The following is a 144,179-nucleotide window of genomic DNA, read 5'->3' as shown; positions in this document are numbered from 1 at the left end:
TAGAAATACAATCCTGGAACACAGAAATAGGAGTTCTGCTTGCAGATACATTGAAAAAAAGAAAAACGTTGCATTTGATATAATAAGAACTGCTGTGATGTCTGTTCTTTAGCTGTTTTATACCTCATGTTTGATAAAAGGTTCAATAATAATTACGAACCGTGAAAACATATATATAAATATGAAACATTTCTCAACATAAAGTACAGTTGTGCTTCAAAGTTTACATACCCTTCAATTAAAGACAAAAAAAATCAGCTGTCAGTAAAATAAGTAGAAATTGACAAAAGTAATAATAAATAAAATAATAAAAAACAGAAATCATGACATCAATTTTGAATATACATAAATATTGACAAATACAACAAGTAAACCAGCTTGATGCAACTCCTGAACTGAAATGCTGTTGAGAAACACTTATAATAACTGAATGCGGCGTTTTCTGTGAAGTTCAGGAAATGTTCAGCACCTGTTGATAGGGATGTTGGTTGGCTGTTAATGAGCAAGATACTTTAATTAGTCTTTTAGATTCATTTTCTTAAATTAAAATAAACAAATCTAGATTTTATTTTCCTCTATTATCATTTAGTTCATTTTTATTTATTATTACTTTGTAATTTGAATTGCTAGTCTGAATGTATCATTATCGTTGAAAGGAGGGCATGTAAACTGTCAAGCACAACTGTAAATTCCAATTACCATATATATTGTAATTGTTTTGATTAATTCAGATGTGTTTTTCATAAATCATAATGTTTGCCATTCGTCTTCGTGTTTATTTATGCCAGCATCTCCTCTCAGTCCTCTCTCAGGAATATTGAGAGCCAAGAAAGTTGGTGGGAGGTGTGGGAGTGTTGGAGGCAGTATGGCTAACCGTAATAGATGTGATTTGGCCAGATTAACTTAAGGCTGAGGTTTATTTATTTTTTTTCATCATTTTAATTTATTCATTTCATGACTTAATGAGACAAAGGGACACCAAAAAGAGACCACAATACTAAGATGCTGGTGAAGAAGTTCTGTTTTGTGAGTTCAGTTAGTTTTCGTCTCTATCTGACTCTCTTTCATGATATTAAAATCAAGTTAAAAAATGTTGATCTCAGTAACATGATTAGTCACATGAGTTTTTATTTTAAACCTGTGTTGCTACTGCTACTGCTTTTATATTATTATTTTTTTAAATATCACAAATTACCATCCGTTGCTGTAGTTAAGGATTTCTTTTTATGCATACCGTATATTGCATCGATTTTGCAATAGAAGGGGAAACTTTATGAGCATTTGCTAGTAACAGGGATCTCAGGTATGAATTTTGTGCTGTTCTTGGACAAAAAACAATCAAAATTCCCCTACAGCTAATTTAGCTGCTGTTCTTAAATCAAAAGTATACATTTATTGTTTTGTGGCTGGGTGAGATATTTGTAACACAGTACCTTACATTAGAGATAGACCAATTCATCGACCGGCCGATGTTTTTAGCAGATGTTAGTGTTTTTTTCCTGCACCTTTATTGGCAGATACAAGCATTCAGCAGCGAGGCCTTTAGATCACGTGAAGAGAATGCATTGTGTGTCCTTTTATTTGCTATCCATGCTTTGTTTGATTTGTTAATAGGTTCCTTATTTATTTAGATTGAGATATGTTGAACAATTGTCATTATGCTGTCATTTCTATAATGCAGGAAGAAAAAGAAATATTGGCTCTAAGAATATCAGCGGAACATATCAGGGATCGTTTAGTCTAATTGGTATCGGCCTTAAATAGCCTGTATCGGTCCTGTCTTTACATGACAGCCAGGATGACAACATCCTTTTGTAACAAAGACTTTCAGTGCTGTGGTTGTTTATGCCAGCCAAGTTTAAATAGATTAACTAATGATACTAACTCACCTCCCAAAAAAAGACCCAACATGATCTAATTCTTGTTATTTTTTCAAAAATTTTAATAAGTCTAAAAAATTCTAACTGAGGGCTCTCCATATGTTGGAGACATTTTAAAAGACATTTTGAACTTGTTCTTTCTCTTTAATACATTCTTGGTCTGGCAAAAAAAAAAAAAATCAGTTTAGTTAACTTATTTAACTTGAATTTTTTTGTTTATAATATAGTTTGTAAAACTCCATGATCTACAGGTTTTTGTAGTTTGATTGTCAGTAGGTTTTGTATTTGATGTATTTTTAGTTTTTTGATTTTTGTCATCAGTGGTGTTCCATACACTGTTTATGTATTTTTGATGAGATTCTTTCTTCTTCTTCATTCTGTTCTTTATGTGTTGATTTGGAAGATTTGATTTAGAGTTAAGTGTTTTGGTTGATTAAGATCCTTTTTGGACCTGTTTATTTCCCCCATGTTCATTTCTGTGTCAAATACTCACATTTAATTAGCTCCGTAGTTTAGCCTCTCATTTAGCTACATGCATTTTTGTCTTTAGACATTCTATCCCCTTGGCAGCATTTAAAATGAGCTTTGTTTCATTACCTCTTTACCAGACCCATCTGTTGGTGTCATCTGCCAGTTGTTTTGTTGCCTTTAGCTCCTATTGAAGACACTGCAGACTTTAATACAAATCCTGCTGTATAAAAATCAGTATGATAACATTAATTTGCAATTGCGAAATGCTGCTCTTGAGTTTTCCTTGGTCTGTGGTTCAGATCACTGGAATTGTTTGTCAGAAACTCTATTTGATTCCCTACACTTGGAACACTTTAATCCCTGTTTTCTCTGACTGTTAGGTGTATGACATCGGTCATTGTGACGCTGACTTTGCAGCAATCTCTTAAACAAAAAATAAAACAGATCAAAGCTGCATTTAAATGCTTTCCCTGTATATTGGAGCAAATGTTGGAAACAATAAACAATGTACAGCTAATAATGTTCATCTATAGAGACAAGCAGTAAAGCTTACCTGCATACATTTCTCTGTGGGATGGGGAATCTTTTGGTTGCTCAGAATCTTCAGAATTTAGCTCTTTTCGCTCCACATGCGATTAAACAAAACTACTTTGCGGCCAGTCTGCAACAGAAAACTACCATAAGTACAGTTGTGTTTGAAAGTTTACATTTCCTCCCTTTAAAGAAAATTATACTTTCTCAGTAGTAATTCTAATAACACAAAACTGAAAAATTAATAAAGAATAAAAATGTACTAAATGATAATTGAGTAAAATAAATAATTGATTTTCTATTTTTATGTTAAAAAATGATTCTAAAAAAGAATAAAGACAGACAAATTAAAGTAGCTTGCTCTTGAACAGTGAACCAACATACCGTCCCACAGATGCAAAAGTCTGGTTCAACATTTCTTGAACATCTCAGAAAACACCAGATTTAACTTATTGCCTTAAAGTGTTTAGTTCAGGAGCTGCATAAGATTTATTTACTTCTTTAATGTATGAATATAAACATATGTATATATTTAAAGTCAGTGTCATGATTTCCATTTTTTATTTCTTATTATTTTTGTCAATTTCAATTTATTTTACAGCCATCTGATTTTTTTCTGTCTTTAATTGAAGGTTATGTAAACTTTCATGCAGAACTGTATATTTACAGCCAAGGCTCATTTCAGGACCCTCATATGCTTAAACATACAAATTATGAAGAAGTTTAAATGTTTGGCTGTGCAATATTGCCCATCTTGGAGGTTTTTGGTTATTTGTCTTTGTTTCATAGGACAGTCATAACATTAGATGCAATAGAGATGCTTATTTAATTTTGTAGTTGATTATGAAGGTAAAGAAAAAACTGTTTAATGTAAAAAGCTATCAAGATGTTAGAACTGATTTTGTTTTTTTCTGAAATATTAGGAATTATGATGTTAATCTTTGGAGACAAGGTGGTTAGAAACCTTTTGGATCTCACTTTTTTCCCCTGTTCTTTCAGAATACCCACAAATGAGCCAATCTCCCTCTTGATGCTGCTAGGAACATTTTTAAAATTGCATTCATTTAGTTTCCCAACAGTTTTCAGCTGCTAATAAATAAAAAGATATTTATTATCACCTTTCAATCCCCCGAAAAATCCCTAAACTCTGTAAAACTGTTGACAGATATTTCATTTTTACAGGGATTGTATTGTTGTAGTTGTAACTTCTGCATGTTCTTTGTCTCAGAAACAAAGGTCACATTATGTTGGGACTGATAATTGTTTCACCCTCTCATAAAAACACAAAAAGGTATCTTTGTACAAAAAGTGATGAAGGGATACATTTCCCCTCTGTAACCAGAGGCAGAGAAATACAGCAGCTGAGCAGAACTGCTGACCCAAAACTGTGGTATATGAAATCATTAAAAACTGTATTAATGGTTGCTTCTAGGTTTTAAAACAAGTTGTTCTGAATCGAAAAGGACATAAGTAGCAGCAGGAGAACAACACAAGGTAGCAAATACAAAAATGGTAAGGTTTTAAATGTTGGTAGATTTCATTATTCCATGTACTGACAGTAGAGAACTGGAGCATTTCAATAAAATACTATATGTTTTTCTATTAGTCTTTATCTTCTTATTTTCATGAGCACTTGACTTTTATTCTTTTTTTGCACATGATCTTTAAATTATTTGAAATTTGAATTAAAATCCTTCTTTTAAAATGCATCTGACGTGTTTCTTTTGACAACCTGACCATTTTTATACACAGCCAAAGCTGTGAGAATAAAACTGTATGTATTTTGCCAAGAACAGCCCCTGTTGAAATGGCTTTTTCCCTGTGCTGGATAATTACATTCCATGCAGATGATAACGGGGGAATGTGAGCCCCTGCTGCAGCTTTGCTTCATGCTTGCCTACATTGTTAAATAGTTTGTAAAATGGAAGCAACTGACGGATCCTCAGAAGTGGCCTTTGTCTTTCTTTGGTGTTTGAGCTTACAATGAGCTGTTGAATGAAAACAAGTATTGCTGAAGTGAGGAAGCTTCAGTCAGAGTTAGCCTTACTTACTTATTTACTTTCTCTTACTTGGAATTTCCAAATAGTCAAATATTACTCTGATATTTTGAGCTTGAAAATGAATTCCAAATATTGCATTTAATGCTCTAATTTCAGCAGGTTTATGCTGTGTGCATAACTAAATGTAATAAACTTTATCAGAGCACTTTATTAATTGAAAGCTAAATAGCAGATAACAAAAATGTGAGTGTTCTTTTTTTTAGGCCTGTCATATTTTGTGAAAAATATTAAACAAAATCAAAACACTAAAACTTCCTAACAAATAAAACATTAAGTTCTGTTGTGTAAGCCTCATAGTCCTAACATCAGTTCAGTATTTTAACAATTTAAGACAAAAAACTCTCTGTGCTGTAGTAGTTCTGCCTTTGATTTTACAGTAGCCTACTGCTGGTAGCTTAAAAAAGAAATGGATGTGAAGGGTGTCAGCAGTTAGTGAGGATGTTCAGAGATCAGTTCTTGCAGCAAACATGAAATCTTGTGCAGAAGGAAGAGGCCTCTGGAACTGTAATCCTTTCAGCTCCCCTTTCTGTCGCCTGCATGTCCAGCTTTTAGTCATATTGGAGCTTGAATATAATGTTTAGTTCCAGCATATTATAAAAAATTGTGCCAAAGCGTTGCACTATTTTATGAGGATGCTTCTAAGTAGGGATGCTTCTTAAAGTTATAGTCATAGAAGTTGTGGTTTCTTGTGAAGTAGTAAAAATGCATTAAGGGTTTAAAGGGACATACTAAAATAAAAAGCATGTGATAGTACTGGAAAGCTGCTGCTTGCTATTTTTCCTTTATTTCTGCTGTATACATTTTTTTCAATAAAACGGAAATCCTTTGCTGATAGATCAGTTCTTTTGAATCATGTATCCATCCATTCAGTTTTGTGAGGTAGGATATTTTATTTGTATTTAAAGCCAGTTTAACACGTATCAGAAATGGAGAGTCAGAAACATTAGCATTTCATATGGAGAACAAAATAAAGCCGTTCTAAATCCTGCTTCTTGTATGTTTGAGGTTTTATTTTCCAAGTATCTCTGCGGCTGCCTCCAACTCCTTTTGGAGAGGAAGCAGAGGAGGTCACCAAGACCTCTTGCTTCCTTAACCCCTTCCTTTTATCACTGCACATGCAGACTCAAACCACTTCACCAGCCTAGATGAGTGCAGCAAAGAAGATTGGACAGTCTTCACTGCCCCTGATATATAGTTTCATTCATATGAACAGTAATTCTGTCATCTTGTGTCAGATGAATGTGTGTCTGGGCCTATTAGCAGCTGTGCCTGCAGAATTACTGTCTGCCGTGTCCTTCGCTTTTCTGTCAATACTGCCATGGGGTGGGGTTAATCTACAAACACAAACTCATCCCCCAAACAGAGCTGCACAGATGTGACTGTTCAAGGTAGGAACATTAAGGTTAGCAGGTTGTAGAGGTCAAATCTCATAAATACCCAACATCAGACAACACACACACACACACACATACCACCTTTAATTTACTGCTGTATCATCACCAGCTCCTGTGCTCATTTTACAGTAATTTCTAACCACATAAGGTGTTTAAGTATCTTGGATGACAGAAAGTAAAAATATAAGTTCGGATTCTTAGCAGAAAGGCGAGTTGAGTTGTTTTAAATAAGGTCAGAGTTTCTGACATTTGCTTTGCTCTGTTTTTCTGAAGGTGGGAGATCAAATGAAGCTGCTGCACAACTGCTGGTCTGAACTTCTGATCCTGGATCACATTTTCAGACAAGTTCAACATGGAAAGGAAGACAGTATCCTGCTGGTGACTGGCCAAGAGGTAACACTCCCCCACACAGCTTCCCACCAGTACAATAAGAGTCTGTCTCACTCACTGATGTTTACGGCATTAAAGTTACACCTGGACTGCAGTGGTGCAGTTTTAAAAGTAAATTGTGTGGGCGCCAGATTTGCTCTCCATGGTTTGATGTTTTGTAGCTGATGTTTTCGTCCAAAAAGCATTGCTTCAGTAGACACCAAAAGCCAAACATGACAAACTTTATGTTTTTTCATGTCAGATTTAAAACTTAATGAAATCCAGAGCAATTGAAAATATAATCCTGTAAAAGTCTCTGAAGGTAAAATGACCCACCTCAGCTTTTTGTTCAGTCTTGTCATTTTTGTTTCGCTTAATTGCACAAAGATTGGTTGGATTCCAGCTGCATTATTTGGTCCGACATTAAATGGTCCTACTGTGTGTTTTCCCCAATATGTTGTGTGCAGAAAATTATTAACTGCATTAGTTTTTTCTTGGCTTTATTGAGGATCTTCTTGCTCCTGTAGGCATAAGAATGCTGTGCAATTAAGTGATGATAAACTGGAATCATAGTCCCACAGCTGAAAATGTCTTTGCTGGATAAAATATATTCTGTACAAGTATATACATGCAAAATCTGCATCTACAACCTATTGCCGGTTTGATAAATTGCATTTTTATGTTTTAAGGGAATACGTTAGCATATCCTCCTGGTATTTTGCAGGTTCTGAGGATCAGTATTAAGTATTAAGTCTGTTTAGTGGATCAGCTTTGCACAAGTTTTTGAGTTTGTAAGTGTTTTTATATATAGCTTAAATAGATCAAAAATGTAATATTTTTCAGAGGGGGACTTTGTAAAGTTATAGGACAACGGACTCACATTTAAAACTTTCTGAAAGTCAACGTTTTGTCTGTTGACCTAATCTGAGCCAAAGAATGTTGTAGAATTATTAACTACAGTAAAGGGGTACATTCCACTAAGCAGGTTTTACAAACTCTGATTCGAATCTGCAACTCTAATTTAATGTAGCCGAAAGTCTGGAACTCTGAGTTTTCAGTTTCACAACAGTTGCTATGAATTAGTTCAATCAACTCCAAGTAGGTCCGCTCAGAGTTGAGCATGCATGACAAGTTTAATTATACTAGTATGGCTTAAAGCTACAGTGTGTAATAATTACAGGGATATACAGTCAGAAATGTAATATATTATACATAACTATGTTATTTATCATCATCTACGAGCTCGGCCTCTTAACCTTAATATTTGCGTTGCCTTAGAATTCGTTATTTATAATTACATAGGAGCGGGTCTCGCAGCCATGGAGGCAGACATCTTTGCGCTACGGCAGCGCAGAGCCAACAAACTAGCGATTGCGAGATCGCCCATTACGCTCGAAAGTAACTACGGCAAGTTGAGAGAGATGCACTGAGACGGTACTGAACAGTAGATGGCAGTATTAAAATTATCTATGTAAACAAACCTCATCACTTGAGAAGGTAGGTGATGCGGACGTCGTGGAAGACATTTTGTCCCTTAATGCTCGCCGTACTGTTGGGGGGGAGAAGCGGTGGGGGGGAGATGTTCATGTTGCTGCGGTCTGCAGTCTGGACGTTAGATGTCGCTGAAAATTACACACTGTAGCTTTAAGTTTTATATATCTAGAAATGTTTACACATTTTAAGTGGCCATTCTGACATTTATCAGCTTGATTTTATATGTATTTATGATAACTGAAATATATTTCTTCACAGTCAAAATAATAATAATAATGCTCACCAGTAATCATAGGAACATGGAGATTACATTAATTTCTAGATTTCCAGGATGTTTATTCTGGATGTGATGAATGTCATTTTGTTTGAAATATTTATTTTGACAAGAAATAAAGTTTTTTCAGATATCAGGAATACATATTCAGTAAAACGAATACATAACAAAACAGCCTGTGATAGGCTGTTGTGATCACAAGTTTATTTCTTGAATAGTAGTGGATCAATGCACCTAGTTAGGTGAAATAATCAGGCAGCAGGTGAAGATGAAGAATAAAAACGATGTTCTAATAGATGGAACCTGTTCATCATGTCATGGGTTCTCAGTGTGATTCTGTCTTCCATTACACAGAGTGCTTTGGATGTTATCATCCCAATAAATGGTCGTTATTTGTGGTTCTCAGTCACATAGAATGGCTTCAGATTGTGACAGTAGGCTTAGTAGGTTGTTATCACATTTCTAGTGCTAAAGTTATCCCCCTGCAGAATTAATTAATCTATTTATGTGTAATCTGAAGCTCATTTCAGTAGTTCTTCGTTCTCTTAAAAATAAATGAATTAAAATAAAATGATCCACATTTCACTCAAAATAACTAAACTAAAAACAAATACATCTCATATCCTGACAACCCAGTTGTAGAATCCTCTCCCTATAAATATTTAATTCTCTGTGAAAAAAATGCAGATCATTTTTTAATAAGATCCTCGTCAAACAGACATGCAATGTTTGCTTTTTTTAAAAAGAACCTTGTGAATTTATTTATTTTTTGTTCACAAAACTATGACAAACATCTGACTAAGTCAGTAAATAAAACAGCGTGATTGACTCTAAGGAGAGCGGAGTCAGAGGACACCCTGAGTTTACTGAATAAAACCTGCTGCTGACCAGGTTAGCTCTGGGGAGAAACTTAGTACGGTGACTGAAACAAAGGCTGAGGAAACTCTCTTCATGAAACAGGAAAATCTTGCCGTATTTTAGGTTTAGAGAACAGAGTTTTCAGTAAACCTGCTTGTGAAACGGACCCCAGGTGTAAGCCTGAAGACATCCAAATTAATAATAAACTGATACATCCATCAGCCAATACTTTTTGTGGATATTAGTGTTTTTTTTAAATATATTGGTATGGGCCAATAAGTGTATGCATTTCACAATTTTTTGTGTGCAGCGGTACCCTAGGGTGGGGGGTCCACCCCCCTAGTGGTGGCACTGTAAAACTACACGGAGCTTTGTAGTAAGAAATTAATTAAATTAATGATCCATTTGAGGCAGGTTGAGGTGTGATGCAACGAGAAGCGCGACAGTTCAGTCTAAAGAACATGGCGGCTTCAGCCGATGAAACTAGCGTTAGCGTGGCTATCGAGCAAGTTTTATCGGATTACAGAGTATTTCTTCACTGAAAGAAGAGCAAAACACTGCTCTGGAAGCTTTTCTCAGAGGAAAAGATGTTATTGCTCTTCTCCCGACTGGTTTCGGCAAGAGTAGCCTGGCTTGTGGTTGTGTTTTCGTCGTCGCTCTGTTAGTACGTCATACGCTTCGTTGATCTGATTGGTTTATTTGGCCCGTCTATCACCAACATAGGCCAATCAGCTAACCAGTATTTTCGCCCCTTCCCAAAATTACTTCAACGGAAGGTTTCCAGATGGATATATGGAGCAAATCCATCTGGCAGAGTCCGGTTATTTAAATTCAGTTACAGAAGAGAATAAACTGTAAAGATTAAAATAATTGCACATTAAAGGTGCTAGTTTGTAGTTTACTTTATTGTGACATTTAATTTACTCCTGTTGACTGTTTAGTTGTTGAAAAGGTTGGAGCAAGGTTAGAGATATAGACTTTCTGGTAAACAAAAAGGAGACTCGGCAGGAAGTCTAGGTGCATCCAATATACGAAAACAAGCAAAATATTGGCTTCAAGAATCTGCCCAAAAATATTGGCAGCACATGTCAGGGATCGGTTAGACCAGTGGTTCCCAATCCTGCTCCTCAGGATCCACTGTCCAGCATGTTTTAGACGTTTTCAGGCTTTACTTGGCTTAAATAACTGGATGATTAAGAGGCTACTTCAGTCCTTCATGGCTGCTGAGGAGGTACTGCAATCATTTGATGCAGGTGTTTTGGAGCAGAAACACATTTAAAGCATACAGAACAAGGGATCCTGAGAGGCAGGGTTGGGAGCCCGTGGGTTACTGTAGAATGGTGACAAATAATTGGTATCTGCCATAAAAAAAATCATTATCCGTTGATCTGTAATACAAATCCAAAATAAGCAAAACAGAATAAGGTCTGTATTTGCTGAAATTAGATTGCCATCTGTAGGTCCTGATTTAAAAATTAAATCACTTTGTCAACTCAGTAGCATTTTTTTTTTTTTTTTTTTGCATGAAAAGGTTTTGGGGAATTACAACACAATCAATCTTCAGCTGGGAATTACAGCAATCCTAACATAGAAACACACTGGATTTTTCCTGATGAATTTTTAAATACTGTCATCAAGCATTTGTCCTGCTGTATTACATCGTCAATCAATCATTGTTAGTGGTGTTTTTCAGTCTCTCAGTGAAATACAAGAAACAACTCAAGTATATTTCATGGTTACATGAAATAACATGCTTTACATTACATGTTCTGAAATCTGTTACTCCTGTTAAAGGGGAGAGAGAGAAAAAGTCTTGGTATCTTAATATCTTTTTTGTACAAGGTATTCACAATAAAAACGAATAATTTGAACCTAGAAACTTACCTTTGCATTTTAGGGACAACTATTTATTCACTATAAAGGCTCATTATCTCCTAAGGTCTAATACAGCAGGGATTTAGAGATAATCTTTAGATGACTGCTCTGTTTTACAAAATAACAAAGAAATTCCTCCTTCTAAATTCTTGCAGATTGAACTTTCATCTATTTTGTCGCAAGGAGAGACAACTCTGTCCAGTCTGGTCCAGAGAGGTCAGGAGCTTGCAGCAAGGTTGCAGGTGCTGCAGGTCGATCGCAGGGAGATGGCTTGTCTCAAGTTTCTCCTTCTGTTTAATCCCAGTAAGTCATTCTCATGATTACCTTTCATCAGTAAACTGAACATAGATGTATACTCATTTCTAACAAAAGATAAACCATAACAGTTTTTTTGTTCTATGTATGTCATAAATAAGAAACGGTGGCTTTGATGTCTGCTGTGGATTTTTTTCTTTGTCACATTGGAATGGAAGGTCTGCATACAGAGTGATGCATTAAGGGAAAAATAATCAATGCAAAAATGATGAAGGATTTGAGTAACCATTTCCATGTGGATTCACCATTTAAATAGCTACACAGACATCTTAATGAAAGAATGTCCCAAAAACAGATAATCTGTGGTTTCTTAATATAAGTGTTTTTCAGCATGGCCTTTCTCCCTACAATGAATTCACTTAATTAAGTGTCTTAGCTTGACAAAACCAAATATTAACAAAAGCAACCTTTTCCATTGTCCACTAATGGCATTCAAAAAAGAGTAATGGATGGGTTTATCATTTGATAGCAAGACTGACATTCATGTAGTGGCTTGTGCAGATGGAGAGAGCATAGATGTGGCTTGCCCAGATTCCCAGAAGTGTTCCCTGTTCTATGCTGGCAAAGCAGGGAACAAAGAGCTTTTGAACAGTGAGAGCACTCGTTATACACAGAAAATATTTGCCGTCTTTGGCAGCAGCTTCTTCGCTCACGCTCTTGCTCTGCCTCATCCTAAGTGTCATATTTGTTGGGGGTAATTTAATTGCCCTTAAGCAGTTTGAAAAGATGATTCAGAGCATTGATTCAAAACATTTAATTACTGTGTGAATGGATTCTCTGAGATGGGCTCAGCTGATGGTGAATGCTATTCAGCTGCAGGGCAAGGCTATTGTTTCACATACACACAGAAAGAAAGACACACACACCCACACACTCCATTGACACGGGAAAAAAAAAACATAGAGGGACCTTTGCATATATTCATTTAGGTTATAAAATGCATAATTGAGTACATCAGCATACCTCAGTGAGCTGCATGCTGGTGCAAACTATACCAATGAATGAATTCAAACGGTTTCATATTCAAACAGAATATTGTTTAATTGGATTTATTGAAAATGGATTTACTTTACAATAACATCAGAAAATGTTCTGATGTTCTTAATGTTAAATATTGTGTTAACTTCTGTATAACATGATTTACATACTTGATTTATGCACTAGGGCTGAAACAATTAATCGATTAATGAAATAATCATCAACTAATTTAGTAATTGATAAGTCGTTAACTGGAGTATAGAGACTGTAAAACATCCCTTTAGTTGACAGAGCAACCCACGTAGAGCATTAATTAGGTGAAAATAAAAAAAAGAAAACACATAAACATTTTGCATTTAAGATACAAAAAACAAAATCATTTTCGTCTGTCAATAAGCTCTATCCAGAACACCTCAAGTTTTTATGAAATTCACTGGGTTTAATTTTATAAAAAGTCTTCTTTAAGAAAACTTCGGCCATTCCGATTATTAATTGATTTGCAAAATAATTGTTAGTTTCAGCCCTATTATACACCTTCACATACTTCCTGAGACTAAATAAATAGATTCTTACTTTTAATAAATACTTTTCCACTAAAAGAATTTTCCTTTTCTCTATTCTTTGCCTATAATTTGGGTGAATGTTTTAATACACTCAATCAATGCCACAGCTATTAAAGGAAGAACAAATCAATTAGTAATTTTTGTTTCCTCTGTAAAATATATTTGATCAGCTAAGTTTCTAAATTACTAGCAGAGGCAAAAGTAAAGAAATTGACCGTCATGGTCATGTTGCCAAAAATGTGTGTAGCATCTGCTGCTGTCCACGTTAACAGTTGCAATTTTTATTTTTCTGCAAACTTTTAGTTTTTCTGTTTCATTCTGCTTTGACAAGATGGATTGGATCATTTTCTGTGAATGTGTCGTTTAAAATTATTATTATTTATATCTTTAATTTATCATCTTATATATCTCGCAGTTAGCTTCATTTATCCTCTGTGTGTTTCCAGATGTAAAACTACTGGAGAACCAGGCATTTGTAGAGGGCGTGCAGGAGCAGGTGAACTCAGCTCTCCTTGAATACACCCTGTCCACCTACCCTCAGTTTCAGGATAAGTTCAGCCAGCTGGTTGTGCAGCTGCCCGAGCTGCGCTCCCTCAGCACGCAGGCTGAGGACTACCTTTGCTACATGCATCTGAACGGAGAGGTAACCTGCAACAACCTGCTCATCGAGATGTTGCACGCCAAGAGAGCGTGTGTGTGAAGAACAAGCATGCAGAAATGTTCTACCACCAAGTGTTAAATTGTGCGAGACTGTGCGTGCGCAAGTAAGACAGAATGTGTGTGGACATAAAAAAAAAAGTTTTCACACTGGGTCATCTTTGTTAAGGCTTTTCCTAAGGTCGGAGGGCAAAAAAGATGTTTCAGAGTTTGAATGTTTCCATTTTCATATCCTGCACAGCTACTTTAACATGACCTTAAAACTGGATTTCCTCTCTGAAAACATCTGAAATTGGGTTTATAGGGGAATTTAGATTCTTTTTCATTAAACATAAATAAGACCAGTTTAAGAGTACAGTCAAGTTATTGTATATACCATGGAGCTGCAGAGGTGATGTCTACAGGGACCTAAAACTAAATTCCCATTGACACACTGAACCTGACTTCTAGCTGTGAAATGTTCCACTGAGGGGCGATGGGAGGACTGCCTGTTTGTCAGGCTTTTTTTTTACATCCCAGTTTGATGCCTTCTTATAGAAATCACATTTGTGCTGCCTGCAACAAGATCTTCTGTAAAGAAGTTTGTTTTAGGTGCAAGACTGGAAGTAGAACATTCTATTTAAATAGAAAAGACTTTATAATTATTGTTGTATAAATTATAATGCATCAAGGATTTCAGTGAGGTGCTGATCAACATGACAATCAAAAATCTAACTGTCATACTCCTCACTTCCATGAGCGCTTTTTGAACTTTATAGAAACGTCCCCCTCTTAGGGTTAATAAAACCTATAAATGTCTGAAGGCTGTGAAATAAGGATATTTACCAAAGTTAAAACAACAACCACTGAAGCTTAATATAACATGTTCTTATCAGAGTAGATATGAACACACATACTGCCTTTACCCCTACAGGCAGCCTCTTTCTGTTTTGTAGAATAGTGTTTTTATCTATTTATTTTGAAAATGTGATTAATCAAAAAGTTTTTCTTATCAAAAAACATTCCAATTGAACTGAAAATCCATCACAAAGAAAACAACAAAAAGAATTAAAAGACAGAAAGAGTAATAAAGTGAACGCTGATTAAAAAATAGCAAAAGGGTACTTTTCAGAGATATGAAAAAACAAAAACGAGCAAGCCAGGACAGAGGAAATATATTGAAGGTGGAAATCCATGAGAAAATGTTAGGATACAGCAATTAAAAAGACAACAGTTTGGGAAATGGGAAAATGTTGTGGAAAAGCCTGTCCTTCAGTTTTCCCTAACAGCACAGAGCCGACTGACGGTTATTTGGCAGAATATTGACTTCTCTGTATAATCTGAACTTATTATTTAGGTTTTCAAAATGCTGGAAACAATTAAACCTCAGAAATGATGATGGTTCATTCTCATTTATCTGTCAACCAAAGATGGACTCATCTGTGCAAAAATAGACTAACACTGGTTTATTATTTGCCTCATGATAAACCAACCCATTACAAAAAACAACAAAAAGCCATGTATGGGGATACCTTCTCTCCTTGTCCCACTTCTATACCTCCCCTTAGCTTAATCCCATTCTTATTCAGATACAAATAGAATGCCTTCTTGCATTAATGCCCTTCACCTCCGTTAACATCCTTGTTCTTTTCAGTTTCACCACAAAGTATTCATTGTTTATTAGGATTTTTAAAGATGTAGGCTCTGGCATATCTGATTATTCTTCTTTGCAAAATAGCTTACGCTCATTAGAAAACACATGTGAACAGCACATTACTACTTTCAAAGATCAACCAAGTTTCTGATTTAGACATTCTACAATATAAATGGGCTTCGATCTAAACCAGGCCTTTGCAGCCGAAAATGAGCTGATGGGTTTCCATTTCAAACCTTGTCAATTTTGTGGACATATATATTTTACACCAATTTTCTTATTTACAAAGAGTATTTTGACAAAAAAAAAAAAGTGATCAGATTTAATCCAGTCTTGATCTGAGACTTTTATTTACCCTTAGGGGAAGTTTGCAGTCAGGCTCTGCTCTTGTAAACAATGTAGCCACCTAGCTGGTAGGTGATGAGGGAGATTAGTTAGTCTTAATACAGTACATTTGCACATCAGTCCTTTTAAAACGAGGATGTAATTGAGACATAAGTGCAGATATTGATAGTGATACAGTGATGTGACAGCAGTCACTGTGAGACAGTACTGACCCTTATTAATTTAAATGAACAGGTGGCCCAGTTTTGGTGAAGGAAGGCGTAACAACCATCTCTCATACTGACAGTTGCAAACTTTTAAACAACTAGAAAACAGTGAGTCCAAACACAACCATAAACTCGTCTAGCTAAAAACCTTGCTCTGTTTTTCCGTAAAAATTCAAAAAATATCCACTGGACTTGGTTTTCAAGATTTGAAGACGTTTCGCCACCTCTCCAGGAAGCTTTCTCAATTCAAATGTCTGGATCCGCAGTGAGTTTGAGTCTTATATAGACAACGCCTTGTATCGCTTGGAAACATGCAATGGTAACCGATGAATGGGTCGTTAGTTCCATCGTTAGCCTGTAATATCTGAACCTGTCTATGATTCTAGGGGTCGGTCGTTAAAGGGGGGATTGCCATTAAGGGGGGGGATTGTCTCCTGTAATACCTGAAACCTGTCTATGATTGTTAAGGGTTGGTCGTTAAGGAGGTATTGTTCACCGGCTGGAGCGGGTAGGTCCCTCGTTCCTCTTGCTCTGTTTGTGAAACTTATTTTGTTAAAACAGTAACACTCGTGTTTGTCCCACACTGGTCTCCTAGTTGTGTTTAAAAATAATAATAAAAAAAAAAACATTGAAAAATACTCCAATCAAACTGACAGTGACAATACTTTCTGCTCCCGTCTGTCACCGGAGTCAGTGAAAACAAAGAAACAAAGTGGTGTTTGTATTATTGTGCAGCTCAACTTTCCTACTGTTGCCATGTCAGATTAGTCCTTGTTTGCCATTTCAAGGTATCATAGACAATCATTCCGTCTGCCTTAATTCAGTGACTGCCTGAACACACACGCACCTTGGTTTTCCAGCTGAGACAGCAGCCGTCACTCTGTACAGTAAATTTATGTTGTGAAGTGAATATCTACTACACTATGAGGACACATTCAACACAAAACTCTTACCTGCTTTATGTTGAGGTCTAAGCGCTACTGTTGTGAAACTGATTCTCTTGATATTGTTTTTGGTTCTTGCTTTGTTCTCTTTTTCTTCTTGTGAGTCAATTGTAAACTGAAATGTCTTTCTCCTAAAATAGAAATCTGCATTTTTCTTTAGATATATTTTATTGTTATAACAACAAAACAATAAATTCAACAAATTTAAGCATGTGTTGTGGTGTCTTTTTTTTTTACTCGGTAGTCATCATTTGATTACAATGATTTGAAGCTGTACATGTACATGAATCAATAAAAGCCCATCCCCCATCAGATTACACCACCTCATTCCACACATATAAACACAGCTAAATGGTAAAACAGTACATTCTTTTGGATATATTGTTTTTATTAAAACAGATTCAGTCCTCAATCTGCTGTAAAATTATATAAATTTACCAACAAGTGTACAAAACATACAAGAGAATCCTAATATATGATACATTCAATATCAAGCAAAAATAACATCCATCCATTTTCTTACACGCTTCTGCCGAGTGGGGTCGTGAGGGGTGCTGGTGCCTATCTCCAGCAGTCAATGGGCGAGAGGCGGGGTCCACCCTGGATAGGTCGCCAATCCATCGCAGGGCAACAGGACAAACAACCATTCACGCACACACTCACACCTAAGGACAATTTAGAGAAGCCAATCAACCTAACAGTCATGTTTTTGGACTGTGGGAGGAAGCCGGAGTACCCGGAGTGAGCCCACGCATGCTCAGGGAGAACATGCAAACTCCATGCAGAAAGACCCCAGGCTGGGAATCAAACCCAGAACCTTCTTGCTGCAAGGCAGCAGTGCCACCCACTGCGCTACTGAGCAGCCCCGCAAAAATAACATTTTAGAGATATTGAAGATCGGCCTGTTTTACTATGTAGTCCTGTTTCTATGACTGGGACTGGCTGGATGTGCTCTCATCATCCTCTGACATGGGAGCTGGCTCGGAGCTCGTCTGCCTGGCTGTGTGTTTCCTGGACGGGGGGCGCGTTTTATAGTTGCCTTTTTTATATCTGCTTCTGTCTCCCTGAACCCCAGTCGGTCTCGGCAGATGGCCGCTCACACTGAGCCTGGTTCTGCTGGAGGTTTCTTCCTGTTAAAAGGGAGTTTTCCTCTCCACTGTTGCTACGAGCATGCGCAGTGTGAGGGATTGCCTTCGAGTTGAAGCGATCAACTGGTTTTCATTAGATAGAAAACTTTCAATCAATTTGACTGTATGATCTGGTTGAACTGTAAAGTGCCTTGATATGACATGTGTTGTGAATTGGCGCTATAGAAATAAACTGAATTGAATTGAATAAAGTTAATTTGAATAGTATTTTTATTAATAGTTATTTATATGTTTTTTTGCTTTCAGAGGGTTTTAGAAGAAAGTAAAACAACCTTGATTTCCTGAACAGTTGTGGTAGTTTGTTGGTTTTAAGCAGTATAGCAATATTAACGTGACAAAGTCAATGATATAAGCGTTGACCTGGTTGGAGGAGCTGTTGCTTTGCATCAATATATAAGTAATGTTATATGATTTATGTAACAATTATTTTTTTTATTTTGACTACGTCTTCTGCAGTTAAAAGACAAGACACTCTACATTGTGGAAAATATGGGGTTGTGATTAGAAGCCTTACATGAAACCTGTGCTGGCCAGGTGGATAGAAGTGTGAAGCAGAATGCAGGGATCAGTCCTCCAAGGCCATCCAGAGGAGTCTGGGTTCAGACACTGCACACTACTGAGTTTAACAGATGCACACCGAGGAGGACTCTACTTCCCAAGATAAGGCAAACAAAAGCCAGCTAGCCTTTGCAAAGTTTCACCCTGATAAAGATGAAGACTTATTCACTTCTGTTTTCTGTTCCTGGTGGTGGTGGAAGTATAAAGCATATGTTGTGTTTTTCAACCAATGGACCAGGGAACCTGATGATAGCAAACGCTATCATGGAAAAGTGGAAAACTTCAACTTTCTCATCAATAACATCAGGCAGCCTGCTGAGAAACTTGGCTTGGGACATTTCAAAAAAACAACGGCCTGAAAACACACAGCAAAACTGATGAAGAAATTAATGGTTGGTAGTAAAACATTTATGCTTTAGCCTTAAGAAAGATCAGGGTGATGGAAAGAAGTCCCCCACCCCCCAAACTAAAAGAGTTGGTGCAACAGATTTATAGGCCAGAATACTAATGGAGAATAGAAAAATCTGACTATTACTAGAAACCATCAAGGGCATTCTTACAGTATTAAGGAGGGTAAGATTACTTTTAAACATCACAGTTTTTGTTCAAATCTAAGTAAATGAAACGTCTCTTTTTGCCTGTTGTCCCATGACACTGTCTTGACAACTGTATATTATTCATAATTAAGAAAAAAAATTATAAAAGTTCAAATCTCCCAGGGGTATAAAAAAATCATCTTTGTGCTTTTATTTTGCTGTTGGACCATGAAGGATATCGTGACTGTCTTCTCTTCTCTTCTCTTCTCTTCTATTCTATTCTATTCTATTCTATTCTATTCTATTCTATTCTATTCTATTCTTTCATTCTATTCTACTCTTTCAGCTCTTTTCCATATCATGATTCTGTCCACCCTGATAACTGAACTAACTGCTTACTTCATTCACCTGCCTAACCCTCCCTGGTTACTAATTATCACTCATCTAATCCACCTGCTCCTGCTGCTTTATATATGACTCAGCCCAGCTATCAGGGCCATATCTTTAAAGATGTTTGTTCATTTGAGTTTTAGTTGGAAATCATGGCTCATTTCCAGAGTTCATGTTCTCATTCTCAGAGGCCAGTGGTTAGAAAGCTAGTTTTAAAGTTCCATGGTTTTCCTCATGTTATGTCTGTTCTGCCTCTCAACTACTGAGCCTACCTGTCTGTATCTCAACATTTCTGCCTGAACTCTCTGTTGGAGTCTTGAAACCCTGAACCTGCCTGAACTCTCAGTGGACGAATCAAACAACAGATCTGCCTGTTCCGATTCTGATCGGAGCCCCTGACTGGGCTATAGACTCCTGGATCTCAGAACCGTCCTGTTCTGAACTGTTTCCCTGACCTGGGTCGGACTGCCCGTTCATTGGGGCTACTCCATCAAGTACTCCATCAAGTAAGTTTGGCAGTACACCAGCTGGATCCTGCCTTGCCTTGAGAGGATGGACTGAACTGTTAAACCAGGTAAGTGACTAACATGGATAATCATCTTCCGTCAGATTATCGTGGTCACTTATACCTGCTTTTCTGCCTAACCAGAGTGCCAGTGATGGGTGGTGCCACGCCTCCCCCCGTAGCCGCTGCAGATCCACAGCAACATGTTTTTTGTTCTGTTTTTTTATTAACCGTTTCAAATCTTCCCACTGTCTTTCTCGCCCTGAATATTGGGTCCTACGTTCTGAGACCATTACAGATGCATCTAAAAAAAAGAATATTGTGAAAAAAAAAATTGTAACCCATATCAGAAAGGAGAACTTACATACATTGCAACCAAAAAGTATTTAGAGTGCTGAACCTTTTCTAATTTAGCTATAGTAACACAACCTATGTGTCTGATATCATAGTAACATTCTCCTAATAACTATTGCAGTAATCAGCAGGTTCTCCTAAAAAAAACTGTCTCTGCCCTCCTTTAAGTGATTCATGCTGTTTTATTTCCTGATTCAGTCAGGAGAGATCTGTCATAGTTCTGTGAGAACACTTTAGTTAGTCAGTAGGTCTGTTAGACATATTACTGTTGTTGTTATAAACACAAATGTGGCACGTCCTTTAGATGAGGATCCAATCTATGGAAAGGTATTAGCTCACAGATAATTAAATATTTATCAGGAGAGGATTCTCAGACCATTTGTAGATATCCTTTCACAAAGTTATGAGCACTACTGTTTCACCCATCACACACAATATTACAATCTTGTCCATCCTCGCATTTGCAGCGTTACACAGAGATCTTTAACAGGTACCTTGGGATACAGACAGAGAACACTAAAACATACAGTTACATATGAATGGCAAAGAATCACCCTCTCGTCTTTACTGAGCATCTTTCTCATTGTGCGAACTTGTGCTGTGAATGTTGAAGGACCCTCCAGCTGCTGCCCAGCCACACTACACTGATACATCAGTGGAGGACTCTCAGCCGCCGTTAGCGGTGGAGGTGGTGGACCAACACCTGTTGCCTTCTTTCAATTGGCTGAATAAAATCAGTGTTAGTTTAAATTAGTTCCATAATGTAAAATAACTCGATATTAGTGAGAGCACATTGATGTGATAACAGCGTTATAGAAAACAGCTACACAATCAAACAGCCGCTTAGTATCTATTGTGCAATGTAAGTCAGAATCAAACTGAGGAGGTACGCCATAAGATGATGCAAGAGTCCAACCTGTTTGAGCATTGGGTCATATGCAAGAAGTGTTCATATGAACAAATCTGTTGTTAAATTATTTGTACAAGTAATTTATGAGAAAACCCCATTCACCATTCTTCTCCTATTTCTAAACTTCTCTCAGTTATGAACAAATTTTACAAGCTCTCCGGACTTCATGTAGGAGTCTTACATAATCGGTCAACTGTTATCCAAACCAAGTTTTTCGCTCAATGACTACATTTTGTGTTACTTTAAACCAATTTTAAATTTTTAAACTCCAATATAAAATAATTTTTTATTGCTGATGACAAAAACTATCAGTCCCTACAATGTAGCTGAAGTTATCAGGGGACACAGCTTTATTATGTTGTAATTTTGCCGAAGGTAAGAGCAGTCATTGAATATATGTGAGGTCAAGCCACCTTTGATATAACATCTGGAATGGAAAACGTGATGAAAGGAGTGAAGACTTGGTCTACATACGTACAGTACACATGTGCGTGTGTATAAACAGTGGCTGCCTAGCTCAAGTGGTAAGTTACCTAATCCTGAAAACAGGAGGCCTGGCTTTATATCATAGCTGGAGGAATGAGCTGCCAGTCTGGGTCCTTAGCCAAGACCCTTCACGCTAACGCCTGCTTTGGGGAGTTCCGGCCTAGTGGTTACAGTGTTGTACTTGGAATCTGAGTTTGAGACCCACTCAACGGACTGCCACTCCAACTCACCGAGCAAAGACCCTTAACCCCACATTGCTCCCCAGGTACTGCACAATGCAGCTCCCCAAGGTTAAATGCAGAGAGTTCATTTTGTTGCTCTGTACTTGTGACAGTGTAATGCCAATAAAACGCTGGAAATTAAATGAGATTTTGCAGAATGATGTCTCATTTTGGTAAATGGCAAGTATAGTTTATTTGTATAGCACAATTCAGTAAAACTACAATTCAATTGATTTAGATAAAATTGTGAATAAATGGGCAAAGGATGGATAGACTGTCTTGCTTTTGGTAGAAGTTATTTTAATAAAATTTTGTATCAAATTATTTAAATTTTTATTATTATTTATATTTCTTTGTTTTGTTTTTACTTCTAAAACAGTGTAACCACAGTATTTATAGATTTTGGGGATTTTATTACACACTGCTTGGCTTTTACGGGCCCTTTAATTCTGCTGCTCTGTCTTTCTTGTCTTTAAAACTATTTCTGTGAATGACCACCATATAGTCTTAATTTGAAATATTGTGGTGGTAATTGTGTAGATTTGCAGTTCTCACGAATGCGTGCTTACTTAGTCAGAGGTGGAATGCAAGACGTTTAAAAGGATCATTTACGATAATGCGTAAGGACAAATTTATTTATTCCTCATAATCACCTGCTTCTATGTTGCCCCTAAATAGTATACATCAACACACATTACCATACATAAAATACACACTACCATTGAAGCAGTCAACTAGTCAACTTTTCCCATGTATTGTTATTGTGGATACAAAACAATGAATATAGACTTATGCATGAACTCAACCTTCTTCCACGCCATCCCCTCTCATTTGCAGCTGTAGATATCTATTGTTCTCTCTTTTAAAATGCTCCAACTCACTGTATGCCTCCATTTACATCTTTTCTTTCACTAGTGTGACATAGGTGGACTTCCTCTTCTGGGCTCCAATAATATAAGAAAGGAATTTAATTGAAAAATGAAATTGTTAGTGGTCCATACCCCTTTTGCACCTATTTAAAAGGCACTATAAAATTAAAATATTTCAAAATATATTGACATTTTCTGCGATGGACTGGCGACCTGTCCAGGGTGTACCCCGCCTCTTGCCCATTGACTGCTGGAGATAGGCACCAGCACCCCTCGTGACCCCACTCGGGACAAGCGTGTAAGAAAATGGATGGATGGATGGATATTGACATTTTTCTTCTAGATTTGCAAGATAAATATTCAGTCTTTAATGTTTTCATTTTTCTACGCATTCTGCTGTATTTAAGCCCTAGGGCACAAAAATCTTTGCCCATTGACTCTCGTTAAAAGTTTTACATGTGCAGTAGCTCAATATAGGAGAGCTCAGGGTGCAAAAGAGATGCGCCCAAGGTAGCAGGAACTGTCGTCACATTTTTAGTGCAGGTGATTGACAGGTTGTGACAGGAGTAAAATCTCTTAAAGCAAATTTACCAAGCAAAGCTGAACATCAAAATTAATCAGCAGTCCAAAAGACAGATGGAGACGGTGCACTCTGTCTTCTTTCAGGATCTTGTTTAGCCACAAGGCTCGGCTAACTGAATGCATTGAGGCTAATGCTTTATTCTGCTTTCCCTGCCTCTTTTTTCAAATGTCAGGATCTGACCCAGCATGGATAAAGACTTGTAGGGCTGATTTAAAGCACTTTTAGAAAAGGCAAAGAAGAATGAACAATCTGGGATTGACATGGAAAATAATATAGTTTACTTTTTTTTCTGTGTTTTTTTATTTGCATAGCTGCACTTAAATAAGCACATTCTCAGAAAATAAATAGCTTTTATACATAAAAAAAATGGCTTTGGTATACATCTTTTTTTGCACAAGAATTTTGGACAAAATTACCCATTTTCTCACTCTACTACAGTATCTTAACATTCATTATTTTCTGTCATTTGAACCTTTATCTTTGTGGTCCCTCTTTTTTCTCTTCATAGTTGCTACATCTAGCCTAGAGTTCTGTTCAGTTGTGACACCACCCTGAATGCAGGCATTGGCTTGGCTGATACTTCTGGCAATTGCATGCTGATCCTCTATAGACGATAGGTGGTCTTTAAGTGGTTAACTCAGTCTTTCCTAGACATAGCTATTGGCTGAGCTTCTGCTGTGACCAACTGTCTGTGCTCATCTTCAAGACTTGAATACTGTCTCAGAGCTCATCTGCTTTGCTGTGTTTCTCTCTTAGATGAGAGAAGCTACAGGAGCTACCACTGCAAGCAATCTCCTACACTTCCTTAATATTATTGGTACACCTGGATCTGTGCTTCTATTCCTTTTCTCTGTCTGATCCTCCTGTTTAAACCCCCAGCGAGCTGTGGGAGAAGGCTATTCACAATGAACCACTTGACTACATGCAAGCTCAGTAAGAGTGACTTTTGTAGATTCAACCATAATTCAAGCTGCTTTATATTGTTGCTACATGTTCATCCAGGAGGGCTGAATGTTGCAAGTCAGTGACTTGATGCACTCAGCTGGGTTTCCTAAAATAGAAATCTTTTAAGGAATCTTTATGATTTGACACTTTAATTGTAACATGTATTGTGAAATGCCAATATATACTGTTGATAAATTGATGTGGTGTAAATAGTAAAGAAAAGAACAAATTTAGAAATAAATTTTCCCACATTGAGGGTATGTGGTTGTTAGTGGCAATGCAATAGCTCTTTCCTGTGACAGTCTGTGTCATTTTAATAATCCTGTGCAATACTTTGCTAGTGAGAAATATTACTAAAAGTGACTATTTGATTTTAAGTCAGCTAATACTGATTTCCACATAACAGCAGGAATGCTTTCTAAATACTGAAACATTTAAGTTTATGTATAGACTTTCGATTTGCAGATTAATGTGCTTATGGTAAATAAATACTTATTCACTGTGTAATTTCAATGTTCAAATAATTCCTCAGATTTTTGAGATATAGAAATATATTTACTTGGAAATTTTTACATTAAAATTTGATCAACAAGAATGCTATTCACTGTTTTTTTTTCATTTGTTTCTCAGCCACTTCAATAACTTAATATTTCAAAACACTAGGTTATTACTTGTAGTGTGTTTTCAATAACAACACACACAAAAAAACACACCTGAGAGCCAGACATTGCCATGCAGATACATGAATATAGAAAAAAGCAATCAAGAGATGATGTTAATGGATGAACAAGTATTTTCTACAGAAATAAAAGATATATAGACTAATCTTATATCATATTTAAAACAGCATTTCAAATTTAAAATAGCAAATGAAGATTATCACTTAATAAATTATTTGTCCACCTCTTGGATGGACAAATGCTCCTGCAGTTTTTTACAACCTAGTGGATGAGCTTTTAAGGGACAGTTTTTCCTCTGTTTCATTGTTTCTCCCAATCAGATATCTATGGATTCGTCCAAAGTCCTGGCTGTTTTAGATTGGCCAACATCCTCTGACAGAAAACAGTTATGAAGATTTTCTAGGGTTTACCATTTTTTTACAGTAGGTTCATTGGGAACCATGGTCAAGTCCAGTGACGTGCGGTGAGGTTCATAGCTGGTGAGGCACTGACGTCATCAGAATCAGATTTGCAAATAGATGCATAGATTGACAGCAGTTTACAGGTTATGTTTCACTTCTGCATCCTTACACATACAAACTGTAGCTCACAAAACACACATTTCCTTAAAAAACAAAACAAAATAAACGTTATTACTGTCTTACCTTTACTTATAAATGAATAGAAGTCCTCCTTATCTTCCTTCAGTTTTAAAAGTCTCTCTGTCTCAATGGAGATCACTGCCAGGGAAGAAAGCCTTCCTTGATCCGTCCTGTTCCTGCCTTATGTTTTCAGTCTCTTGAGCACCCCCTGCCATGAGGCAAGAGAACTGCCTGCCTCACCTCGAACTTGTTCTCTGCCGTTTATAATCGCTCATTACACGAAACACGTTACACAAACACAGTTGGTGACAAAAAGCTCTGTACATTATATACATAAGCCAAATTATTAGAAATAAGTTCACATATTACATTTGTTTAAACCATTTTATTGACGCCGTACAGCAACATGCTCTCTCCGCTTTGCAGCCAGCGCAGAGCCAGGGGTTGCGCAATCCAAGGTGAGGCAGAGCTCGCTGCTGCCTCACCGGCATCGCTTCCAAGCATTTGAATGGGAAAATAAGAAAATTCAGCGATTTTGAACAAATAAAAATCGAAATTGGTGAAGCTACGTGAAAAATGAATATTTTTTAGTACAAACCACCGGATGAATATAACAATTTAAATTACTTTATGATTATATATTTTCTTTCTTTCCATGATGGCTGGTGAGGCACTGCCTCACCTGCCTCCCCTGACCGCACGTCACTGGTCAAGTCGCTGCTCCCCTCAATGCTCTTTCATCCTCCCAAACCAGGTTCACCTAGAACGTACAATCTGACAAGGCCTTTCACAGACTGAAGCTTCTGTTTATTTCTGCTCCCGTTCGCCAGTCACCTAATCCTGACAAACGATTCTTAGTGGAAGTGGATGCTTCGAGCACTGGTGTGGATGCAATTTTCAGCCAGAGATCAGATGCCTTTTTTTCCTCGAGCTTGTCTAGTGACAAACAAATGATGATGTGGGTGACTTGAGCTCCTGGCGGTTAAACTGGCTCTTGAAGAGGCTCCATTGTTTGGAGGGGCCTAAGGAACCATTTGTTGTATGGAGTGACCACAAGATTTTAGAGTGGCTCAAAACCAGTCAAGACTTCAATATACACCCTAACTCTGGCCCCAGATTTGGCTCTGGATTTCTGATCACCTGTCTCTGATCCTGGATCTGTTGTCAGACGCTGGTTATTTTTCCTGATCATGCTGTCTGTTTCTGCCATCCTGGTTCTGACCCAGTGCCTGTCTATTGACTATCGATTACCTGCCAGTCCTGAGAGTAAAATCCTCCTAACTGCTCTGATCGGATTCTGGATAAAATTATGTTTGCCAGTGACATCACCTGCCAACAGGAGCATTCACTCTCCCTCCAAGCCTGCTCCAGTACTGTGAGAAGGTTAGTGACCAAAGTTTTAGTGACTATAACACCTCTGAAAGTCTCTTACTGGTCAACTGGTTAACTTGTTGTATCCACTTCCATTGGTTCCCATCCTTGCGGTGGTTGACCATTGACCTGCAGCAGTTTACATATAATAGAGAGCGTTCAGAGCAGCTGTGTCACTGTGTGGTGTGGAGGCTGCAACGCTGCAGCCTAGAAGAAGGTAAGGAGAGTAATGACAGATGCAGAGAAGATGAAAAGAAATTTCATCCCAGAGCTGCGTGTCCCGAGCCGGTAACATCATCAATGACCCTCACACCCCCCCCATGGACTGTCTCCCTGCAGCCCTCTGGGAAAAGGCTTTGAAGCATCCGATGCAGGTCCAGCAGATTCCAAAACAGCTCCTTCCCCACTGCCGTTAGACCGCTGAAACTTATACAAAATTGGGAAAGAAAGTGTTGAATGTTGGAAAATGATAAATCATACACCAGTCATATGTTAACATTTGATCATCACCGTGTTTAAAAAATTATCACTTTAGAAATGGAAATGTCATGAGAGCTGTGCTGAAAAAAATGTTGTTTTGTATTCACTCTGTGAGCACAAAATGGTAATAAAGTCTGTCTAAGTCTAAGCAGTTTACATATCAATAAACTGCTTTACGTTATCTGATCTTGTGAGGCTGAATTCTGAGTCCTGTTTCTGTTTGTTATAAAATATGAAAATAATAGTTACAGAGACTAACCTGACAATAAATAATGAAACTAGATAATAGCCTGGTACAGTATATAAACATGTAAATGCAGTTTTATGCCAACCACATTGTCTTTGTCATTGCAATACCTCTGTGAATTCATCCCTTCTTCATGTCTCCGATTGTGACAGTTTATAACAGCATTAAAGCAAAGAAAACAAATATCTGTGATAGTGTCTGGTTATTTTTTCTGTTTTGTGTGTGTTTAAAAGGGGCTGACAGGAAGATACAGTAGTTGATGTACTAGTGCAATACCCAGTACCATGCTGATTAAAAACACATCAGGTATCGATAAAAACATAGATTTTATTTGAAAATCTACAACTGCTTAACCATAACAACAGTAAATTTACATAAAGCTTCATTGGCATTACAGTTACTGCTAGCATGAGTCTAGTTTCATCAGAAAAAGATGGTACCATCATTATTTGCTTTCCACGATAACAAAACCCAATATGTACAAACATGATTCAAACAACAAACCGATGGAAACTAATTCCTTTTAATTGAAATCAGATTTTTAGCTTGAAAATCCTGCTTTTAAATCAACTTGTTTAACATTTTGTTTGTAATTTATGAGCTGAAACATAAAAATGGTAGATTCACAGAGATATAAAAGACAACTTGGAGAAAAATTGCAAGAAATTCCTACAATATACTGTGAATATAAATGCGACTCCAAAATAACAGGTGGTCATTTTCAAGTCTTTGACAGATGAAATTCAAATCATCTGTCTTCATAATCTTTATCCGTTGCTGGTTTAATTAAAGTTCTTGTGGAAGCAAAACTATCTTCTAATGGACTGGAGTTATTATCTGTTCACAGTATTGAAATACACTAATTCGGTCAATGAGAATATATTTAATTCTAAGGTCACCCTAAATTAGTGGTTCTACAACTTTCTTGTAAACCAAATGTGAGTCCAGCAAGAAGAAAACAGAAACCACTGCCTTAAATAATAATAAAAACATCCAATTTAACTATTTTCTTCTTATTATTATCTTCAGGATAATAATTTAATTTAATGTATTTATACAGGGCCAATTTACAACACATGTCATCTGAAGGCATTTTACAGAGACAATTCATTCAAATTATACAGATAGATTAAATAAAGTATTGACTAATACTAACATTTGAATTCAGTTGAGTTCTTTGTACAGTAGAAGCTAATTCTCCAAAAAAATTGCTTTTGGTAATAAAAAAAAAAGATTATTTTTCTTTCCGTCCATCTGAAGTGAAATAAAAAAAAAATATTGTGGTACATTGACATCTTGCATATGCCAATTATTAATTTTTTCACCCTTTAATTTTGTTTGGTCAAAGAAGGATTCTCAGCTCCAGCTAATTGTCAGTAAAACAGGAACTGATTGTTGGCAGTTTTAATGTGTCAAGTAAAAGATAGCTGTTGAATCAGAAATGTCTATTTTCCTCTACTTATACTTACAAGTATGCATTATTACTGAATAACATGAAGATTGAAATGCACTGTATGTATTTGGATAAGAGTCTGACTGTGGTTGCATTTGTCTAAAATAAGTTAAACTGATTAGACCTATGTTTGAATTATAATGCTAAACACATATTCAAAAAGGTTCATGTACTGATTCATAATTATATTTTTCTGACTGTCTGAATTCAAATCAGACTTAGTTTTCCTGTTGAAGAGGATCATTGAAATGTGATTATTTTGGTAATTTCCCAAATAATGAAATAAAAAGAGAATTTTGGTTTGATATTCTTTAAAGTTTAAATTTTCCTTAGTATTTGGAAGAATTGCCTTTCAATCTAATTGAATTGGATGACAAATTTGGGGTTTATTTTTATTTTATTTATTTATTTTTCTCCCAAGAGGGAATGCCTATTAAACAGATGCGAGAGCATGCAGAAGCCAATTTCTCCTCGTGCCCTCTCTGTTTTAAAGTTGCTGCTGGCATCAATCGTACAAGCTTACTTAAAAAACAATATTTGCCCTATGTCAGATTCTCCACCTATAAGTGAGAATGATGGGGGCTTAGGACGGCCTTATGTAAACATACCACCAGAATGATTGACAATTACGAGGACCACTTAATTTGATGATCCATCTGGAAAAAAAATATCCTCCTCTATACCTTTGACTAGTAAGCTAACTACATGTAGGGCTGCAACTAAAGATTAATTTGCAAATCGATTTAACTGATTTGCAAATTAATCTTATTTTTTTCGATTAATCGATTTGATTAATTAGAGATTTTTTACTAAATTAAACCAGGTGAAACTAAAACTTTTCTACTTCAGGAATTCTGGATAGAGCATGTAGACAGACAATTATTATTATTTTTTTTAATCTTAAATGCAAAATGTTATTATTATATATATTTTTTACAATCTTGGTATAACTTCTGCTCATGGTGTGTATCTGTGTGAGCTAAAGGCATGTTTTAGAGTCTCTATGCTCAGTTAATGATTAATCAATTACTAAATTAGTTGATAATTATTTCAGTAATCGATTAATCACGATAAATTGTTTCAGGCCTAAAGCTAATATCTCCATACTTTGCTTTACATGTTTTATCACACCTTAATGTAGTCGGTTTAAGCTCTCAGACTTGGTGTGTTCTCTTTCTGCTTATATATCATTAATTTTAAGTAGTCAGAGACTCTCTATTGATCAGTGATCTCTTTATTTTGTCCAAAATAATAAAATCAAGACAAACTGATGCAACACAGAGATAAATAAATGACAAATGTAAAACACCTGATGCTTAAGACAACCTAATGATATATTGACAAAGCTAAACAAGCTAAACTCAACACAGAGAATATATATAATTATTCTGGATTTGATTCATGAATTTATGCAGTTTTTTACAGCTGGAAAAAATTATTTAAATTGATATGTTATTTAAATTAACGTTATTTAGTTTCTGGGGCCAGGATAATTATTTCAAGAAGTTAACTTTAAAAGGGAAGTAACCAGATTGGTCGACTCGTACACAATAACTCAATAAATGGACGATCAGACTGGAGTACCTCTGGATGAGAGGCGGGACATCTACACCTAGCTTAGAAAAACAAAGGGCGATCCAAAGCTCTAGCTAGCTGCACCAAGGCCAGAAAACCTCCATGGCTTGTGTCATTGGAGGCAGAAACTGCACTTACTGTACATAGCAGGAAGAGAAACATTACTTAAACAAACCATAATCCGTACCAACAAGAGACAATCTTTTATTTACCTTCACTGGTAAGAAGTGTGAGAGTTTTAATGATTCTGTACACTCCCCTCATTTATTGTTTTAAGAAGAACTCTGCTTTCTACGGAAGCTCAGAGCGGTCATGTCTCTCAGATACTTTTTTCACTGTGGTTTTCTTGAGAAAACAAGTAATTTTTCTAAATCATCTAAAGATAACGAAAGCTGTTTTCTCGTCATAACGAGATGACTGGTGTGTAGGGGTGTGGGAAATAATCGTTTTGGCGATATATCGTGATATTCGGCTGCCCAATACAATATCGATCTTTCACTTCTTAGTATTGATTTTCAAAAAAAAAAATGGTTACATAAAACATTGATGGGAAAAAGGGGTACCTCTGCACCACCACTCTGGCAGAAAGCGCTGTGGAGCCCTTTAACTGAGCGTGCAGCACCATATCTGTATTTGAGGTAGTCACAGTGCAAGAAAACCCCAAACAACATGGATAAAAATACCTAATCAATATTTTCTGATGAAAATATACAGCACTTGCTGTTTTATCTCATCATTTGATTTTGATAGCTGGGGAAAATATGGCAATATATATAGTGATACTGCAATATCGTGATAATATCATATCGTGACCCAAGTATCGCAACATGTATCGAATCACAAAACTCATGCCAATACTCACCTCTACTGGTGTGTGTTTATACTGATTACATCCGTCAATACCACAACAACAGGAGAGGATTTATAAGTCTAAGCCTGTACATCAGAAATGCCAAATAACAAAGATGCCCCTCTTCAGTGGCCCTCATTGTTATTCCAAATCTCTCCTGGAAATGTTAAATATTCAAATAAGTCCAAGATTTTGAGGTGTTGACATAATGAAAGAGATATGTTTAAACATATTTTTTTTCTTAGTGCAGTGCTGCTGACATACGGAGGGCTCAGTTTTATTTCCAAGGATACTGGTGTATTAAGCTAGAGGAATAATAAATAATTTTAAATCGTTCAAATTCAACTCTTAAAGAAAAGCACAGTGGAATGATCTGAAGTTGGAAATGAACACCTGTTTGGAAAGGATGAAGCTCTGAAAAGTGTTTAATTTTTCTGTAATAAGTTATGCCAATGGTTTGGTTGGGTTTAATGTATAATTTAACCCAAATGCTTAATTTTAAACCTGTAGGGATAAAAAGAAAACATGGTACTGTGATTCCATTTTTTAAATTCTCTTTTTGTAAGCTCTGTTTCATAATCACTCTTTTGGGAAGACAATGCTTTAAATGTGTCTTAAAAGCTCCTAAGAACATGTGTAATTGATACGGATGATAAGAAGAGACGACAACTGCTGGGAACATATTTACAGACGTACACCATAAAAAAAAAAACCTTTCTCTAAATTTAATAAAACTGTAAAACAAGGACAACAGTAAAATTAGTCTAAAATTAGTACATCATTCCAGCTCCATTGTTGGGAATGAATTTGCTGATCCAAATCCAGTAGTTAAAGTTTGTGTTTTAAGCTAAAGAATGCAAAAGAAGGTCTGATTAAGCATCTTGGGAAGATGAACAGAAATCACTAAGCATTTAAGCCACTTCACTAACACTATACACAAGAAATGCAAAATATGAAAGTGGGAAATTGATGAGCTGTAAAGATCAAGTGGATGAAGGACAGGGGAGGGAGGTGGAGTTTCCTCTTTTATTCCATTTCTTCTTGCTCTCCATCCAAAGTGTCTGTGTTTGTGTGTGTGAGACATACAGAGGCGATCCTCTCCATCTGCACCTCAACAACCTGTGTGAAGTAAAGTGAGAGGCATTAGCAGCGACTCCTGGCTGTGTCATGTGTTTGCGTTATCAGTTTGTTCATGTACAAAGGAGGACAGAAGAAGGGAGGGGCGTGAAAGGCACAGTGAAAGAGAGCAGGTGTTGGAGTGCTTAATGGCTGATAGTGTGAATGGCCACTGCTGGCCCATCCTGATTAAGGGAATGAACCCCTGCTTTGTCTCCAAACTGAACTGGCAGCAGCACTCAAACACTGTCCATCAGGTTCTTCTTGTGGACGCCTCAACATTTAACGGAGCTATGAAAGATTTCCTTCTTCCCACTGCTATCCGCTTAGAACATTTGAAAGCGATTTAACCCACTGGAAATATGGAGACCATCTGTTGTGTCTGTCTCCATAATTACTTCAACAAAGAACATAGGGAGCAGGTTTCACACAAAACTAATGCTGCATAAAATAAAAGCCTATCTTTCTGTTTCTCCTCATATCAGCAATTTGGATCAGACGGGACTCTTTCCTGTCTGGGGGTAGGCTTTGACAAGCATGATTAACGTTGATCCCAAAATACTTTTCTAAAAACACCTATTATATTGCACAACTGACTTATTACTTATTAGTAATATTTTTGTAGAGCAACAGAAAATAAGACAAACTAGGTAATGTTTAATGCATTGTATTACCATCATACATGCAGTATCCTGCAGTTTAAAGGAGAAGTCAAGGAGAAGTCAAGGAGCAGCTTGTCCCAATTCCTGCTGCTCCTGTTTTTTGTTCTTTTGAATATTCCGCCTCACTGCTGCCTGGACCCTCTCCCACAGTTATCACCACCGTCTACCGTCCTCCTAAATATAATAAGGATTTTTTGACTGACTTTTCTCAGCTCCTCACACATCTCTCAACCCTCTCCCATAATCTGATTATTTTGGGAGATTTCAACATTCACATGGATAATATCAGTGCTTCTCTCTCCAGAGACTTCTCATCCTGCCTGGAAAGCTTCGGTCTACATCAATACATCAACTTCCCAACTCACTGTAAAAATTATATTCTAGATTTAGTCTGTTGTTCTGGCATCACCCCCTCTGACTGTAAATCCCATACCGTTGCTTTTTCCGATCACATGCTCATTACTTTTAACGTTAAGCTCCCCCTGTCTAAAATCACCCTCCCTCGCATCATCTCCTTCCGGAATGTAAAGGACATCAACATTGACGCCTTCACCTCTGACATCAGTAATATCCCCAGTGTATCCGCCTGCTGCCCACCTGATGAACTGGTTTCCCACTACAATCAAAATCTCCATACTCTTCTGGACATCCATGCTCCTCTGAAATCTAAATCAGTCTCCTTCACTCACTCAGCTCCCTGGTTCACTCCTGCTCTCCGTCACCTCAAATCTCGCGGTCGTCAGCTCGAACGCCTTGCCAATAAAACTGGACTCACCATTCACAAAAATATGTACAAGGATCACATTGCACTGTACAAGACTTCCCTCTCTTCTGCCAAATCTGCATATTACTCTAACTTAATCCACTCCAACCGCCACAACTCCAAAACTCTCTTTTCCCTTCTCACTTCCATCACCAAACCTCCCGACTCCCTTCCCTATCATATGCAATCCGATGACTTCTGCAATAAACTTATGTCCTTTTTCGTCTCCAAAATCACAAATATCCATAAACACCTGACCTCATCTGGAGCTGCAGCTTCTGGAGGCGACCCGGCTACCCCCTACCCATCTTTTGCAACCACCCTCTCCAGTTTTGACCTTCCATCTGCTCAAGCCATTTCTGACTTCATTCATAAATCCAAACCTTCCACATGTCAGCTCGATCCTCTCCCGTCCACTCTGGTTAAATCCTGCTGCTCTTCATTTGCTCCTCTCATCACCAAAATCATCCACTCTTCCTTAAGCTCTGGTTCAGTCCCCTCTGCACTCAAAACCGCTACAGTCACCCCAATTCTGAAAAAACCTGGCCTGGACCCCACCGACTTCAATAACTTACGTCCCATATCCAATCTACCCTTCATATCCAAAATTCTGGAAAAATCTGTTGCCTCCCAACTCCACAACCACCTGATGTCCAATAATATTTACGAACACTTTCAATCTGGCTTCCGTCCTCTGCACAGTACTGAAACAGCACTCATCAAGATCTCTGACGACCTCCTTATGGCTTCTGACTCTGGACTACTTTCCATCCTCATTCTCCTGGACCTTACAGCAGCCTTCGACACCATCTCCCATGCCACTCTCCTCAGTCGACTATCATCCATCGGTATCAGCTGCACCCCTCTAACCCGGGTTCACTTCATACCTCTCAGATAGGACACAGTTCATACAACTCAAATCTCATAAATCCATCTACTTCCCTGTTTCTGCTGGTGTGCCCCAAGGTTCTGTCCTGGGGCCCCTCCTGTTTATTATCTACATCCTCCCTCTTGGCTACATCCTCCGTAAGCATCATATCAAATTCAATTCAATTCAATTCAGTTTATTTATATAGCGCCAAATTCACAACACATGTCATCTCAAGGCACTTTACAGTTCAACCAGATCATACAGTCAAATTGATACAAAGTTTTCTATCTAAGGAAAACCAGTTGATTGCATTGACTCATTGACTCAAATACAATCCCCCACACTAAGCATGCTTGTAGCGACAGTGGAGAGGAAAAACTCCCTTTTAACAGGAAGAAACCTCCAGCAGAACCAGGCTCAGTGTGAGCGGCCATCTGCCGAGGCCGACTGGGGTTCAAGGAGACAGAAGCAGAGATACAAAAAGCAGCTGTAAAAGGCGGCCCTGTCCAGGAAACACACAGCCAGGCAGACGAGCTCCAAGGCAGCTCCCATGCCAGAGGACGAAGAGAGCACATCCACTCAGTCATGGTCAGAGAAACAGGACCACACTGGAAAACAGGCCGATCTCCAACATCTATTAACAAGGGTGTTGATAGAAGCAGCACAGCATATGTTTTTTTCCAGGATGACGTCACAGCCAAACAGGAACAGACGAGGCAAAGCTACTCTGAGGAAAAGCAGAGAGAGCAGAAGGTTAGAGATTGAACTAACAGATTCTGCAGAATAGGAGAACAGAGAGAGAATGAAGCAGAATGATGAAATGGGGGTCCCTATGTCCTCCAAAAGTCTAAGCCTATAGCAGCATAACTATAGAGATAGCTCAGGATAACCTGAGCCACCCTAACTATAAGCTTTATCAAAAATGAAAGTTTTAAGCCTAGCCTTAAAAGTAGACAGGGTGTCTGCCTCACGGACTAAAACTGGTAGTTGGTTCCACAGGAGAGGAGCCTGATAACTAAAAGATCTGCCTCCCATTCTACTTTTAGAAATTCTAGGAACCACTAGTAAACCTGCAGATTGAGAGCGAAGTGCTCTGTTAGGAACATAAGGAACAATCAGATCTCTGATATAAGATGGAGCTTGGCCATTTAAGGCTTTATATGTGAGAAGGAGGATTTTAAATTCTATTCTTGATTTAACAGGAAGCCAATGAAGAGAAGCCAGGATAGGAGAGATATGATCTCTCTTTTTCATTTTCATTAGAACTCTGGCTGCAGCATTTTGGATCAGCTGAAGGCTTTTAACTACAGTTTGTGGACTTCCTGATAGTAAAGATTTACAATAGTCCAGCCTTGAAGTAACAAATGCATGGACTAGTTTCTCAGCATCACCCCTGGTCAGGATATTTCTAATTTTTGCAATGTTCCTCAGATGAAAGAAGGAAATTCTAGAAACCTCTTTGATATGGGATTTAAATGACAGGTCCTGATCAAAAATAACACCAAGATTTTTTACTTTATTATCTGAAATCAGTTTAATCCCATCCAAATGAAGTGACTGGCTAATCAGTTTCTTTTTCAGAGACTCTGGTCCAAAGACTATAACTTCTGTTTTGTCTGCATTCAGAAGCAGAAAGTTAAGAGTCATCCAGGTTTTTATGTCTTCAAGACATGCCTGTAATCTATGTAATGGGTTAGCTTCATCTGGATTTATAGACAGATATAGCTGGGTATCATCAGCATAACAGTGGAAATTAATCCCATGCTGTCTAATAATTCTACCAATTGGGAGCATGTATAAAGTAAAGAGAATTGGTCCTAGCACTGATCCCTGTGGTACTCCACAGGTAACCTTTGAGCGTGTTGAAGATCTATCATTAACATGAACAAACTGAATTCGATCAGATAGATAAGATTTAAACCAGTCTAGTGCTGTTCCTTTAATTCCAACAAAATATTCAAGTCTTTCTAAAAGAATATTATGGTCAACTGTATCAAATGCAGCACTAAGATCCAACAGGACGAGCACAGATACAAGTCCATTATCTGAGGCCATGAGAATATCATTAGTGACTTTCACCAGAGCTGTTTCAGTGCTATGATGAGCTCTAAAGCCAGACTGAAACTCTTCAAAAAGTTCATTATGGTGGAAGTGATCGCAGACTTGTTTGGCATCTACTTTCTCAAGAATTTTGGATAAGAAAGGAAGATTGGATATAGGTCTATAATTGACCAAGTCATCTGGGTCAAGAGACGGTTTCTTAAGCAGAGGTTTAATTACAGCAATCTTAAAAGCTTTAGGTACATATCCCTGTAACAGAGATAGATTAATCACATCTAAAATGGAGGAGGAGATCAAAGGGAATACCTCCTTAAATAAGCCGGTGGGGTTGGAACTGGTGAGTCTGACCGGCGAGCGCGAGGGAGTAGAAGGGCAGAAGGGCAGACGACGAATAAGTGGTTGTAGTGTGGCGTAATTGCTGGCGTCGTGATGCGAAGGCTGAGGGGATCAAAGGCGGAGGAGCGTATAAGCGGGGCCGTGTTGTATATGCGCAGGACATAGAGCCATGGACATAGCTCTCATTGTACGAATGCCGTGCTGTGCAGATGGGGCGAGAGGGTACCAGCGGATGCATGTCTCGAGAGTACAGGTCAGTGCATGTCTGGAGTCCTGTACACAACTACTTGAGAGAATCACTTATCAGATATATCTGATAGACACACGAGGACCACACTTCACGAGAGAGACACGCTTCACTCAGGACTTCACTCTTCTCTCGATGAGTTGTGTGCTGCTAAGAGGCAGGTGAATTAGACCTCCTTCAGCGGCTTCAACAGAGGCTATGGCTTCTGGAGCTGCCTGATGAGTACGTGCGATGACGCAACTCGTTATTAAAAACAGACAAATCTAGGACTTGAATTCAGTATGGAGCTCCATACACTCTAGTCTTTATAGGTGCACGAAGTACTGTTGAGCAGAGCTCGGAGTCTTATATACTAAAGTAGGAGCGTCTCTTGGTCTAAACAGCAGTAAAACCATCTATTATCCAGTGACTCCGACGGGACTCCTCCGCGCAGCCCTTCGGAGGAATTTCTCGCCTCACGGAATCTTCCTGACGAAATTTTTATGCAATCCAAAGATGTCAAACGCACGCTCTCCACTTTATATCGCTCCCCAAGCAATGCAAATGTGCTTGTTCGCGTAACACTCGTTTTAGTAACTAAGGCTTTTATCAGAGTGACAGTACAGATACACAGTAAGAGACTCTGACACATCTGCTATATCACTGACCGTAGAACTCTGCATTACCGCCCACATTCACATTGACATAATCTCAGATATAACTGTCATGAGGGCGACTTAACTTGCTAGTGAAGACTGAGAGGATATCTCGAGCAGGCACAACGGAGCGCAGCTACTGCTGTGGCACATGAGAAACGCAAAAGGATGTAGTCATAGTATTACTTTTAAATTTTTACCATGCACTATTTCTGAGTATTACTCATGTCAGCTACGTACGTACATTACTTGGGTAGAGGACATCTAAAGTCACTGTACATTTATGTTTCCTGAAGTACATTAGAAAGTGGTGAGGACCTGAAAGGGATGGGCTAGGGGCGGTGAGGTAATATGGTTGGATACGGAGCAGGCGACAGTCTATGCCGTATGTATGATCTGTGGCATTGTAGGATGTGGTGTTGGAGGGAGGTCTTTTATAATGTTGTGGGTTATTTAATTGTGGGGGAGTTGTGTTGAAGGTTTGATATGAGCAACTGAGTTAGAAGAGAGCAATGTTAAGAATTGGGGATATTTAGTTCGAGAGCAGGGGGCGCCGACGGAGGGGAGTGTTCTAAATGGGCATGGCTGGGTTGGAGCGAAGAGTCAAAAGTTTGGGTTACATAGGTTTTTAGATGTAGTAATTATGGATGTGGCATGAGGAAGCGGGTGAGTGTCACATATAGGTTATTTTTACGTCTTTCTGGGGTTTGGGAAGGTTCAAGGGGTTACTGGGGAGGGTAGTCACATTTATGGGATCTTTTCGGTTTATAGGGATCTCTATTTGGAGGAGATGCTTTGTGGGGGGTGGTGGTTGGGGGAGGGGGGGTGTGTTGATGTAGGAAATGTAGGGGTTGTGGGGGCAGTTCAATCACACGCATATCACACAGTTGCAACAGATCATAGTGGCGCGATGTACATGTGGTAGCGCGAGTGTGGTCTGGTGTATAGTTGAGTTCTGGAGGGTTTCATCTAGGTAGGTGTCTTGGGGTGATCAGGGGTTTAGAGCACATGAGGAAGTATGTGACTATCTATCTCTAGTAGAGTACAATAAGGAGTGGAGGGATAGAATTGGGAGGGGGGTTAGGGCACATAACTGTCAGAGATCTCTCAACACTACATACACATATGTCACACACACACACAGGCCGAGAGTGATCATAGACACTATATAGTGCACGCGAAGATAGTGTCTCTATCTATCTCATACACATAGTGATTGGACAGAGAGGAGACACAGGCTGAGGGAGATGGAGTTTATTGAGCGCGTGAGGAGGGAGATGGGATCTCAGAGTGGGACGAGTAGGTCTATACCACAGGGAACTAATTTTATATGAGCTGTAGTAGAGGAGGTTGTGGTGTACTGTTAGGAGTACTGGGTGTCATGAGGTTTATGGGTCAAGGGGGGAGGTTGAGGGAGATACAGGGTCTGGTATGGGGAGGGGGTACGGCAATTTCACACACACACACACACACACTACATGGAGGGGGAGGTTATGACATTTTAGGGATTCTGTGAGGGAGTGGTTTTGAGTGAGGAGATAGTGAGATGGGAGTGGGGGAACTATGGGAGATAAAGGAACAAGATTGGTGGGGGATGCTGTATATAGTTTGGGGGAATTCGAGGAAGTTTTTTTCTAGGATAATCAGAATTTGATAGGTGGTGAGTGGAAGGAGACTAATTGAAGTGAATGGAGGAAAAATTTTTGTATGGGAATCTATGGTGGTTGGTTGGTCTCTCGTAGGGTGGGAGAGTGATGTGGAATTAACATAAGTAATATTATATTTACGGAGGCCAGTTGGCGATAGTAGTACACGTCAGCTCTTCAAAACAGCATGACACTTCAAGCGAGGCATCTGAGTCACATGAGTGTAGGTGTTAAACGTCTGTTTTGTAGGTATGTATAAAGATGATTGGCGACGGGGGATAGAGAGAACTGTATTAACACACAGAGTCTAACACCTATACGAAGACGAAGCGAGAGCATCCATGCTTAAGTTTTCTATTATATGTATGTATCAGAGCGATGTCGAAGTGGGTGGCGCAGGACTAAATGGGATCACGAGATGAGACAGCTCGTTGTAGCGGAGAGAGCACAGGCTCGACAGAGTAGCATTTAATTAGCGTGTAGTTGGTGGTTACCTCTACACAGGACTGATCATGTCGACGGACTACTAGGATACTATGATTATGAGAGTTATGTAGACAACGAGGACACATGGGACAAGGTACCATCAGAGTATCGCTTACACATGGGGACTACACATGCAAACACGGAGGTGGGAGACGGTCACAGGACGCGCGTAAGTATGCGGCTCGCTACAGTATGTAGGAGTAAAACACGAAAGAGGAAGTGATGGGTGGGATAGAGCTCCGCATGGGGTGCGGAGGGATTCATATCGAGAGCTAGGGGTGCTCTTTTATAGCGGGCATGCTCTTTTACTGTTAGGGCGGAGGAGGATAATACAGAGATCTGTCAGTGAGAGTTTAATACTACTATTATTTACAAGAGTCGGAAGAGATCGACGTATCGAGTAAATCTCAAGAGCGAGTGAGATCGAACAGGAGTGTAATAATGGTCATAGAAGGGTGGAGGCGTTCTTTGATGGATCGGGTATGGGAAATTCTGATGATAGAGATAACGTTATTGACAACAGGCTGGGAAGCGTATCTATTCTGAAAGTTCTTGCCGCGACGTGCGGTGAAGTAATTTGATGTTATTTCTATTGATAGTATTTACGTCAGGTCTATCTACATGAACATGTGATAATTATTTGTTTGCATCTATTAGTTTCATATATGACTATGACGGTAGTATGTTGTGCATGAGTGGTGAGTAGTGTGAGAGTTGTAGTTGTTGGGGTGTATCTCATCTAGGATTGGGTCGGTGTGTGTTGTTGAATTTATTGGAGTTGTCTGTGAGAGTGAAGTGGAGTGAGTAGGAGGGAGTGACATATTTTGTTTTAAGGGTGCATATAGAGACTTACTCTCATCTCTGCACTCTAGAGGATGTCACACTTAACGAGCGAGTCTATTTTGTAGCTGCGTTGTGAGTGTAGAGTGTGGAGGGAGAGGAGGTGAGTGCGGGAGGGGGACAGTGAGGGAAGGTTACGTGTTGAGAGGTTATCAGCGAGGTAACTATCATAGACCAACACACACACACACACACACTGAGAGACGTCTCTCTCTACCTACATCGTGGATAGTGTTGAATAGTAGTACGGTAGGGACATAATCTATCTATACGATCTCTCTTATTAGTGACACATGGGAATTGAACTGTGAAGAGAGTAGAGGTTCTGACACTGAGTTGATTAAGTATTTATTCTCTATCTCTCTATTATCAGATAAGGTGAGTAACTATAGATGAGGAATGTATAAGAACAATAAGCGATCAGAAGACAAAGACTCAAAAGAGGACAGACACACACAGTACTGACAGAGTGACTATGAGGGGGTCGTATCGAATTGTCATCATTTACACAATTATGTACGATTCGAGGTGTGAGTAACGACACTTAGTTCTTATACAATTTTGGTGACTACCTCAAGACTGGTTCATTGCGACACCAGATGATTGGAGATGTGACGAGAAAAATGATCTTATCTAGTTATGCACTAGGAGACATGGATACACATGAATTGTCTAGGATTACAAGGACTTATGAGGTGGGCGTGGTTATACTAAGAAAACAGGGTATCATTTGGATTATGTAGGACAGGGGGGTGGGGAATGGACAGACGTATGATAGGACTGAGACGTGAGACAATGAGTACAGAAATATGACGTTATTATTGTGACAATGAATAGTGAAGTGGTAGAGAGAAAGCACATAGGAAAAAGGAGTTGACACATGAGAGACAGAGAAGGGGGCAATGAAACAGATGATGTGAAATACGCGGTAGAGGGGAGGGTTGAGGAGCGGGTGGGAGAGGATGGGGTGGAAGTGGGATATGGGACAGATCGATAGGTGATCTCAAGGACGGGGGGGGGGGGGGGGCGGAGGGGGGGTGAGGAGGTGGGGGTTGGGGGGGGGGGCATGGTGATGGATATAATGGGGTTATAGAACATAATGATGAGGGAGAGTGAGACATACATTGTAGATTGTGGGACACTCTGGGTACGTGAGATTACTGAGGAGTGAGTAGGGGAGCACAAGAAGGTAAGAGGTATGACTATAGGTGCAAGAGATGTGATAGGAAGTGGTGTACGTTAAATTTCTGTGAGAACAACTGATGTGATAAGAAAATGAAGGATTATTAGAAATAGAGGGGAGAAAATGATCTTATTTGTTGATGTAGAGATTTAAGAACTGAGAGTTCTAGTATGGCATATGGAAAAAGCAAGTGATATGGACAAATGAGCGTCTATGGAAGATAGTGATGAAGGATAGGGTTTTAAAAATGAAGAGAAATTTGAAGAAAATAGAGAAGAATGAAGAAGGGGAAAGAGGAAAGGAGGGGAAATATTGGGGGTTAAGGATGGGTGGAGAGAGGAGAAAATAAGGAGGGTTAGAAACGAAAGAAGGTGAGAAGGGTAGAGGGTAGAAGGAAAGAGGGATTTGAATGTGATTTTAGGGAAGGGATGTAATTGGAGGTGAAATGAGTGAGAGGTATGATGATAGGGATAGTGGGGGAGAGGGAAGGGGAGGAAGGGGGGGGGGTGGGGTAGGAAGGATGGGGGGGGGAGGGGGATGAGGGTGGAGGGGTAGGGGGTGATGAAGGGGGGTTGGGGGGTGGGTGAGGGAAGGGTATGGGGAAGGGGGGTGGGGGGTGTTGGAGATGGATTTGTTTTGGTGGTTGGTGGTTGTGTGTGAATTTGGATTTTAGGATGTTTGGTAGGATTATGATTTGGTTGGTATAGGGTGGTTAACACAAGATACATACTCGTTTGTGACGTCACGGTGCGGTATCGGCTGCTGATCAAGTCCCAGTGCTGTATCTGGTGTTTGTCACAACGCGCTGTTATACAAGTCATCTTGAAACCATTCTTCTTCCAATTGTTGCCTATATATCACATGTTATTTTTTTCTCTCGCCAGAAGTTCGATGGCAAATCCTCCCTTTTCAAGTTGGCAATCCAACGACAAACCCGACCGTGGAGGATCAGGAATCGGAAAGGTGAAATAACTAATATTTTTTCATTTTTACCCGATGTATTCCAACAACCAGCTGCCTTGCACGTGGGCATTGTCAGTTTAAATATAGCTCTGGTGAATTTCAATGGTGAAGCCCTCTGGAAATCTTCAATAATTGTTGTTGATTGCAGATGTGTCTAGTAGTTCCCATTGATTTTGCTTGTAAAGCGGGGAGAATGGTGCTAGGCTTACCGCACCGTGAGGTCACTGCTGGAAGATGGCAGGAGGGAGGGGTTACTATATTTGGGCAAAAATAGCCGCTCCCAGACTCAGTGATCACAATGAAAATTATTATCTTACTGATTAACACTAAATTCATTAAATCACAGTGAACGTATTAGTTTTAGGTATAGATAATGATCTATTGATCATTCCTTGCTGACCAGACTTTTCCTTCAAACCCTCAGACTCAATATTCTTATAAATGCAACAATAGATTTTCATCAACAAGGTAAGGTCTTCTTTCTTTTAAAGCTTTCTTTTTTTTTTTTTAGGATTTATTTAGTCATTTAGTCACCGATGAATGTTCATCATCATGATAAATATTATCATAAATCCTGGCTGCATTGCTTTCTTAAATAGAAAATGCTATCATAACTAACTTGGACTTGTGTCAACAAGAAATCACCCTTTTCAAAATGTATTTTAATTTACTAACTGATCTACCAATCACCAAAATGTGTGGTCTCATGTGTGGAATGAGGTACATTGAATACATAGATAGCAATAAATAATCTAAATAAATGAAAACAGGTGAAGGGCAAAGTCAGTGTCTTCAATGATTAAGATCCATTGACTTTGAAGCACCAGTGAACCACAGCGAGGTGAATATTTACAAATGAAGAAAAAACCTAAGAAAATATGGTTTTAACTAATGAAGAGTTGATTTTGAACTATTCCTCTTAGTGTTTTTTTTATTTCTGAAAAATCTAAGCTGAAAAAATATATAAAAGTGTACCTGATGGTTTAAAGCCAGTCAGCTGCACCTCCTGTAAATAAACAAAACAAACATACACATATTAAATATTAATATTTACCCTCTAAAACTTACAGAACATGTAGACATTATTTGGTTGACTCTTTCGTTGCTGTGAGAGGAATTCTTGATAAAAAAATCCATACCATTTCCCTTTAAATGGTGACATATTTGTAAAAGGATTCTATTTTATTGGATGGGTGTGTGGAAGAAAATAAAAACATAATTTCTGCCAATTCCAAGCATACATTTCGGCCTATTTTTCTTGTTTTAAGCTTCTGATACCTCAGAAACACAATAATTAGTTCCCTGATCAGCAGCTCCTATAGCATAAAGTCTGCTACAGAGTTGATGTGGTTTTTGCTTCAAAAAAGTAAAAAAGCAATCCACTGGACCAAGTTTGAAGACGTTTCTTTTCCCATTCAGGAAGTTTTTTTCAATTCAAAATGTCAGAAATAGCGTTGAGTTCAAGGCTTTATACCAGAGGTCACGGATTAGCAGACCAGGGTCTGGATCCGGACCCACCTGCTGGCTAATCCTGACCTAACCTGATTTAAAATTTTTATAAATTACTGCATGTTGTCCGATGACAGTTTCTAACTTCACTTGCGCCGCTTCTCCTGTTAACATGGTAAAGCCCTCCAGAGCGTCCAGGACCAGGCTACACATGATACAAATTAGCCAATGAGCTGTCAGTCTGGGTTGCTGCTGCTGCTACTTTTAGACACAGCAGGCAAACCTGTGGCAAGCCGGGCGATGGGAAAGAAGGAGAAGACGATGAGAAAAAGAGAGCAGAGAAAGTTTGGACTGTTGGAAGAACTGCGGTGAACTGGTGAAAGAAAACTGTAATGGCGTGCTTAAAGATGACCCTGCAAATTGAGAGGATGTTTGGCTCAACCTGCTGCTGTGAAGCAGGATTCTCCACCATGAACATAATCAAAAAATAAATATGGATCCAGGCTCAAAATGAGCACCTTGATATGTGCTTGAGAATGGCTTTGTCGCCGTTCCATCCCAGTTTTAAAAGCCTCGCAGCGCAGCGTAGAGCCCACTGCTCTCATTTAGCCTTAAAGAAGAAAGCAAGAAAAAAGACAAATGTGAATCAAGAAATTGTCTAAATACCAAACTGAACGATTGGTGTTCTCAACTTGAAAAAACATTTTAGATTTTAAAATGGAAAAAAGTATAACATGGATGCATATTCACCTAATTTTATTTCAGTGTTCTGTTCAAAGTAAAAGATTATAATTAAATAGACTTGGCCTTTAATACATAGGGCTTGTCTATAGGCAGTAGGGTTGTCACGATACTAACCTTTTAACTTGATACCGATACTAAGGAAAATATTCGATACTCGATGTCATTTTCGATACCACAAGGATAAAAACAAACTCCAAAATTAATACACAAAATACAATAAATAGATAATTAAATACAATAAACATTATTTTGAGGTTGTATGCTGTGCACAATATTAAGCAAGCCTGATAAAAAAACTTACAAAATTCAAATGAAGTATTCCTTCCTTGGCTATGCTTTGCACACATAACAATGACACTAGCCAAACCAGTTAAAAAACAAAAATAATTCTCAGCAGCTGCACCTGTTACAGAAAAAAGTCTGAAACCGAAAAGTGCACAGAATTATTTAATCACACAGTGTTCAGAAAGTGCATTTTCCCCTATTCTGCTCTTAAGATGAATGACTGTTTAGGTGCCACTGGTGGTAGCACTGTATCGATACTTTTGAAAATGAGTATTGTATACAACTTGTATACAATGGATACAACTTTTCAGTATTGATACTTTTTTGAGTATCGATACTTTTGACAACCCTAATAGGCAGCACTTTCTGCTTCAACAATGCAACATTTGATTGATCTATATAGAGCTGTTCCTTTGCAGGGCTGTAGCATTTTATGGCAGGAGCCATAATACCAACTTCAAATTGAAAGTCAATCCTCATAACTAGAGATGTAAAAGCAACATTTTTTCTAAAGCAGACAAAACCAAAAGACCCTGTCAACACTTAGGAGTTTTAGATTTCTACAGTCTTTGTCTGCAGACTATAAGGGTGACAACTTTGGAACACACTTTAGAAAATAACCCTACTATGACTGCCTTTGCCATTAGATGCATTTGCACAAGTAAACTAAAACCTGGGCTTATGGAGGAGTAGCAATAAATTGATGTTCTCCCTGTAGCCAAACGGCTTGTAGGGCAGAAGTGTGGAAAATAAAAAAAACGAAATGCAGAGCTAACTGTCGCACCAGTGAGGATATTATCTTTTTTTAGGAAGCAGTATGATGGTGTGGAACAGCTTGTCATCATGAGAGGCATCTCAATGCAGCAATCTGTCAGGGTTCTTGGCTCCGTTGTCTGTTTTTTCCCCTTTGCTCCCAAGTGTGCAGGTTCAACATCTGCTCAAATGTCTTTCTGCCTCTCTACAGTGGTGTACCAATCCAGAAACACAGAGGTTTCATTTGCTTTCCTGTATGAGGCTCAGAGGCTTTACTGTGGCAGTTTCAAGATGAAAGGTCATTGGAGCGGATGGAATGGTTCTCCTGTAGAACTGAAGTTAAACCTACTCGAAACTTACGCGATCAGTCCAATGCAATCATTGCAACGCTAACCCCTTTACAAAAGAATAGAAGATCTTGTCTATTCAGACAGGCCAACAATTCCTTTTATGACACCCCTTTTAGAGACATAGACAGGTATGGGGCATTGCAGGCTAACAAAAGAAGCCAAACGACCCCCATTCCAAAGGGGTGGACCCGTTCGTCCATTTCAGTTTGCATGTTTTCTAAACAAAAACAAGGCTTTGTTGGGCAACTGTATAAAGCCTCGAACTCAACGCTATTCTTGAAATTTGTAATTGAAAAAGCTTCTTGGATGGGAAGCCGAACGTCTTCAAACTTGGAAAGTCCAGTGGATGGTTTTTGGGACTTTTTTGGGATGACTATGACCTGAATGACTGAGAATCTTCACCAATGTTTTGATGATGATGTTAGTGGTTAGGTAACAAAAAGAGAAAACATACATATCAAACCAGGACATGTAGCATGGGCAGAATGTGAAAAACAAAAGGAAACCCAGTAAAATGTTATATGTTAAGGAAAGAGCTGAGAATGATATTTAATTCAGGTGAGATAATCAGGGGATTAGGGACAGCTGTGAAAGAAAGCAGGCAGGAAGACTGAGCAAAGGTAAATACAGGTGCTGGTCATAAAATTAGAATATCATGAAAAAGTAGATTGATTTCAGTAATTCCATTTAAAAAGTGAAACTTGTATATTATATTCATAAATTACATACAAACTCATATATTTCAGATGTTTATTTTGTTTAATTTTGATGATTACAAATGACAACAAATGAAAATCTCAAATTCATCATATCAGAAAATTAGAATATTACTGAAGACCAATAAAAACAAAGGATTTATAGAAATGTTGGCCAACTGAAAAGTATGAACATGAAAAGTATGAGCATGTACAGCACTCAGTATTTAGTTGGGCCTCCTTTGGCCTGTATTACTGCAGCAATGCGGCGTGGCATGGAGTCGATCAGTCTGTGGCACTGCTCAGGTGTTATGATAGCCCAGGTTGCTCTAATAGTGGCTTTTAGCTCTTCTGAATTGTTGGGTCTGGTGTATTGCATTTTCTTCTTCACAATACCCCATAGATTTTCTATGGGGTTAAGGTCAGGAGAGTTTGCTGGCCAATTAAGAACAGGGATACCATGGTCCTTCAACCAGGTACTGGTAGCTTTGGCACTGTGTGCAGGTGCCAAGTCCTGTTGGAAAATGAAATCTGCATCTCCAAAAAGTTGGTCAGCTGCAGGAAGCATGAAGTGCTCTAAAACTTCCTGGTATGTGGCTGCGTTGACCCTGGACCTCAGAAAACACAATGGACCAACACCAGCAGATGACATGGCACCCCAAACCATCACTGACTGTGGAAACTTTACACTGGACTTCAAGCAACGTGGATGAAGTGCCTCTCTTCTTTTCCTCCAGACTCTGGGACCTTGATTTCCAAAGGAAATGCAAAATTTACTTTCATCAGAGAACATGACTTTGGACCACTCACCAGCAGTCCAGTCCTGTTTCTCTTTAGCCCAGGCAAGACGCTTCTGACGCTGTCTGTGGTTCAAGAGTGGCTTGACACAAGGAATGCGACAGCAGAAACCCATGTCTTTCATACGTCTGTGTGTGGTGGTTCTTGAAGCACTCACTCCAGCTGCAGTCCACTCTTTGTGAATCTCCCCCACATTTTTGAATGGGTTTTGTTTCACAATCCTCTCCAGGGTGCGGTTATCTCTCTTGCTTGTACACTTTTTTCGACCACATCTTTTCCTTCCCTTCGCCTCTCTATTAATGTGCTTGGACACTGAGCTCTGTGAACAGCCAGCCTCTTTAGCGATGACCTTTTGTGTCTTGCCCTCCTTGTGCAAGGTGTCGATGGTCGTCTTTTGGACAACTGTCAAGTCAGCAGTCTTCCCCATGATTGTGTAGCCTATAGAACTAGACTGAAAGACCATTTAAAGGCTTTTGCAGGTGGTTTGAGTTAATTAGCTGATTAGAGTGTGGCACCAGGGGCCATCAATTTTGAACCTTTTCACAATATTCTAATTTTCTGATATGATGAATTTGAGATTTTCATTTGTTGTCATTTGTAATCATCAAAATTAAACAAAATAAACATCTGAAATATATGAGTTTGTATGTAATGTATGAATATAATATACAAGTTTCACTTTTTAAATGGAATTACTGAAATCAATCTACTTTTTCATGATATTCTAATTTTATGACCAGCACCTGTAATTAACACAGAGGGGTCAAACTAAGACCAGAATATACAACTAATCAATTGAAAAACACCAACATGACTCTAGAAAATATATGTTTGAATGTGCAAACAACAGAGCATATGAAAAAACGAAGAAACTAAAAACAAAAGAATGTTCTTTCAAATTAGTAAAACTTTGCAAGTGATCAAAACACAATGAAAGCTAAAGCATCCAAGGATCATAGCAACAAATGTATTTTCACTCAAACACAACTTTCCTTACTTACTGTATTGTGCTTAGGATTTAAGAAATAATTCATTAGTGTGCCCCAAATGTTACTCACTTGGTTTCCTGATGCTTGTCTCAAAGAAAAACTGACAAAGCTTTCTTTTTTGAAGCTCTCTGAAAGAAGCAGAAGATAATACCCTTTTCAGCTAAATGTTTGGTTTTGTCTCAGGATCGACACGATGGTTTATGCAAGGTCAAAACAAGTAAGTCAGCCTGAACATAATACAAGCAGAGCTTTTTAGAACAGACAAAGAGAAGCTAAATGCAAACAGTCAAAAAGAAAATAGAAAGAAATCTGTTCATTCCATTATTGATATATTTGCTTTGATTTGTTGTTGTGTTTATTGTCTTTATGCCACATTGCATGTTAGATACACCAGACTGAAATGACCACTCCATTCTTAGCATCCTGAATATCAACCATGGTTAAGTTGAAGATATCAGCTGGGAGTATCTTGCACATTTTATCAACTGTCTTTAAAATGGAGAGAAAATGAAAAGGTGGCTCCCCCATATTTCTTTCTCTACCACTGACAAGTGCTGTAAAAAATATTTTTAGGAAAAGAATAGGATAACATTGCATCTGTTCGCATTTGTTGGTTTTGACCGACTGATTAAAACAATATATCTTAAGATGTCCCTAATCCAATTTATCTATAAAAACTCCAATATTTTAGGCCTGCATCACATGAATTATAGGATTTTAACATATAAATATGATGTAAAAAAATGATTAGGGTACTTCATTTATTATTTTTTAGCTTAAGGTTAAATACAGTTATATCAAAACATGGATAAAAAGAAAATTCACAATTCTAAAATGTGTCAATCCACATTATAATGCAAAACTAAACTGTTTTCGTAAACTTAGTTAGTAGGCAGCATTTCATTGACAGATATTGGTATTATTGGCAATTTATTGTGTTTCCTTAAATAATATTAAATGTAGCATCGCATTTTGACCCTCTAATCAAATGTTACATATAAGGATAATTTCAACCTTTATATTTTAAAACAATATGAACTATATAACTATATAACTATATAACTCAATCAATAATATTTAGACCTAGGTTTGTCCAAGGCATTATTAGTGTAGAATTGCGGCTCCCTGGAGCTTTTAAAAAATTTATGAACATTTTCTTTGGTTTATTCTAATGCTGTAAACATTTGTATAATAAATACATTTAAACAATAAATGTAAACATTTCTTTCACCAAAAATTTGCATCATTGCCATAGGGATCAGTGGTCATAGCCTGCAACAGATGTTTCAGTGCCAGGGATACAAAGCAGTGGGTGTGTCTCGAACCATGGATTCCAAAGAGGAAAAAAAGAAAGATAGCTGATGAGAAGAGAGAATTCAAAGAAGAATTGACCGAATGATTTGCATTACTAATGCGGAAGGAATGCCTGCATTTTTTGCTTTGTAATTAGAGTTTGTCAAAAAAAAAATAAAAACAGTAATTTGGAAAGTGATTCCCCAGGAAGGCAAGCTAAATATGCAGCCGACCACCAAGTTGGGAATGACAGAAAAAGTGTGATTGGGGAACTTCTGGATAAATTACAGGAGCGCAAAGATAGATTTAACTGCTACTGCTGCAAGTTTGTTTGCAAGCATGGAAAACCGTCCACAGATCTGACAGGTAGCGCTCTGATGCAGGGATTCAATTCAATTCAGTTTATTTATATAGCGCCAATTCACAACACAAGTCATCTCAAGGCACTTTACAGTTCAACCAGATCATACAGTCAAATTGATTCTAAGTGTTCTATCTAAGGAAAACCAGTTGATTGCATTTACTCATTGACTCAAATACAATCCTTCACACTAAGCATGCTTGTAGCAACAGTGGAGAGGAAAAACTCCCTTTTAACAGGAAGAAACCTCCAGCAGAACCAGGCTCAGTGTGAGCGGCAGTCTGCTGAGGCCGACTGGGGTTCAAGAAAACAGAAGCAGAGACACAAAAAGCAGCAATAAAAGGCCGCCCCGTCCAGGACACACACAGCCAGGCAGACGAGCTCCGAGCCAGCTTCCATGTCAGAGGATGAAGAGAGCACATCCAGCCAGTCACAGTCAGGGATGGGAACTTTCTTCCATTTCCCCCCCAAAATAATCAAAATGAAAATAACACCAAGGATTGCTGGTGACGGAGGATCTGAGATGTTGGTGTTAGAGAGCACTGCTCTGATGGATGTCAGTTCCTACTTGGTTTCTTATGACTCCGTCAACTCCTCCCAACAGAAACACGGCCGCCGTAGAAAGATTCCTTTATCATGTTTCTATCATTTCCTCAATGCAGGTGAAGCGGCGTACGGTGAATACCACTCGGTGAGTGTGTTCATTGTTCCTCCCTTACCTCATGCTACTATGTGACATTTGCTCTAGGATAAACATTTAATCATTAATGCTTATTATGTTATTTAAGCCCACTAATTCCTTTTTTTTATAGTGGGCTGATAAACTAAGAGCCCTCATTGCCACAAGGCTTATATAAGACTCTTACATTTTTGCGGCTCCAGACAGATTTGTTTTATGTTTTTTTTTGGTCCAATATGGGTCTTTGAGCAGTTTATGTTGCCGACCCCTGGCGTAAATATATTGCTGTTACCCCTGTTGCAAATACTCAGGTTTGTGACAGCTTCCCTTACAAATGTTTCATAAGCAGCTCCTCTGTCTTAAAGGAACATCAGAAGAGTTTTTTTGACAAAACAGTATAAAACCGCATTCTCTACACATGGCCAAGGCAAGAAAGTAAAAGGTACTGGTACTAGATTGTCCAGCCTTTAACTGCTGACATGTCCAAAGAGGAGAATATGTGTGGAATTTTCATTTAAAAATGAAAGTGAAAACATGCTCTTGTTTTGTTTGCAGGAAGAATTGAAAAATAATAAGTTCTAAATGCTTCATTTACTGGTGTCCCTGAGGCCACAACACCTTTTAGGTGTTGAATTGATGCTGACATGACAAAGAAGAGAGAGCCTTACTACTTACTTTCTGGTTTGTTTGCCACTCTCAAAATAAATGCTTAACAACAAATGAAATAAGCCTATAAGAGAGCTGAGTAAAGTAATTACTGTTGTATATTATGTTCAAAAGAAAACCAGAGTATCTTGATGTTACAATATGTACAATTAATGGGTCGTAATTTAGTTTGATGGTATGCAAGGCTATTTTGTTATCTTGTAAAACATGCCAACTTTGATATTATTCATATTTGTTCATAGAAATTACACTTTTTAAATATCCCAACACTGCTGTTTGAGATCCCTTTCCTTGTTATTTCTTGGATTTCTGAATAGGAGATGATTATAGTGCTTTCGTTATATTGTGATTGAATACAGAGAGAAAACCATAGTGAGCTGGAGGCTTTATTAAATAGTTGTACCAAAGAACTGAAAACTTTGAATACATCTTTGAAGTTCTTTTAACTTCCACATAAAGGTTTCTCAATTTGGATTATGTTTTGAAGCACAGAAAAGCAGAGCTGACAGTCACTGAATGAAAATCAAACACAGATATATAGAATCTTGTTCTGCAGCAAAACCATACAGAGACCAATAGGATTTTAGACGAGTGATAACATTTTGTTGTTAAAAAACAAAACAAAAAACTAAGGTATAACAAGAGGGTAATTTAGCAATCAGAAGGCTTCAGTTCTTCATAACAGCTGTAAATTAACACTTAACAATGTGGGAGTGTCAGGACTCCAGTCTGTGTGTTTGTCTTTTGTGTTGTTCTCCCTTCCACCACCAGGAGGTGCCTGGTTCCGGTCCGCCTCCTCACACACCTGCTGACGGTTACCTCATTATCAGAGTGTTCTTAAGCTGCTGACTGCCACTACCTCTACGCCAGAGTGTTAGCCAGTTTTTGGTACTCTAGCCAAGCTGAATTTTCATTAAGTAAGACTGAGTTCTTGTCTCCCTGAGATTTAACTTTGTTTTTGTTTTTGCCTCTCGGCAGGAAGTCATCCTGCAAACTCGACCTTTTCGGACCTCCTCTCCCAGGAGGGATCAACTGAGTCTTAAACTGAGCAAGGGATTCAAACAGGAGGTTTGGATCCAGTCTCATTTGAGGACGCTGAAATTACTCTCTGAGCAAGGGAATCATCTTCACCACGACCCGTTCAAGTACAGTAGGAAATCTGAGTGGCAATCACCGTCTCCGTCCATCTACACCGTCCGAGTTCTGGGTAAACCCTGTTCCGCCCTCCACCGAATCAGACATACTCTGGAAAACCAACACACAGATTGGAGTCAAGGATCCTTCACCTCTCTGGAAACGTGAGTCAACAAACAGAACCTCTCCTTCAAGATCAACGAATCAAATTTCCCACTGAGCCTGAACTAACAGTCTGTCTTCCCCTCACCTTCCAGTTCCGGCTGAGCAGAGTACCGAGAGACTCTGCACCAAGCTTAACCTCTTCAATAAAACCTGTTGAACTTTTCATCTGTGTCTCTCTGTTTGGTTTCACTGCATGTGGGGCCGAGCCTTAGATAAAATCATGACAGGGAGAGGTTATTTGGTTGAGGTATCACAAAATCTTAACTTATTTGTTAGAAAACAACTGTTGATTTAATCTACCCTCCTAGATTTTCTTGATGTCTTTAGTTTTTTGACTAATGACATTCTTAATTTTAAACTTACTTTTAACATCAAGCTTTAATTGAATTAATTTTTCCATTTTGTTATAAAAATATGTGATGCAATCTGCCGACTTGCCTAACAAGTAAATACGACCGTTCTGTATGTAGTAATATAATATCTGTAGTAATACAGTTGACAGCCTGAAGACAACGACAAGAATGTTTGAAATGTTATTGATTGTTGTCATGTCACTACCATCAGCTGACACCTGTACACTCGTCTTATTACACATTTCAGACAGTGGAGGACATCAAACGCATCCCTACTGTACCATGCATATGCACTTGCCTAAAGAGAAGTAAAATCTCAGGAAATTTACCTAAGCTGTTTTTTGCTTAGCTGCTGTGTGTCGGGTTACGGAGAAATTTGTACAGCTGTGCTTTTTTTTCTGTATATATGCCTTCAGTTTTGGGGAGTTATGTATATAGTCCAATCTATGGATGGATGGATGGATGGATGGATGGATGGATGGATGGATGGATGGATGGATGGATGGATGGATGAAACCAAGCTGGCTGACACACAAGGAAAAGTCCAAATACCTTGTCTATTTCAGTTTCTACAGGGGAGTAGAGAAAACACCATTCCAACAGAATACCATATAACAACTGTAAAACTAAATTACAACTATATCTATACAACCTCTTTGTTTGTATATAGATTTTTTTTTTTTACAGTATAAAATGAATAAAGTACACTTGAGCGGACAGGTAAATATTTCTTCATAGAAAAAAGATATAAAAAAACATTAAGAACATTAGAACATTGTTTTACATTGTTAAGGGTCTATAAAACAAATAGTAAAACAAAATCCTGACTGAGTTTATCATAACTCATGTATGAAAGGATATATGAAATTGTGTTTTAGAAGGCATGGTGTTACCCATGGCGATGGTTATACATGAGGGTTTTAAAGCAAGCAGCCATTCTCTCCTATTCCCAGTACTGCATACCACCATTGACTCTTTTATGTTTGGTGTATTGTCTATTGTAGACAAACAATGAAAGACGAGGGCTGTAGGATATTCATAGAAAAAATGTTGTGGTCTTGAGTCACACAACGAAGCAGGCACTATATTGCTGTTTTTAACATCTTGTTACAGAAAATGACTGGCAATGATAATCTAACAGTGGCTCAGACTTAGAAAGACAGCTGCTATAACCCATGTCTACTGATCAGCCAACGGAATAGAGCTGCTGCTGGAGATGTGCCACTTAAAAGTCAATTAAAAAAGATAATTTCCAGGCAATCTATTTTCAGGATATTGTGAGTATTTATATTGGAAAGAAATAATGAATAAGTGAATAAAACAACAACCAATATATCATATCATCTGAAAAATTATAGGAGTAGTTATAAATCTAAACCACTTATTGATGAATAGCGTGAAAATGTACAGTCTTTGGGATTAGTTCAAAGCACTAGCAAATAACTAGCCAGAATGCTGGGAATCTACCATTTCACTGAAACATGGCTCCAGGATCATAGACTTAAATTCGGTCAGGCTTCCTGAGTGTTCAATCAGACAGAGCTTTAAAGAAATGCGTGAACAAAAAACGAGGTGGATTAGCCGTACATCTGAACAGCTGATGAGGTAATTCAGGAGTTGTTTTTTTTTTTCTTGTCTTTGAAAAAAATTCTCAGCTGCTCTAAAAACAACAAGAACAAAAACCTCTGGACTGGTTTTTGCATATGATAGCAGCTTCACCTCATCTGTTCCTGTTTGGCTGTGACACCATCCTGGAAGGAAATACAGTATCAGCTGTGCTGCTGCCATCAATACCTTTGTTTATAGATTTTCGAGATCGGCCTGTTTTTAATTTTGTCTATTTTTCTGACTGTGACAGGCTGGATGTGCTCTCTTCATCCTCTGACATGGGACGATCGGAGCTTGTCTGCCTGGCTGTATATTTCCTGGATGGGGCCGCCTTTTACAGTTACCTTTTGCATCTCTGCTTCTGTCTCCTTGAACCCCAGTCGGCCTCAGCAGATGGCCGCTCACACTGAGCCTGGTTCTGCTAGAGGTTTCTTCCTGTTAAAAGGGAGTTTTTCCTCTCCACTATCGCTACAAGCATACTTAGTGGGATTAATTGCCTTCGAGTCAATGAGTCGATGCAATCAGCTGGTTTTCCTTAGATAGAAATCTTTGAATCAATCTGACTGGATGATCTGGTGAACTGTAAATTGCCTTGAGATGACATGTGTTGTGAATTGGCGCTATAGAAATAAACTCAATTGAATATGATAAATGGCTTGCAAAGCTTCATCCTGCATTTAATTATTGATCTATACACACACATTTACATGACTTTATATAAATGTCAAGGACTCATACATCTCTTTAATAAGTCTGCCTTCTGGTGAATAAGATCGCAATGTTGATTTCTCTGCTTAGAATATAATGCCCTTTTCAGAGGTCACCTGCAATCAAGATAGATGGTTAGTTGATTAAAACGTAATCCTCTCCAAGGAGAATGATAAACTATGCTTTCTGTCCCTCAGTTTGTTTTTCTGTTTTTTTTTTTACTATTTATTTATTTATTTAAATAACTTTTCATAATCTTTCCACGTCAAATGTGGGAATTTTATTTCATTTGTGTATTGCATTGAGACAAAAGTGAAAAAATATCTGCGCAATCTGTCTAGTCGAAGCCTCTTTTTATGCAGTCAATGTGACAAAATCGGATAAGAGAACGGAATAAACAGCTTATTAATGTACAAGATGCTAACGAAATGAGGCACATTTTAGTGCCTATTTAATGCAGTCTAATGACTACATTAATGAACTTTGATGCATATTTTACAATGGGGAGGTTTAGTCTTCCTAGTAATCAATAAGCAATCCCTACTGGTTGGCCTAGAGTCTTTTTCTTGTAAACGACCACATTCACATAGCTTTTTAATCAATTTACTTCTTGGCTGAATGATTAGTTCTTCTTTACCTTTTGGTCCCAATTCTGCCAAATAAACTGCAAATGTTCAGAAGAAATTATTCAGCAGCTAAGCTCCTCTTCCTGTTGTCTTAATGTTTTACCCACAGGTTTTATTAATAAGATTTTTAACACCTAATGTGTCAAACAGACTGACTGACTTTATGATTGTTCCCTCAGAACTACAACAGAACTCTCCTCACTGAATCGGAAAATTAAACAGAGTGAATGGTTTTAAGAAAGGCAGGGACAGAGAAAACTCAAAGTTTTTTGCCACCTCCAGAAGTTCTTCGATGACTCGGCCATTGTGAGCTGTGTTTCTAAGGGGAACTAGCTCAGTACACAGTAAATGTTGCAGTCCCACAGTAATTAAGATTGGGACCAAATTTACTCTTGAGTGTTACCTTAACTCTGCAACATTTACTGTGTACCAGTCGGTCAATAGACTTTTTGGTGTGGTATGAGAACACGCTGCCTGTGTCTTAACACCAGTAAGACCAAGGAGACAGAGACAACTTCAGGAGACATAAAGAGACTGAACAAGCTGGTGAGGACAGCCACTTCTATCCTGGGCTGCACTCTGGACTCTATGGAGGAAGTGACTGGGAGGAAGGTGTTGTCCAAGCTTCATGAACAATACCTTTCCCCCCCTGCACCAGACTGTAGAGGAGCTGAGCAGCTCATTAAGTAACAGACATCCCCGTATTTTAAAAGGAGTGCTAACACAGGTCATTCATCCCTGCTGCCATCAGACCTTAAATGCCACTGCAATATAACCTAGTTTAATAAAACTGCAATAACTTATACTATTCATCTGTTTAACGAACCAGAAACTGCACTTTACCTGCCAACTATTTAATGTAAACTATGCTGTATATATAAGTCAACTTAAATCACTCCTTTATTTTTTACAATCCATTATATATCTTGATGCACTGTATAAACTTCATTCACCTTTTCCTCCTATATGTTCTTTCTGTTTGTTTATAAGAGCCCATGTCATAAGCAAATTTCTCCATTGGGAGATTTTTAAAGTTCTATTCATATATTTATATATTCCTGCTCGGTGTTTCCTTTACATAGAAAAATTAAAACCAATCTAATTGTATGAACTGGTTGATTTCTCTCTGATGTACTGGGTATTGGGATCTGAGACTTAAAACTCAGTTTATCATAGAGGTTCATGGTTAATATACTTGGAGTTCTTTATTAAACAATGCTTTGTGAAACTAATCTCAGGTTTATACAATAACCCAATATAAATCATAGAATATTCAAGTTATAGAGTATAAAAATATTAAACAATTATGGCTAAAGCATTATTCAATAATTGTTAATTAAAGAGACCAGAGCCCTCCTGCCTAAACATTTTCTTTCCAAAGTTAAATAAATAAAATTGAGTACATATTTTAACCAAGAGCATGTTGCAGCCTACCATTTTTGATGACCAGTGATGTAGAGGCAGAGCTAAATGGTCCAGAGGTCTCACTTGTTTCTGGGCTGGAGGAGGTTGGGGGACTCCGACTCCAAGGGGTTATTGGAGCCCTCTGGGAGGGAAGGAAGCTGGTAGGCTGAGAGCAGTTCTGCAAAATACATAAGTTTCTCAATTACAACTGTATTCTGATTTTACAAGTTTCTTACTCTTTCAGCTTTTCAGAAAAAAAAACATAATTTAATGTTTATCAATGATAAGTAAACAGAAAATCCATTTGTTAATTGTTGAGGTCATTAATTTAGATAACAAAGCTATCCTAATCCATCCGACCTCATTCAATTTGTTATTGCCTCCTTCACTGTTAGAATAGACACATTTCCACAATAATTAACAGTATTATTTTACAGTAACTTGTTGTAGCTGATTTCTTATTCTACAGTAAAAGAACCTGCCACGGCCCCATGGGACCTCAACACTAGGGCTTCTGGGGTCAGGCTTCTCAGAGACTATGCCCCTTTTGGATTTGGCCCAACTGGGGTCGGGTCCGAGGTGCTCTTGCCTGCTTTTCTCTGGTGGGTTTGGCCGTCCTAATACCTGGAGCTCAGGTCCCCTCTTTATCAGTCCTTGGCCCTATAGGGTGAGTCTGTAGTCACCCACACCTGCTATTGAGCATCTTTTCCTTCTAAACAGAAGTATTTCTGTCTCTATCTCTTTCTCTCCCCCCTTTATTCTTGTGCCCTGTCCCTTTCTCACGTCCCTTTCCATCTCTGTGTCTGTGTTTGCTATTTTATTCCCTAAATCATTTTCACAAAATCTTCACATATAAGTCTAAGTGGAATCTTATCGCAAAAAACATAATTGTCTGCTTGGAAAACAAAATCTGTTGGGCTATAATCTAGGTCTTGGATTGGCAAAACATGACACAAACAGAAAGAAAACCCCAAAAATTAACCATTTTGTGTTCATACCAAACCGTAACCTAAACTCAAGTGACAAATAGTCCTTCAGTAAATATGACCCCCTGTGGAGTCCAGACACTCAACAAGGAACAGTTGCTCTCTACAATGTGCTATTCTTTTGGTAGAAAATAGGCAAAATGTGTTAAAAAAAATAAAACACACACAAAATCACATTTCTATCCATATTAAGACTTCCATTCATTATGCCTAACCCTGACATTTACCCTAACCATTATCATTATATTCCTAACCCTTACCCTAATCTAATGTTAATTTACATCATACCCCAAACTGACTCTCTGCGATTACAAATGTAGGTCCACCACATTAGGACCAGCTCTCAGTCCAATAAGGCCTGTTGGTCCTCGGATGGTGAGTAAATATATCAAAAATGGTCCTAAATAGGTAACATAAACAAGTACACATCCAAACTTGCCTCTCTATCTTTGTGGGGCCTTTCCCCTGACTTCCATTAATTTCTACGGCCTAACCGTGACCCTTACCCTAACCCTAGACATTATGGGTTCATACCTAACCCCAACCTTAACTTAATTCTGACCCTGACCCAAAAACAGCAATTCCCATCATGGGGTTCTGGCATTGGGTCCCACAAGGAGTGGTCGGTCTCCACTACGGTCTATTTTTCCAGAAAATGGGCCACTCAATGCGTTAAGGTTAGACTCACTGTTTATTATTTAGATAAAATAAAGGGACTGAGAAAAAAATGTTACAGTACATTCAAATCAGACTATCATTTGCTTGATGTTGAAAACACATAGTAAGATTTTTTTGACATAAAAATAAGATAATAAATCCATGAAGACATATTTTTTCACAGCAAGTATGGATTAAAGGACTGTGAACCCCCTTACCGTGAAAGACAGAGCCTTTCTCTTCTCTTTGATCCTCTTTATGGCATTTCTCACCTAAATCAGATACAGACTTAATCCCACATACTATTTCATACACATTGTACAAAACACTGCATTTTGATAATATGTTGCTGATCCAGCAGCAGCTCTAACAAAATACAGGAATGTCATCTTACCTCACTGTTGTAAACAGCATACACTATGAAGATATACAGGCCCTGTGGAAAAGTAAGTTAGAAAATAAGGAAGAAATAAGCATGAGAAACAAACTTTTATTGACAATGTGTGTCTATTTAGTGCCTCATTTTGCAACCTCTGTAAAACCATGTTTTTCTCTTCACCTACAAAAGGAAAGCATTTACTGGAAATTCATTGCTATTCATTTTGCCTCCAACATGAAAACAGTGTTTTCATGTTGGATTCAAAAGAGGCTGTTTTTTAAAAAGGGCACCTTATTTAACAACAAATCTCCTCTGTTTAAATAAAAGAGATAAAACATTCATCAGACAAATTATTTGCAGAAATACCCTATTTTTTAAAAATTGATATTTGTTGACCTTGAATCAGTCAAGACATTGAGATCAGAAGAAATATTGTCCTTACATCTAACTATCAATGCTATGTAATTCCAGATGTACCAAGGTTGGCTCTAATGGGAAAAAAGGGCTAACAAACTCATACTTTATGTGAATTGTTCAACTATGTCTGAAAAGAGATATTTGAACTAGTTTTCGGAAAACCTGTTTTATTAGGTCATGTGGCAGTATGTTCTACTATCAACTGCAATTAGAATAAACAGGAACCCTTAATCCTAATAATACAGTACAAAGGCCATATTTAAGGCAAAGGGCAGAAAAAGAGACAGAAAAGCTTTGTATGAAAATCAAAATAATCTAGGAGGAAAAGTAGGGTTCATGTGCTGCTCATAACATTAACTTTAACATCTGATCACCAGCTAATGTGTGACCACCTCTATAGAGGGTGGGGTTTTTAGATCCGTGTTTATATTATGCCAAGGCGGGAAAGACATGAGCAATACCCTTAGAGAACCAATAAATTTAGCCAATCAAAGTGCTAGAAGACAAAGTGTTAGAAGGTGATTTACATTGATTAACAGAAAGCAGGTTCAGTTTGAGGTCTTGAGATCAAAAGCACTCTGATCATACAGTAAGACAAGTATCTCAAGTGTTAAATTGATTTGTTTAAATTAAAACGATGTACCAAGAAGAGTGAGCCATAATTACTCCAAAGTAATGAAAAATACTATCTGCTAGCTACTGACAAAAAAATATAACATCTATTGCCCCATATAGTAGCATAGCCAAGTTATTGGGTTTGGTAGCCATTATTTGTCTTAAAGGAATAGTACACCCAAAACATGATTACCCTTCCTTTCTACTCACCCCCATGCTGAACAACACCCTGGAGTACTTTTTTGATATCTCAAATGCATCTGGAGATCTGGGAGGCTTCTTGCTGTCTGCTGACATTCAAATAATGGAGGTGCCCAGCGCCCGAGGCAGAAAGGTCCATAAAAATCCACAAAAAACGTTTCAATATTCCTCCATACTGCTCGTCCAATGTATTCCAAGTTTCCTGAGTCAGTAGCATCCAGAATTTACTCGAAACGAAGTCATTTAGAATGTTTTTAGAGCATAAACAGTAGTGTATAGGATTTCCTGAAAGCGCGCACCTGCGCGATCCCGACGCTACGGAAGCCGGCAGACCAAACCAGCGCATTCAGCTCAGCAAAGAACTCATGCTCTTCCTCAACACTGAAGTCCTCAGACATTTTTCTTTTGTTGTTTATTTCTTTGCACAGGTAAACGGCACATTTCTTCTTCTACGCTTGCATTATTGGAAGAGCAGACGATGAATGCGCACTTTCATCTGGTTTGGTCTGCCGGCTTCCGTAGCCTCGTGATCGCGCATGTGCGCGCTTTCAGGAAATCCTATACACTACTGTTTATGCTCTAAAAACATTCTAAATGACTTCGTTTCGAGTAAATTCTGGACGCTACCCACTCAGGACACTTGGAATACATTGGACGAGCAGTATGGAGGAATATTGACACGTTTTTTGTGGACTTTTATGGACCTTTCTGTCTCGGTCACCATAGACCTCCATTATTTGAATGTCAGCAGGCAGCAAGAAGCCTCCCAGATCTCCAGATGCATTTGAGATATCAAAAAAGTACTCCAAAGTGTTGTTCAGCATGGGGGTGAGTAGAAAATGAAGGCTAATCATGTTTTGGGTGTACTATTCCTTTAAGTAGAGTCACAGTGGCTTGGATTTTTTTTTTTCCCTTATTAACCTATTGACCATTTTGATAAATACAAAGGTGGGTTATCAACGCCTAAGCAGCCAAGCTAGTTTTTAGCCAAGAATGATTGGTAATGGGTTGCCTAAAATAATCTAAATTAGCGTGTTTTATTATCTGCTTATCTTTGTCTGATATAAAAGTTTGCTTCATAAACTAAAACATTAAACTTTGACCAAAAAAGAAGCAGGACAAGAAATTTGTAAAAGTTCAACATCATTCTACTGCTTTGCTTTCATGTAATGCATAACATATGGCAGGGGGAGATGAGCATATACAGATCAGAATTTGTAATGGGCCAAGCAGTAAGGACAGTCAGGCACAGGTGTTTGTCAAAAAGCAGAGTCCTTTTATTTAACCCAAAAAATAAAATGGATACAAAAATAGAGGTCGAAGGTACCAAAACTGCTCAAATATACATGTAACAGAATAAGACTAACTCAAACAAAGTGACCTCCCTTAATGAGACAAAGGGGTCCACAAAAGAAAAACATGAGAGTAAAAAGGAATGGTGAGAGTACCAGTCCCTGTGGTGCTCCTGAGCTGCTGGCTACTTGATTAGACAGTTGACCCTTCAGTCTTACAAACTGTGGTCTGTTTGTTAGGTAGTTTTTGATAAGGGTGATTGTTGATGCCTTCACCTCCACCCGAGTCTTCTGGAGCTTCTCACAAGTCAGTAAGGCTAAATTGTGTTAAATGTTTTGGAGAAATGATCCTCACTGGGCTCTCTGCCTTCTCTAAGTGGCAGTGGTTGTGTTGAAGCAGGTGTATGATGGCTTCTTCAACAGAAATAACTAAACTGCAGGGGGTTCTTATTGATGCTTATTTGCTTGCTGAGGTGAACCAGCAGGAGTCTTCATGAGGGAATGTCATGGGTGCCATCTACTACATATATATAACTTACACTAACATTAAACCTCATTGAGCTTTGTTTTTTTTTCTACAGAACATAGTGTTATTTTGATTGGCAGCATCTCCTAAGCAGCAGCTTGTAGTGTTAAAACTGTACATTAAAAGAACACAAAGCCTCTTACTCAAAAGCCAACACCAATATTTTTTTTTTCGTATTTCAAAACAAGAACATGAAATATAGCAAAACTTTCACCTAGGTAGATATAACTACATGTAACTCAGTCAATAATGTTTAAGATTAAAGCAGCCTTGGTTTTCAAAACTGACTAAAATTATGCTCCCTATATTTTTTCAGGTTTACACAACTGAAAATTGTTTACTAACCCCAAAAAGCGTTTTAGATTTTTTCATCTTTTTTAATTATAGTACGTGAGTTTCTCCTGCACAAATCATAGTCTGGCATGGCAGATAACCAAGTTCAACCAGATCATTAGGTGATCTGCATGTCAATATATCCCAGTGTGAGAATTTAGAAGTGTTACTGTAGAGCAATTTCAGTGGTTATTCAATAAACTCATGTTATCCTATCTTTTCCTCAGTTTCATTGCTTCAGAGGAAAGCTGCTGATTCCTCCAAATCCTCCTACCAACATGAGGAAGAACTCCTACTGTAGTGTTATCTGGCCTCAAGTGGACTCTGGTTGTAAATCTAAATTAACTAGCAGCTCTCTAGAGGTCACCCAAGGGCTAACTCATTTTGATTCATTGAAGACACTGGGAGAGCAAAGAGGGACGAGAGGGGTGAGTAAAACAAGGAAGGGACATAACAGACTGGAACGAGGAAAACAAGAAGGTGGGGGGATTTATATGATAAAAGGAACTAAAGGAAGTACATTAGACAGAGGAAATGAGTGCCATTTTATCTGAGGAGAGCTACATGTAGATGTGAAGTTCTTCAAAGAGTCAACATGTTTAAATGAATCTGATAGTGAAAACATTAGCCTTTTTAAGCAAAATGGAGCAAGTGAATAACAGCCCTAAAACACCAATATCACAATGAAGCAGAAGGGACTGTTGTTGTTCTTGAGTTCTTATTTTTTGCTAATGGTTACATGAGTTGCATAATTCAAAGAATCTCCCCACTTCATTTATTTCATAAATGGCTGTACAAAATTATATTTGCTTTGTTTAGTAGCTTTTCTAAAAATCTATTTTTTTTCCACAATTAATGCAAGATTCCATGAATGCTGCTCCAATGCTGTTTAATACTGTGTTTTCTGTAGATATTTGAGTGTATACTGTACATGTTTTCTTACATGAATCAAACACGCTTGATAAATGAAGCTCATCTGAATAATAATATAAAAAAAAAAGCTGCAAAAGTATAAGACCATGTTATTATTGTCAGGGTTGAGTTCTTAAATTACCCTCTGTTCCACCCTTGTGCTTGTTTTATTTCCCCTTGGCTTCTTCCTAGTTGGTCTTGCCCACACCTGCTCCCAATCTGCTAATTAGCCTGTCTTGGTTCAGTCTCCCCATATATACACCACTTCTGCAGTCACTCAGTGATGTTTTGTTGATTTGTTGATTCCTTGTCTCTGGCTCCCCACGTGAGTTTTCCCTGATGTAATTTTATTTTTGGTTCTCAGTTTTTTGTATTCTTGGATTACTGAGCTGCTTATTAAATCTGTAGGACTCACCTCTGACTCCTGGTCTCTGCATTTGGGTCCTAAAAAACCTCCACTCAACCTTGACCTTTATTGATACATGGCTCACACAGTAATGTTGTAAGTTGTTATTATTTTACATCCTTGAACTGAGGAAGCCTTTTGAGAAAACTCATGTCAAGTTGCCTACGCTGAAATTTTCAAGCTACATCCTTGTAGTTGTATATATAATATATAATAAATAATACATTTAGGTTTGTTCGGTATCTTATATTTTTTCAAATAATGTCAGTATTTACATGACACTCTCAGATTTTTCATTGCTCTAACTAACCTGTAAAGAATTGAGGAAGATGAAGATGTAGCTGAGAACCACAGACAGATGGACCAGTACTCCACATATCCATGTCAGACCCAGGACAGGTAGCAGGATAAGAACAGGACGCGTCACAGCCCTAAAAGGACACAGAAAAAAATACCTTCATTCATCACATACAGTAATGAGTGTAAGATAAACAGTCATGTGAACATTTAGGAGACCCTTCACAAGCTTGTTTTTTTCTAAAAAAAAATGTCTGATAGCAATTTTTACATCACTTGCTGACTAAAGTAATTCAAATAAACATTCACGACATTTTTGTCCTCAGCATGTGGCAAATACAATTTTAGGTCAGCAATTTCAGGTATATAAATCACAATTATTATAAAATAATATACAAATGTATAATAATACATTGAGATTCCAAATAAATGTTTTTTGAATATCAATCTTTTTTTCTGCAATGAAAATTACAAAGCACTAAATCCATTTCTGTTTGTTGTGCTGTGTAGGCCTCAAAATTGTTTTAGGTTCTCATGTAAGCAGTGTAATAATTCCCAGCTGTGATTGTTGCTATTTCACCAGACCTTGGATGTAGGAGTTTGCCCTGAAATCAAAGGATTGACGGTTCAAGCCCCGGCTCCAACTTTCAGTGTCGTTGTGTCCTTGGGCAAGACACTTCACCTGCATTGTCTACTGATGGTGGTCAGAGGGCCCGGTGGCGCCAGTGTACGGCAGCCCCGCTTCTGTCCGTGAGCCCCAGGGCAGCTGTGGCTACAATGTAGCTTGCCACCATCAGTGTGTGAGTGTGTGCGTGAATGGGTGAATGACTGAATGCAGTGTAAAGCGCTTTGGTCAAGTCTCCTGACATGAATAAAGGCGCTATATAAGTACAGGCCGTTTACCATTTATTTCTATTCTATTTATTCTCTTGTGCACATGACCCATTCTAACAGTGGCTTTTGCTATGAAGATAGCTGGTCTGACCTCCTCTTCTCCTGTGTTGACATCTCTAAAGGTGTTTGTTATGATTCTGGCTTAAATGATCTGTTTACATTCTGCTTCACCTTTGACTGCCAGGCTGAAAGCTGTTTCTGTCCCCCTGTGCCATCTATGCCCACTCCCAATCTGCACAACTCAGCTCACCTTATCACATGGACTTGTAAGTCCAATGTGAACCAATGATCCAGTTATTGCGGATGTGAGTAGATGATTCAGTGTTCTTTCCTTGCCTGTCCTCCTGACCACATCTTTTTCAGTTCCCAGATTACCATCTTACTTTGCCCTTACTGAATTCTCTAGACAGTCTTTTTTACCCCCTCTTTACCTGTGGAGACATTATCCTGCTGCTCTCACTGAGGAACCAAAACAGGATGTAACGTCTTCACCAGAATCCTGAGAAGGTTAGTGGCTTCTCCTCTGAGTGTTTTTGAAATCATAAAACTCATCCCAGCCACTAACATGTCTCTCCCTACCTAGTAGGTCTGGTCTGTGATGTTGTATTCTTATCAAGAGGATTTATTTTTTAATAAATCTTTAAAATGTTCACATTTATCTCTGGCTGAATTGTCCGGTCCTCAGTCTGTCTGGTCAATAAAGTTTGCCTAAATGTAGCTGTTATAGAAACCAATTGCCTGCTATCACTCGCTTCTGTCCTAATCATCTTGAAATGCTGCTGTCATATGCTACTGAGTGTTTACAAATAACTGTATTTCTTCAGAACTCCATTTTAATAACCTTGGTGTTCAGTTTAATATGCCCATATAAAAATGTGTCACTGTAAACATACAGTAAACCTTTACTAGGCTATACTCTAACAATCTAGTAAAAATGTATTCCATTTCTTTAAAGACTATTTCTTGGCTTGATTGGCTTTTATTTTTGAAAGCAGACAGGAAATGGGAATAGGAAAGAGGGAAGAATCGAACCTGTGATGGCTGCATCTAGGACTTTATTCAATTCCTAATCTGCTAAGTTTGTCATAAAAAGAAACCACATTTTTTAGCCCCTTTCCACACTTTTCTCGCTCAAGTGACACAAGTTTATGTAGAAAATGAAGCCCTTTAATAATCAAGGTAGAGCTAGGTACTGTAAGGTGGATCTGTAGAAAATTGGAGAACAAAACTGGGCTCTACATGTTTAGAGCCCAGTTTTGCATAAAGCATATGGTATCTAAAAGATAGAGGTGAACGCAATAACAGTTTTGTTTATAATGAGATGCTCACTTTCCATTTTCTTTTGCTCCAAGTAAATTACCCGAAATGTCTGAGGAAGATAACATGCATGACTTTTTGAGAAAATTGCTGTTACTGGCAGGGTGCTTACATGGATGCTTTACTTTAATGAAATTATTAATGAGTGTCATCTTGGCACAGTTTTGTGGACGATTGAACAATGGCAGGAAAGTTTGAAGAAGGTACTGTATATTTCATGGAAAAAATAAAGCTTAGCTTCAGTTGCAAGTTAGTGAGCTTAATTATCTTTAGGACCCGTTAAATAATGACTTCTGTCAGTCTTAACATCACTGTATATCTTCTCTGTTTGTCTTTGGTGACACCTCAACTGTAGACCAAGAAAGTGCATATGACTAAACTGTTTTGAGCTGCTAAGATGCCATTTCTTTCAATTTCATAGTGATATGTGAAGATAAAAATACTGAGATGTGCATTTATGTAAATACAAATGAAAACCAAATAAGTCCAACAGATGGTAAGTGGCTTGTACGTATATATAGTGCCTGTTCAAGTCAGGGGAGTTCAAAACACTTTACACTACACTCAGTCAATCATCCATTCATGCACGCAGATTCTACTGTTCTATATTACATAGAGTACAAAAGGGGCCGCTGCTTCAGGTCATTTTCATTAATTGATTTATCTAACTTCATCCTCAGACTGCAGGAATACTGGAACCAAGACCATACAATTGTTAACCTCCTCTCCTGCTAAAACAGATTCAGGGAAGGACATACTGACCAGTTTTCCTCACTCTACTACATTCTCCTACAACCCTTCTATTTTGCAATATTTGGTGTTATTTCCGTCTTTGGCTTTTTGATTTCATGACCGGTTTGGTGGTGGGTCAGTGATGGTCTGGCGAGGCATATCCATGGAGGGACGCACAGATCTATACAGGCTAAATAACGGCACCCTGACTGCTATTAGGTATCTGGATGTAATCCTTGCACCCATTTTCATACCCTATGCTGGTGCAGTGGGTCCTGGGTTCCTGCTGGTGCACGACAATGCCCGGCCTCATGTGGCCAGAGTATGCAGGCAGTTCCTGGAGGATGAAGGAATTGATACTGTTGCATGCTTTAATCAGTTTATTTCTTGTGTTTGGAGTTCTTTGTATTCCCCACATGAGTAATCTTTGCTCAAAATATGGATGTATTTATTTTATATGTTATATATAGATTTTTCCTCCTAACGTATTCATTCTCCTGCTCCTTTGCAACCATCCCTTCGGTGATCTTGGTGCTTATAAAGCCAATAACCATTTTATGGGGCAAGTAGAAAACATTGCCTTTGTTCAAACTACCATTGTTGTCACACTCCTGCACCTGGATAGAGAGATTGAGTTTTTCAGCTGCACTGTGTCAGCAAGGACAAAGCCGACTCACTCTTCTCTTTATTTCTGAAAGTAGTTTTCCCTCCAGCCTCCTGAATTGATGTTAGCTAGCACATACATCAGCTTGTTTGTGAGGGAATGAAGAGAAACAGCTAGAGAGGGAATGGAATGGCATTGTGGCATTTTTATTAGCTGCAGAAAAACATGCAATGAAAATAGTTAAAGGTGGAAGAGCCATTTTAAGGTGGGCTTTGGGAGATTTTAATTAAAGTGGAAATATCACATATATGAGACTTCAGAACCTGTCTCGAAAAAAGAAAGGATTACTGAACACTGTACCCTATATTTTACCCAATGACTGTTTGAGATAGGAAACAACCCATCTCATGACCTTTAATGGATAAGCAGGTATACATTTTGAATGGATAGATAGTAAGATAAAAAGAATATTTCTTGGTCATACTGCAAATTCCAGCTTGGGCATCTATGTATGTAAAAAGAATTTGCAATATAGTGCACAGGCTTTCAAAAGATTACATGCTCTTTGTTGCTGATAAGAGTCCAAGAGCAGTTGGACTGAGTGCCACCTGGGCTATTCCATTTGTAAACTTGTTGGCCGGGTTGTGTTGATTCAAGTTCTGTTTATCCTTCCTTCTGAAATGTCCTTGCTATTGTTATTAAAGTTTGAATTTCTGAAAGAACATAAGTTATGACAAGATTTGGCTACCGGGTCTAAACCCTCTCAGAGCTAAATAAGAGTTTCTACAAAGGGGGCATCCTGCTCATATAAATGCCATTTCCTCAAAACTCTGGCTCTATACTAAGATAATTAAGACCCAAGTTGATGATCATCAAGAAATGATGAAACCCCACATTACACTAGATCACACAATTTCTTTCTTCCATCCATCCATCCATCCATCCATCCATCCATTTTCTGTCATGCTTATCCAAAGCTGGGTCGCGAGCGGTGCGGGTGACTCTCTACGGGCGAGAGGCGGGGTACACCCTGGACAGGTCGGCAGTCCATCAAGGACACAATTTCTTTCATTTACTGTATCAATAAATCATATGTTCTTGTATTGTGTTTTTCTTTTTCTAAATTTCTTCATGGTGGAAAAACAGAGGCAATCTGTTTGCTTCATGCTAGTTCCAAAAATTGCAAAAAAAAAAAAAAAAAAAAAAAAAAAAAACAATACCTCAAAGAGCAATGGATGATTTAAACCCTAAAACAGCATGTTAACTGAATAAGATACAGTATACAGTACTTCCAAAAGCATTGATTTAAGAAGAAACCAGCAGTCAGAGGCACAAATTAATAGACTGGTTGTGCATTTCTTAAAGGAAAATTCCGGTTTTTAACACTTTTAGCCCATTTTCTGTAGTGTCCAGGATGAAATCGAATGATCGACACCATAATTTTGACAATTGGTCCTGTCTCTGCTTTTTGGCTCATGCAGAATCCCCCCCTGGCTGCTTCAGAATGGCTTCCATAGTGCATGTCCGATAATGTCCTTAAAACAACCTTAAACGTTCTTTTTTTAAAATATGCTACTCACCGGGTCGTCAGCGCTGTTCAATGACGTTCCAAAAAAAGTTTCGTAAAGAAAAAACGTTCCTGTAGTGTTTTATTTAGCATTTTGTAAATCCCATTGAGTTCTGTTGGAATAGTCAATATGCCTCCGCCACCGGAAACGGAAATGAGGCCTGTTTACGCTTAGTTGTAGTCTTTTCGCAAGGCCCAAGTGTTTCTGCTTCACTCTGTGTACTCCGACGTCGAGGTGCTAACGTCTCTGTTAAACACTTTAAAAAACTCTGAAAATGGAATACAAAAGGTGGATTCTTGAGGAGGACATATTGGACTTTGAGTTTGACGGTAGAGGATACCGTCGCCAACTAGTGGTCTGGAGTGTGCAACGCTTCAGATTCGAACGGGAAGCGGAAGTTTATAAGCGGTTGTGATGTATCGGAAAAAAATGTTCTGGGATTTACAAAATGCTAAATAAAACAAGACAGGAGAGTAGCATATTTTAAAAAAAGAACGTTTAAGGTTGTTTTAAGGACATTATCGGACATGCACTATGGAAGCCATTCTGAAGCAGCCAGGGGGGGATTCTGCATGAGCTAAATAGCAGAGACAGGACCAATCGTCAAAATTTTGGCGTCGATCATTCGATTTCATCCTGGACACTACAGAAAATGAGCTAAAAGTGTTAAAAACAGGAATTTTCCTTTAACAGAGACACATTATTTGACGTTTACTGATGGGGCTAGTTTAAATGCATTACCTCACAGCAACAGCTGGCTTACTTGCTTTCATGTACATTTCCTTTTGTGTTTAGTCAATTTGCTCAGGCCGTAGATGAATTCCCATCAAGTACATGGGCAAAATCATTGGGATCTTAACGCATGATTGCACTGCCAGAAGACTTTGGTTAGTCAGGTTTAATAATTAAATAAACCTCTCTTTTTATACCAATAATAGTTTAGTTCTGGAATAGTTTGCAGCTACACAAAGCAGAAGTAGGATCCCAAGAAAACTGATAGGGTTTTTCCCTTTTTTTCTCCCATGTGCCTCAAGCTCGCAAAAAGTGTAAACAAATTATTTCAGAATAAGAAGTAAAAAAACTTGAGTTTAGACAGGTGGTCATGGGTCAGTTCTGAGCACTTCTAGACAGTTTACATCATGCTGCTATGCTTTAGGCTTTAAAGTCCTTTCAATGATATGAGGTTTTGTGCAGAGTTTTTTTTCTTCTTAGTCATATATTTAAATTAATCTGTTATAAAGATAAGGGCTTGAAAAATTGCGGCTTGGGTCCCTGGGGCCCATGGCTGGATTCCCTTCGGTGTGGCTGGCTGCCAGTGGAGCCCATGGACTCGTCCCCGCGGCTCCGGGGGCTCCGGCGTTGCAGTGGCTGGGGGACTTCCGCGGGACCATCTCTCCTCCTCCCTTGGTGGGGGGTCGGATTTCCTGGGTTGGCCCCTCCTGGGCGCCTTTGCTCTTGGGGTCCCCTTGGGTGTATGGGGCTTCGGGTCCCCTAACGCTTGCCTCGGTGCTCTGGGGGGTGCTTCTACAGCTCTTCACAACCACTATTGAGCAATTTTTCTTTGAATAAACTTTACACGCACAAGAGATTCACTTCCATACAGAAAGCCCACATTCTTATCTTCAGCTACCACAGTATGCATGTCAGATTATATAATACTACTTATACTTCAGCGATATACAACAAGGTGTTACTTTGTTGTATATCTTGTACTATGTCGCTTGGTTGTGCTGTTCTTTTTACATCTTTTTGCAGGTAATTAAGCAGACTGAAGATGTGCTATCGTTATCTCCCTTTTATCTTTTCTTTCTTTATGTTTTTCCTTTCCTGATTTATTTAAATTGCAGAGTCCATATAATCTGTAATCTGTAATACTTCCTGCATGAATTGTAATAAATAATATGCATAAATCAAGCAGAATTCGATGGCTCCACTTGTAAAAGTAAAATCTGTTGGTCTCTTTTTGGCATCAAGACAACTATCGTTATTGCCACATTGCTGAAATATTTTTAATAGTTACTGGTCTATGCCTAGTCATTGCTGTGTCTTACACAAACCTACACCTAACAACACCCTAAAACCTGTAAAGGCGGTTTATAACTTTCAATGTCTAAGTTTTTCTTTTCATCAATATTTGGAAATGTGAAGGGGGATGTCAATACATGTTTCTGCTGAGTCTGTAAAACTCTAATAGAGTAGGCCACACTTGGCACATATATAAACATTTATGATCTTTAGCAAAACCACTGGCTATTATGCTCTGTGCCATAAACATAGCACCTAACGGTGCTATGATGTGTCATTAAGAAGGGGACACTGTATTAAAAGGTTGGGAACATCTTTCAAAATACTGTTAAAAGTATATTCAGGTAAGAAAACCTTTTCTAAGGAAGTCTTTAAAAGCAGCAGAATGTTGAAATATAAAAGAGCATATATTATGCTATATATTATATATATATATCTGGTTGAACTGCAAAGTGCCTTGAGATGACATGTGTTGTGAATTTGGCGCTATATAAATAAACTGAATTGAATTGAATTGAATATTTCCTTGTAAATTATTTAGTATTCCTCTAAATTACAAAAGGTCATCATGGAATCTACATCAAGCTCTTGCAACTGTTGATGTGAAAGCAGCTTAAAAATAGACTTCTTTAAGTAAGGCATACATTTACTTATATACACAAATAGAAATATTATTGCAAAGAGGACAGCTTTTCTCTCTATAAAAAGCATGAAGACCAGATGGAACTACATGGTCATCCAGGAAGAGCTAAATCAAAGCAATCAGATGGGCTTACTTATGTAGAAAAGTTTCAATCAGTCTGCCTGTATGCTTTCATTGAATTTTCTCTTTAAAGTGCTTTGTGATGACTTACTGTGAATTGGTGGTAAATAATTAAAGGGAATTCCATTGTATCTTAGGCTGGGATAAAGAAGAAAAACTATTGGAATGTCTGGAATAATGTTATGAGAATGAGTCTAAATGGAACAAAAGACGGAGGACAGGCTTATAATGAACCGACTTAAAGATTCTGAAAAACAAAACTCTCCAAGCAAATGTGAGGCTTGCAGCAGAGAAATGTGAGTTACTCTGCTGAAGCAGGACATGGAAATGTGAGTCTTTTCCAGGAATATGAAAGCAGACGCAGAGCTGGACCCATTAAACTGACAATGACATAAAACATACCAACGAATCCACAAGAACTTGCTATAAACAAAGAAATAAGTCCTGGAGTGAATCAAATGCCAAATATTGGTTTCACTGAAAGATGAAAGGTGACGTGAAATTGACTGGACATACTTCAATTATTCCTTAAGATTTCATATCATGAGGCAAAACTTAGATTTGAGCCACATAATAGTAGATGTCTCTAAACGGTCTCTAGGGAATCTTCTTTCAACCAAAAAAAGGCACAACTAGGAATAAGGAGGTAGGGTGTCTTAAGTAATCCTCAGATCGCATATCTGCACGGATTCTTTTTAATAACTAAGATATTTTTTTAAAGGTATATAAGTCAGTTTTTTCAGAGATAAATAAATAAGAACAGACAACAAGATCTGAATATCTAAAAAGGATTTTTTTCAATGATATGAGAATGGCACATTCATTTTAACTCACATAATCTAGCTATCAATCCTATGAATATAAAAAAAAAACCTGCAAAAACCTGACAAAAGCCATACTGATAGGAGCTGCATTGACTCCTTATCAATGATTTCTTCAGGACAGATGACTATAACTGTTTTATCAAACATGTTGTGGATCTGACCATTTAAGCACTGGCAGAAATGTAAAAACTAGGCAAAAAAACTCCCCTCCCCAGAAGTTGGACTGGAGCATCTCTTAACAATTTGTATTAATGGTACAATAAAAACACAGCTATGGCGAAAGGCTTGCAGAAAAGACAAACAACTGTGCTGAGGCCAGGTGTTAAGTTGATAAGCCCTTGTAACTCCCACAGTGAACTCTCAGTCTCACACACTGCCTCTATTGAGTACAGTGCTCCTCAAGGGAGAAGAAAAATACTAAGCCTGTGGGTTTGTGTTTGAGTGTGGAATAGCGTGGGTGGATGGCAGGAAACAATTCATGAAGGATGGCAAAGAAGTAGAGAGTTAGAGATGCTTTTGTATCTCACCAGGTGAGGTCGAAGGTCTGCATTTTTGATGCAAAGCTTGGACTGAGCATCTTAGCACGCCGATGAGCACTGGAAATGGTCACCATGACAACACGGCACAGCACAACTGCATTGACCTGGAGGCAGAACACAACAGGAACAATGACGTGTCACTGCAGAGCCACTTGGCCTTAAGCTGACAGGAGCATTCAACTGTGTGGAAATGCATCCTGCCAACCAAAACACTAAAGCAATCTTCATGAACCAGAAAATACTATTGTAATGCTTTATGTTATTTTGGATGCAAGGATATATATGTAATTCTGTGGGGAAAGTACATGCTTTAACTGTTTCTTATAAACTTCTTTTTAATCTTACTGTTGTCTGCTGGTGAAATAAGATGAGAATTAGACTTAAATGATCATGTTCATTCATATGTTCTTCATAAAAATAATTTTGGAAATATGTGGCTTTGACCCTACATACTGTGTATATTCCATATTTCATATGATTAACGTATTCTTGCAGTTGACTGTTAAACAATGCACACTTACAATAGATATACATACCGTCAAGACAAATATGACAGGTCCCACAAAGGCCCAGATAGTGTCAGTTTTTACACTTAGCCAGCAGTGATCATGTGCCTTGTATTTTTCCCCTGATATCACCAATGTTAGTCCAACTATGAGAACAGGTAGTCCTGAAAAACAAGTCATTGACGTAAAATCAACATTAGTTGTGGTGAAGCCACAAAGCCTTTTTGTTTAAAACCTAAATTTGCAACTATTACAGCCACAGTTCAGCTGGGTTCAGCTGCATATTTTGTCTCTTCTGTTCTTTGTTCCTGTTTAGTCTGTGGGGTAAAGACTACAGTAACACCTCAAGACTGTTTGTGCTACTGACTCACATCGTGTTCTCAGCTTAGTATACGACATAATACACACTAATGAATATGAGAACAGCTGCCATAAATAAAAACTGGGTTAAGGCTGTTGTCTTACAAAACATCATGTAATTTGTAACATGCAGATACGATTTAGAATATAGAGTAACTTAGGCTGCAATTTAAAATTCAATTCCATTCAATTCAGTTTATTTATTTAGTATCAAAGGACATGTCATCTATAGGCACTTTATAGTGATGCTTCAATCAGATCATGTAGTAAAAGTGATTAAAAGTTTTCTATCAAAGGAAATCCAGTTAATTGCATTGGGTCATTGACTTTGAAGGATAAGTTCCTCCTTGATCAACATGCAGCAACAATACTATTTTGCTTGGACTGTAATGTTGACCTTAAACAGAGCCGATTATGACATTACGCTTTTAAACGACCATAACAAAAACATGGCAAAACAAACAAGAACCTAACTGCGTGGGAAGAGAGAGCAAGGCTCAAAACAAGAATTTAGCCATGCAACCTAGAGGCTGCCCTGAGGAGCCAGATAATTTATCTTGAGAATGCACAAAGACCCAGACAGGTGTGATGGCTGTGTCCCATCAAGGAGGCATCCTGGGCCCCTGTGTTCAGGTAATGGTAATGGTGTCCAGGTGGCTAGAGATTAGACCTACCCAACTGGCACATTTGATTGGTGAACTGGGACATGGTGGAGGGGCTCACATTTCTGGTGCAATGGCATGTGGTGATGGTTTGCACCTGACCTGTGGACCAATGCTTGCCGTGGCTTCCCTGTTTGCTTCCACGAGAGAAACTGAAAATATGATAGCATGGATAAGCTAACAGTAGTAAACAAGATGGTGGCTGGCGATCCAGAGAAGGATGAAATTAACTTGAGGGGCCAGACAGAAGTTATCAGCTAAAGCATCTCGATTATCTACTTCCACCTCTTCAACAACTTCACTGCTTAGAAGAACTGGCAGCAGAGAAATCAACATTTGCAGCATTATCATGCATGTTGCTTCTACATAACCCCTAGGGTATTTAGGCCACAGTATAATGTTACTTCTTTCCACCTCACCTCCTTACCACTCTTCACTTAAGATCCAAAAACCAACCGGACACCAGGAAAAAGAGTGGCGGTGTCCTGGCAACAATGTTTATGCAATGTTAATGTCTCAGCAAATGGAGATAGGGCTCACCCTACCGTTGTACCATATACAGCAATGAAGCACACCAAAATATTGCACCAATACATGCAGTGACTACATCAGTCTATTCCCTATAGTGCCTGCAATGCAAAGACTCTGCATCAAGGTGACGATATCAAAGCATTTTTTTGCACCATGTTTTTTTTGTTTTCTCCCACGTTTACGTCCGATCACTTTAAGAAATGAAAATGTCATGAGCATTGCACAAAATGAAATTCTGCTTTGTATACACTCTGTGTATAGAAAATAGAAAGTCTATAGAAAGTCTATGTTGTCTAAGTATATTGATCTAAGCGGAGAGTATGTGAGGCACCAGACTCGGGCACCAGAACTCCCAGAAGGTTGCTCCATTTAATCCAACATTTCTTGGAGGTCGTTGGTTAAGGTTCATGGAGACCCATAGAGAACCTCATCAGGAGGTAGACCATGAAGTCTAAATAACCCTGTGAAGCTTTGAAGGCTGGGACCCACAGAGAAGCTCTGCAGCCAGGAACCAACTAACAAATTCATCAGGGACAAACATAAAAAAACTCAGTATATGTGACCTTTTTACAGTTCTCCACTAAGCCAAACCATGAATTTACAGAGGCCTATATTACACATTTTCAACATTTCAGAAAGTTAAAATAGGATACCTATAAATAGCTCAGTAGTACAATTCCTGTTTTTGCCAATTTTTCTTTTCTTTGAATAATAAGTATGGAAATTGTTCAGTAAATTAGTTGAGCCTTGAGGAAGCTGCTAGTCTGTGGCCTCCGTCTTCACCCTCGGTTGCTCTATGAACTACTGTTTTTATCTACTGAAGAACAAACAAGGCAGCAACATGTCTTATTTTTCCTCTCACTGCTACTGGGTAAAAACATTACCAGGAGATGTGTACAATCCTACTCTTGATGTGAGATTATTACCATGTCCTTCAGAGACACAGTGATACTCAACGTGAAAGGAAATTGTTCTGCATTTTATCTAAAAGTGTTTTTGCTTTATTTCTTTAAAATCTAGATTTTACCAAATTTCAAATATTGTACAAAAGACTGTCACATTCTTTTTATGTTGCTGTCAAATTGACACACAAAAAAGACGAAAGAAAGAAACTCAAGCTCATAGTTTTGCTAGTTGCGCAAACAGATATACATCTGCCTAACTTAATAGCAAAGCAAAATTAGAGCTTTTAAAATTTAGGATTTGTTCATTACATTCAGATTTGTAAAATATGGACATCTAACAAGTCCAGTCTAAAGACTCATTCTCCAGCTCACTCTTTTTTTGTATATTTAGCTTTATTTAGATTCTATTCTATTCTATTCTTTTCTATTCTATTCTATTGTTTTACATCAGATTGACTTCTGCGACTTCTAAAGGTAATAGGTGCACTGAAGTCCACATATATTTTATTTGAGTGAAAATGGCTGAATATAACTGCCCTCCAAAATGTACATATAATAATATAAAAGTTTAAGCAGTAAAAATACTTTTACAAGGTCAACATAGGTCAAGTTTGCAGTATAAATCAAAAGGCAATGTTATAACCTTAGTTCCATTTTTTACTATAACCTTATCGTCAACATAATGAATTGATTGATTGATTGATTGACTTTATTGATCTCATGGTGGAGAAATGTACTATTTGTATCAACTCAATAGTCCAAAAGAAGAAGAAGGTGCCAAAAGGAGGTATATATATATACATATATACACCGGTATATATATATATATAAATGTTTTCTCACCCCTCGTGGGGTAGTATGTGTCATCCTCAAGCTCGGGTCCTCTACCAGAGGCCTGGGAGTTTGAGGGTTCTGCGCAGTATCTTAGCTGTTCCTAGGACTGCGCTCTTCTGGACAGAGACCTCTGATGTCTTACCCGGAATCTGCTGTAGCCACTCTCCCAGTTTTGGGGTCACAGCCCCCAGTGCTCCAATTACCACTGGCACCACTGCTGCTCTTACTTTCCACATCTTTTCTAGCTCCTCTTTCAGCCCTTGGTATTTCTCAAGCTTCTCGTGTTCTTTCTTCTTGATGTTGCTGTCGCTTGGGATTGCCACATCTATCACTACTGCCTATATATATATATATATATATATATATATATATATATATATATATATATATATATATATATATATATATATATATATATATAAAAAGTATTGAAGTATTAAATGGCATTGATTTTGTTAAAGTCGTAGGGAAGCGGCTGTTCCAACCTTTGCATTGTATTTCCTCCCAAGTGGTGCCCGACTTTACACGAGTGAATAAAGTGAATGTGATTGGTCGTTTATCAAGGGGTGGAATTGTTGTGGTGGAAGTTTGGTTATGGCCGGTTTGTCGGAAGCATCTTGCTAACCAGTTAGCAACTTAGTGCTAGTAGGTTCCCAATGGGAAATTACATTGGGACCAAGTAGCACTTAGCAGCGACACTGTGAAGGAACACTATGGAAAGCGTAAGCATGCATCCATCCTTGTGAACACTGGGACGTAACTCAATCGTGAAGTAAATGATTCTTATTTCTTATTTCAACCATTGCGTATGTTAGCTGCGACATATGAATCAAGATGCTATGACCGAAAACATTTGATTGACAGATGACCATTGATATATGATTGACCGAATTTAAGTGTTCAGACGTATAACTAACTGGCCTAAAAGGTTTTAAATTGAAATTTTCTAACTTTTGGGACGATATTGTCTCATAAAGAGTGCATTTATATACATGTTTAACCCAGAATTATTTGACATTAAGTTATGATTTCCCTACGACTTTAGGTATAATTCTATATCAAACTGCCACTGACAAATGCAAAATTTTAAACAACTTATTATGGAAAGTAAAATTCTGATCAGGATGTTATTAAAAGTGTTGGCACACTGACTACCTAGGAACAAAAACAGTTTCCGAAAAGTTACCTTATTTGTAATGCAAACTGAATGAACTGCAACATCAACCAAATTGCCTCTCCCCTCTAACAAAAGGAAGGCTACTGTTGCCAGATAGAGCCAAGGTTTTCAAGCCCAAACATCTGTTAAAAACTGCAACAACCTGCCCAATTAATATATTCAACACAACAAAATCTACCAACAAAAGACTACTCCTCTTTTTACATTTAGAAGACAAACTACACGCACACATATGCTAAGATTACTTCTACATAACTGAAATAATTACATTTATTGTAGTTGATTTTGAATTCTTACCTTTAATGCCCATTGGATTCTTGGCTGGAACACTGAACATCTGAACGCTGAACTTTTACTGTGGTGAACTATAATACAATCCATTGTGATTTGTGATCAGTACATGGTCGAATGAAATCTCCCAAATAACTGTCAGAGAGGACAGAATTTTGCTGATGTCCATCCATCAAACTCAACAGGATTGGCATGCTCATGCGATTTCTGAAGTCTTTAAGCAGATCTACTTGAGAAAAAGCTCGTTCAACTGGTGCATTTTATATTTCGAGGGTGAGGAGTTTAATTGCACCAAGCGCTAAATCCTTATTGCAGCGATTTCCCTTAGCATCTCTTAAACATTCCTCTTCTAACCAGAACGCGTTGATCCTTAGCGCTAGATGTATCACACCAGATCTACCTGCTGCTAAAACTAGCATAATTCATGGCGCCACTACACTAGTTCTATGTTTTAAACACCCTGGCAGATGAAATTAAATATTCAGTGATGGAGAAAGGACAGGGAGGCTTAGCTATAAACCAGTAATGATGAATAATTGGTGGACATGTGTTTTAATTGGTTAACTCAAAAACCGATGATCTGACTCTAAACCAGTCCAAATTATCTCCACCCACCCAAAGCAATTTCTATCTTCAAAATCAAAATGAAAACAGCCCAACTGGGCAGTAAGCCGCACAATTTGGCAACACTGTCATGCTGTCATGATGCAAAATGACTTCCAAAAGGCCTGCTGTACCTAACTTGTGAAATGATGACGTTTATTTACATTTGATCACAGCATCAAATCAAGAAATTCTTTAACACTGTTCTCGCAAGTAAATTCACAAGTATAACTTTAGGAGATGAAAGTATCATAAATTGACCACTGCTTTAGTGAAGGCCGCAGAGACAAACATTTTAAAATCAAAATAGAAAGAGAAAATAATTTAGACAAGGGATGAAGCGGCAAATGCTCTTAAGAGGGAGGTGATTGGCCTTAAAAAAGGATTTTCATTAACCATAGACGGACCATTTCATATCCTTCCACCAGCACAGAAACAGACAAGCAGTCCTCTGTTCGCCTTCAGCAGATAGCCTAAAGAGCCTAGCTTTGGCCTGCCGTTGTGTCTCTTCCTTCCCAGGCTCCCTGGCGGGCAACTCTGATGTTAAGCCATTGCATCCAGCATTGCTGGCCGGCTCGTCCCGGTTATGGAGCTCTGTGTTCCCACCTGATTCTCTGCTGCTGCTGACTGAGCTCAGGAAATTTGTCTCCCCTTACCTCTGTTGTCTAGGTGTTTCTTCCATGAAAAACGCAACTACCAGTGCTTGAAATCAGTCGTCTTTATAATAACGAGGTGGTTGGTGGTGTGAGTATAGTTTACATAGATAATTTTATAAATCGTATTTTAGTCTTGGTATAATTGTTTATAGGCTAAACTTGTTGCAGTCCCCTTCAAGCATAATGACAGCATCTACTAGTTTGTCAGCTCTGCACTGCCGTAGGGCAAAAGATGTCTGCCTCCACAAATGGGAACCAACTACTACGTATTTATAAATAGCAATTTCTAATGCAAGGCAAACATAAACATAAACAAAATGCTATGCACAACTGTACCTGCTCCCGAAAGGAACGCCTACTGAACGAACGAGAGCATGCGCAAGCTCATTTCTCCTCACGCACATTCTGTTTAAAAGTTGATGTTCTCATAGCTCATATAAGCTTACTGTGCCCGAACGTCTGCCCTAACACCTAAATCCCTCATTCAGTATATAGAACGGGGAATATATAGTGGACTTTATTGTGAACTCAGTTACCTTACCATTCGGACAGATGATCACTTCCCCATTGGTCACGTAACTCCTCCTCCACCGACTACGCCTACTCGTTATTAGACGCCGCTGTCAGGTAGCAACAACCTATGACGACAGCGGGCCGCTGTGACAGCAAATCCCATAATACTTTGTGAGGAGAGCTCTCCACACAAATCATTCCAGGATATATCTGAGGCCTTCCTTTTCTTCCCATACACTTAGTAGACACTTTTTCTTGTACGATCCTCAAACAATTTTAAAGAACCACGGTGAGAAAGGTGAGCTTCAATGACTGTCTGAAACCGTAGCTCACCTCACATGTACGCCTGAAAATGCGCATACAAAGTAAAATTAGGTAACGGGACAAGCACGTAAGACGGCCTTACGTAAACATATCAGCAAAATAATAGATGATTTAGATGATCCACCTGGAAATAAAAGATCATCTACACAAGTTCATAAGTGATAATAAATAACACACATATATAATATATTACATGATTTATAATTAAATTATAAAATTTAAATATTTCAAAAATATTGATATATAATTTTTATATGTGCAAGATTAATATTTTATCTTTAATGATGAGTAAAGCTTTTTCTTTTTTCGTATTGGTGATGTATTTCCGTTTTAGGGCGCAAAAATGTTCGCTCATTGACTCAAGTTGTACATGGGCAGTAGCTCCTCTTCAATACTGTAGTATAGGAGGGCTCTGGGTGCACCAAAGCTAGGCCCTGAGGTAATAGGAATTGTCATCACAGTTGCAGTGCGGGTGATTGACAGGCCGAGTCACGGAAGGGAAGCAAACTTACCACGACAAACTGGAGGTGAAAGTGTTTGGACTTGATCAGCCAAACGTCAAAATTGACTTGGCCAACTGCACGACATGAGGCTAACGCTTTATTTTGCTGCCTTGACTGCCTGCCTCCTTTTTCATACGTCATGATCTGACCCAGCATGAATAAAGACAGGTAGGACTGATTTAAAGCACTTTTTAGAAAAGGCAAAGAGGCATGAACAATCTGGGATTCTCATGGAAAATATTAGAATAGTCTACTTTTTCTAGATGTTTGTTAATTTGCATAGTTGCTCTTAAATAAACACATTCTCAGAAAGTAAATAGTTTTTACATATAAAAAAAATATAAAGTTGACTAATTGCTTCTCCATTATTAAACTAGTTCATTATTTTTTTAGGTTTGTCACACAATGTTGGACCATGCAAACACCTTCTCAGGCTTCACAAAGCCTCAGAAGGGCAAGATCTATGTACAAAATGTAAACCTGTACATGACAGTATGTTTGTTTTTATAAAGTGTTTTTATAATGATTTTTGTTGTTGGCATTCATATAAATAAACTGGTGTGATAACTTAGTATACATTGGTTTTTAGTATACCTCTATTTTGAATTTATAGCCCCCCTGGAGAAAACTCAACCAGTCGCTACTGTATTACAGTTATGTCAGTAAATCGCTATAATTATTACACACTCTATTTTTAAGTGTTCAGATAGAAATTGATCAGTTTAAATAGATATAAAGAAAAACACTCAGTTTTCCTTTAAGTAAATATCCTTTTTAAGACAAAGATATGATTTCTGACCAAAACATTGATCAAACATAGTCCAAAGCTGATGCATCAATTAGCCTGTAGCCTATGTTGCTGAATGTACTTCAGATCGGAAGTGCTCTTTAGCGGATGCAACTCGAAGTGCATCATGTCAAATGGGTCTAACCTAGCAACAAAGCATTATAATTAAGATGGATTTTGTGGATACTCAGAAGTGACCAGCACCCTGCTAAACTCAGACACCAATGGGAGCTCCAGGTAAGGTGAAACAAGTAGAAACAAAAAAGTGTGCATTACGAGAATGAGCAGAGAAGTGCTGCAGTTCTGTGTTTTGGCCATCGGCGGCAGTATCATTGGAAAACTCCATTCATTATGTCTTTATAAGGGACTTCTCACTTTTATTAGACTTGAAAAGAAAAGACTACGAACAGAAAATAATAAATAGATCTCCCACATCTACTTTACTATGAATTTGAGTGGCTGCCAGCCAAATGGAAATGTCCAGGCTGCAGGAAACAGAGGAGGAGGCCGCCTCTGTTCCTGAAACTGTATTTCTTCTAACTAAGCTCCTCTCTCCTTTATACCTAATATGCAAGGATGTAAGGCTTAGTAATGTAGGAATGTGAATATATTGTTTTTGAAAGATGTTTTGCCATATGCATGTATGCTTTGTTGGATAATGTTTATATGGTTGTGTGGATATGTGTTAAGGAATTCAACTATTTCCTTCCATTGCAATGTTTTAGTACCTCAAATGGTGGTTCTTTTTGTCTCAAATTTTTTACATTTCTTCATTAAAGGTGCTTGCTTTACTGTGCCACTGAATTGCCCTTTGAAGTCCAATAGAGTTTTTTTTTTTGTTGAATGGAATTGAATTTTCAACAGAGCAGCCCTCTAGTACTGTTGATTTAAATAATAGATGGTTAAAAAAAAATTGTAACAACACTAATATTGTCCTAGTGACTTAGGCAGAGAGATGCTAAACATAACTCATTAAGATCGGTTTACCCCAGCCTATGACATAGTAGAGCTTCATCCTGCGGTCTTCACTGATGTTGACAGAAACCACTTTGCTCCAGAGCAGAAGCCCCTCAACCAGCATCCAGCAGAATGATGCCATAAAGGACAGGTGAAGTAGAGCAGTCACCATGAAACATGCTACCTGTATGAAGAAAAAACATTATACATAAGAAAACTTCATCCTGAAACTTCAGTTGAGTCTATTAAACAGCATGCCACCATTGTTATTTCTTGGTCAGAGCTGTTTTGAAAGGAAACCTCATGTGGTCATGATATGATATGTACGAACCTTTATGGATATTAATTTATTTGGGGAGTATTCCAGATTGTACACTTAAAATATCTCACCTGGTTCTCTGTTGCCCAGTCACTACACATCAGCAGCAGCTCAGCGAGGCCCAGAGCAACTATTAGGTTCTTATGAACAGTTGTTCGGTCTGACTTGGGGACTCTAAAAATATACACACATGGAAACACACCCAAACATGTAAGCGCTTTATGTGTGAGACACACTGTGCGAGAGAGGCTCTTGCACGTTTATTGAAAAATGTTTTTCTGTACTGATGCACACACATATCCACACAAAATTGAGTTTTTTATTGATGTGAATCTGGCTGGGATTTATGAAATGCTTTTCACCTTTGGTGTTTCCAAAATGCTCACTGTGATGTTTGTCACTCACCCCACAGCAATGAAGAGGATGAAGGTGAAGAGGAGGCCACACAGAGACACTCCACAGCCAATGAACGTCAGCACCTGCAGAGCTTTTTCATTCTCTGCGCTCCTCTGGCACAGTGCAACACAAAATGCATACGGTGTTTAAATACATACACATCTTGTTTATAAGGGAACCAAACTAAATCCACAGCTCCTGTCAGACAGAGACATGTTACCTGAGTTTCGTAAACCTGCAGCAGCAGGGCAAAATTGGTGGTGTGGTTGCAATAGCACACGGTGTATCCATAATGTTTAGACACAACCTCACAGCCTTTTGTATTCCACCACCCACCAGCCTCTGGCCTGCTCAGACACAAATTATAAAGTACATACAGTACATAGACATGCAAAAGAACAAGATAAAACTGGATTTTGGAAATCATGGAAACATGTAATTCGCTCTTTAAAAAAGAATTCCTACTTACGTGAGGTCAAAATCCCAGTATGCACAAACTGGATCATATACAGCATCAATGGAGTTCTGGTAAAGCATTAATATGTGATAAATACATATTTTGCAAATATGTCAGAAACATTACAAAGAATATATATATATATATATATCAGAGGTTTTGGTTACCTGTAGTTTGTGTTGGAGCTGGAAGTGAACTGCCATGCTTACTGGCTGGTCATCTCCCAGAACAGTGGTGGATATAACAGATGAGCCCAGGACTGTGCCCAGATACCTGTGGGGTGCACGAACACTGATGCATTAAATTAAATTTTAAAACAAGTTAAGTCTCTTGTCATTTTCTGTTGCATTGTAAGTCTTTTGCTGATATCTTTCTGCTTTACGTTGAGACTTATTCTCTTGCCATTCTTCCGGCTCTAATGTGTTTCCTTCAAATCACAAGTTACCGGCTACCCTGACCTTAATGAAGAAAATCACATTTACTGCATGATATTATCATCTCCATGTTTAACTGTGTGGATGATAATTTCAGGAGGAACAGGGAAAATCGATTTTTCAATCATTTTTTTTTACCATTTTTACATTATAAGTCATTATTTATGTTTGTAGAGGAACCCCCCCAAACTTTGCATTTCCCCCTATGATGCTGCCATCATGTACAAAATACATCACAAAAAAGGTGTTAAAACATTAAACTATATACATTTTGTGTTGTGTTTTTGTTGATTTTATTCATACAATAGGTTTTTAAAGTATTTTTTTAATGTTATTTTCCTTCCTCTTTTTTCCATGGTACATAACAAAAAAACGTGAAATAAACAAAAGAAATATATCAAGTTGTATTCTACCATATATATAAAGCTATTTTTCTAAATTAATATGTTCACCATTTGGTTCTTCAAGATTTAGTTTAAGATGGACTGAGAAATTGACAGATGACTAATCAGCCTGATTGGCCATGGAATTTTTCTCTGATCAATTAACACTCATAAACTCTACCAGATAACAATGAACAACAGTACTTTTTGCTACTATTACTAAGGGAAAGAAAGGGAAGACTCGTCGTTACTGAAAACAACATATACGCTGTAAGCATGTAGAACCATGTCTGTAGTTATGGTGGTTGTGAAAAAGTGATGAATAGCAGGAATATAAGAAGTCAAGAACAAAAGATGACTCTAAAGCAGAGGTAGAATTATTCTATATTCTAAAGAAAACTTTAAAAAAAAAATGTAAATTAAAATTTATACAGACTGCTGTTTTACTTATACTAGCTGTACTAACCCCCTGAATGGCAAAGCCTAGATTAGAAAGACAGTTAAAATAAAACATCATTAAGTTAGCATTTCAATAAGAGCATAACCCTTTTTCCAACATTGCTCTCTCAAACACGTGATTTGATGTTGTGTTTACTTTGAGTGTACTGGGCTGGGTTTATATTCCCTTATGTTTGTAAAGAGAAACCTTAAATGTATAAAAGTGGAGTTTTTTAGAAGGTCAAAAGTTGACAAAAAGGTTACAAATTTGATATTGGCCATGTGCATCGCTATCAGGATATTTGTTTGCCTTCCACTACCAGTGCTGTGTTTGGCATTTAAAAGAAACTGATAATTATTATCTAAAGTTTCTTCTCCCACAAAGTTATTAAGTCAACAGCAGCATAATCAAAGTTGCTATTTGCTATTAGAAGTAACTATGGCAATTAATTTGGATGACCTACTGGTTTTTATATTATTATTGAAACCTGAGCTATTGGTTCAGTTATAAAATGTAATATGTTTATTAATACATATTATTTTGTTAATGAATGAATTATTCAAATAACTGAATCAAGCAAATGTCTGGAGAAACTGCATTATTTTAGTCCTTCTGGTGGGACAAGTGACTTAGGACATCTATCAACAGCAATATATTTATCTAGATATTATTGTAAAATGCCAGAATCAACCATTTTCATCTCTGTTAGCGGTTTTATTCTGTCTGAGCAATGCACTATGGTCAACGTAGGCCTATGCAATACATCAAGAAGACCTGAGCACCATCTATCTATAATCTTTATTGGCTTCTATTGCTTCTTCCGTAATCTCCCCTTCAATAGAAGCAAAACATGGTTTTATCCTCCAGCAAATAGTGTGCTTTATATTTTACCACACAAATGTTGTAATTGAGTAATTAGTTGAATAAACCAGTTAATGAAACTACAATTGTTTAATGTTGTTACTTCTACCGCTGTCCCTTTTGAATTTTTAGTGTAGATGACAAAAACACTTTGCAAACATTTTGCAATCGTTGACGTTTATATTTCAAAATACGTCAGCATGTGGCTTAGATGCCACTTGACAAATTATAATCATTACAGTATTTTAGATCTGGCTTTTGTTTTCAGTCCAGTTCAATTTACCTCAAGACTATTAGTTTATATTAACTCATGTTATGCACTTCTCTTAAGATAGGCTTGTGCAGCTGACCACCTGGTTAAATACACAACCCCCAGTCTCATAAACTTTGGTTTGTTAACAGGTAATCTTTGACCAAGGCAGTTGTTGAGTTCCCCACCTGGATCTTCTGGAATTTCTGACAAAACAAATCAGGCTGAATTGTGTGAAATGTATCAGAGAAGGTAAATAACCAGATTGCCTATTTCATCCAAATGGTATTAAGGTTGTTGATGCAATCATATAAAAACTATATTTTAATCTGGCGGCTCAGTCAGCTAATTCAGGTGGGCCAACATTAGCCAATTTTGGACCTTAATGATGTTAGATTCTATTGTCATTGAGAAGGGATTAGCGAGCTTTCTTTGGTACCAGAACAATGTTGTCCTTAAAATATCTTCTACAACACTGGAACTGTCTCCATGTCAGGCTACAGTTTAAGAGGTGCTACAGAATCCCACAGAGGTGCCATGAACAGGTCTTCAAGACTGTGGGCCTAAAACCATCTAGAGCTGCAGCTTGCAGACAAAGAAAGATGAACAGAGAGGCAAAGGAAAACCCGGATCTCCTGACTGATTGTTATGGAAAGACTTTGGGTGGTGGGGTGGTCTGTTTAGCTAGGAGTAGGAGAGGAGGAGGATGACCTTGTCACTGAACTAACCAATCAGAATTCTCTTCAATCACTCCCTTTCTCCCTCACAAAAGCCTCTTTTTCTTCTTTAGCGGGTTATTCAGGTCAGTCGTGATCTAGGGTTTGCTACATAATAAGCATTAGTTGGGATTTTACTATCCCCCTAGTATTGATTGAAATTTTTATAGTAAGCCCACACCAAGTAATGGCACTGACATCCGCCCCAAAAATTAATCTGAAGTTTTTCAGCTTTCTGTGGACATCTTCTCATCACAGTTGATGTCTAAACAAGAATACATCTAGTGACTGAGATGGACTGATATGGGGGCTCGAATTGGCAACACACGACAAACCCAAATTCCTACCTCATCCACCGACACCCCCACACATGCAATACCTTTGCCAAACTCAAACCTTACTCACAATAATTTCTACAGCATAAATACAAATGCATTTTTTGTTTTATTTTTCGGCTGTAAATTGATTAAGAAAGTAAAGGATTTTAATTTACCTCTGGCTGCCATCAGTTACTGTAGGCTCCATAGTGATGTTCTCTTCTGGATTGAAAATAGGCCGCAGAGAGCCATACCATGTGTTAACCAAGGTGATCTTATAGAACCCTGCGTATTTGACAAAAAAATGTGTTTTCCTTGTGGCAAATTTTTAGCGCTTGTACAATAAAATGAAGAGCTACAGTAGATATAAAAGTGAGAGCAAGAAGTTCAATGTTATGTGTTCCTTTGATTTCAATTATAACATTTCATATCGAATAGATAACTCATGAAAAAAAAAAAAGAATGAAGGATTATCTTTTGTAAGAATAACCTACCATTGTTCTCTAGATCCTGTATCTTCTGATGTGGAACAGAAATGCAGTCCAGAACAGAGTGTGTCTCTGACCCCGGCCCACAGAAGCTAACTACCTTAGATCCCTCACCCAGCCTTTGCTGCTGTAGCTCCAGTTCTAGAAAAGCAAAACAAAAAGACGAGAAAAAAAACAGTTAGTTTGATTGCAAATATGACATTAAAAGGTTTAAAACAAAATTGAAAAAAACTTTTTTAAATGGTAGATTCTCTACTGAGCAACGTTACTTTTTCATAACAAGAAATATTTTTTTTTAAGTCATGAAGTTCACAACCAGACTGTCTCTAATCATTTTTAGGTTAATACATTTAAATAACACAAAATTCTGAGTGAGGCTAATTATCTTGCCAGTGGAAATGACAGCAAGGCTTACACTGTAGACAAATCTGTCCAACATCCAACACTATTGCCTTCATGGGACCTATATCCGACTTTTCCTGCAGTCTAAACAGACCAATCCTGATCTTTTTTGCCAACAAAGAATAAAAATATTATTTGCCCTCTTACAGTCATGTTGAGGACTTCTCTACTACATTGCAAGCAGTCACTGAAAGGCAATTGTAAATATTTTTTCCCTTTTTTTCTTGTCCTTCTCTTATGTTGATATGATGGGATTATATTAAGATCTGCTGCAAATAAAACACTGCTGTGTGAGGTCTACATTTTCCTTCTGCTCATTGGGGTCACTTTAGGGTCATGAAGAGTTCAGACTGAAGTATGATGGCAGTCTAACAAAATTGTTAGACCATGTAAAACAACTGGTATTTCAGGAAAAGAAAATTGATATTGGGTATTAGGACCTGTTTTGTGAACTTAGGGACATACATGTAACCTCTAAGCGACCTCCAGAGCACCTAGATTCTTCCAAGACTCAAATAAGGTTAGATTTAACTTTCTAAAATGTTAAAACGCATCTTAATTTCTAAATACATATTATGGATGTTTGCAAAGCAGGCTTTCCTTTGTGAAGTTTTTTGGAAAACCTAATATCAGGGTAAAAATCCTCCGATAGATATTAAAACCTTAAATAGCATTTATCTTTAAACAAAAAGCTAAGATAAGACAGTTATTACTCCCAGATATTATTCTTCTTTAAAAAAGCAAGATTACTGTGTTCAACTCATATTAAAACTAAAACTTGCAGCAATGAAAACAAATAGATGTGTCACAACAATTAAAAACATGCATCGGTAAGAAAAATACATCTCAGAGATGTATACAGAACTGAATCATGTTATTATGATGCAAAACATTTTTCTTAACTGGATTATGAGAATTTTCTGTAAACATTACTGACCAAATCATTGTGACCCTGAAAAGAGAGAGTAAAAATAGTACCATTTGAGGAAACTGCTCTTTCTGGAAACAGCCTCAGCAGGAGCAAGACGTGACTTTATTGAAGACTGCAGTAAGGTTTGCTTAAGCTGTATCTTTGGAAACTAATGATTAGCTTCACAAAGCTATCACTTTCAGGATCTTCATATATGTTAGAATTCCCCATCTGGTCATCACCCAGCTGGCCTGTGGTTCAAGCTCTGCAGGCTTTGATGGAGGACAGCTATAAGGAGCTATCCACAGAAATGTCATATGCACACACTTCAAATGTTCTATGTAATTTATAAATCGCCAAATATCTTTGAAACACAGATGTGCACAGAAGTGTGAAACATTTTATACATTGATAAAAAGTTATGTGTGATATACTGAATAGGTTATTCTACAATAAAAACTGTACTTGGGTTTATACATAGATTTTTCAGCAGGGTGAATACCATGCATTGAGAAGGTGTCAATGATGATCGTTCTTTACCACATTTAGTCATGTTTGAGCTTTATTACAGATGGTATAAATGAATTTATTTTCTTACGATTCTACACATAAGAGCCTGTTATGTGAATGTGACAAAATGTTTTGTGAGATTTGTGTGGCCCACACTGTGACTGTGTGTTGTTGTCAGCACAGTACACCAGTGCATTTGGTAAAATGAATTTTGTTTCTACACATCTACAATAGAATATGTATGTATGTATATAGAATATACATAAATAAATATGCCTTTGCATTATGATTATTATAAATATTCGATTTTAGTGAAAAACAAAATCGCTGTTTTTCTTTACATTGTGATATATCACAATATCAGAAATATACTTTTGTGCTTTGCAACATCTTCTTTTGATTTATAAACATTAATCCTTATTAATTTATAATGGATTATAGCTTATTATATATATCAAAACGTGTAAAGGGAAAGCCAGTCCATTTGAAATTGATCTGTAACATTCATGCATATATCTGCCAGAGAAGAAGAAAGGGTCATTTTGAGATATGTAGCTTATTTTGTTGCTATTTTTTATATCTCCATATATTTGGGCCAAATTATCGCACCAATACCCTTTCTGTTACTTACTGCTTTTGTCACTTTCTACTCAGCAAAGACGATTGAATTGCAAGCTTTAAACATGGTCCCTACCAGGCTAAGTTCATTGGGTCACTTTCCAGAGTACGACTCATATCTTTACCCAAATAACAAAAAATAAGCAAGACCTGTCAAGATAAGTCTTAGGTACAAACTAGGTCAGCTTTATGAAACACCCCTCCATTATATTGCTTATGTTGTTGTAGATAGTTTTGTTAGAAAAAAATCTCCTTTTATGATGTATTCACTGCAAAATTAGTGACATGACATACATGATACTTTCCTATATGTTTTTATGTTAGAAGTCAATGCTACCATTTATGTAATATATTCCCTCACCCCTGTGGATATCTTAAATCTTTCGTACAAGATATGTCACTGTTTTTTTTATAAGGATTTTAATGGTGAATTTAAACTTCAAATGTATTGGCTCTTGTTTGATTACATTCAATGAACAGGCCAGCAACTCATTAGAAAGCAGACATTATGAACCTTTCAGCAACATTAAAGGAGTGTTGCCAGAATCCAAAACCAAAATCCTGTGTTCATGTTAAAGATTTTATTATTCCTGAAAGAAAGTTGGGCAACTCACTGATATTTGGACTCTGAATGGTCACATGGTCAGTCTCTGCTGTCAAACTTGGGCTCAATTGGGTCACCATCTTGTCTATGCTCTTCACAACATCCATAGGGCCGTTTACCACCTGCAACCCAAAGAGTACCAGTGTGTCAGCATCAGCAGCTCTTACCTTAATCATCGTGGCCACAACTACAGTCTCATCAAAGCTAAAGATACTTTAACATGAACTTTCATTACAGCACAATCAGAAATACTTTCAGTGCCATCGACGATTTGCAACATTCTGCAGATTACTCAGGTAGGGCACAGAAAACTAAACAGCAAGGCCTACAATGCATGCCTTTTTGATTCTGCCATTGTCTTTTTCTAAACACGGCATTCTGATTTCAGTGTGCCCATCTAAAAGCTGAGCCTTGGAGAAAGAGCTAGGAATAGAGCACGGGAGGTTTGTGGATGAGTGGCAGCCTCAGTTTTTCAGAGTACTTCTCATCAATTGAGGATGCGTTGAGGTGGCCTTGGAGCGCTAAGAGGCTTGGGGGTTGCGGGGGATAGAAGGAAGGCAAAGCACTGAAAGAAATACAGCTTTTCACATAAGGTAGTTGTTGAATGGATCTATATTCCACACATCAATGGTGCAGAGATGCAAAAAAAGCCGTACAACTAAAATGAAGGAAAATACCATTTGAAAACTGGGTTAAAATCACACGTGTTGTGAGAATTAGAGTAAAACCAGAATGATTAACCAACATCCTGTAGGAAGATTTTAAGATGATCTACAATGTTGATCATTGCAGCTGATCTAATAGTATTGCTTGTGGTATTCACAGATGCATACTGTCCTCTAGTGTTTGGTACTGAATATAACAAACAGCTGCCACCAATGCAATATCAATGAATTAGGTCATAAATATATTCTTAGGGTGTGCATAGTTCACCCAAATCCCTTCTGTACCAAACAGGTTTCAGATAATTTGATAAAATATATTTTCTGATATATCCTGTTTTCTAAAACTGAGCTTGTGTTAGATATGCTTTTCTTCTACATTTAAAGCTATCAACTTTTGTCTCATTGGACCATCAAGATTATCTTTCATTTTTATCATTTTCATTTTGTAATGGACTGGGAATGAGAAGATTTTTTTGAAATCTTAGGTATGATTTTCTGGTGGAAAATTTTGCTGGACGATATTGCAATAAGGAATAATATAGTACTTCTACAGTGCAATGATTGTGTTAACTTGAAATACAAATTCTACCTCTGTTTTTCCAAATTTTAACTAGCAAGTCTCTGCCCTGCTTCTCAATCTTTAAGTTCTAATGCTACACTTGCTTTGCTAAGGAAATGAAAAAGGTGAGTGGAGACCGATGCACCATAGTGAAACCTTTTGTCATCCAGGCTCTTTAGAGAAGACACAAGTAAAACAAACAAGCATACCTGTCAGGTTTAATCAATGATGATTATAAAATTGTGTGCTTATGAAAGATTTTTGCACTCAGGAGACCATCCTGCCTGCTGCATTGTGTCTTGTGATGCAGTCAGGAGACCATCTTGCCTTGTCATTCTGATGGAGCATCTTGTCTTTATGAACTGATCAATTGTTGTGTCAGAACAAATACTGTTTTGTAATCATGTGCTATGCTCTGTTAATAAAAGACGGCTGCAGGAGGGGGTTCATTGAAGGAGGAAAGCTTGAAGTTGGGTTGGGCTTCTCCTTCCGCTCCTGCAGTACTGTAGCTGCTAAAACCTCTTTCGTGTGCAGGCTCAATTTCTATTTATTTGCAAAGTTATTCTTCCTGAATCCAACATTTTTGGTGCCGAAAACCCGGGAGTCAAGATCCAATTGTCCAGGACCGTGTGGGACCAAGGCCAAGAATCTGTCGACAGCCGTCCTCCCTTCGCTGGACGGGGCCCATAGGTTGGTCCAGCCCTGCCCTGGGCATCCTGGTGACGACTCCCAGAGGACTGAATCTGCGCAGCGAAAGGGTAGGCCTAAAGCTTTTGATCAAAAGTTGGTCTGGGACCATATGAAAGCTATAACTGGTTGTAGTCGCAAGAATATTTGACAAACAGGGTTTTGTTGTGATAGATCTGGGATCGGTATTCTGTGCGTATTGGGTCTGGGACCCTCTGTGTTCTTTTGAGATAATAACACAGTTAAGTAAGGTGCAGCTGCAGCAGAGATATTTGACGAAACCAAGTTTTGTTGACAGATCTGGGATCTGGATATCTGGTGTGTGTGCCTGTGTGAGAGTGTGTGAGGAAACAATCAAACCTTTCAGGTTTTGTTGTTTCATACTAAAACAGCAGGGGTTAATACAGTACAACTCTTGTGGATGCAGAGGCAAGAATTTCTCACCTGAAAAGGTAGAAGCAGAAATTACCACAACAGTGTTTGGGTGCTGTCTTGCTGAATAAAAATCCAGTGTGTAGAATACCCTAGGTGTTTGTACTGGACTAAATTCTTTAAAATGGGTAAAGGTCAAAATAAAATTAGAGATAATTTAGAATCTACGATTAGAAGTTTGTAGAAACTCAGAATCCAACAAAAAATAAACACTTGAATATATAGTTTGGTAAAAAAGTGGGTTTGAGGGACGCCTCTATTCCAAAAATAAAATTATAAGAACTAAATGATAACATAATAGAATTAAAGTGAGCCAGGGAGGTAACAGAATTAAAAAGGATGGATTCAAAAAGAGTGTAGAGATCATAAAGGGGATGAAAAAGTTTGTGTCAGATTGATCCAAGTAATTTAAAATAGTTGTAGAAGTGGAAGTAAAAGTATAAATAAATAAATGAGCTCCAAATGGCGAGTTGTTGATATAATACATGCGCAAAATAGATATGTTATTATTAAAAACTAAATAAATAGATCTAATGTTGTGTTTGTCCGGTTTCAATGTTATGTGTTTCTGTCTTTAAAGTTATGTTTGTGGGTTTTTTTAAGTTGTTTGTGTGTCCAAAAGATAATGAAACACAGTTTAGAGGGAGACAGCTTAAATCTGCACAAGCGCAGGGGGGATGTCATTGGAGCGATGACTGCAGCATTGTTCTAATTGACAGCCTTCCTAATGCGTCTGCAGGGTCTCCAAAACTATAATTTCGGAACCAAAATGTAAAATTAATAAACCCACAAGAAAATTATTTTAGTCATGCAAGCTACCTACAGGGAATAAAAAAAATTAGAGGGATTAAATAAGTGGATTGTGCAACCTAAAACATAGAAACGGCTATGAAGTGTAATTTGGACCATAATTGGGCTCAAGTGAGGGGCTGGTGGTCAGTAGGGATGAAATAGAACAATTGGTCACTGATGAAGAGGGATTCACGGTGGAAGCTGTGTTAAGCCAAGAAAGTCCAGTCAATCTATCAGGCAGAGGTCTGTTAAGGAAATTGCAATTAGTCTTGGTTCCTACAGACAAATGCATGTCAGTGAGGAGCTGTACAGTTTTTATGACAGCAGAGTTCAGATGCAGCTGACACACATGTGATACATTCAGGCTCATTCCCAAAAACATGAATAGTTCTAGCAATTAATGGACAGGCAGTTAGACTTATATGCGATTCAGGAGCCTGTAAAATTTGCATTAAAGATAATGTAGGACTAAAACCATCCAAAAGGCTTATTTTTGTAAAATCAGCAAATAATCAAACATCCTAGGAATGTATGTCAACCTTCAAACAGGAAAAAGGTTGCATGTTTTTGTAGTAATACTCACCCCATTAATCTGTTTGGATGGGAATTGATGGGAAAATTAAGCAATTTTTCTCAAACAGGGGGGCATGAAGGCTGAATGTGGAGAACATATAAATATCGTTTCAACAAAATCTTCTTGTGTTTAGATGCACTATGCTAGAAGCACATAGTCAGATCCACAGGATGCAGCTCTGTTAGTTGAACAGTAGACCGCTATGAATTTGTGCTTTACCCCAGATGAAAAGTTTGCAAAACAGTTTCTGAAACAAGACATTACTATAATGGTTACACAAATTATGTACACAGATGGGGGTTCTTAGGGGCAGTTACTGTTATGCTTGCTACACAGATGTAAGGAATGTACTGCTTATCATGGGTAAATCATTTGTCATTGGTTAAGACCAGTGAAGAGCAGTGGAGAGACACATGCCTGCGTTTAGAAGCTGCAGAAGGCGTATCTGATTTCTATCCATGTCCGCACCACACAAACAAGGCTGGCTTTATAGCCCTAACACAGAACTATGCAAGCAGCCTTATAAAATTCTGTTTAATACAGAAGCTTGGGTTCAAGATTTAGCATTTGTTAAAATAACTCAGCATTCTTTGCTATCACAATTTGATGAAAATGATTTCAAAGAGATCCCAAATACTTTGTGGTCTACAAGAAGAATTGATGTAGGACTGTTGACAACTATAGATTAAGTTGAAATAGTTCCTAATATAGGCCAAGGATAAAACAATATCTGCTAAAATGTGAAGCAAAGGAAACTATAAAACTAGTTATAAAATTTTTAGCGGGTGCAGAAATAAGTTTGTTGTTTGGGCCATGTTATTTCAAAAGAAGGTAAAAAGCTACAAGAATGTCTTTTTAGAATTGTGAAATTACTGTAGGGCTTAGATTCCACATTATAAAGAAACTTAGCTTTTCTTAAGTTTTTTATTTTTTTTATGACACACTAATAGCTATGTCAGAGAAGCAGACAGCAATTCACAAAGCTGAATGTAGAACTTTTCTCAGCAACTGTCTTAGCTTTGTAAACTTATCAAAAACCGTGCAAATCATGATAATCTAATTAAAATCAAAATAACTCCAATTGGGGAAAAAGTTAAAACAATTAAATGCGGTCTGTTTAACATAAGATCGCTTTCCTCTAAAAGTCTACTAGTTAATGACTTGATTTGTGATAATCACATTGACTTGTTTTGCCTTACAGAAACCTGGCTGCAGCAAGAGGATTATGTGAGCATAAATGAGGCAACTCCTTCAAGCTATTTAAATTTTCACATCCCCAGAAGTTCTGGGCGAGGAGGAGGAGTAGCAACAATCTTCCAGTCTGACTTACTGATTACTCCCAAAACAATTAATACCTACAACTCTTTTGAACATTTAACCCTTAATTTCCCTGATCCAAATTTCAAGGCAAGAAAACCTCTTCTTTTTGTAACTTTGTATCGTCCACCAGGTCCTTACTCTGAATTTTTAGATGAGTTTTCAGAGTTCCTTTCTGATTTGGTATTAAATACTGACAGGGTCATCATAGTGGGAGATTTTAACATCCATGCTGACATTGAAGGCGATAGCTTAAGAGCAGCCTTTAATGCTATCTTAGACACTATTGGCTTTGTTCAAAATGTGAATAGTCCCACGCATTCTCATCTTCATACTTTGGATCTTGTGCTGACATACGGCATAGAATGTGAAGAAATAACAGTATTTCCTCACAACCCTGTCCTCTCTGACCACTTTCTAATAACCTTCAGGATTACTTTAACAGAGTTCTCCTCCCCCAAAAGAAGGTTCAATTTTAGTAGATCTTTATCAGATAGTGCAGTTATAAATTTTAAAGAATCTGCTTCACTTTCTCTCTGCTCTGTGTCACTGAGCAGTGCTGCAGAGTGCAAAAGCTTAGCTTATTCCCCTTCACAGGTTGATGATTTTGTTGATGGGGTTGCTAATTCTCTGCGTATTGCCTTAGACAACGCAGCTCCTTTGAAAATGAAAACCGTTAAAAATAGAAAGCTTGCTCCTTGGTTTAATGCAGAGCTGCGTACTTTGAAGCAAAATGCTAGGAAACTGGAGAGAAAATATCGCTCCACAGGCCTGCGAGAGTCCTTCCTAGTCTGGAAAAATGGTTTACTGCTGTATAAGAGGACCCTTTGTAAAGCAAGAGCAGCATACTTCTCCTCATTAATAGAGGAGAATAAGAATAATCCTAGATTTCTTTTTAATACAGTTGCCAAACTCACCCAGAGCCATAGCTCTGTTGAACCGTCCATTCCACCTGCTCTTAGCAGCAATGATTTTATGGGATTCTTTATAAATAAGATTGATCTTATTAAAAATAAGATCATAAGCACTCCTCTATCCGCGATTGTACCTGAGGTAGTCATGGAATCTGAACCGGGTTTAGACTGCTTTGATCCAGTTGAACTCTCTGAATTAGCAAAATTATTGTCTTCATCTAAGCCTTCAACTTGTATGTTAGATCCAGTTCCAACCAGGTTATTTAAGGAGGTATTCCCTTTGATCTCCTCCTCCATTTTAGATGTGATTAATCTATCTCTGTTACAGGGATATGTACCTAAAGCTTTTAAGATTGCTGTAATTAAACCTCTGCTTAAGAAACCGTCTCTTGACCCAGATGACTTGGTCAATTATAGACCTATATCCAATCTTCCTTTCTTATCCAAAATTCTTGAGAAAGTAGTTGCCAAACAAGTTTGCGATCACTTCCACCATAATGAACTTTTTGAAGAGTTTCAGTCTGGCTTTAGAGCTCATCATAGCACTGAAACAGCTCTGGTGAAAGTCACTAATGATATTCTCATGGCCTCAGATAATGGACTTGTATCTGTGCTCGTCCTGTTGGATCTTAGTGCTGCATTTGATACAGTTGACCATAATATTCTTTTAGAAAGACTTGAATATTTTGTTGGAATTAAAGGAACAGCACTAGACTGGTTTAAATCTTATCTATCTGATCGAATTCAGTTTGTTCATGTTAATGATAGATCTTCAACACGCTCAAAGGTTACCTGTGGAGTACCACAGGGATCCGTGCTAGGACCAATTCTCTTTACTTTATACATGCTCCCAATTGGTAGAATTATTAGACAGCATGGGATTAATTTCCACTGTTATGCTGATGATACCCAGCTATATCTGTCTATAAATCCAGATGAAGCTAACCCATTACATAGATTACAGGCATGTCTTGAAGACATAAAAACCTGGATGACTCTTAACTTTCTGCTTCTGAATGCAGACAAAACAGAAGTTATAGTCTTTGGACCAGAGTCTCTGAAAAAGAAACTGATTAGCCAGTCACTTCATTTGGATGGGATTAAACTGATTTCAGATAATAAAGTAAAAAATCTTGGTGTTATTTTTGATCAGGACCTGTCATTTAAATCCCATATCAAAGAGGTTTCTAGAATTTCCTTCTTTCATCTGAGGAACATTGCAAAAATTAGAAATATCCTGTCCAGGGGTGATGCTGAGAAACTAGTCCATGCATTTGTTACTTCAAGGCTGGACTATTGTAATTCTTTACTATCAGGAAGTCCACAAACTGTAGTTAAAAGCCTTCAGCTGATCCAAAATGCTGCAGCCAGAGTTCTAATGAAAATAAAAAAGAGAGATCATATCTCTCCTATCCTGGCTTCTCTTCATTGGCTTCCTGTTAAATCAAGAATAGAATTTAAAATCCTCCTTCTCACATATAAAGCCTTAAATGGCCAAGCTCCATCTTATATCAGAGATCTGATTGTTCCTTATGTTCCTAACAGAGCACTTCGCTCTCAATCTGCAGGTTTACTAGTGGTTCCTAGAATTTCTAAAAGTAGAATGGGAGGCAGATCTTTTAGTTATCAGGCTCCTCTCCTGTGGAACCAACTACCAGTTTTAGTCCGTGAGGCAGACACCCTGTCTACTTTTAAGGCTAGGCTTAAAACTTTCATTTTTGATAAAGCTTATAGTTAGGGTGGCTCAGGTTATCCTGAGCTATCTCTATAGTTATGCTGCTATAGGCTTAGACTTTTGGAGGACATAGGGACCCCCATTTCATCATTCTGCTTCATTCTCTCTCTGTTCTCCTATTCTGCAGAATCTGTTAGTTCAATCTCTAACCTTCTGCTCTCTCTGCTTTTCCTCAGAGTAGCTTTGCCTCGTCTGTTCCTGTTTGGCTGTGACGTCATCCTGGAAAAAAAACATCAGCTGTGCTGCTTCTATCAACACCCTTGTTAATAGATGTTGGAGATCGGCCTGTTTTCCAGTGTGGTCCTGTTTCTCTGACCGTGACTGAGTGGATGTGCTCTCTTCGTCCTCTGGCATGGGAGCTGCCTTGGAGCTCGTCTGCCTGGCTGTGTGTTTCCTGGACGGGGCCGCCTTTTACAGCTGCTTTTTGTATCTCTGCTTCTGTCTCCTTGAACCCCAGTCGGCCTCAGCAGATGGCCGCTCACACTGAGCCTGGTTCTGCTGGAGGTTTCTTCCTGTTAAAAGGGAGTTTTTCCTCTCCACTGTCGCTACAAGCATGCTTAGTGTGGGGGATTGTATTTGAGTCAATGAGTCAATGCAATCAACTGGTTTTCCTTAGATAGAAAACTTTGTATCAATTTGACTGTATGATCTGGTTGAACTGTAAAGTGCCTTGAGATGACATGTGTTGTGAATTTGGCGCTATATAAATAAACTGAATTGAATTGAATTGAATCCAAATAGTTGGTGGTTAAGCAAGTTATATGAGCTCTGTGTTGTTACATTCTCATGGTGATACGCTCATACCTGTAGTGTCTTACTTTTAAGGGTTAAAGGGGACTCGTGTAAGCAACAGTTCCCCCATATTCTTATTCTTTATTGTATTGTGTAGTTGGATGTGTGTATATAAATAGAAAGCTGTAACCGAAGCGTGTAATAAAAGTATATTCCCTCTGGATTTATTCAAGTATTTCTGATTCTGATTCTGATCAAAACCAGCAGCTATTTTGATCCATGAAATTATCATGTCTCAAACAGGGGGGAGTTATGATGAATATAGTATACTAACACACACACAGGTGTGTAACTACTACTACTTTTAAAAATTTTGCATGTTGTAAATACAGTTCACAAGGAAATGAGATAACTAAGTGAGGACAGGTGCCAAGAGGTACAGCTCCAGTTGAAATAATTAGCATGGACTACATTGAGCTGACCCTAAGTGGACAGTACAAGTACTGCCTAGTCTTAGTGGACAATTTTTCTAAATGGGTAGAAATTGTTTCCACAAAACATGCAAATGTACTGACCGTAGCAAAAGCGTTGTGTAAACATAGCATACCTGAGCATGGTATCCAAAAAATCCTACAAAGTGATAATGGAACACATTTTGTGAATGAAGTGGTATCACTAATGTCTAAACATTTAAACATAACCTTAAAACATCACTGTTCCTACCATCCACAGAGTGCAGGATTGGTGGAACGAGCTAATGGAGAGGTTAAAAACAGATTGAGAAAATTCATGGCAGAAACAGGAAAGCCATGGCCAGAGTGTTTGTATTTAGTAAAACTACTCATGAGGATTACTCCCATATCTGATGGTCTGACCCCTTTTTAAACTAGTGTATGGGAAACCTTTTGTTCTACCCTTATGGGAAGGGCAACCATGGGCAGAAGAGAAAGGAAAAGAACATTGACCCATTTACTAAGCGAATTCTGAAGCTTTCAGATACAGAACTGTTCAAAGAACATGTAATCTGCCCAATGCTCCTTTTGTTTTTCCCACAGGAAGGCCTGAAGCTGGAGACCGAGTGCTGATTAAAATCATCAAAAGGGAAAATTGGGCAGCTCCGAGGTTTGAAGGACTCTACATTGTGCAACTAACAACTCCAACCACTGTGAAGAGATCCAGGAAAGAGAGACTTGAATCCACCAAAGTCATTGTAAGCTGATTAAAGATTTTCGTCAGCAACAAGTCCAGTTACCTTCACAGGGACCCCACGACTAAGGTATAGATCTGTGGTGAAGTCCAGCTTCAAAGGGGTTTGGTTTTTTTAGGACTACTCGTCTCAACGCTGGTGAAGGGACCAACCTAACCCAGTCTTTTAGAGTCCGGTTAGTGGGTGTTTCCTTGGACGGACTGGCAAAGATCTGAAAAACCAAAGTGGTTATGCTGCCCGGTGATGACTGTTGGACCGGTGTTCCTAGGAACTCAAACTGACTGTCTGAAACAAAGGAAGAGCAGGATGATTTTTGATGGATCCACAGCAAGTCATCCTACAGTGCCAATATGAGGTGGGAACATTCCAAGCACGTTGCTGAAGGTTTGAATAAAACGGACTGTTATGTTTGTACTCATACAGACTACTCTGGATGAGTTGAAGATTTAAAGAGGTATCTTGACCATCACACTTCTGGTGCAAGTCCAGCACCATGGACAAGTTGGTTCACCATGGGATCATGGTGGCAGGTGCTGATGAAGATAGCTTTACCATTTGTAGGATTGTTTTTCATATTTTTCCTTTGTATTTGTTGCTTAATCCTATATCTCTAGTCAATGATTCAGAGAATGATAGGATCCACTCTAATCCAGTATTCAGCTGTAACTTATGTTCAACTCCGCCAAGATGCTGATGCCGATACTGATGATATGGTGGCAACTGTGTAATCTGTTACAGGGATAATGATCGCTTCCTCGGGAAGGGTCGGGTAGGAATTTTCCTCTATTGGAGAGGTTTTGCCTACTCAAGGGACAGATTTTTGAAGTTTTTACATTCTTAATAAATCTTAAATTTTTGCTTAAGTTTTACATTTTAATCCTTTTCATATTTTTGTTTTTTGCATATTGATCTTTGATTACTGAATTCTCTATCTGCAATGCATTTATGATGTGTGTAATAAAAATCTCTTTAGAAGTGCTATATGCTAATGTTTCTATGCACAAGAGGAGGGAAATGTCAGGTTTAATCAATGATGATTATAAAATTGTGTGCTTATGAAAGATTTTTGCACTCAGGAGACCATCCTGCCTGCTGCATTGTGTCTTGTGATGCAGTCAGGAGACCATCTTGCCTTGTCATTCTGATGGAGCATCTTGTCTTTATGAACTGATCAATTGTTGTGTCAGAACAAATACTGTTTTGTAATCATGTGCTATGCTCTGTTAATAAAAGACGGCTGCAGGAGGGGGTTCATTGAAGGAGGAAGTTGGGTTGGGCTTCTCCTTCCGCTCCTGCAGTACTGTAGCTGCTAAAACCTCTTTCGTGTGCAGGCTCAATTTCTATTTATTTGCAAAGTTATTCTTCCTGAATCCAACAATACCAACATAAAATATTGAGCTCATTTAAATTTATCATGCAATTAACTGATTTATTGTTCTACGTTACAGGTTTATTAATATCTTTTAGGAGTTTATATTCAACCTGTCTTAGCTTTCTTAAAATACAACTGGATGATAAGGGACAATCAAAATCTTTTTAAAGTATTGCAAAAGATTCAAAATAAAAAAGTAAACATCTGATAAACTCTCAATATATTTTTAGCCTTTAACAGAATGGCTGTATTTGTACATTAATTTACACCAAAGGAAACTCCGCTTAATCATACATTTCCTCTAAAGTGGTTGGTGGCACAGAATGCTATTAGGACCATTAAAGTTAGGAGGGTTTCATATTTTCCATCCAACACAATTTTGCTTCCACAAAACTCTGATAACAATTTGTCTTTTCCTTTCATTCAATTATACTTTTTTGGTCTATCAGATATATTTGCTGTACATGAAATTAAGTATGAAATGGTGATGATGAAATTACGATGTGACAAAATGTGAATGTTAAGGTCACATGTTGTAGAGACGAGACATAGAATTTTATTTGGCACTTTTTAGAGGTCCAGGTTAATATTTGTTCTTCTGTCCATATGGGCCATTTATTTCTGTGTTCAGTAGACTTATGGTTTGATGAACTGTCTGATTCATCATTCTTGGTGAGGATACTGATTTGGAAAGTGAAAAATTAACAACATTGCTGATTGTTTACTTATTTGTTTGAATTTCCCTTTTAGGTTAAGGAACATTTTATTTGGATCGTCCAAATTTTGTTTATCATGAGAGCCTTTTTAAAATACGACTTTCATTGTTTCACACATTTTCCCAAATATTTAAAACACCCTCTTCAACTGGAGCATCAGCATTTTAAAAAACAAAGTTAGAGCCTTGGCATGATATGTTAAAGACTTGCCAACAGATAAAGATGGTGTCCACTAGTTCCTCTCAAGGTTATTTTGTCCATTATAAAAAGAGATCCTTGACCTTCAATACTCATTAGAAGGTATCTAACAAAAATAAATGTGACAGACAGGATAAGGTTTGTGGTTTTCTACAGTGAGATACAGTTAAAAGTTACAATTATTTTTCGAATTATTAAACCAATTCCCAACACTTCTTCACTAAGATCTTAACAGAGGCAATTTAATCAAATCATCCATTCAGATTGGTGAAAGGTAAGATAACCCAACTCAGTATATGAAGTCATTGACTTTGCAGGATTTGCACCTCCTGGATGAGCATGCAGCAACAGTACACATCCAGTTATGTTGTGCCTGTAGAGACCTCTTTGACATGGGATTTAGATCAAAGGTCCTGATCAAAAATAACATCCAGATTTTTTACTTTATTATGTGAGATCAATTTAATCCTATTGGAAAGAAGTGACGGACTAATTAATTTAATAACTTTTGTTTTGTTTGCATTCAGGACCAGAAAGTTAAGAGTCATCAGTTTTTTTATGTCTTTAATACATGACAGATAAAGCTGAGTATCATCAGCATAATAGTGGAAAATCCCACTATATATATATATATATATATATATATATATATATATATATATATATATATATATATATATATATATATATATATATATATATATATATATATATATATATTATATCATATGTTATCATTAAAATAAAAAAAACTGAAATTGGTCAGACAGATTGTATTTAAACCAGTGTTATTATCAAAGGTCATTAGAATATCATTAGTGTTTTTTTTTTTTTTTTTTTTACCAGAGCTGTTTCAGTGCTATGTTTAGCACTAAAGCCAGACTGAAACTCTTCAAAAAGTCCAATATGGTGTAAGTCGTCACACACTTGTTTGGCAACTATTTTCTTAAGAATTTTAGATAAGAAAGGAAGATTGAATATAAGTCAATAATTGACCGAGTCAACTGCGTCAAAAGATGGTTTCTTAAGTAAAGGTTAAATTACAGTTACCGTAAAAGCCGAAGGTATACATCCCTGTGACAGAGATAGATTAATCACATCTAAAATGGAGGAGGAGATCAAAGGGGATGCTTCCTAAATTACCTGGAACTGGATCTAACGCATAAGTTCAACTAGATCAAAGCAGTCTAAATCTCGACTCAGATTCTATGGCTACCTCAGATGCTGCCTCACCTTCCACAGATAAACCAATCACAGTTAGAGGAGTTCCAATTATATTATTTTTTATAAAATCACTCTGATTTATAAAGAATCCCATAAAGTCATTACTGCTAAGTAAAGTGATTAAATAAATAATAATGTCAATGTTTTTATTAATGCAAAAAACAAATCAAGAAATCTAATCAAAATGTGAATTACAGATACGGTGAAATCACTCAAAAATCACTATTTTTGTAAATGACTTTTTAATGTGTTCTGTGGAAAAGAAGATAATAAAAGTCACCTTTCATGATATGCATGTGTTTATTCAAGGCCAGACTATTGTAGTTCTTACAGGAAGTGTTGGAAGCTGGAGAAGTACCTCTCTTCTCCAGCAGAGTCCGCCGTGGATCCTCCTGAGCAGAGCCCTCTGCACAGCTGCTGCTCGTTACCATCATCAGGAGGACCCTCTACTTAAGCTGTCTTCAGACCTTGCCTCAACGCCGCAGTGTTGAGCCAGTTGGTTAGCACCTAAGCCCAGAACCTCTGAGAACTTTGCTTGCTCTGAGATCCTGACAGGATCCTAATCTTGTCTCTGTCTTTCCAGGAAAACCTGATCTTCCTTCGTGAAGCTCTGGTAGAGCTTAACCCGCCGAGCCTGCCCTCAGAGCCAAACCTGAAGACTTCCCCTGGATTCTCTTGCAGCTCTGGACCAAGAGCTGGAAATCCAAAGTCAAGGTCAGCTACCTTTCTAGAAGCAAGACGCTGAAGCAGCTAACGGACTCAGCTAATCAGACTCTCTCCAGTTCCAACAACCTTCCTCTCCAAGATCCATTCAAGGACCCACAAGGTACACTCCAGAGACTATCAAAGGACAAACCGCTAAGAGCCCAGCTAACTAACTGTCTTCCTCACAGACTCCGGTGAACCCGTTTGCCCAGGACCAGAACCAGAACATACTATCATTGGATTGTATTCAATAAACTCTGTTAACTTTTCATCTGTTTCCTGTGTCGTGGTGTTCTGCATAATTGGGTCACATTCGTGTACCGATCATGACAGAACACTGCGGCCAAACACAGGACCTAGCAGAGCACCTCCGGAGGAGGCTTGAAGTACTAGAAGCTCAAGTCCATGGTCAAGCCAAGACCCTCCGTGAGTTGAATGCTTTTGTTGAACACCATAACCAGACTTTACAGTCTTTCGCCGGCTATTTTGGAAGCGCTAATGCCGTTCCGGCAGCGCAACCACTTCCGGGTCCAATTCCCCCTCAGAGGTCACCAGAAGTGACGTCATCAGAGTTCCGCCCAAGCCTTCCTGAGAAATTCTCCGGCAATATGAAGGATTGCAGAGGATTTTTATTTCTGTGCAGATTATTGTTTCAGAACTCTCCCAACAGTTTTTCGACGGACTTTAAGAAAGTAACCTTTATTCTCTCTCAACTAACAGGAAGAGCTTTGGAGTGGGCCCAGGCCAGATTTCCCTCAGATGAAAGTCTCAACTGCCGATACTCTGACTTCATTTCTGAGTTCTCCCAGGTTTTTAATCAAGAAACTGATCAAACAATTGACTCTCGTGCTCTTTTCAGTATTAAGCAGGGAAATTCATCTGTGGCTGATTTTTCGATCAACTTCCGGGTTAAGGCAGCAGCTTCCGGATGGAATCAAAGTGCTCTGAAGGGAGCTTATTTCATGGCCTTAAATGAGAATATTAAAGACGAACTGGCAACTCTCGACGAGCCAGCCTCCCTTGAGGATCTAATCAAACTAACAATTAGATTGGACAACAGAATTAGAGCCAGAAACAGCTCCAAGATAAGAGATTCTGGGTCTCACGCCCCTACATCTGCCTCAAATATCGTGACTGTTTCTTCTCCTCCCACAGAGCGACCAAAGGCCCAGTCCCTCCCTCTGCCTGTTCAGGCTTCACATTCAGGTGGTATGGAGGTCGAACCTATGCAGGTGGGACACACTCGGCTTACTCCTGAGGAGAGACAAAGACGTTTTTTGAGCAGACTTTGCATCTATTGTGGTGAAAGTGGACATTTCATTGCTTCCTGCCCGGCTAAATTAAAAGGCAGGGCCCGCCAGAGGATCTGAGGAGTCTGGCGGGCCAAACCAACTCTAAGAAATCTCCTCGATTGATGCTTCCTGCCACTTTGTTTTGTGATAATCAGAACCTCTCCTTTTCTGCCTTTATTGACTCAGGCTGTGAACGGAACCTCATAGACTCTAACCTTGTTCAACAGTTGATGATTGAAACTGTTCCCCTTTCTCAACCTCTCCGTGTCTCTGCCATTGATGGGAAAAGTCTCCACCAAGTTACTCATCAAACTCAACCCCTCGAGCTCCTCCTCTCAGGTAACCATCGTGAAACTATCACATTTTTTGTCATTCCTTCCGCATGTTCCCCGTTGGTGCTCGGATTCGAATGGCTGGAGAAACACAATCCACGCATTAATTGGACTGAACGTCACGTGGAAGCATGGTCTTCGTTATGTCATGAAACTTGTCTTCGGTCGGCAGCCCCCGTGGTGGGGCCTCCTAGAGGGGGGGGAGAGATGGACTCTCCTGACCTATCTTCAGTTCCCTTTGAGTACCATGACTTGGCCCCGGTCTTCAGTAAGGTCAGTGCTACGTCCCTTCCACCACATAGACCATATGACTGTGCAATTGAGTTGTTACCTGGAGCACCGTTACCCAGCAGCCGTTTATATAACATCTCCAAACCAGAACGAGAGACAATGGAGAGGTATATTAACGAGTCTTTAGCTGCTGGAATTATTCGCCCGTCCTCTTCTCCTTTGGGTGCTGGTTTCTTTTTTGTTGGCAAGAAGGATGGTTCATTAAGACCATGCATTGACTACAGAGGGTTGAACCAAATCACTATAAAGAATAAGTACCCTCTACCTCTCCTAGCCTCAGCTTTTGAACCGGTTCAGGGGGCAACAGTCTTCACCAAACTGGATCTGAGAAACGCATATCATCTCCTCAGAATCAGAGAAGGAGATGAATGGAAGACTGCTTTCAAGACACCATTAGGTCAGTTCGAGTACCTGGTGATGCCTTTTGGTTTAACAAACGCCCCCGCCTGCTTTCAAGCACTAGTGAATGATGTTCTCAGAGACTTTTTAAATGTGTTTGTCTTTGTCTATATAGACGACATACTCATTTATTCACGGAACTTAACTGATCACAAGAAACATGTCCGCCTGGTGTTACAGAGGCTACTGGAGAACAAGTTATTCGTCAAGGCAGAAAAATGTGAGTTCCACAAACCATCAGTGACCTTTTTGGGGTTTGTGCCCGAGGGCGGGCAGGTTAAGCCTGCTGAGGACAAGATAAAGGCGGTATTGGACTGGCCGATTCCTGAAACTCGAAAACAGCTTCAAAGGTTTTTGGGATTCGCCAATTTTTACCGTCGTTTCATTAGAAATTATAGCCAGACGGCTCAACCTCTGACCTCTTTAACTTCGGTTAAGAGGAATTTTCAATGGACTCCCGAAGCTCAGTCTGCTTTTGACAAACTGAAATCTTTGTTTTCCAGAGCACCGGTGTTAATTCAGCCTGACCCTTCCAAACAGTTCATCCTGGAGGTCGATGCTTCGGATTCTGGCGTTGGAGCCGTCCTTTCCCAGAGACTCGACTCAGATCAAAAGATTCATCCATGTGCTTTTTTCTCTCGCAGACTATCATCAGCAGAACAGAACTACGGCGTTGGAGATCGAGAACTATTAGCCATCAAATTGGCGTTGGAGGAGTGGAGACACTGGCTAGAGGGAGCTGAGCACCCGGTTCTAGTCTGGACTGATCACAAGAACCTTGCTAGCATCCAGTCTGCCAAACAGGCCAACCCTCGTCAATCCAGGTGGTCCATTTTCTTCTCCAGATATAATCTCGTTATCTCCTACAGACCCGGATCAAAGAATGTGAAACCAGACTCCATCTCGCGCCTATACTCCGTCGATCAACCCGAGACACCAGAGCCAGTCCTCCCGGCCTCTTGTACTGTGGGAGTCGTGAACTGGGAGATATCCGATCTCATTAACTCCGCCCTGGCCACGGAACCCGACCCAGGTAACGGTCCGGCTAACAGAACTTATGTTCCGTCTTCCGTCAGGTCCAGGCTCATTCAATGGATGCACACTGCCAAATTCTCGGCCCACCCTGGAGTCAGTAGAACTATCGCTCTCATCACCAGACGCTTCTGGTGGCCCACTCTCCACATGGACGTAAAGGAATATGTGCTGGCCTGCCCCATTTGTGCTAGAAACAAGGCCTCGCATCAGCCACCTTCTGGTCTGCTACAACCTCTTCCGATCCCTTCACGTCCATGGTCCCACATTGCCATAGATTTCGTCACTGGTCTCCCCGTCTCTCGAGGTATGTCCACAATACTCACCATCGTTGACCGTTTTTCCAAGTCCTGTCATTTAGTCCCTCTCAGGAAGCTCCCCTCGGCGTTCCAGACTGCTCAGCTTCTCGTGAAACACGTCTTCAGATTACATGGCATTCCCCAGGAAATCCTATCAGACCGTGGTCCTCAATTTATCTCTCAAGTTTGGAAAGCCTTCTGTTCAGCTCTGGGCTGTAAGTCTGCTTTAACTTCAGGTTATCATCCACAATCCAACGGTCAGACCGAGCGCATGAATCAGCACCTTGAATCCACCCTCCGCTGCCTAACGTCCAACAACCCCACCGACTGGAGCCAGTATCTTCCTTGGATCGAGTACGCCCATAACTCCCAGAGATCAGCATCCACCGGCCAGTCACCATTTCAGGTCAGTCATGGATACCAACCACCACTTTTCCCCGCAGATGAAAAGGAGATAGCAGTCAAGACCATCAACCAACACATCCGTCGCTGTCAAAGAATTTGGAAGGAAACCATCACCACCCTAAACAAATCATCAGAGACCACCAAACGTTTTGCCGACTCAAAGAGACGTCCCGCTCCCGAGTACGCCATCGGACAGGAGGTATGGCTGTCTACCCGAGACATTCCCTTGAGGGGAATGTCTCGGAAACTGTCTCCCAGATTCATCGGTCCATTTAAGATTTCCCAGGTTATCAGTCCCTCCGCAGTCCGTCTCCAGTTACCTCCGAGTCTACGCATCCACCCCACCTTTCATGTCTCTCAGGTCAAGCCCGTAGTCTCTAGCCCTCTGTGCCCGCCATCCGACTCCCCACCACCCGCCCTGGAAGTCGATGGCCACCCTGCGTTCACCGTCCGTCGCATCGTGGACTCCCGTCGGCGAGGTCGCGGCTGGCAGTACCTCGTCGACTGGGAGGGCTACGGACCTGAAGACCGTCAGTGGGTTCCCGGCTCTTACATCCTCGATCCTTCCCTGATCAAGGAGTACGAGCGTTCCTGCCCATCTACTTCCTCCGGACCGCCAAGGGGCGGTCGTTGAGGGGGGGGGGTACTGTTGGAAGCTGGAGAAGTACCTCTCTTCTCCAGCAGAGTCCGCCGTGGATCCTCCTGAGCAGAGCCCTCTGCACAGCTGCTGCTCGTTACCATCATCAGGAGGACCCTCTACTTAAGCTGTCTTCAGACCTTGCCTCAACGCCGCAGTGTTGAGCCAGTTGGTTAGCACCTAAGCCCAGAACCTCTGAGAACTTTGCTTGCTCTGAGATCCTGACAGGATCCTAATCTTGTCTCTGTCTTTCCAGGAAAACCTGATCTTCCTTCGTGAAGCTCTGGTAGAGCTTAACCCGCCGAGCCTGCCCTCAGAGCCAAACCTGAAGACTTCCCCTGGATTCTCTTGCAGCTCTGGACCAAGAGCTGGAAATCCAAAGTCAAGGTCAGCTACCTTTCTAGAAGCAAGACGCTGAAGCAGCTAACGGACTCAGCTAATCAGACTCTCTCCAGTTCCAACAACCTTCCTCTCCAAGATCCATTCAAGGACCCACAAGGTACACTCCAGAGACTATCAAAGGACAAACCGCTAAGAGCCCAGCTAACTAACTGTCTTCCTCACAGACTCCGGTGAACCCGTTTGCCCAGGACCAGAACCAGAACATACTATCATTGGATTGTATTCAATAAACTCTGTTAACTTTTCATCTGTTTCCTGTGTCGTGGTGTTCTGCATAATTGGGTCACATTCGTGTACCGATCATGACAGGAAGTCCACAAAATGCAGCCTTTAGCTGATACAAAATGCTGCACCTAGGGTTCTACTTAAGATTACAAAAAGTATTTGAAATTCTACTTCACAATTACAAAGCCCTAAAAGACAATTAAGCTCCATCATATGTGAGAGATCTGATTTTTCCTTATGTTTCTGACAGAGCACTCTGCTCCCAAACTGCAGGTTTAATAGTGATTCCTGGAATTTCTAAAAGAAGAGAAGGAGTTACATCTTTTAGTTGTGAGCCTCCTCTCCGGGGGAAACAACTTCCTGTTTAACTACATGACACAGATACCCAGTCCGCTTTTGGAAGAGACTTAAAACCTTTGCTCATCATAAAGCTTTTAGTTAGATTGGCTCAAGCTATCCTGAGTTATCTATAGGTTTGCTGCTAAAGGCTTAGACTGCTGGAGAATATAGGAGTCATCTTTCCTTTTTTTTTTCACATTCTGTTTTCATTCTCCAATTTTGTGGATGTATCTCATATTAAGGGGAGGTATCAGCTGGGCCAATTATACACTGTTTATTTTTCCTGTTTATGTTCTATTCATGGCAGTTGGTTCGGTTTTCACAGCAGATAACTGCACATGCATTTTTTCCTCCTTTTGACCCAAAGCATGTTTAGTTCATCTGCTAACTCGTTCTTTCCCAAACAAAGCCGGTTAAGGAAGTAGTTTACCATTACCTTTGTTGATATAGAACACTTATGGAATGGTGGGTTCATATCCATGCCTAGGGTCTTACTGCATGGAGTTTGCGCATTCTCCATGTGCATGTGTGGGTCTTTTCCAAGTATTCTAGCTTTATCCAACATTCAAGTCCTTTTATCTTATATAGATACATAGATACATAGATTCTCTTAAACAAACTTTATGTACTGTATTTATCTTCAAACTTTCAAACCTTTTTACAATTTTGGTCTTTTTCGTTTGTTTTTTTTGTTTTTTGCAGAGGTTATGATTTTAAAATTAGTGTGAGCTTATGAACATTGTCTTTGAGAAGAAATGCTTTTTTTTTAATAACCTGTACTTAATCTGAATTGTAATATGAATTATCTTTGCTCTATATGAATTGCAGTAAATTTCACAATTTTATTCAGAAAACCACAGTTTTTTTTTGCACACTCACAGATTAGCCTTCATGTCATCATTGCTTATACTATACATACACTATCTATACTTAGGCAGTTAAAAAAACTATAACAGTCCTTTAATAATAAAATATCTTGCTCTGTTATTTCATTTTCCTGCTCTATTAGTTGTTTTTAGGAGTTTAATGAAGAAATTTTAGACTTAAAATATCCTCAAAAGAAAGCTTTTTACATAGCTTTAGAAAATGTTAACATGTATCAATCAGCAGAACAACAACAATAGTAATAGTTAGGCAAACCTCCTTTACACATGGTGTACTACCTCTTTTATGGCCTGCCACTTGTCTGCATTCTCTTCACTGATGATGCTGTCAGCTACACTGATGAAGTGCTGACTGAGCTCCTGGACGTTGTCACAGCTGCTGTTTTCAGCACAGACGGTCGGCTCAGATGAGACGTCAGCAGTCAGCACCAGCAGTTGGATGAGCGTCAACATGTCCGCTGGCTGCAGTCCTTCCTGCTGGGTGTCTTCCAGGGCCTGAACAGAGATGTTCAGCAGCGTCGAAGCCTGTGCCAGGGTTTCCAGTCCAGATGGCTCCTGCACCGGCTGAGACTGAAACAGACATCCAAAGTTCCAAAAACTCATTTCAGGGAGATGCTTATCCCCCAACCCCCCGCCCCCCGGGGACAACAGACCCACACCGTGCCCCATACATAAACACTTAAGGCCAGCAACTTTTCAACAGCTGTTTTTTAACTAACAGTAATTTCTTAAACACATAACAGAACAGTGTTGGTCTGTTATTTTCAGTTTTCAATACTTTTAATCTTGTAGCCTTGAACATCGGTTGTGCTTTCTGTTTTTCATGGGACTTCAGCATACAGTGCACCTCGCCACGGTTCTAGACAGGGGCCAATGGGGGTCAGTGCCCCTGTAGATCATGTCCTGGACCCTGTTATGGCCCCTGTACTGAAGACATAATACTTAAAAGAGATTCTAATGATGATATGCACTGGATCAGACCTGGTTACTGATAGGTCCTTTGGATCTATTTAATTCTTTTTCTATACAAATTCAGTTTTACTAATTATTCACAACAAATAAAACAAATGCTCTAATTTTTACAGATGAATTTAACAGTTTCTCTTTAGTTCTAATTCAGATTTTAGAGAAAATGGTAGTTTTCACTTAAATTAAGTCAAAAAATAAGTAAAATTCCTAAATTATAAGAATGTAATTTTTATTGAACCTAATTGAAAAGAAATTTCACTTCATGCAGCCCTCTTAATATATTTGAATCCCTTGCCCTGTTTTTTATTTCATGCTTTCCTGAGCCCCCATGAAAACACGCTGCCCCCCTCCTGGCCCCCTGGTTCGTGGAGTCTAGATCCGCCACTGTTCCTCACCTTCACTAGACGTGGATGTACTTTAGTATATTCTGCTGTAAAATTAGTCCTATATTTTCGTTTTTTACTCGAGGATTTAACCTCTGCCGTTTCCCAGGATGCACAGCTTTGAGTGGTAACTAGGTGACTGCCAGAGAGTAACCCAGAAAAACTTATCGGACTGATCCAATCAGCTCTCTGACAACCAGTCGCCTGGAACGGTCGTTGAACAGAGCATCGCTTTGGACAGATACGCTGCACAGGTTTCACCAGCAACCTCCTCCTCACACCCCGCGCTCTTGTTGTTCCTGAGCAATCAAAGTTGTTCTAATCGACAAATGATGCATGAGTTATTGTACTGCCTGTACGCTCTAACTTGCATTAAAAAACACCACCTCGCAGCGTCTAAAATCCGGGACATCCGGGCATCCATGTACAACTATCTGTTTTAGGGAGACTCCCGGAACTTTCGGGAGACTTGGGATGTCTGCTAAAAGAAAAAAAAAATCTTTGATTTAATTGAACAATAATTTTCAATTAATCCATAATTGTTCGAATATCGTTTTACAGAATAATATCTAATAGAAAATGATTTTTATCTAAATTCTATAAAGCTGTTCTAAACAACTGACTAAATAATTTTGGCTTAAAGAACGTGTTTGAATGAAATACATTAAGGTAATATGCCAAAGGAAAACATATCCTTTTAATGTCTATTGTTTTCAATCGATCAAATGCTGTTTTATGTGACAGATAGTTACCAGTGCTTTTTTCCTATTTAAAATGTTACATGACACAGCCATGGTTTCTAGATATATCAGCTGTGTGCTGCCATGAACACCTTTGTTTATAGATGTTCGAGATCAGCCTGTTTTTCAGTGTAGTCCAGTTTCTCTGAGTGTGACTGGTCGTATGTGCTCTCTTCACCTTCTGATATGGGACCTGGCTTGGAGCTCATCTGCCTGGCTGTGTGTTTCCTGGAAGGGGCCGCCTTTTAGTTGCTGTTAAAAGGGAGTTTATCCTCTCCACTGTCGCTACAAGCATGCTTGGTGTGAGGGATTGCCTTCGAGTCAATAAGTCAATGCAATCAACGGGTTTTCCTGGTGAACTGTAAAGTGCCTTAAGATAACATGTGTTGTGAATTGGAGCTATATAAATAAACTGAATTGAATATATACAATCCTAATTTAATTAGGATAAGTCATTTCAAACAGAATTGCCATAACATAATGATCCCTTTAGGTTTTACACTTTTAAATACTTTGGTGTTTCAATTATAACTTAAATGCACCTCATATGCTCCCCTGTATTCCTATTTAAAAGGCAGTCAGAAGAAAGCAAGGACTGTAGATATTGGAACATTCCAAAGAGTATGAAGTAATAAACACAGCTGTATTTTGGACTATTTATAAGAAGAAGTTTTTTAAAAATATTTTTCTGTAATGCCAACAGAATGACACCAACATAGGCACCACTATTCCTCATTTAAGACTTCAATCTGGAAGACTCTTATCGGCTTTTACTGAACCACCCCCACATCCATCGTTAAGCTCCAGCCAATCAACTTGGGGCCACATCTTCTCTGAAGTTAATCATCTTTGAAGATCCCCTTCATTTGAACTCCTGGACTAGTTTCTGTATCCTGCACGCAAGCAAATTTTCACCCACCTCCTCTCTCATTCTCAGTCCCATGCACCCTCTGGCTTATTCCACCACCAGTGTCCGGGGGGCGACTATTCTAATCTTTTTCTAGGTTGCTCATTCAAGCGGATGTTGATTCACAGCATCGAAGTCTTCTGCTGGGGTCCCGGGTGCCAAAGAACTTATTTCATTTATCTGCTTTCGTCTCCTTGAACCCCAGTCGGCCTCGGCAGATGGCCGCTCACTCTGAGCCTGGTTCTGCTGGAGGTTTCTTCCTTTTATAAGGGAGTTTTCCTCTCCACTGTTGCTACATGCATGCTCAGTGCGAGGGATTGCAGAGAGTTACCAAAACCTTGCAATCAGCTAGTCTTTCTTTCTCTGTGTGGGTCTCTCCAGATTGAAAAGTTTCAACATTTAACTTCTCCATTATTTGAGAAATATTTCTGTGCAGTAAAAACTTTTATTGATAATGTTAATGTTGCTAAAAATCACTTTTAAGTTGCATTGGATTGGGAAGCCAATGTACTACAACTTGGACAATATTCAATGACAAAATTTTGCTTATCAGTTTAATTCTGTTTAGAAATGTTTCTAATTGCCCCTAATGTCTAATATATTTCAGGAGCTATGTTTTTACATAAGGATTTAGTAATTAGTTTGTAAATGTGTTTTTTTTTTCTGCATATAACCTCTTTTTTTGTTCATTCCATATTGGTATTTTTTAGTTAAGGTGTAGTTAGATTTATGTATTGTGTTTTAGGAAAGAAAAAGAAACTAAAATTGAACAAGTGGAACTAAAAACTGTCCATATCTAGCATTTTCCCTATTTTTGCAAAAAGAAAAAAAATATTTTTTTCACTTTTTGTAAATACTTTTTTTGTTAGCTGGCTGTAATTTGAAAAAGTAATTTGTCGTTTTTCAGTTGGAGGTTTTAGAACACAATAAAAGTTTCAGACTTAAAGTAGGTGACAACACAATTTCTTCTACATTTTCTGTTGCACTATTTGCAAAACACATTATGTGTCTTTTATTTCCAGCTGAGATTTTCATTGTGTTTTAATTCTAAGTAAATTTCTATGTATTTTGTTATGTTGGTAATCGCAGTTTTTTTTAAATAGCTGCAGTACCTTGCATTGTTTAGACTAGTTACATTAAACTGATCCATTGTTTTAACAAACAAGGAAGTATGAACTCTAGCTGTAGGATGTCTAAAGCTTGATACCAGCCATTCTGAATATGATAGGTGTGGTCTACCTGGCTTTTATTGGAAAGCTTCTTTAGTTGGTTCATGAAGGCTGAGGGCTGGCTGCTCTGAGACATACTGATCTGCTCCATCTTGTGGTGCCGCTCTGTAGGAGAGAGAACAGAACACGTTTTAATTATCAACTTTAATGGCTTTGATTCTGCTTTCAGGAGAACATGCAATTTAGACATAAATCTAAAGATAAAACATATTGTAGATAATAATGTTCCCCTGCAATATAAGGAGTTAGCCTATCTAACTTTAGTAAGTCAAAATCCATAAAAAAAAATGCAAAATAATGAATACCTGCAAGGTTTGTAGTTTGAATGTCTTTTCTTTTATAAAATAAAGATAAAACACTTTTAGCTACATGTAAAAATCAGCATGGCATAATATATTAAACAGAAGATAACATAAATGAATGCTCTGCTGGTCACTGTTTCCCAGGTCCTATTGGAAATAGAGAAATGTACAGGAATCAAACAAAAGAAAACACTTTAAAGTTCAATCTAAAAAAACATAGAAACAAGTCTAAGAACAGATCGACCAAGATGTTACCTTTTTACCAAAGATATTAAACTTTAGTCTGAAACATGTCACACTTTGAAGGGATTACTTCAAAGTTTGTTTTATACAGGATTACTTATAGCTATGCAGCTGTAGAATCCATGACCAGACAGCTGAGGTTTCCAAGCAATGAAACTAGTTGCATTTTTTCTACAGATTATTTTTAGGCTCTAGTGGTCTTTTTTTTAAAGAGAGCAAACAGGAAATGGAACAGAGGGGGAAGACATGCAGCAAGGTTCACCAGACAGGGACTTGAACCAGTGACGGTGCATTGAGGATTAGAGCCTCTGGACATGGGTCACGCTCTTAATGCCTGCACCACCACTGCACCCAAGACTGGCTTCATTTAATCTCTCAAACTGATTTCTTTCATTCACACTGAAGAAGCATGGAGAGGTGCAAATCGTTGGTGGGTAGACAAGCAGATGAAATGGAACAGCTGTATAAGCAGTATGTGCTCAAAAGAGCCAGTAGCAAAGCACCGAGGTGGAAAAAAAAGCTCATAGGCAGGAAACTTGGAGCAGGTTCCCAATTATTCAGACAAATTGAAAAGAAGGACTGAAGCAGGATGAGAAACAGCATAGGCTTTCTTGCAAAGTGAGGACATGCAAAAGATAAGAATGATACAAAGCAGGAAAAAGAAAAAAAAAGTTCTTAAGCCAGATAACCGTTCCAGTAGAACCATAAGTGATGCTTTCTCTCTGACTTTTGCTCCTTTTTGATCTCTCATCATAAGTGTATAATGAGAAGGACTTAGAGAACAGCAGCCTGCCTGTCACACCCTGATGGAAGGGAGGGCGACAGAAACACAGAGGAAACCTGCACTCAAATTTTTGGGTATGACAGTCAACAATTTCCTATGACCAGTTAAAACAGTCATCTTGTTCAGTGGCAATTTCATCAATGGCATTTAAAACATCACTGCAAAAGTCACGACTGCCCTGGTGCGAGCTGACAGAAGCGAGGCTGCCATTAAATCGGTTCATACCATAGATAGCTGAGGGGGGATCCTAAAGGACAGAGAAGTGGTTAGAAAACTGCATCTCCGATTCTATGGAAGAGGAGCTCTTTGTTTTGGGCCAACAGGAGAACAGGCAGCAATTAAAGGCTGAGGTTTGGCACCCTACATTACAAGGAGGTTATAGGGGACTACTGTAGGTCCAGGAAGAATGAACATGCTTCTCTCTGAATACATGTGGAGGTGGTGGAGCATGTGGACAGCATGAGGTTCCTGTGCATTCACTCCTGAGTGCCCAATGTCAATTTTTTTCAAAAACCTTAAATAGACAGAACTTTCTTCAGCTACTCGCAAACCTTTATGGGGCCACGATCGAAAGCATTTTTTATTTGCCTGAGAGTGATGTGGTAGCTGCACAGCGCAGAAGAGGACAGGCAGCCTAGGGTACAGTACCGAGGATTGTTAAAATGCTCCCTACCAGATGTGGACTCAGATTATGTTGCGCAAGTCCATCAAGTTCACTCAGATCCACAGATCCAACCTACCGAGGCAATGCATTTGTCCCATTTCCATAAAGAAAATGATACGTGAGCATTCCATCCAAAACAAAATAAGGCAAAAGATCCTTCTCTATCCTAGTGGGGAGTTTCCATTGATTGTCATTAATTTGTAGGCAATTTCTACAGTCTAATCCTTGCCCTAAACTTAACCATAACACGTACATACCTAATCCCAACCAAAACTATATTCACATCTTAATCTCAAACCTAACACCTAGGTCTTTAACAGTAATCTCTACCAAGGGACCTGGTGTAGGTCCCCACAATGACGGCTGGTCTCCACAATGCAGGGTTTTTACAGACATTTTGTCCCTACCATGTAGGGACTACACACAAACACATAAACCCACATGTTGTGTCAGACCATGCTTGGTACCAAGCACCATTGCCTTCCATTCATTTGCGATTCATTTTCATGGCCTAACCCTAAGCCTAACGCTATACAGTACCTAAGCCTAACCTACATTGAACAAAATTCACAACTAATTCTTAAACCTGACCACCACCCCAAGAAGAGAACTGCAGCAACAAGGTCACACAAACACCCCAGCTGACACCAAAAAGACTCATGACCCATTTCATACAGACTGCTTAGCAAGCTAAATTTAATGCAAATAACTACATAATATAATTCTCTACAGTAAATATAATGTAGTATATACTGTATATATGTAGTGTATAATGTATGTATGTATGTATAAAGGGTATTAAATAAATTACTTTGTGTGTTCTTTTTTTTAAAAGGATGTTTTTATTTAAGGGTGTTTATTTTTCATTGTAGTGAAATATAATCAAGTGTTTTTTAAATTTGTGCCACATATATGTATGTTTTAAACCAGTGTCTCAGCAAAATTTCATTATGGTATACATACATATTAACGATAAAAACACTTGATTTTTGTCAATCCTCTGTGTACCACCAGCTGATAAAAAGTGTGTGTGCTTGTTACCTCACATAGGCCAATAGAAAAGCATGTTAGGTTAGCTGGTCACATTGGTTTGCTTTCAAGTGTACTGGTTCATCATCCTGAACAGATTTTGGATTGCACGATAGATGGATAGGTCATGTATATATTATCTTCATTTATCTAAATGTACACTTTGGGAATAGTTATAAAGGGAATGTTTCATCCTGAACAAATATGGATGTGTGAATGATAAAAAGGTGTTTGGACTTTCCTTTAACTAAATATGTTTTTTTCTTATTCAACAGTATAACATTATAATTCTATAATTTCAAAAGACTCCAAGCTTTTTTCTGAACATTTCTGTGTTTATTTAGAGATGTGGACAAAATTGGCTGTACCAACTGTTTATCGAAGAAAACTCCCACAGAGGATTAGAAAAATAACTAGAATCTGACAAAAGTAATAATAAATAAAACTTTATGAAAATGAACATCTGAAATTCAGTGATTCAACCATGCTTCAAAATAACGATTTAAAAAAAAAATGAGCTCACAAAGCAGGCCTTAACAAGACTAAAAATAATGTGACCAAAGGTACATATGACATTAAGTTGTGTCCACTAATTAGCATCACATGTGTTTACAATCCTCTAATCAGTCAATTTGCATGTATAAGGACTACAGTTAGTCACTGTGCTACTTTGTGACATGGTGTGTACCACACTCAACATGGACAGGAGAAAGCGAAGACTTGAGTTGTCTCAAGAAATAAGAAGGAAAAAGGGCTACAAGACCATCTATGAGCTGTTTGAAGCTCCTGTGACTTCATTTGCACATATTATTCCGAGATTTGAGATCAATGCTATTGAGCCAAACTCCCTGGATGTGGTAGCAGGAGAAAACTTGATTACAAAGAAAAGAGACACAGGAAAGATTTTAACAAAAGAGCTGAGAAAAACCCAACTGTGTTTGGGTCCTGGAGGTTCAGAATTCAACTCCCACACACTGCCCCTCTGGGTCCCTGATTAAAACCCTTAACCCCACCCTGCCCCCCTGATGCCGCCCCACAAGGGGATGGGTTGAATGAAGTGCTGAATTTCTCTAGTGTTATATAAATAAAGTTCAGTTATAGATCACAGTATCCCTCACTGAACTAAAGTTAAATTTAATGGGAGATGACTAAGGAAGATAATCATTGTTGAAAACAAATCACAAAAAAGCAGACTGTAATTTTGCCAAATTACCCGAGGATAACCTATGAAACTTCTGGAAGAAGGTCCTATGAACTGATGAGACTGGAATATTCTTAAGCTGGCTTCTATAATCTATATCCTATTGAACATTTAAAGAAGGAGCTGATACATGCCATCTAGAGAGGCGCCTTTCAGACCCGAGACAACCAGAGATGTTTGCTCATGAGGAGTGTGCAAAAATACCTGCTGAGAGGAGCAGATGTCTCATTCACAGTTACAGGCATCATCTGATTGCAGTGATTGACTGAAAAGGTTGTGCAAAACAACACTGAATTAAGGATAGCATAATTTTTGTCCAGGCCTGTTTTGTGATTTTATTTTATAAAATTCTGTTAAATTGTGGTTGAAGAGTAATGTCTGACTTTCAATTTTTATTTTCATAGAATTTTATTTTTGAGTCAGAATGAGTTATTTCTGTCACTGGGGTTTTTTCTGTCATTAAATGATGGGTACCACATTTTTTTCCATGTGGATGTGCGTGGTTTGCTCTGAACAGTTCTATGCAAGCTGACAAACCATGGATTATCCTGACAAAATGTAGAAAAACAGCCCACCTCTGCTGCTCCTGCAGATGAAAGGTAGAAAATCCGAGCAGTCTGTCCAGTCCAAGGAAGGAAGCTGATCTGACCATCCTTGAAATGTCCTGCAGCCCTGTAGCTCCATCTGCTGGTGTAGTGCTGTTCACACATTTAAACGTTATCAAAATACACCCATACATAGAACAAAAAAGGAAAAAGAAACTAAAAGAAAAACATTAAAGACATGCTTACAAAACAATAAGGTTGAACAACTATTCATTTTGCCAAAGAAGGTATTTCTCTTTCAGTATAATTCAATTTCACATTGGGTGGGGTGGTTAACTAAGACATAGTAGTAATTCTTAAAAAAACAGACTAAAGTAGTACCTTATGATGTCATCTACATGGCTAAGATGCAAAGTGCTTTGAAAAAGCATGTAGCTTCTGTTTTTTTTTTCTTTAACACATCTTCTTCTTCAACATCACTTCTTTATATTAATAATTTGTGTTATGTTAAACCAATGTTTTTGCTGATGAAACCTATTTTTATGGTTCTGGTACTGACATAAAGACATTAATTAATAACGTTAAAAACAACATTTGATCAACTGGATGATTTGATACATTCAAACTATAGTTTGCAGTAAATAAATTATATTAAAATTGAATTAAACCAAAATAATGTATTTTGGAAATAGACCAAATAATACAGATAGAATTCAATACCTCGAACCTGCTCAAACATTTGAAGTCGAAACATGTGAATGTACACACAGAGTTTGAGACTGCCAAGAGAAACTGGAGAAGACCTCAACAACAAACCCTGGTCAGTTCACTTTGTGGGAAAGAGCAGTGGGACAAGAAGTGCGAAGCAGCAAGACAGATGTCTGAGGAAATACCTGAGATGACTGTTCTCTGTAACCTCTCCTTCATTGAAAGCGTGGGCTTCCAGCTTTTAATGGCTCATGCTGTACTTAAATATAAGGTCCCAAGTCGCACATACATCACAGGGACGACCATCCCTACACTAAAAAATAAAGTAAAGGAGCATGATTTAGGAAAGCTAGGGGAAGCAGGCCCATAAGTTTTTCAACTGACCTCTGGAGCAGCCAAATCTCCCCACTGTCCCTGCTTAGCTTGACAGCCCTCTGCATAGACTTGGAAACATTCAGACCGGAAAGCTTCATTCTTCACGCAAATGAATTTAAGTTTATTCAAATATTAATGTCATTTTACTTTCTAACTGTTGCACTAGTAGTTAATGAAAGTTCAGGAAAGTTGCACTATTCTGGCATTTGAGAGCCAAAACTCAGGGTTTAAAAGAGATTATTCAATTATTAATGTAATTTTAGTCTTAGTATTGCGCTACTATTATACATGTTATAATTTCACAAATGTTGCTCTATTTTGGCCTTTGAGAGCCAGAAGTTTATTTAACTATTGTCACCCATTCCAGGTAGGCAATAAAAAGTTCTACTGGATTCTATTTGTATTAGTCTTTTTCCTGCTTCACAAAGGTAGGCAGCAGTTTGACAAAGCCATGATGGTAATTATTTTACATCCAAGTAGTATGCAGTTCTTCATATATATATATATATATATATACACACACATCAATTTCAAACAGATGGTATCGGTATGGTATCGGTATCGGCCAATACCGCACAGCCATGTATCGGGTATCGGTATCTGGGCCTGTATCTGGCATTGGAGCAACAATAGATACAATTGACCCTTTGGATTAAATCAATATTCTACTTGGAAATGAAATTACATTTTTAGGAGGAGTTATGGACAGTTAAATGATTTGGAAATCTGCTACGTATATACAAAATAAAGTGTCATAAAGCATTGCTATCCTCAAGAGAGCGATAGATGTTTTAGACAACACAGGCCTCAATAAATCATATTGTTCTCTTGTTTTAATATAACTTGCATATTGTGTTGAGGTTTAGCAAAACAATATAATATAATATAATATAACATAAAACAAGCCTACAGTCATTAGCTACACTACAAAAAAGAGCATTTAGATTTTTACCATTTATGTTCAAAGCAAAAATAACATTATTACCTAAGAGTTCAAAACCTTTTCATTCAAAGGGATGGAATGAATAACTTGCTATATAAATGGAAGCGGAAGGTCAACTGAAGAAACTCATTGTTTTTCATACATCCACCTGCGAAGCAGCCAATCAGCTTTGAACCATACAGCCACGAAAGCCAATCAGCATCCAAAGCTCATCTTAAAAGGCCTCTGATACGCACCAGTCTGCTCCAACGCCTGCATGCATTCTTCATTCAGATGACACTGTTTCAACCCACCTCCATCCCTTTCTCCACTATTGTAGCTAAAGCTTAATCAGAGTGTCAGTCATCCTGGACTCTAACTGTGTTCCCTGTCTCATCTTAACCGGTCCAGCAAAACACCGCCATGTTGAGCCTGGTTCTGCCAGAGGTTTCTTTCCACTGTCGCTTCATGCTTGTTCATCATGGACAGGTTCTCTCAACCTGTGTTATCCAACTGTGTTATCCATCCTCCAGCTCCCTGAGTGAAGCTCTAGTATCAGCTCACACTATCCACTGGATCTCCCCATAAAGCTCAGCATAACGTCTCGCTAACCAGCAGTCTACAGACTAACCAGCTTAATCTATCTTCACGCCAGCATTAGTTTCAGGCCTGGGGGGGTCGGGGGGGGGGGGGGGGGCGGTCGGGGGGGGGGGACAGTCCTATTCTTTGCTGCTGTTCATGCATATCTACCGAGGTCTGAGCGCCAAAGCCAAAATAATTTTATCAATAAATTTATCCCAATTGTCTTTTCTCTTTGTGGGAGTTTTTCAGATTGAAATATTTGACAGCAAATTCATCAACAAAATATCAGATATTAGATATAAATTATTTTTTACCTCTTGATCTAATCAAAGTCAAACTTCAAATGTATTCATTAATGAGTTTTGTGTTAACTGAGCAGACATCAAGTAAAACTGAACTTTTGTGCTGCCATTTAGGTTATTATTTAATAGGTATAAAACATGTTTTTTATAGGAATGGGGAATGAAAAGCTCTTATTTATTCTGAACTTATAGTTTTAGGAATTAGACTGTTATCTTACCTGGACAGAATATAGTGGCTTGTACCTCTTTCACAACATCATGGTTGTGTATAAGACTGAGGTTCCAACTGAAAAACTTTTCCTTTATCATGGTTGAACATAAATTTAAGGCCCGAACATGTCTTGATTCCAAAGAAATGTTCCAAACATTCAGGTCAGTGATATTCCCAAAAAAGGGCTCAGTAAAATTGCCTCCAAAAGAATCTTGGTCTTGGCCCAAAATAAATATACCATCACCGTGAATGTCTCGGTCCATATCTGTACCATAGCCCATGTCTCTCTTTTCACCATCCACATAGATAGCCCAGGAATTGCTGATCCGGCTCCAAGTTGCACAGATGTGATGCCATGCTCCGTCGTTTGCAAAAGATGCCTTATATGGAAAATGCTTTCCATGGATTATGAGTGCCAGGTGGATATGACCCTTCATGTCAACTTGGCCTCGTAGCTGAAATTCATTGTTCAGAACAGGTGCAGCATAGGAGAAGACAGTGGATGCATCACTCCACTCTGTGTACCACTGAACCCGAACACATACACTGACAGAGGACAGTGCGGGAAAGGACACGTTAACACGAGCAAAGCCTTCATGGGACTCCTTTGGGAAATTAAGAGCCGAGAACTCCATATCTATACCAAAAGAGAGAAGAAAATTGTTTCAGTTGAAGAAAAATGTTGATTATAGTTGGGAAATGTATAACTTCACTTACACTGCCTTGAGAGAGCTAATGCCTCGGAGGCTCCTCTGTTATAATCTTTGACCCAGACTGGAGAATGAAGTCCGGTCTGCTGAAGAAACTCTAAAGTTTCTTTATTTTCCTTTAGCTCTTTCAGGGTGATAAGAGAGCTGAACTGACCTCTGCAGAAACTCTCAGCTCTGGAAAAGGGCAGCGAGTCATTAAACAACTTCAGCACCCATTGTGAGGTTTGATATAGAAGCTTGTCTTGCTCTGGGAAGCACAAAAATAAGCACATTACAGATTAAATGATTGAAAGTGCTTAAGTCTGTGGATACATTTTTTTAAAGTCTTGAATATGTCAAATTGAAGAATAAATGAATCATCTGTTCTCTCACCATAGGGGTTCTTTATTGTCTCTGGCCCACCATGTGTTGGCTCACCATCACATACTGCCTACAGCAAAGGATTTCCAGTTCACTTATACCATTCTTAGGAAGAATTATATATCTATTGTGTTAACACTCATTATTTTAAATATATTAAACATGATTGTTTATAATGCATTTTAAATTATAAATTTAGTATGATTGTTCTTATCATGGCATATGACACACAATGCAATGTATAATGTAAATATTCTTACCTTCATCAAGACAAATAAGAGTCCTGTAAGCAAGGCTCCGGTCATTTCTACGCAGAAGATATGATCAGTTGGTTAACAGTTGCTTCAAAAACATTGCTGTGTAAAATCCAACATTGGTAATTGTTACAAGCAAAATCTTCACAAGCACAGCCAGCTGTGATTGACAATGGCTCTGTTCAACCACTGACTATTAAAAATTGTAAAAAATATTGCTAGTTTCTTCTTTACACCAAAAATACACCATGATTTCCTGTCACTCAGGAAAGAAGTGCCAAATACATGGAATAGCGGAAAATAAATGCAGCTTAGGCTCCTCATGCACTACCTCTGAGTCAATATCAACCATTTCCTGTAGTGTCTACAATCTCCTCATAGGGAAAGAACCAGTGCTCCCTGTGCATCTACCCACGGCGCTATCTGCCACCCCTTCTCCTTTCAGCTTCAACACTCCTCCTTCCTTTCCTCCCTCACGCGCAGCCACCCTGGAGTAATCTGCCTTTGTCATGCAAAAAGGGTCATTTTTTAAAAGATCTGCCATTGCGCAAGCAGTGTTGAGGACTTGGCAAAAAGAACAAACAGACAGCAGCAGGAAGCTAAGGGGAATCATCCACTTCTCCCTTTTCTATGCTTTCACCCAGGCATTCTCAAGTTAATCATCATATCATATCCATTGCCTGGCACAAGCCAGAGGTTAAATTGGTTACTTTACAATTAATAAACAAATTATTTTTGAAACATACTTATAAAAAATAAATAGTTTCATTGTACACAGTAAAACTGTATAATGTACGGTACAATACTTTATGGTGAAGGATTACTTTTACACACTTGGTATCTAAGAATATACCAAGACATATTCTTAAGGCATATTTTTAAATCGGCGTCTTGGCTGTTTGTGCTAGTGAAGGAGATCAAAGTTGGTATCAGCAGCTTTTTTTCCATTACATATGTGCACAAAAGTTTAATGGTGTTTTAAAAAGAACTAAAACGTTGCCATTACAAAATCCCATATAAATAAGTTGTGAAAAAAAGAAGAATATAAACATTTACATAAGGCATATTCATATTTCAGCAATGGCACTAATGCTCTTCACCAGCTATTAAATTAAAAGTTAGGGTCTTATTGAGGTATCAGCAAAGCTCTAAAGTATGTGGTGTTTTGTAGCTCACGATTTTACAGAGAGGTGAAAATGTAACACTTTTGAATAACACAATGAACTTTTGATTTACTGTGTAAAGCTGTGAGATCCTTTTTAGAGAAAACTGTGCATTATTAAAGATTTGAATTGCCACCTAAAAAGAAAAGCATTATTGCTGTATATACACTGACTAACTGCAGAGTTGGATTGGGGCAGAAACATTTAGCATCAGCAGTACATCTCTTTGCCAAATGAAATCAAGGTATAACAAACTGAACGGCACAATTTTTATGGGCATGGCCTCCTACCAGTTTATGGGTGTATAGATGGTTGTCACATACCAGGGTGCTCCTCCATGTCAAGCTCATCATAAGGGAGATATGTGTTGGTTCCATTTGGAGTGCCCATATATTTGCTGTGTTTGCTACATCTGTAACTTTTTAGTGAGGTGTACTGTTCAGTAGTCAATAGTTCATTTTTGCAAGCAGAATTACAAATATTATACATATTTTACATCAGAAGTAGTTCTTGAAGTAATTATTTTAAATTTTCCTTTAGTATACTGCATGTCTGTAGATCTTTTATTCCTTGTTTAGTATTATTGTTTTTCTGTTACATAGCAAGTTTCTACCTTGCCTAGACCTTTAAATCTAGATTACTCCTTAATCTGTATTTTGGAATAATATAAATCTAACAATGTATTATAACTAGTGGTAAGTTCAGGGTGTAGTTGGTGTGAAAGAAACATTTTTTTTTCTTGTGTGACCTGTTTTGCCTGGAAAAAATTTAAATCTTACTAAGTCATTGTTTCTTAAAATAAGTGCATTTGTCCTTGCTTTGAGGAGGTAAAAGAGACATTTTGCCAATGGAACAAGACAATTTACATTTAAAATACAGTAAGAAAACACAATTAAATTGTCTTATTTCAAGTGCATGTTATCTAATTATCTTATTTTAAGAGTAAAAATACTCATTCTATTGGCAAACTACCTAATTTACCTACTCAAATTAAGGGTAAATACATTTAATTTAAGAACATTTTACTTATTTCTAGATCGTTTTTCCAGCCTATATAGGTCCTAGAGCTAGATAATGGCCCAAAAGATTTGCTTTCCAAGCAGACCATTATGGTTGTTGCCATAATGTTTCGCTTGGTACTTATACATGAAACTTTATTGAAGATGATTTAGAGAATAAAATAGTATACAACAGAGACAGAAAGGGACGTGAGAAAAGGAGAGGGCATAAGAATTAAGTGAAGACAAAAAGAGATAGAGAAAGGAAAGAGGGACAAAAGAGAGACAATAGACTATAGAAAGAAATCAGAGAACAGAACAACAGCAAAAAAGACAACATTCAACCAAAAAAAAAAGCACCAAAAATAGCGGCAAGAGTTGCAGGTATTTCTTAGATTAGCAGTCAGTATTTTTGTGTGGAAAGCAAGACCTACTGTACAATGATTACAAAAAATTCAAGGTCATATATGTCTGTAGCTACAACTTGAGCCCCATTTACATTACCCTTTTGAAACTTTGCCGGTATCAGTCCAAGCACGGTAACCGAGATAACTGTTGAGTGTAAATGGGACACTAAACTGTACCGGACACAACCGAACTGCACCAAAACTGGTACTAGTTCAACAGTACGGCTTGAGGCACTTCAGTTGTGGCTCAGTTCTCAGATAACAAAAAGTGCATGAGCAGACATACAGTCAGCTTCCAGTAGTTGGCGGTAATGCACATCAGTAAGTTCCTTGCCAACTGCCACAAAACAGAGGAAGAAGAAGAACTGCAAACAACTATCGAAATCTTCTAAACACAACAATTTTTAAAATGGCTTCAAAAGAGTTTGGTGTGACTTGGGATGACCCCGAGACTCAAGCTGTTATTGCAATTTGGACAGTGGACACTCTCCAAGGCGATGTTGGATGGTACAAAATATAATCATAAAATTTTCCTTAAGATTTACGAAGAAATGAAAGTAAGGGGGTACGACCGAGACTGAAAACAGTGCCGGGAGAAATTACAGAAACTTAGAATTCTAAACAAGAAGGTTGATGACCACAACAACAGATCAGGGAGAGGAAGAAAAATATGGAAATTCTCCAATGCCATGGATGAAGTGTTAAGTGCTGGTTATACTCCCCGCAGCAGTGTGTCGCAGTAAGCTTGATGCAGACAATTTTGATTTATGCTCAATTTTTAGGCATGGGCTGCACTAAAATCCATGCCACAACGCAAGGGAATCATTAACTAGCCATGGGTGTAGATACGGCTAAGGCGGTGAGGAAGTAGGGACAAGTTTGTCTTGAAACATCTGACAATGAGGACCAGTATGAGAACCTTTACAACACACAGGATGGTCAGAAGGCTCTACACCATTTAATTGTTAATGCTTCAGTAACTTTTTTTTAACACTATCAGTATTAAAAGTCACCATTAAAAGTCACCACCATGATGACATTATTAAGTGTGTCAAATTTAAGCTTTATATTATTTTTCTCCAGCAAATTTAAACGTTTATCATATTTTCACTCTTACATTACAGCATTACAGGAAATAGCTCTACCTTTAAAGTGAAAGAGCGAGCATTTTTATTTGAATCACATTTCAAATAAATAGTTATCAATAGTTATTTGGTTTTTCTTTCCAGACATGGATGACTAACAAATGGGTCGATTGCTAGTTTTATTTCGGAGGAGCCAGGAGTAAGTGACATGACCGACGGGATCTTTTTGGCCCACATACAGAAGAAACAGGATTCGAGGGAAGATTAATAGTTTCTTTATTTGAGCAGCAAGGTGAGTTCACTAACATGCTTGATTGTTTGCCAAGAACCGTGAAGGAGAGACAGCGTCTGGGAATGAGACAAAAGTCAGCTGAATCCGAGGTAGTTTGATAATGAGAGGATGAATGACAACACATACTTGAGGTCCGTGGGAGTTTGTCCGGGGTGGGGGTTGGCGTCCAAGCGGATTCGGAGGAAGAGAGCCAAATCAGGCCTTGGTCTTTCCTTTAATGTGTTAACAGTAGCTTAACTACATCAGAAGCTACTTAACGTTGTACTCAGTGTTGTGCCTGAACGCGTTCATTGAACAAAAGTTCATGAACTCGTTCATATTTTGGGCGAACGTTAACTGAACGTACTGTATTACTGCCTGATGAACGTTATTGTGAACTCGTTCATTCTGGTGTCTGTGAACGGCACGCTCTCTCAGTTCACCTCCGTTCAATAGGTTGCCAAATTTCTATAGAGCCCTCCAGGCGAAACCCCGGCTAAATCACACCGTAAACAGGCCTTAATATGTAGCGGGAAAAACACCCAATCTGGCAACACCAGCTACCAGCGTCGTAGCCTACAGCCGCGTGCGTCATTAAAACAAAATGCAGAGTGGAAGCCACAGCAGCATGGAGGCGACCGTGGAGGCGACAAAGCAGCAGTATGATCACTTAAAGGTACACTATGCAACCGGTGTTGATTTTCCAGCGAGGCTCCCCCCAGAGGGCGAAAGTAGAAGTGCACTGTCGTAAATATGCACAGCTGTTCTCCTGGTTTCTCCGTCAAGCCAGGCGCGGTTGTTTTGAGCTTAGCAGCAAATGACTAATGCTGCGTTCACACTGGACATAGCTGGCGCGACAGCAGCAGCGAGTTTACATGCAAAGTCAATGGTTGACGCGCATCAAGGCGCAGCAAAAGGTCCCGCGGCGCGTTTTGAGCAGCAGGCGCAGCACGTCTGAGCAGCTGTAGCAGCGCGTCGGGCGTCGGGCTAAGCATCTGACGCAGGGAGAGAGACACAGCGCTGATGATCACTCCTCTCAACCTGAAATGACTCATTTAATCATCCATAACGTTATGGAACACATTAATTAACTGAAAAATGTTGCATAGTGTGCCTTTAAAACAGTTTTATGACCAGGTGGTCGGTGAGCATGATGGCAACAATCTTACATTTCTCTGCAAACTTTGCCCGCCGGCTTTCAGTAAAAAAATCCGCACTTAAACCTCCCTGGTATAATTTTCCAGGATTCCAGTATTCCTTTTTAGTATGTCCTGAAATGGGATTTCAAATGGAAAAAAATTATTAAAATAAAAAAAACATTTGCACCTTAAAGACTACTTTCCTGTTTTTCGTTTAATAATTCCTCATAAAAAAGACCATTCAAGCAGCACATTTTTCCTGATGTTTTTGAGAATATACTGTAGGGGTGAAAGCTGCAGCTGCTACTAGAGTGAAGTGAATGGACAGCAACAAAGCGTTAAAGCAACAATGGGGAAATGCTGTCCCCTCAATTCTAATGTAAATCCTGGTTGGATAAGGATTCAAAAATGGTTATGAAGATGAAATCTGACGCACAGTTTCAGTGTTACAACTGATAGAATAATTGCTGTCTGTGGAGCAATATATAAAAAAAAAGAACTATGAACTAGTTCATTTTTTGGAACTGTGAACTTAGTTCAAAATTTTGAATTATGAACTGAACTGGTTCATTTTAAAATGTGTGAACTGAACTTTGAACTAGTTCACGTAGAAAGAGAACTTTCCCAACACTGGTTGTACTAACCTAATGTAAATTCAAAATGAGTCTGATACACTGGTTAAAATATTTATTAAAGATCAGCCAATGACATATCACAGTGTAAACATTGCTTTATGATCAGCATATTAAAATAAAAACTGAAGTAATTACTAGTAGACAAACTAGTAAACAATCTGCTGTTATTAAAACCAAATTAAAGGTACTGTGTAGTGTTCTACACATCGAGACATGACTATGAGTGCATTCAATGGACATCTCTAGGGAAAACAAAACCCTACAAAAGGCATCTTATTTCTGTAGGGTCTCCCTTAGAGAAAACTTCTTCAGACCTCAATTAAACAGTCGATTCAAGTAACAAATGAAACTGTTTACAAAAGAAGGTGAAAAAATAAAGAAGCTAATTAAGTGATACATATATTTATGTCTCACCGTATAATTTAATTTCTACCTACATATTTATTCATTGTAATTTTGGGGGCAATTAATTGAATGCTTATTTATTTATTTATTGAGCTGGTATTTATTTATGTATTTATTTTATATACGGTAGAGCTGTTCCTCCATAAATAAAAAATCTTATCTGCGCAAAGCCTAAAAACAGATTTATGTAAACATCCTGTCAGGTAAACTAGGCCATGAAAATACAATATCTCTAATTAGAGTATCTTAGTGGCGCATATGGGAGAATTATCCTGCCATAATGCAAGAGGACATCATTTCAATTTGAGAAAAGAATTTCATCTTCTTGCACTCAAAACTTATAATGCTCACACTCAAAACATGCGCTCTCTCTCAAATATTTTCTCTTCTCTCTTTGTTTCTTCTCTCAGATTTAATGCTTATTGCACAGCTATTTTCTCCTCTCACTTGCCTCCTTCTCTTCGCGCACAAACCGCGCTCTGCTCGAGTCTCAGATAGGCTCTGCTTGCAGATTTTTTTTGCTCTCTCTCAGACTGCAGTTGGATCGTCGCCTAGCTACCTTTCCAGCCAATAGAACGACAGCCTCGGAAAGGGTGCGCTTGTTTAACTCTACTGAGTGTGCCTGTGCTACTACGCTACTTATAAGAGCGTCAGCTGAAACTGCTATTTACAGTAGTTTTGTGACTGATTGTTGTTTCAAAATAGAAAACGTGGTTTCATGTCTTAGTTATGCCCTGGATTTTGTAGCGTTTTCGAATGCTACGCCGCTACTTGATCAAAGCAATAACGTCACTACAGGAAAGTTACTTGATAAATAAAGCAGCGACGCTACGGTCAAGCTACTGGAACATGTAGTTAAACTAATAGCTTTGCTACTGCCCATCACTGCTCTGTACCAGGTCAGTGACTATAGCTCTTAGCCGTTACTAGCCATTTATCGGTCTCCGCCAAGTGACGTCAATTGTTTACCTCGGGCGCGGTACACTATGCCTTTTCCACTTAAAATGGCGTCTTAGCAACAAATGTCACGTGACTGGCGGAGACCGATTTTCCTAAATCCGCCCCTGTTTTCAGGCTTATGTTAACTGTAATGACTTATCTTGGACAGGCTGCTATGTAAACAGGCCTTTAGTCCTTCGTTTAGCTATGCTGCGGTTGTTTACACTACACCTTTTCCAACTAAAATGGCGTCTTAGCAACAAAAGTCACGTGACTGGCGGAGACCGATTCTTAGTCACTGACCTGAGTTTCTGTTTCCACAGAGGACTCGGTTTATCCGCTCCAGCTGATGACCAGCACACACCGTTTTTTTTAATAAAGACTGTTGGAACTCATCCAGCTCTGTCTGTTGAATATTGGGTCCAAGGTTTCTAGCCCTTTTGACATAAACAACAACTGCTTTGACAACTTGAAACTGACCAAACCAAAACCCCTGTTTTAGCAAGGAGGAACTAGAACCCCAGGTCAGAGGGGAATTAACACCAGCCCCCCCACCAGAGATTGTGTACACTCCAATAAGCTTACCCACACTTGAGGAGGCAGCAACTGACTTGAAAATAAGATCATGACAAAGATGTCCACCAGGCAACCCCGAGGCCAGTTACAGAGACTAAGTGAGGTACCATCAGAGAGTCTACTAGCAAACGTGAATGAAGCTCTGCAAGCAATTCCTACATCAACCATAACTGACACTAATGCTAGTGCTGTATACTGCACAGCAGCTGTAATCCTAGAGATACTTGGCTGTAAGAACCACCATGTGATGAAATACCCACCATAGAAAAGAAGGCTGGAGAATAATATCAAGGCAACAAGGAAAGAAGTGAGTCAATTAACCGAGGCTTTAAGAGGTAGGCCTACCATGAAAAAGCAAGTACCCAAGAGGTATAGCCAGATGCCCATAACTGAAGCACTGTAAAGTGCCAAACAAAGGCTCCAAGCCTTGGCCAGCCGACTAAGACTTAGACTTAGACAGATTTATTTTGTCATTTTGTTTACACCAGTGTAAACAAAAATAAATTTGTGGACTCCGCCCACATTCTTCGTAGTTGTCCTCTAACATTGCCTGAGCAGCTATGCGATTGGGTAACCGTACGCAGAAAACATAGTCTTAGATGTCTGCCCACTGGTCACCACTAACCCATCCATATTTCTAACCGATTTTCCCCGCTCAGTGACGTACCCACTGGGTATTCACGCGGTAATGACACGCAGTTACGCCGATCGGAGGCAGTGATGGGCAGTAGCGCCGCTACAAGTAGCGAAGCTATTAGTTTAACTACATTCTCCAGTAGCTTGACCGTAGCGTTGCTGCTTTATTTATCAAGTAACTTTCCAGTAGTGACGTTATTATTTTTATCAAGTAGCGACGTAGCTTCCACAAACGCTACAAAATCCAGGGCAAAAACTAAGTAATGAAACCAGGTTTTGTATTTTTGAAACAACAATCAAAGTTATTCATTGGACATTCATGCATGAGCCTCTATTCTGCCTCTCCTGTCTGTATCTACGAAACATGCGCATGCATACTGCAGTGGAACTCAAAAAATGACACACACAGACACACACACACAGAGCCACGCACACAGGATGGAGGAGGAGACAGGAGCAGAGCGAGAAGAGCAGCCAACTGTCACTACCACACCGTGGCCTGATCTTCAGAGATATTGAAACTTGTTGAATCCTCAGATAAAAAGTACGTGTTCAGATGTGTGCTTTGCAATCCAAAAACCAAACCGTTGTCAATGTCCAGGACATTGAACACCAACCTGGGAGCTCACATTCAGGTGAATCACTAATTTCCCTCCTGCAGTACCAAGTGAAAATATCTAGCGTCAGTGTAAATCCCAACTCACTTTAGCCAAATGCTATATGTAAATTAGTAAAACCAAAGCTTCCCACCTACCAACAAGCAGTGTGTGATGGAAAGGGACTATCCAAGTGGCTAAGAAAAAGTTTAAAAAAAAAGTTTATGCAGTTATTATAATTTTAAAATTCGATTAGCCTGAATAATGTTCAGTTATTCAAACATGAGTGATTTTAAAGGTTCTTGGCCATAGAGAGCTCATGTGGCCAAGACTAGGCATTTGTTTTACATAGCCAAACACTCATTAAAACAGACAACTACAGTCAATATTTTGAAATAAAAATGAGAAAAATATATCAGCTTTAACTTTATTGGCGCCTTTAATTTCCAGATAGTTAAATCTGATGAGTGCCGCTAAGATATTCTCATTAGAGAGCAGTAGCCAAACTTAGATATTGTATTTTGAATTTACCAGACACGATGTTTACATAAATCTGTTTTAAGGCTTATTTGTTTAGATAAGATTTTTTAGGTATGGAGGAACAGCTCTCCCATATATTGAAAATAAATACATAAATAAATACATGCTGAATAAATAAATAAATAAGCATTCAATTAATTACCCCCAAAACACAATGAATAAATATGTAGGTAGAAATTAAATTATACAGTGAGACATAAATGTATATAAATCTCTTAATTAGCTTCTTTATTTTTTCACCTTCTTTTGTAAAAAGTTTCATTTGTTACTTGAATCGACTGTTTAATTGAGGTCTGAAGAAGTTTTCTCTAAGGGAGACCCTAAAGAAATAAGATGCCTTTTGTAGGGTTTTGTTTTCCCTAGAGATGTCCATTGAATGCAAACTCATAGCCATGTCTCGATGTGTAGAACACTACACAGTACCTTTAATTCTGTTCTAATAACAGCAGATTGTTTACTAGTTTCTCTACTAGTAATTACTTCAGTTTTTTTATTATGCTGATCATAAAGCAATGTTTACACTGTGTTATGTCATTGGCTGATCTTTAATAAATATTTTAACCAGTGTATCAGACTCATTTTGAATTGATATTAGGTTGGTACAAAGTTAAGTAGCTTCTGATGTAGTTAAGCTACTTTTAACACATTAGCGTAACTTAGCTTGCTATTTTTTGGGTGGTAGCTTTGGTGTAGTGAAGCTTAATTTATTGTTGAGTAACTGATAGCTTAGCTCACTACACTGGACAAGTAGCTTGCCCAACACTGTCTGCTTCTTAAATCTCCAGCTCCTATTAAGCAGATATGGATCAGTGGACCAGATGTGAGCACACAGCTTCTCCTCCCGAAGCACTTCTGAGGAGCACTTTCCCTCAGATTATCGCAATGCTGAAGTTCCTGCTTCTGAGGCTCCTGAAGTAAAGGTTGTTTAACCCAAGAGGAAGAGCAAAATAGTAAAATCCCTAGATTCAACAATAGAGGCATTCGTAAGAGCTCAAAGAGATTTTGATGAACCCTGAATGGCAGCATGTCAACAACACCAACAATTTCCACTGCATGAAAAGTGGGATTTTCGTCAATATGCGGCACTGTAGATTGTCGTGGAACTTCAGGTTAGCGGCAGTTTACGGCAATTTGCAGGCTTCGCCAAAAACTCCTGTAAATTGTCAGAAATTGACGTGGACTTTCTTAGGCAGTGTTCCCCCCATGCCTCCCCCCTATGGAATTCTAGGGGAGGCTTTAACATGTAAATGAACATGCTGTGAGCTATACAAATGCAAATCAGGGTTGCAGGGGGGGTTTTACTCCAAGTGACATTTTTCTAAAAGGTAGGAAAATCTCTGATACAAAGAGATCAGGCTCAGTATAGCCTCTTACATTTTAGCTTGAACTGATTTATTTAATTAAAGTATAGAGACCAAAACAGATCTTTAGCTGACAGAGCAATACATTTAGAGCAGTAATTATATATAAAAAAAAAAATTGCATTTAAGATAAAAAATAAAATGTTGTCTGTCAATATGCTCAATTCACAATTACTTAAGTGAAAAAGTTTCAAGAAATGAGTCTGAGATGATTCACTTTATAACATGGCGCATTATCCTGTTGGAAGTAGCCATCAGAAGATTGGTACACTGTGGTCATAAGGTCCGGCCAGGTCAAGATCCGCAATTGCAATCGCACCAAACAGGAAAAAGAACATCGACAAATTCCGGTTCGTCAAATTAAAATATAGCAGCAACAGATCGGTGACTAGAAATTATAGGACAATTCTTATATATAAGAAAAAAAAAACTAACACCGTTTATTTAAATCCAAACTATTGGTTATTCACCAACGAGGAAGCAGATTTCTCATCTCCATCAAAATATTTATTTTATACCGAGGGACTTAAACTTTAATCAAATCCATTCAAAAGAAACTTCTTATTACAGGAATGAAAAGGGATGCTGAGTTTGGAAGTAGTGAACAAGTTCATTCAAAAAAAGCAGTTTTGAATTATCCTTATCCCCGTTACAAAAATCTAAAAAAATATATATATATATATTTGGGCAGAAACTGAACATATGCTGGATGATGGTGGGATTTTTTTAATATGCCATATTAAATTAAGCGCTCACAGGGTTCATACAGGAATGAGTGACTCTAATTTAATGCTATTTTAAAGCTACAGTGTGTAATAATTACAGGGATATAAAGTCAGAAATTTAATATATTATACATAACTATGTTATTTATCATCACCTATGAGCTCAGCCTTTTAACCATAATATTTGCGTTGCCTTAGAATTCGTTATTTATAATTACATAGGAGCGGGTCTCGCAGCCATGGAGGCTGACATCTTTGCGCTACGGCAAGCGCAGAGGCAACAAACTAGCGATTGCGAGATCTCCCATGACGCTCAAAAATAACTACGGCAAGTTGAGAGAGATGAACTGAGACGGTACTGAACAGTAGATGGCAGTATTATGCCTGAGAAGCGTTTAGTCTGCCTGAAACCAAAGAAGAAGAAGAAGAAGCAGGTATACTGCGCCTCAGTAACAAGAAAGGTGAACAAGGCGGCAGGCGTGAGTGACTTTGCAAACTGTTTGGCACTGTGTGGCCAAACATCAGACGAATGGAGGATCATGCCTACTCTGTATCACAACGAAAAGCGGCGGACACCGAACCCCTGTCATCTAAGAAGCGGAAACACGACGAGAATAAACGCAAGCGTGACAAGAAACGGCAAAAAACACGGATCAACATTGGCACGGCATTTACACGATGGAAGTCACTGATGGAGGAAAAAGGTTTTCAAAGTGACGCTCAAGTTGCCAGTTTTCTCTTGGACAGGTAATTAATCCTACACACACAATTGTCTAATATCACTGCAGTTTTTGGAGTACAGGATGCTCAGACCTGTCTAAAACAATAACATGCTGCGGCGTGATGATGCTGTTCCTCTCCAGTATACTTATTCAGCAACGTCCCTGACGTTTCATAGGTAATGATTCAGTAATTTTCTGTAAAATAATTTTCTGGATATATACCTCGGTTACTTCTCTCCGGCTCCTTTGGAGATCTTCAAGCCTTTCCTCCTCTGCTCTCACCCCGCTGGCTCCCCTCTCTCGCCTGGCCCTAGCTGCACGGCCTCCCTGCCCTCGCCCTCGTCCTCTCCCTCTTCCTCGCGTTGTAACCCCCGTGCCACCAAAATGACTTAGACTCTGTAAACGGGGAATATATATTCTTCCAGCGAACACAATCTCGCTGTTAAACTAATGACTACAATTACTTCGTCTGTTTATATCACCATGCAAAGCAGCTCACCAAAACGTCACAACGATGTAGAAAAAATAACGGGTATATTTATTATCTTAAGTCTACATGAAATCTATACCCTACTCAGACTAATGAAATACTATCTGTAAAATTATCTATGTAAACAAACCTCATCACTTGAGAAGGTAGGTGATGTGGACGTCGTGGAAGAAATTTTGTCCCGTAACGCTCGCCGTACTGTTGGGGGGGAGAAGCGGTGGGGGGGAGATGTTCATGTTGCTGCGGTCTGCAGTCTGACCGCTAGATGTCGCTGAAAATTACACACTGTAGCTTTAATGCTATTAGAAATGATTTTAATGCCATCAACAAGAACCATGTACACAAGTTTTTAGTGTACATGAAATATGAAGGAGCTGTAAGCACAGTTCCATGACTCCTGTATGTATGTAAACACACACACACATATATACGTATATATATATCCTCTAGCTTTTTCTCCGCCTGGAGCGATATAATATATCTGACGAAATTGTTTTTATAAGCATTGATAGATGTGTTGTGTCCATACGCAGGGCGCTGATTCATTGTTTTTTTTTTCAGCTGCTGAAAGCGAGGCAGAGTGTGCTAGCAGATGAGGAAGTGGAACTCTGGAAGTCCGCCATCGTCGGCCTCATGTCCGACGAAGAAGATGGCGTCGTTGGCGGTGTCTCTGGATGGATTGTACAGTCGCCGCCATTTCGTAGGCCGGATTTCACTGAACTCTGTGTTAAGCTGCAGTCCCGGTTAGAAGCGATGCCGAAGTACAGGGCCACGCAGAGTAGGCGTCTGCACATCGGACCTGCCTCGGAGGGAATGCTGCCAGTTACCTCCAACCCTGAGGAAGCAAACGGACCGTTCACAGACTTGTAATTTTTAGATACGCATGTGTTTGGATACGCGTTGTATATAGTTGTGTGTTTTAATTCCTGGCAAATGTTCATTTCCTGTATAAATTCATTCATATTCTTGATGGTAGCCTAATAATTGTGTAGTAGTGTAGGATAACATAAATACACAGCATATGAATGAATAAATATATGAATGAATAAATATATGAACAAATAAATATATATTCATAAATATATATATATGTTAATTTATATGTAAATATATATATATATGCCAACCAATCACGAGCGACTTTACTTGTTTAAAAAGAAGTTCCGTTCAATACTCAGTAAGAAAATTAAAGCCTGGCGTGGCCACGTGTGGTTTTGCTGCCAATCACGAGCGATTTCACTTGTTTGAGAATAGTGGTTTCAGCCAATACTGAGTAGGTTATTCAAGCCAGACCTGGCCAGCCGCACGGGTTTGCTGCATTCATATGCTAATTAGGGCCATTAGTGCAGCTGATCGCTCTCCACATACGTCAGAGTCCGTTTCCGACAATTTGTGGCAAGACAAACGCGGACAAGCGCTGGTTGCAAATTGTCGGAAACTGACGAAAATCAGGGAGATCTGCGGGAGTTTACGGGGACGAAAATCTCCCTTTTCATGCAATGTTCAGCTGAATATGATAGAAGAAATCGAAAGACATCAACTTCAGGTAAAAATGCATTTCTTTAATTAAAAAAAAAAATTCTAACATATGAATATTTGGCATGGACGTATATAGATGTGATTCCCATTTTAACAGGCTGAAGAGAGAATGAGAAATCAGGAACAAGAACATGAGATGAGACTGATGCCAACAATGTTTCAAATTATGTCTCTCAAATTACAGCCTCTGAACTCTGCGTCTCCTTTGACTTCTTTCGCTATCTGTTCCAATTGTGGAGCATATCAGTCATTGTAAAATATCTAACAAGATTATATTTTTTTTTTCACTATACATAAAATGTTTCATACAAAAACTGTTTCACTGTTTTCGTAACTGACTTTTTCAAATTATACACCACATCAGTAGTTGTAAAGATATGTATGAAACTTAACTTTAAGAAACTATTTACAATACATAAAATATTTCACTCAATGTAAGACTAATTTTGATTTGCAAACTAACGACAGATATCAGGATTATTATCTATGTCGGCCAAATTGTTACTAGGTTGCTGATTTGCCTCATTGGCCCACTGCTCAAGGAAACATCTCCTTGGGTCTCACAGATATTGTGTACAGCAGGCAGCTATGGCTTTCTGAACGTTCGATGTTTGGTTGTCAATTTGCTTCAAAAACCTTCTTCATCTCCCTTTTAAACCCCCAAAACACGTTCTCTACCACTATTCTGTTCCGGCTATGGATGAGATGGTGCCTTTTTTGGGTTTCAGTTGTCCCAGCATTTTCTGGATAAGGTTTCATCAGCCAGGGTAAAAGAGGGTAGGCTTGATTGCCAAGTATAACGGGAGGTACCAAGAAGGTAATAGTAAGCTGGCTCCACTGGCAGCCCTGTTTACCACTGAAACAGTTAATGGACACTAGGCCTGTTTTCGAGAAATATGCTTGAAAATAACATGCCTAAAATGAATTGAATATATCTCAAGAACTACAGAGTTTATTTTAATTGTTTTGGTATCAAAATAAAGGCAAGACCCCAGAGAATATGTTACAGGTCTAAAAACCATCTTGGGGCGAGTGCTGAGGACCCAAATTTGGGTCCTCATGTTATGAAAAGGTTAAGTAAACAAGCTCTGAGCCTGTCTTCATGTCACAAGGAATCAAGAGCACATACAGTTAGTCACAGTAAAAACTGAGCCTGCATGTTTAGCAGATAAGAAGGACAACGCTGTAAAAGACAGACCCAACTCTATCATTCATAATCTGCAGGGCTAAACTTGGTAAAAAAAAAAAAAAGGGTTTGGGCATTTTTATAGTTAGTTATACAATATATTATAGAGAGACACTCATCAGAGAACATATGTGCAAACTTTTACATCTACTCCTTACTTTTTTTTGTACAATTATCTCTACTTTTTACCCCTTACATTTTAAAAATAGACTCTTTAGTTTGGCTTTATTGAAGCTCATTTTTTATTTGGGCTGTTGGTATTTAAAACAAATAAAAACCATCAAAATAATGTGTTTCATCCACACAATTTAAAAAATGTTATGCTAAAATGCTATATTAGTGTAAACATACACAAAGAATTCATCATGGGTTGTCATGGGTTGGAAAAGAAAGAGGACTGGTGAAGAGACTGTAAGTTGATGTCCTTTAGGACACTGCAAGATGAGAAAGTTCCCTGAAAATCCTAAACCTCCATGGGTATTCTCCACATTAAACCCTTGTTTTTCCCTCCATCCCATGGATATCTCCAAAGGAGGCTATTTAGGCGGACTGCCTAAATGTCTGCCCCTGCTTTGAAGGGACCACATTCTTCAAACTTGGATTAAAAGTACATAGGGGCCTGCCTTCAAGAACCAAATAGCTCAGACAGATCTGCAGCTTTGTCTATCTAAGTTTTGCAAGAGCAAGTCAGCTCTCATATCCAACAGAAGTTGAATGAGAACAGCTCTTTCCACTAGAGAACCAGCTAGTTAGCTTTCCCCTAGGGATCACAGCAAGCCCTACGGACCAGGCAATAAAATTTCGACACACTCACTTTTTCCTGACCACTGAAAATGCCTAATATTGGTTCAAGGTTAATTAAACATCTTTTAACCAAAGCTGCTATTGCTGTATCAGTGAGTGTGCATATTGATTACATTTACATTAATTGTAGATAATTAGTCTGTGAAGTGATTAGAGATGACATATGTTGTGATTTGGCCCTATATAAATAAACTGATTTAAAATTTAATTGAATAATGGGAAAAATTTGCAGTTCCATACAGATGTGACAAGAGGCAAGGTTCCAGGAAATTTCCAGTACCTGGGAGAAATGTAAAAAAAAATGCCCAAACTTAAGAGCAGTATTTAAAGTTTAATGTAAAGTTTAAACAATAGCTAAACACACACATCTGCCCTCCATTCAATAGGGTGCTTCCTGGGGTTAATATACATCCTACCTGTTGTTATTCTATGGAAGAAAAATATTCTAAATAGAATTAGACATTTTTTCGATATTGCATTTATAACACTGATGTTTTAACCTGTGAAGTTATTTCCATTAGTTTTTTTTTTACTTTCCGAAACAGTAGAAAGTAATCCAAATAGATAATACCGCAGGTAAAAAAATGGTGTTATAAATTCAATGTCTAAAAAAGCTCTGATTCAAACGAATCAATCTCTCACTTTATTCAGTCAGGAGTAAGCAAAATGGGTCATTTCAATGCACTTGATCCCTGTTTGCCAATATATACATTTTAAAATTCTGTGTTTGGTCTCTAAAACATGGTCTTTGGCTAAGATATTTAGTTGCTGGTCAAATAAGAACCAATGCAGACCCTCAGGTCACTACGGTTTTTAGTACCAAAATGAGGGGAAGCATTCATTTTTTGTGCATCTCAGCCGTGTAATTAATTCCCTTGTAAACTGAAAAATGGCAAAACTGCTGGTCAATTGAAATTGGGAGTGAAAACATTTTTGCTTCAAATGACTTTTAATCAAAGGGTCTGACAAATTAGATCCAAAAAAAAAAAAAAATGGCTTTACCATCTGCTTACAACATCTCTTTTTTATTATGCCTTTTTTAACTTATCTTTTGAAATTTCTTTTTTTTATTTCTTCCCTATGTCCTTTTTTAAAAGGGTTTCTTAACCCTGGTCCTTAGGGCCCACTGTCATTCATGTTTTACTATTACTAAATAACACCTAATTAAAATGATTGAATTACCTCCTCTGCACCAATCAAATACTACAAAAGCCTGTTAAAAACTTTTCATTCAGGTCAGGTGTGTGTAGGCAGCGAAACAGCTAAAAAATGTAGGACAGTGGGCCCTGAGGACCAGGGTTAAGACAACTTGCTTTGTAACACTTTGCATTGCCTTGTATATAGGTGCAAGATGAAACATTTGAGAGTTGGCAATAAATGTTTAGGTTATTTTGCCTTTGCACAGTACAGGAGAATGTTGGTCTTGTTCCTGAACTGAACCTATTTGAAAATGAACTCAGTTGGCACTGTCCAGATTCTATCATCTGATCCACCTGCTGCCTAAAGTCTGTGACCTTCATCCCCAACTAGACCTTTCCGCCATTGTTCTGCTAGAGGGTGCTTTCTAGCATCTTTCTATATGCCTCTTTGCTATCTCGTCTTAACTTTAAGTTGATCCTGTACCTGTACTCATACTCATCATTTTCTACTACATCTTGGAGTACCCAGCCACCCCAAGTAATAAGGCAGCTTCAGCCACCTGCACCTGGGATCTCATT

General features: G+C 38.5%; 2 protein-coding genes across 4 annotated transcripts in view; one reads left to right on the top strand and one right to left on the bottom strand.

The window, feature by feature from the left end:
* LOC119773844 (steroidogenic factor 1-like) overlaps nucleotides 1-14,572 on the top strand; it is a 20,162-nt gene extending 5,590 nt beyond the window's left edge. Inside the window, exons 5-7 of the mRNA XM_038271025.1 lie at nucleotides 6,610-6,729; nucleotides 11,362-11,509; nucleotides 13,509-14,572. Of these exons, the coding sequence (XP_038126953.1) occupies nucleotides 6,610-6,729; nucleotides 11,362-11,509; nucleotides 13,509-13,762 (522 nt within the window). The 3' untranslated portion in view covers nucleotides 13,763-14,572. The remainder of the gene's footprint in view (nucleotides 1-6,609; nucleotides 6,730-11,361; nucleotides 11,510-13,508) is intronic.
* Nucleotides 14,573-31,679: 17,107 nt separating this feature from the next.
* adgrd2 (adhesion G protein-coupled receptor D2) lies at nucleotides 31,680-126,694 on the bottom strand. 3 transcript variants are annotated; one of them, XM_038271040.1, is made up of 26 exons: nucleotides 126,576-126,688; nucleotides 126,251-126,297; nucleotides 126,003-126,060; nucleotides 125,638-125,877; nucleotides 124,928-125,557; nucleotides 121,851-121,973; nucleotides 117,063-117,157; nucleotides 113,104-113,394; nucleotides 92,469-92,580; nucleotides 89,421-89,555; nucleotides 89,103-89,211; nucleotides 85,694-85,799; nucleotides 85,539-85,594; nucleotides 85,290-85,416; nucleotides 85,079-85,182; nucleotides 84,745-84,847; nucleotides 84,385-84,538; nucleotides 75,282-75,415; nucleotides 74,734-74,849; nucleotides 65,493-65,613; nucleotides 60,496-60,537; nucleotides 60,320-60,373; nucleotides 58,489-58,636; nucleotides 49,531-49,589; nucleotides 44,374-44,404; nucleotides 31,680-32,708 (listed from the first exon to the last, which is right to left on the bottom strand). In XM_038271040.1, the coding sequence occupies exons 2-26, from the start codon at nucleotides 126,293-126,295 to the stop codon at nucleotides 32,701-32,703; spliced, it is 3,201 nt and encodes a 1,066-aa protein (XP_038126968.1). In that variant the 5' UTR covers nucleotides 126,296-126,297; nucleotides 126,576-126,688; the 3' UTR covers nucleotides 31,680-32,700. The 3 variants fall into 3 exon arrangements, with proteins under 3 accessions (XP_038126968.1, XP_038126967.1, XP_038126969.1); XM_038271039.1 differs by having other exon boundaries at nucleotides 126,251-126,693; XM_038271041.1 differs by lacking the exon at nucleotides 49,531-49,589 and having other exon boundaries at nucleotides 126,251-126,694.
* Nucleotides 126,695-144,179: the final 17,485 nt, after the last annotated feature.

This window comes from Cyprinodon tularosa, unplaced genomic scaffold, assembly GCF_016077235.1.
Source record: "Cyprinodon tularosa strain WSP-4 unplaced genomic scaffold, ASM1607723v1 ctg789, whole genome shotgun sequence".
Lineage (NCBI taxonomy): Eukaryota > Metazoa > Chordata > Actinopteri > Cyprinodontiformes > Cyprinodontidae > Cyprinodon > Cyprinodon tularosa.
Note: the sequence above shows the minus strand (reverse complement) of the source record. Positions and strands in the feature narration are given on the sequence as shown.

Excerpts from the sequence above, each read along its gene's own strand:
- adgrd2 (XM_038271039.1), bottom strand. The coding sequence starts at position 126,295 with ATGACCGGAGCCTTGCTTACAGGACTCTTATTTGTCTTGATGAAG. Across the intron at positions 89,556-92,468 it reads CATTCAGAGTCCAAATATCA|AACTGGAGCTACAGCAGCAA; the intron begins GTGAGTTGCCCA and ends TTGCTTTTCTAG. Across the intron at positions 75,416-84,384 it reads CTACTATGTCATAGGCTGGG|GACTACCTGTTCTCATAGTT; the intron begins GTAAACCGATCT and ends CTTGTTTTTCAG.